The sequence below is a fragment of the Molossus molossus genome, unplaced genomic scaffold, assembly GCF_014108415.1.
Source record: "Molossus molossus isolate mMolMol1 unplaced genomic scaffold, mMolMol1.p scaffold_m16_p_12, whole genome shotgun sequence".
Lineage (NCBI taxonomy): Eukaryota > Metazoa > Chordata > Mammalia > Chiroptera > Molossidae > Molossus > Molossus molossus.
Window position 1 is genome coordinate 101,370,506 of NW_023425347.1, and position 112,085 is coordinate 101,482,590.

Here is a 112,085-nt window from a genome sequence, read left to right on the forward strand (position 1 = left end):
ATCCCACTTCTAGGAATACATCCTAAGAAGCCTAAACACCGATCAGGAAGAATGCATGCACCCCTATGCTCATGGGGGGCTGTTGAGATGGGCGTGGAGGGGAGGCCCTGGAAGGGGGAGCCGTCCTGGCGGGCGGAGACCAGAAGAGGAGAGGTTGGTAAAGCATCCGCCGATCAGCCTTCATCCGATCAGCCTTCATCCTTGGGCAATGAGAACTGAAGTGTTTTTAGCAGGGTCTGGCTTGCATTTTAGGAAAATCCTTTTGGATAGCAGTTTGAAGAGTGGATTTGGGAAGTTCGAGGAGGAGGGTCTGGCAAACAAGTCTGAAAAGTCAGGAGGCTGTTGCTGGAACGCAGGTGAAAGGTGGTCGTGGGAGCCCTATATCAGCACATAAACAAAGGAAATACATACACATGCGCACTCTCTGTTCTGCTTACCCGAGGAATGCATTTTTGTTATAAAATGTTCAAACGGTACCTAAATAATGAAGCTCTAAGTCCTCCGATTTTCTGTTAGTAACAGCTATACTTTGGAGTGTTCCCCATGAATATACCACACACATGCTACACATTGTGTGTATATTTAAATTTTCTGAAATAGAAACTATGCAGTTTTGCAATTGCTTTTTTCAGTTAATAACTGTGTATTTTTTGGACGTTAAAAACAATGCCAGTATAGCCCGGCCGGTGTGGTTGTACTGTCACCCCTGTGAGCGTCCCCCATGGACTGAGAGGTCCTGTTCCACTCCGTCAGGGCACATGCCTGGGCCTCGGGCTCCATCTCCAGTAGGGGGCGTGCAGGAAGCTGAGGGTGTTTCTTTCTCATATCCATGTTGCTCTCTCCCATCCTCTCTCTCTCAAACAAAAAAATCAGTAAAAATATATTTAAAAACTACTTTGTGTTTAAAAGAAAAAAAAAAGGCCAGTACATAAAAACCTACCTCATTTATTTTTATTAAAAATATTTTTTTTTTCTTTATAGATTTTAGAGAGAGAGAAAGGAAGAGGGAGAGAGAGATAGAAACATGGATGAGAGCCCTGGCCGGTTTGGCTCAGCGGTTAGAGCGTCCGCCTGCAGTCCGGGGAGACCCGGGTTCGGTTCCCGCTAAGGGCACGTACCTCGGTTGCAGTTTGTCCCCGGCCCTGGTTGGTCGTGCGGGTGGCAGCCACTCGATGTGTCCCTTTCACATCGATGTTTCCCTCTCTCTCTCTTCCTCTCTCTCCCTCCCACTCTATCTGTACAAAAAATAGAAAAATGTCCTCAGATGAGGATAAAAAAAAAAGAAACATGGATGAGAGGGGACATCGACTGGCCACCTCCTGCACGCCCCCCCACTGGGGATCAGGCCCACAATCTGGGCATGTGCCCTGACCAGGAATTGAACCAGTGACCTCTTGGTGCATGGGTCGACGCTCAACCACTGAGCCACACCGGCTGGGCCTACCTCATTTTTTGATGGCTTTCTGGTATGCATAGCTATACCTTAACGTTTCCACTGGCCCTCTAGGAGTAGACAGTTGGGGTCTCCAGTGTTTCACTCTTGTCAATGACGCCGCAGTGAGGATCCGTACACCTGTACCTCTGCGCCCTTGTGAAACAGGACCTAGAGAATACATTCCTGGACGTGGAGCTGCTCAGTGGAGAGGTGTGAGCAGCTCGCACTTTAATAGGTATTTCCAGAAAGCCTCTTATTTTCCCATCAGCCCAGTATTCTGACCCTTCATGTGCTCTGTCTGGTCATCATCTCCCATGAGCCTGTCCCTGACATAAGAGGGTGGGTGGCTGGACGGGAGGCTGGACAGGTGTCCCGTGGCATGGTCCCCAGGCATTTTTCTCCTTTGTCCACTCCCATTACTGCAATGCTATGGCTCTTGGCCAAGGTGCAAGGGCAGCTGCAGGCTCTGATATCCTGCCTCTCGGACTTCCGAGGGTGGAGGGCACCCAGGGCGTGTCCTGCATACATCACAGAGGCCACCAGCCTGTGCTGAATCACGGCCGCAGGACCTGGGGCAAGTCGCTAGCTTTCTGAGCTTCAATTTCATTATCTTTAAAGAGGAGATAATAGTAGTGTCTACCACTCGGGGTTATTGTGGAGATCAGATGAGGCGGTGTTTGCGTGTGTGTCCGATAATTCCAGTATCTCAAGTTTTTGTGGGTGTGTGTCTGTTGGCTTTCAATCTTACTTAGGGTCTTCTTTACTTGTGCGTCTAGTTATCTTTGACCGTGTGTTGGACATTGTATATTTAAAATTCTTTGCAAGAAAAGTTGGAGGCCCAGGATGACAGAGGGTTTTCATGTGCTGCTGACACATGCCTGGAGACATCACCAGTCTGGGGAGACCTTAATCCAAGTCCACGTCTGAGGTTCCCAGGACTTTCCGCTTGTTTCCCTAGGCCCATAAGGCCAGTAAAAATAAAGCTCAGTCTTCCAGTCTTTCTTCGGAACATATCCATACCTTGAGGGCAAAACCATCAGAGTGTACCTCCCAGGCCTTCCTCTTCTGCATCTTGGCTGGTTTGATGTTTCTAAGATTAAAAACTTTTTTTCCCCCATTCAGTTCTTTTGGCGGTCCCAAGTGGGAAGGTTGATCTTTTCCTCACCCACCACTGCAGGGAACAGCGTCCCCACTGAAGTTCCCAAGTGTTCAAAACACTGGCTCATTGTCTTTCTGTAGCTCTAGACTCACAATGAGACAGGACAGAGACTTTCTTTGGCCAGTGAAGCCACAACAGGCTCGGGAAAGTCCCCTGTACCCCCTTAGACACCCCCTGTGTTTCAGAATCACTTGGGTGATAGCAGCCTCTTACCAACGAGTCAGATCACATCTCTCCTCTGTTAAAAGCCTCTGATTGTTCCTGTCTCACCTTATGGGACCTGCTGCCCTGCCCCCTCCCTGATTTCATCTCCTCCCCCTTGTTTACCCTGCTCCAGCCACGCTGGCCTCCTGAGCCTCCCTCCATAGGGTGACTAATTCATCCTGGTTTTAAAACTGAAATTCCAGTGTCCTGGGAACCCTCTCAGTCTGGGGCAAACTGGAACAGCTGGTCACCTTAGCTCAAACACAAGCTAGGCCTCAGGGCCTCAGGGCCTTTGCACTTGCTGCTTTCTTAGCCGGAGATGCTGTTCTTCCCCAGATAACTGCACCTCACATCCTTCCAGTCTCTGGAATCACCTTCCTTAGAGAGGGCGTATCCAAAATAACACACATCCACAGAGTCACTCTCTGTCCATTACCCGTTCTGTTTTCCTTGTGATACTAGGGAAGAGGGCCCAGTCAGTACCTTTCCAGGACCTCGCGGACCAGCATTTGCTACAATGCCAAGACAGGCTGACCCAGCACCTGTCCTGCCCAGAAACTGCCTCCCTGGGCTGGGCCTCCATCCTGGGCTTGGGGGAAGAGGGTTCCTCCATGGGCCAAGAGGGAGGCAAGGCCTGTCCCAAGCAGCCTGGGTCTCCGCTGGGGATGTCCAAGGGGACAGTAACAATAGTTTCCAAACATCAGGGACGGTGTTCCAACAATGAGCTAGATAGTTTGAAATCCAGCTGTCCTGGAAGTCTGGCCGGTCTTTTCTGTGGTCAGGAGCCTGGCCCAGAAGCCTTTGTTCCTTGGACAGACTTGGCCCTCGAGAAGGCCCAGCCCCTCCGTCCGTCTGGCCAGGTTTAAAAGTCCGCAGCGGCCAGCGGCCAGCAGCGAGGTTGGAAGGTGGCCATGGTGCCACAGCCGCAGAGCACTGGGGAAGCATTTCCTCCTCTTCCCCCTCCCAGGCTGGGAAACCCTGCGCCAGCTGACAGGGTGCCTGGGCCTAGCTGCTCTCAGCTCCTCCCAGGGGTGGCCAGATCTGACCCCAAGCTAAGCGTGCAGGCCGTGGACTGCCCTCTGAGCGGGGTCCTTCTCGGGGGCCAGGGAGGCTGGCCACCTTCACCTTGGAGGCTGAGGTGGGCCCGGCTGGACCAAGCCTTCAGGTGTTTGGAAGTCAGTGCTGGCGAGAAGCAGTTGATGGGAACTGGCCCCCCTGCAGGTCTGCCAGCACTCCTCTGGCCCCTGCTCTGGCCCCCGCTCTGGGCCGGCGGGGCCGCCTGCCTTCGGGGGAGGACGAGGCCGGCAGCTGCCTTCAAGGGCTCCCGGTCCCAGCGACGCCATTGTTCCAGGGTGTCACCTGCAGCAGAATGAGGACCCAAGAATGGGGTTCTGCCCCCTTGGTCTGCCAGGAGCCGCGGCTGGGGCCGGGTCCCCAGGGTCTGAGCCATGCCAGGGAGGGTGGCGGACCTTCAGTCCAAGCCACGACACTCAGATCTGCGCTGCATTTTCGCTGTGACTGAGGGACGTCGGCCGTGGCGCCTGCGCCAGGAGCAGACCCGGAGTGCGAGCCGCTCCTCCGCCTCAGCTCATTGGCTCCCCACGCAACCCCGAGGGCGGCCGCTGCCTAGGCAGGGAAGTCGGGCCCAGAGAGACCCAGCAACCTGCCCGAGGTCACACAGCCAGTGCCAGGCTGCGTGGGAGGCAGACTGGGCAGGAGCGGGAGTGAGGCGCGGCAGGGGCCCAGGCAGGACGGCGGCGTCCTGAGCTGGGGCCAGGGCACTCGAGAGGCAGAGCCGAGCCTGGCGTGGGCAGCTGGTCTGTGGCCAGCCCAGCCCAGGCTGCACTTGTCCCCAGGCTGTGGTGGGTGAGCGTGGTCGGGCCCGATGCTGGACGGTGACTGGCTCTCCCACTCCCTCACCTCCGGAGAGCTGCCTGGGTTTGAGGGGCCTAGTATCTGGCTGTCCCCACATTCAGGGGAGCCCAGGGAGGGACCCACTTTCCTGAGGCCCATAGCCAGCGGGCTTAAAAGCCGGGGGTATTTGTCTAGGCCTGAAGGGCTCCCAGAGTCTTGGGAAGGAAGGGGCTCAGGACTCAAGTCACCTGGGATGAGCCTCCTGAGCCCGCATGCCCGGCTCAGGGCACTGAGCACTATGGGCAGGAGGGACCGTTGACCGAAGCCTGGTGGACGTGGAACTTCAATGTGTTAGCTGTGGAGGGAGCAGCTGGTGACACGGAGCCTGGTGGGGGGACTCGGGTCCAGCCCCGCCCCACCCCCTCCTCCTGCGCCCTGGGCAGGTCTCTCGGCCCCTCAGTCTGCTGCAAAATGGTCGTAACGTGGAGACCGGATCGTCAGGCTCGTGGTCCAGGGCCTGGCACCGTGGGGGACTTGACCATGTCAGTGCGTCTGCGTGCGCCCCCCAGGAGCGGGAGGAAGGGCGGAGAGTCTGCCTCTGAGGCCGTGAGAGCAGAGGCTTCCCCGGGCCAGGGTGCTGGGTGACGCTCAGCCACGGGGCCAGGGTGCTGGGTGACGCTCAGCCGCGGGGCCAGGGTGCTGGGTGACGCTCAGCCGCGGGGCCAGGGTGCTGGGTGACGCACAGCCGCGCCCTCCGGGCTGGGCAGCAGGTGTGGGGAGCACCTCAGCCAGGTGCCTGCAGTGCCCACTCGGGGGACAGAGCGGAAACCATGGTCCTGGGCCTCGTTGTGTCTGGACATCTCAGTCCCAGCTCTGGGGACCCCCAAGGACTGGAGAAAAGGGCCACGTGGGCAGCAAAGTAGCATGGGGGTGGCCTCTCCGGCCCCCAGCACGTGAGAGCAGCTGCTCGGGGGGGGGGGGGCGGTGGACCACAGGAGCGGGGCTCCGAGGAGGCGTTTGGGGAGAGGGCGCAGGCTGGCTGAGGCTCCAGGGTCAGGCTGGCTTGAGGCCAGGTGGCCGCAGCCCAGTTTCCACCCAAAGCTGAGGGACCCATGGATGGCTGGGACTGAGGCCGTGTTTCCAGGCTTCGGAATGGTTTGCTCTGTGGGGGAGGGTCTGTGCCGCCCACGCCAGGCCCCACTGCTCACCCCTGCTGCAGGTGCCAGCCCTGGGCACACCCATAGCCTGCTGGCCCGGGACTGGCCTCCACCCCGCCCCGGGCCCCCTATCTGGGGGCCACCACAGGGCTGAGGTCCTGGAGGGTCCTTGGCCAGGACCCCTGGCAGGCAGGGGCAGATTCTCCTCATTATCGGAGCTGGCGGTCTGGTCAGTGGGGTGGTCAGCGGGACGCGTCCTCTCGGGCTTGGCCCACGGGCGATGCTGGAGAGCCGCGCTGGGTTACATAACGCCTCTGGCTGGCTGGCTTCGCCTGCTGCAGCCGACCTGGGAACACTCTGCACAGCACAGCCCGTGAGCTGCTTCTCACGCGAGCTGGGCGGCTGGCACTGGGCACTGCCCGCCAGCGCCAGCTCTGCTCCCAGCCACCCCCCCAGCTGCCCTGGGGGTCCAGACAGGCCTCCCCGAACGCCTGGAGGAGGGGGAAGGATGTGGTCACCAGCTCCGGCGGGGCTCAGAGGACCACGGCAGGGGGAAGGGAAGGGGAGGGGCAGGCCCCTTGTCAGACTGCAAGGACCCCCAAAGGCTGTGTGCCCCGGGGACAGCACCTCTGCCAGGCTTCCTGCTGAGCCCCCTGTGAACAGGATCTCGTGGAGATGACACAGTGTGGGGGGCTCTCTCCTGGACCCAAGGCTGCCCAGCCGTGAGGCCGAGGGAGACCCCTGAGCTGGCCCTACTCCTTTGGCAGCAGCCCTGAGGAAGGGGGTCAGCCTGGGTGGGTGAGGGCGGAGGGCGCCTGGGGGTTCAGCCGAGGTGTCTGGTGGCCGTGGCCTGCTGGGAAACGGCCGGCCTGGGGCTGAGGGCGGTTCCGGCACCTGCTCCTGTTCCCCTTTCAGCCCCTTACTCAGCAGCCTCTTGGGGTTCCGACTGCAGCCCTCACGGGACACTTCCGTCGCCACGGAAATAGCTGACTCTTTTCCCCTCATCTCAGGCCCTTGCCAGGCCTCGGATTAAGCAGCTCCAACTCTCCAGCTCCCCGTCCCTCTGTCTGTCCCAGTCCCAGGCCAGCGAGCGAGGCCCCAGAGAAGCCGTCCCAGAGGGGCACAGCTGTGGCCCCTCAATCCTCTTAGCCCGTCGCATCAGGAGTCCAGGAGGACGCAGGCAAGAGAGAGGGCCCCGGGCTGCGGGAGGGTGGGCGTCCAGCTCGGACTCCCCCGGCTCACTGGTCTGCAGGGACTGGGTCAGCCAGGGCCAGGCCATGTGTCCTGGCTTCCACCCTGTTAGTTCCGTGTGGCCCTGGGCAAGTGACTCCCCCTCCCCTCCCCAGCGTCTTCACCCCTGCGGTGGGGATGACAGTACCCGCCTCATGGCTGACAAGAGGATTAAAGGAGATAACGAATGAGCCCACTCAGCATGGCCTCTGGCCTGCGTCAGTGTAGCTGTCATCACTCTGCCTGCCTGGGGCTGGGGACAGGGCAGCATGCTCGGCGGCGATGAGGAGCCCCCACGTCTGAGCCGCAGCAGCAGCGTCTGGTTTCCTGGCTTCCCCCCGACCAGGGAAGGGCCTGCTCTAGCCTGGGCTGGAGTGTGGGTGACTGTGGGAGCCAGAGGACATCCAGGCAGTAGCCAAGGCTGGGAGGTGGGAAGCAGGAGGCACATTTGGGGACAGAGACAACCTGGGGTTGAGGTGCATGCGCCCTGGAGAGCGGAGGAGGGAGGGGTGCAGCTGGATGTACACAGGGGAGGTGGGGGGGCTTCTTGTGTTCACCCCAAAGCTGAGGGGCTGGCTGTTCTGAAACCATAACTGAGAGTGGTCCCTGCAGGTCTGGTACAGAGGGGTCTGGGCTAGGTAACTGCTCGGGGCCACCCCAACTCTGCAGCCCTGGCCTCCCATGGGTGGGCACTGAGACCGGCCCTGGCTGCTGGGGAAAGATTAGTTCGCTCCCCACGCTCGACCTGATACCCCCAAGCCGGCCACTCACTCCTGAACACAAGCTGGGGCACCCCCGACCTGTGGGCTCAGGCCCAGGCCACGTGGGTGCCAGTGATCAAGGACCAAGGAGCCTGCCTTTGTCCATCCCTGGCTGGAAGCCCAGGAGCAGGGCAGGCAGACGTACGGTTTGAATTACTCCGCTGTCTCTTGGCGTCTTCGTGCTCAGCTAGGGGTGCAGGCTGCCTAGACAGCCACCCCGACCACCCTCCCACCCACCAGCCTGGGGTGACCCCCTCGGAAAACAGCCTTCTGCTGCCAGCTCCCCCTGTCTGGACCTCATGCCTCTCTGGCCAGGCATGTGGTAGATGGGGTGTTCACCTCTGCCCTGGCTTTGCCCCTAGCTCCAGGCTCGCTCCTCGGGGGTCCTGGCAGGCTAGGCGGGCACTGGAGGGTCAGACAGAGGCAGCTCCGCAAGGTGGCATTTCTGGGTTTTCATAAGGTCCACCCACTGCCCTCTGACCGTCCAGCCTTCTCTGCTAGGTGGCTGCCCGGGCCCCCAAGTTGGCTCTGAAGCCAGACACTCCTGGGTTCGTTCCCAAGTTCTGCTGCGTATTAGCCGAGTCCGTTTCCTCATCTGTGCCATGGGGACAATCCCACCTCCGTGGGGGGACCAGGACGAGAGGGCAGGCCCAACCTTCCTGAATACCAGGGCAGAGGCCTCCTGGAGAGCAGCCACTGGTTCCGTGTTTATTTCTAACTAGATAAAGTTTGCCGTTTTTACAAGGTTTTGGAATAAATTGACTAGTAACTTGCATTTTCTGAATAGCTAGGTTTTGATTCTTATGGTTCTCTTTGTGGGTGGCTCACCCCCCAAGCTCCTCCACCCACCAGCCCTTCCAACCTTCCTGCCTCCACACCACCCCTTCATTCCCACCCTTGTGCCCACAGTCCAGGGGGCACTGAAGTCTGTGTTGACGGTGCCAGGGACTCTCTGCACCAGGTTGGCCTGCCCAGGGCTCCATGCATGGCCCTGCCTTTGGGTGACATGGTCCAAGGACGGAGCCGAGGGTGGCTGGCCAGCCCAGGGAAGGGAGAGGCCCTCGGTGAGGGCCCGGAGGGCGGATTCGGGCCTCACTGGAACCTGAGGGTGAGGCCTGGAAGGCGGCCCTGCCCTGTGCCGCCTGGGGCCTCCCAGCCTTTGTTCAGTGGAGCCGGAGGCCTGCCCGGAGCGTCCTGGGAAGAGGGCCTGGTTGGGCAGCTGAACAGCCCCGGGGCCTTCCGCGCACCCTCCCGTGCTTCCAGCCCTCATTGAGAAATCCTGCAGGGCTCAGTGAGGGCTGGGGGCTGGGATCAGGGGTCAGGGCCAGGGGCCGGGCTTGCTCCTGGGCAGCACATTTTTCTCCTCTGAAAACTTAGCTTAGCACAGAGACCGCGGAACAATCGCAGTCTTTTCCGGGCCTCTGCTGTCCCCAGACGGCCGGCCCAGCCCCTCAGTGGGGGCTCCGAGGGGGCCGGGAAGTCGAAATTTGTAAAATGTCTGTAGGAGGGAAAGAAAGGCGCTTTGTGTGGGGCTGGGGCCCCGGCCATTGGTCAGCTCTGGGGCCCCCCGCTACTCCCAGAATGCTCCCCTCCCTGGGGAGGGCCGAGCTGGCCGGCCCAAGGCAGCCCAGGTCCCCGCAGCCCTTGTGCCCACCGTGTCCAGGCCTCGGGGACCCAGGTCCCCGGGGCCGCCCAGCCTCTGAGGGCACGGGCCTGGTGGGGAGGCCTGCCCGGCCTCGCCATGTTTCTGTACTGGAGGAAACGGGGCACCTACGAGCTGGAGGCCCTGCCCAGTGCCCTGGCCGCGCTGGAGCTGGGGGCGGTGGAGCGTTTCTCCTGGAGCTCCACCCTGGACATCATCGAGGACCTTGGGGGTAGGTGTGCCCGCTTCCCAGGAGGGCTTTCAGGCGGCCCCCACACCTGGTCTACCTGGCCAGCGCCCGTGGCCCGGGCACCACGTACTTGCCACAGTCCGTCCCTTGCTCGGCAGCGGTGTGGGGGCCGCAGCCGCCCGAGAGCCGTTGCTGGTGGAGGAGGGGGGCCCAAGCAGGAGGACCCCGAGGGCCCCTGGGCTCAGGCCTGGGCTCTGCCTCTGCCCTCCCATGCCCACCATCACAGCCTGGAATGTTTCCGTTCGAGGCCCCAGGACACGTGTCGTTTCTCCCGTGTTCACCCTTGCAGACAAGGAAGCAGGACGGAGACTAAGGCCTGGAAGGGCAGGACAGGCGGTGGGGACGCTGCGCCACACCGCCCATGTTTGGATGCCCACTTGGCCTTGTCCCGGTTGTGGATGTTGGGAAAGCCGGGTAGATGAGCCCAGTGATGCTGGCGGGGTGGCTGAGAGGGCTAGCTGGGGTGACACGGAGAGGGGCACAGTGCTGCGGGATGTTGTTGTTGCTGGTATTTCATAGCAGCCCAGCCAATCAGCAGCCCCGCAGGGCACTGGGCTTCGGGCGAGTGGAAGCCAGGTCTGGCCTGCAGAAGCTGGTTAGGGCGCGGGCTCCTGGGCCTCCGTTCCCTCCTCGGCTCACCTCATCTTGGGCCCCAGGCCCAGCGGGCAGGACCCTCTTCTGGTGCACCCTCCCCAGCTGGCACTGGCCTTCCCTGACCCTTCCTGCGGCCAGAGGGGACAGAAGTGACGGATAGGCCTGGGGTCCACACGGAAGGGGACCAAATGGGGCCTAGGTTCCACAAAGCGCAGTGTGAAAGGCTGCTCTCAGAGGGAGAATGATGGGCGTCCTTCGTGTAGGAGCCCCTCCTGCTCCCTGTCTCGTTGGCTGCAGTGGATGGGGGCGTGGCTGCTTGGAAGGGTGGGCCCCACAGCTAACATTCAGAAGGCACTTGTCCGGTGCCAACACTGGAAAGCCTTGGCTCCTGGCATCTTCATGCCCACCCTGTGAGGCAGGGACAATTCTTAGTGTCCCCTTTACTCTGGCAGAGAAGGCTCGGCAGGGTCCCAACTGGTGGCACCCAGACGCACAACTCCAGCCCTCAGCCTCTGAGCACGGGGCGAAGCCCTCACCTGTCGGTCCCGGCGGGGAGAGAGGCCCCAGCACCCAGTGGGCGGACCTGGGGGTGAGCTGAGGCAGGCTGGCTGGGTGAGCCAGGCACACAGCTGTCTGTGTGGGCTCTGTCCTCTGCAGCCAGCCGGTCCCTGGCCTGGGCCCATCAAGGGTGGGTGGTAGCCCTGGTGCCAGCCCAGTCCCGTGATGGGGATGGGCTCGTGCCCAGAGAGTTGCTGTCCTGACTCAGAATCCCAAACCCGTCCCTGCAGCTCTGCCCCTCTTCCTCCCTTGACCACTCTCGGTTCCTCTGTGGAGCCTGGGGAGGAAGCCCGTGGTGGACAAATGGGCAGGTGCCCGCAGCGGCCTGTCAGAGGAAGTGGCCGGCTGGCTCCAGGCCTGGAGGCAGGAACTGTGTGGACAGTCTCTCTGGCCCCAGGAAGGAATTCTGAACGTGTCCGTCCACCTCTTCTCGCTGAGCCTGAGGGCTGTGGGCGGGCGGGGCAATGGTTGGGGTTTCCAGGCCTCGGGACGATGTCAGAGCTGGTTGGTTCTGGTCACAGGCAGGGACAGTGTCAGAGGCCGTGGTCCATGCTCCTTTCTCCTCACCTAATAGTCCTACCCCGAGATGCCCCGTGGGGCTTTGGGAAGGGGACCACATTTCTTTCTCAGGCCAGTGTCCCTACAAGGCTCTGACCAGTGTCAGAGTAGGGAGGGGCAGGTAGTTCCTGGGGCTAGTGACATTTGCCCAAACATGCCCTTCTGGCTTATGGCCAGATGTAGACCGAAGCTGGCCCTTCTGCAGGCTACCCTGGTGAGAGGTCTGGTCCTAGCGTAGCCTGCGGCAGCTGCCCAAGCACACCGGCTCCCAGGGCGGCGGGGCCAGCGTGGGAGGGGGCATTCAAGGCCACAGCTGCTTCCTGAGAGCCACGGCCTTTTCATGGCCAGGCCTGGGGTTGGGACGGTGGGCAGGGAGGTTCTGCCTTATTTTTAAAAAATTTTTATTAAAGTATTTTTATTGCCCTGACTGGTTTGGCTCAGCAGTTATATTGTTGGCTCATGGACTGAAGGATCGTGGGTTCAATTCCAGGTCAAGGGCACTTACCTGGGTTGCAGGTTCGATCCCCGGCCCTGGTCAGAGTTGTGTGGGCGGCAACCAATCCATGTGTCTCTTTCGCATCGATGTTTCTCTCTCTTTCTCTTTCTCTCTCTCTCTCTCCCCTTCTCTCCCTTCCACTCTAACAAATCAATGGAAAAATATCCTCGGGTAAGGATTAACTATATATATATTGATTTTCCAGAGAGAAGAAGGGAGAGGGAGAGAGAGAGAAACATCGATCAGAGAACCATCAATCCATATACTGCCGTCTACAGACCCCCTACTGGGGATTGAACCCATCACCCGCGTATATGCCTTGACTGGGAATTGAACCTGCGACCTTTTGGTGTATGAGATGACACTCAACCAACTGAGCCACACTAGCCAGGGTGTTTCTGCCTTCTTGGGGCAAGAGGATTAATTGGAGGGGGGCTCACAGGTGATGGGGTCCCCTGAGGAAGGACAACAAGAGTGGTTTTTTGTACACGTGTGTCAGCCTGGCACCAGCTGGAAAGGGGTACTTATGTAACAGTGGGGGATAAATTCATGGGTGCCAAGAACCTAACTGTGCCAGGCACCACGGGGCAGTGTAACCTGATGCTTAGGAGAACAGACTGGAAGTCTTATGAACTTGGGCTCAAGTCCCATCCTCATCACTCACTAGCTGCATGACCTTAGGCAGGTTGCCCAGCCCTCTGGGACTCAGTTTCCTCATCTGTGAAATGGCGCAATGATCATACCGCCATCTCACCGTTGTGTAGAGCAGTGCTGTCCAATAGATAGATGCGTCTATTCATCAAAATTGATTGCATCATTTAAAATTTTCTAGTATGCCCTGGCCGGTTTGGCTCAGCAGTTAGAGCGTCGGCCTGCGGTCCAGAGAGACCTGGGTTTGGTTCCCGCTAAGGGCATGTACCTCGGTTGCAGTTTGTCCCCAGCCCTGGTTGGGTCATGAGGTGGGTGGCAGCCACTCGATGTGTCCCTTTCACGTCGATGTTTCTTTCTCTCTCTCCCTCCCACTCTATCTGAACCAAAAAAAAATGGAAAAATGTCCTTGGGCGAGGATTAAAAAAAGTAAATAAATAAAATAAAATAAGATAAAATTTTCTAGTAGCCACATGAGAAAAAAAAACACAAACTAAAAACAAGCAAGTAAACTTAACTAATTTTAATAATGTATTTTATTTAACTCAGTATATTCCAAACATTACCACTTTAACATGTAATCAGTATAAGAAGTCATCAATGAGCTGTTATAGTCTTTTCTTTCTTTCTTTTTTTTAATTGTTTTTAGAGAAAGAGAGGAAGGGGGAGAGAGAGATTGATTTGTTGTTCCACTTATTTATACATTCATTCGTTGATTCTTTTTAAAAATTAAAAAAAAAAAATTATTTTAGCCCTGGCCTGTTTGGCTCAGCGGTTAGAACGTCAGCCTATGGTCCAGAGAGACCCAGGTTTGGTTCCCGCTAAGGGCACGTACCTCGGTTGCAGTTTGTCCCCGGCCCTACTTGGGTCGTGTGGGTGGCAACCAGTCGATGTGTCCCTTTCACATCGATGTTTCACTCTCCCTCTCCCTCCCACTCTATCTGAACAAAAAATGGAAAAATGTCCTTGAGTGAAGATAAAAAAAATAATAATAAATTATTTTAGAGAGAGAGGAAGGGAGAAAGAGAAAAACATCAACGTGAGAGAGAAATATCAACCAGTTACCTCCCGTACTTGCCCTGACTGGGGATCGAACCCGAAACCTTTTGGTGTGCCGGATGATGCTCCTCACTGCCCTCAGTAGCTACAGTGGCCAGAGGCTGCCACTGGGGTCAGCCGATGCTGCAGAGGGTCAGAGGGTAAAATGAGACCACATATGGACATGAGACGGCCGGGCAGGTGCGCATCAAGGCAGAACTATGGTATCGGCAGTGTTTCTGGAACAACCTGGTGGAAAAGTTGGTCAAAAGAAATGGGTTGGCGATGGCTGATTTGGCTCAGCAGTTGGAGGGTCGGCCTGCGGTCCAGAGAGACCCAGGTTCGGTTCCCGCTAAGGGCACGTACCTCGGTTGCAGTTTGTCCCCGGCCCTGGTTGGTCGTGGGTGGCAGCCACTCGATGTGTCCCTTTCACGTCAATGTTTCTCTCTCTCTTCCTCTCTCTCTCACTCCCACTCTATCTGAACAAAAATGGAAAAATGTCCTCGGGTGAGGATAAAAAAAAAAAAAGAGGTTAATTCTAAGGTCCATTCCAGGACAGTGGGCTCGGGGCGGGAGAGTCATCTGGGATATGATTCTGTAGAGATAGACAGGACTTCCTGAGGTTCTCTGCGTTGGACCTGGGCCTCGAGAACGGGCAGGATGTAGCGGTGAGTGAGGTGGAGGATGTGGTAGGGGGCAGGGAACAGAACCAGGAAGGGCCGGGCCGACGTCAGAAGCTCAGTTCCTTCCCGGGAGAGGCAGCGCGTAACCTGCTAGGGGCTGGGTGAGGCGATAGGGAGCGGTGTGGACTGGGGAGGGTGGACGGGCGTGGCCCGTCGAAGGCAGACACGACGCGGAAACTGGAGCCGTCACAAATATGGGTCCGGCGCTGCCAGGCTCCTCTGGTTTGTCCGGAGAAGCCAGAAATCTGGATTTTTATGTGAAATCTGACTTTTCAGAGTTGGCAACCCATTCGAATTCTTCTGAAGCACTGCGCTCAGCCAAACAAAACATGTCTGCAGGCCGGCTTCTGCCCAGGCGCCCCGTCGGCCAGTTGTGGTAGAGATCGTGTTGAGGGAGAGGCAGAAGCGGCGTCCTCGGGCCAAGACAGAGGGTGGGGGCGGACTGGTGAGGGGCAAGTCTGCCTGGCTGGGGGCTGGCTTTCCCCAGGACGATGGGAGCTGGACAAGCTGGGAGGGCAGCTGGGCTGCTTCAGACCCAGGGAGACAGCCTCTGGCACCCTGGGGTGGGGGCAAGTTCAGGTCGCAGGTCTCCCTGGGGTCTGGCTAAGGACAAGAGGCCAGACACCTGCTCAGGTTTACTCCAGCCAGATGGACTACCACAAGAGGAAGGGACCCGGGGGGAAGGGAGGACAGAGCCACCTTCTCCCTCCCTCTTTGCTCTAGGGCCCTTGCCACTGACCAGCTGCTTCTGTGGGTCCCCTCAATCCTGCTTCCCCACAATCACAGGGCTCTGTATCCACTATCCACCTGACCAGCTGCTTCTGTGGGTCCCCTCAATCCTGCTTCCCAACAATCACAGGGCTCTGTATCCACTATCCACCTGACCAGCTGCTTCTGTGGGTCCCCTCAATCCTGCTTCCCCACAATCACAGGGCTCTGTATCCACCTGCCGTGATCTCAGGGCTCCAGGGCCCAGATGGAGTTGCCTGTCTCAACTCAAGTTCTCAAGAGAGTGAAGCGAACTGGCCGGGTAGACCAGGTGGCCGTCTCAGACCCCGTCAGCTATGTCTAGGGTGTGCCATCGCCTAGTCGAACATGTCCCCCTAACCAAGCCCCCCTTTCTGCAGGCCTGTAAGCGAGCAGCTTGCCTAGAGAGGAGCTCATGGCAGACCTGTGGTGGGGAAGACTTGTCCCCATGCCTGAGCCCTCTCCAGTCCCCAGAGGCCCCTCCCCAGGCCCTGAGAACTGCCAGGGTCCTCACTGATTTCCGTGTTCAGAGTCTCTGGGAAGCTCACTGCAGGCCCCAGGAGCATGATCCTTCGTTCAGCTCAGAGTACACGGAAAACTAGATCCCAGGGGAGCTGGGACCACGCAGCCTGGAGACGAGGGTCTGAAACACAGACTGAGCACCTTGAAGGAACTGAAACCGGAGCTGAGAGGCCTGAGAGATCCGCCAGTGGAACCCCAGGGCCAGAACCCACACATCAACACCCCCCTGGTGGCTGTGGGGGGCCGTTGGGGTAGTCTGGCCCGCATGGGCTGTGGCCTGGAGCAGTCATGTGGGACCTTCAGAGCTGGGAGGGCAGTCCCGGAACCCCATGGTGGAGGAAGCAGCCTGGAGCCCACAGAATTTAGAGGCGGAACCCCAAAATCTTAAGGCACAGGTGTAAGAACTTGACCCCAGGCCCGGAGTGTGAGAATCCAGGGACCTGGAGTCCACAGCACCACCCCTCGTCTGGTGGAGTTTGAGAAGCCCACGCAAGGTGTGGGAAACTCCCCTAAAGCTGAGCGAGGCCGCAGATCCCCGTGGAAACCCAGATGGCAGAGGAGGCTGCTGGAGTTGTGGTTGAGAAGACCCCCTCCACCCCCTTAATCAGCTGCCTCCTGGCAGGGCTGGGGTCGGGCCAGCAGGACCACCGCCTCAGGAGCCCCTCTGGGTCCTCACAGGGATGGCTCCCACCTCTGCTGCCCTGTCTCCGGGCTAGAGGCCGGTCAGGCGCTGCTGGGCCTACAGACAGCGCGGCAGCAGGCCCCGGGGGGAAATCAGGCTGGGAGTCTGTGAGCTGAGCGCGGCAGGTCCAGCCTGGGAATCCTCGGGATGACCCCGGAGCCCAGGTTCACACTGCTCAAGGAGCCTGGGGGACACTGTGCCCTTGTGCCCTTGCCCCTTCTCAGCCCCAAAGTCTCGGGACACCTCGGAGCACTCTGTGCAGATGTTCCTCAAGTCAGCCTTGTCCCCAAGAGTCCCCTCCCCCTGCACTGCAGACCCACTGCTCCCCAAAGGGCTGCCCTGTCTTCCAGGCCACACAGTGAGCTCCCCAAGGTTTGTCAGGGTCATGGATGCGTTCCCAGTGCCCAGCCCCGGGATTGGTACATGGGGGGCCCTCAGTGGACCCTGGATGTGTTTGTTGAGTGAATCCTGAGAGCCCAGAAGACGTAGGGCCTGCCACGGTTCCTTCTGCTGAAAGTCCTTGACGACTGGGAGTCCCCAGGGCTGACCCATGTAAGGGACACATGCAGTAAGGCAGGTACCCTACTCTGGCTAAGAGGCCCATGGGGAAGGGGCCAGGGAGCCTTTGGGAGAGGGACCCAGGTGCCACAGGAAACTGGATCTTACTTGTTTTTTTTGTTTTTATCCTCACCCGAGAACATTTTTTTTCCATTTTCTGTTCAGATAGAGTGGGAGGGGGAGAGAGGAAGAGAGAGAGAGAGAAACATCGACATGAAAGGGACCCATCAAGTGGCCACCACCCGCACGACCGTCCAGGGCCGGGGACAAACTGCAACCGAGATACGCGCCCTTAGCGGGAAGCGAACCTGGGTCACTCTGGACCGCAGGCCGATGCTCTAACCACTGAGCCAAACCGGCCAGGGCCTTACTTGTTTTTTAACTTATTTTTCTTTATTGATATTAGAGAGAGAGAGGAAGGGAGAGGGAGAGATAGAAACATCGATGAGAGAGAACATTGATTGGCTGCCTTCTGCATGCCCCCCACTGGGGATCGGGCCTACAACCTGGGCATGTGCCCTGACCAGGAATTGAACCTGCAACCTCTTGGTGCATGGGTCGACGCTCAACCACTGAGCCACACTGGCCAGGCAGGAAAGTGGATCCTTCATATCTGGGTCTCATTGAGCCAGAGCCTCTGGCAGCAACTTGGGACTGGAATGGGGTCTCGGCGGGCCTGTCCCTTGGGGGAGTCTAGGCCATCTCCCTCGGGCTCCGTTTCTGTCGTTCAAAGTGTTTTGTAAGCATTAAAATGCTGTCCAAGTATCGCGTGATGCCATTTATTTAAAGTACAAGACCAGGCAAAACTGAGTGATGCAGTTAGAAGCCCGGACAGTGTCCCTGTCTTGGGTGGCTGGCAGCCCCCAGGAAGGGGACTTGTGCAGAAGGGCTGGTGATGCCCAGCTTCTTGATCTGGGTGTTGGCTGCGTTGAGAAAATACATTTTATGAGCTGTGCGCTCCTGACAGCTGCGCTTCTCTGTATATATTTCATACGTCCATGAAGTTTTTGAAATGCTAACCAACACAGAGGTGACAGTAAAAAAAGTCAGCAGCCCCCAGGCCCACTCCCATTTATGGAGCCCCCACCCCATCCCTGACAGCACTTCTAAATGGGGGCTCTCCTGGGGGTGGAGACAAGGGCGCTGGAGCTGCCCTGACCCGCGTTTCCGCTTGGATGGTACCTTTGGACCGAGAAATGGCCAAGTTGTCCAAAATGCCTTGATTCCGCTGCCCAGAGTTGGAGAAAATGTCTCCTACCACATCAAAAGAGAGGTGTTCGCCTCCGTTGAGGTGGCTGGGGGACCGAGGGAGTGGGGGGGGGCGGAGGGACCGCCCTGGGTCAGGCTCGCGACATTTCAGAAGGGGGGTCGGGGAGGGGAGCGCCCCGCGCTCACGGCAGGCGCCCCACGGGGGGTGGGGGCGGGGCCGGGCGCGTTGCGGAGTCCAGCCCCCTGCAGGCGGGGCCGCGGGGAGCTCCTCCCGCCGCCCACCTACCCCGCCCCGCCTCCCGCCACTGAGGGTCCACGGCCCGGCGCTCGGGCCTCTCCCCGCGCCCCCGGCCACCCCTCCACCGCTGCGCTCCCCCGGCCGGCCCGCCACGGCCCGGCCCTGCCCGCGTCCCGCCGCCTGGCGCCTCCTCCATGGGTGAGTGCGGGCGCCCGGCCATGCCCCGAGGTGCAGGCCCGCAGGGCCCCGCCGCCTCCGCGCCAGCTCTGGGAAGGGGGGCAGGGGCGCCGGGTGGGGGCTGGGAGCGAAGATTACCGGCTGTCCCTTCCCTCCGCGGTGGGGCTCGGTGGGGCTCGGCGCACCCCCTCCTCTGGGGGAGGCCTGCCCGAGGTGGGAGGTGGATACAGGGCGGCGGGGGTCCAAACTCTGCCCCCATGTTGGCGCTCACGTCAGCAGCACCTCTCTCTCCCCGCTCTGCCTGCTGACTGGGGTGGGCAGCTCTCTGCCCCTTCCCAGCCCCCTCCGCTGTTGCACCCCAGCCTTCCGAAGAAAGGCAGCTTGGAGGGGGCCAAATTCTGGGTCAAAGATGGACAGTGGGCAAGGGGGACCATCTGGGCCTTTGAGGGACACCCATCCATAGGGGGATTTGGAGGGCAGGGTTAGGAAGAGATCTGGGACCCTTGGGGGCCCCCTGCCCCCAGCAGCCCTGCAGGGATCCCCCAGGAAGACGGGCCCCACAAGGTCACTGAGCCACCCCCTCCCCCTCCCGGACTTGTGGGACAGAGGGAGGGAGCAAGGGAGCAGCTTATTTCCAAAGCTGTTTCTCCCGGTGGAATCTGGACAATTTCCCTGGGGAACAGCAACAAGAAAAGGGCTCCGCAAACAGATTCCCGTGCAGATAAGTTGGCATTTAAAAGAGAAAGGGACACTGACCTCCTTTGAAGGGAGGTTTGAGGAGACAGCCCCACCCATCCTCTGGTGGGGAGGCTACTGGGGCCCTGGGGGAGCCTGGGTGCCCCTGCCTGGGGCGCACCCTTCCCTGGGCCCCACCCGACTGATAACCTTCTGCTCTTCTCCCCTGCAGACTCAGGGAGCCTGGCGGAGGAGAAAGGACTGCGCTGTCAGAACCCCGACTGCATGGATAAGGGGCGGGCGGCCAAGGTAGGGAGCCGAGAGGACCGGCTCTAACCATCCTCTCTGTCCAGGCACGGACTTCTACGGAACCCTGGCAAGGGTGCAGCTGGCTCAGCCACAGTGCCCTCTGGGTTCAGGCGTGGGTAGGGACGCTGGGTGGCTGGTTTCAGAGGCAGAGGGGCTGGGATGTCTGCAGAAGCAGGGGCAGCAGGGGTACCCCAGAGCCCTTTTCTGTACTGCAGTCCTTGCAGCCCCCGTGACAGGAGCTGTGCCCCCATGTCACGGATGAAGAAGCTGAGACTCTGCAGGGGGAAGGGCCTTGCCAAGGTTCTGTGCCAGTGCAAGCTGGCGCCCTTCCTACGATACCAGGCCACACTTCAGGCCTGCGCCTGACTCGGGGACACTTTGGGACTTTGGGGCAATGACTGTGGCCCTGGGGCTGATGAAGAGAAGGGACAGAATTGTCCCAGAGAGCCAGGGCTTGGGAGCTGGGAATGAGGCAGAACAAGGGATAATGATCACTCAGCTTTCGTCTGCCTGTGATGTGCCGGGCGTTGTGCCATGCGCGCTGTGCCACGCGCTCTCTGTGCCGCGCTCTGCCACGCGCGCTCTGTGCCACGCGCGCTCTGTGCCACGCGCGCTCTGTGCCACGCGCTCTCTGTGCCGCGCGCTCTGCCACGCGCGCTCTGCCACGCGCTCTGTGCCACGCGCTCTCTGTGCCGCGCTCTGCCACGCGCGCTCTGTGCCACGCGCTCTCTGTGCCGCGCTCTGCCACGCGCGCTCTGTGCCACGCGCGCTCTGTGCCACGTGCTCTCTGTGCCTTATGTGCCACTTGTGGGAGCTCTGCTGGGAAGACATCATGGCCACGTTTTCCTAGTGAAGATACCAAGGTTCAGAGAGGTCCTGTGCCTTGGCTGTGGCCCTGCAGCTCCAGAGAGACCAAGTCAGGGTTTGAACCCATGTTCAGCTCCTCCGGGCACACATTTGAGTGACAGTAGTTACAGCTGCCACTACTTAGTGTGAGGCTCGGGCTCTGAGGACTCAGTGCCACTTCCTTCTGAGATCTATCCTATCATTATTCCCATTTACAAATGGGAATACTGAGGCTCCAGAGAGGTAGTGGCTGACCCAGGGACACACTGCTAGGATGTGGTAGAGCTGGGATTTGAACTCAGAGCCCAGATCTGTGTAATGCCAGAACCTGTGTTCCTAACCACTGCGTAGCTCAGCCCCGCCAGCTGCAGGAAATTAAAAATGCCACCCCCCCAGACACAAGTACACATTCTGCACAGAAGGCCACAGTTAGAAGGAACAGTTAGAAGGAACATGGAGGACTGTTCTGGGGGCGGGGAGAGGAGGGGAGCCTTCCAGTTACCCTAGTCACCAGGCAAGGGGGTGTCTGTGATTCAGACACAATCTGCTGGCGCGGATAGTGCCTGGCACTGGGGCTTTGGTGTTGGCTGGTTGCCTCTCCCCCAGATGGGGGCTCCTGGCAAAACTGGCCTCATTACCCCCACTGTTCCAACCTGCCGGGGGCCTGCACAGCCTTGGGGCCTCTGCCTGACCCTGAGGGGTGGCAAATGGGGCCAGACCACACTGTCCCAGGCCCTCGCGTGGGCAGCTGTCCTGGGGCAGGTCTCCAAGCCGCTGTAGGCCGGAGCAGGGGTCGGAGGGCCTGGACTGCAGAGGTGAGGCCTGTGGATGAGAGCTGGTCTCCCAGCCAGTGTGGGACCTCTGCAGCCGGCCAGTCTTAACTGCAGCCCAGCCCTGGCCCGCCTGGAAGTCCGCAGGGCTGACATTGGCATCCGCAGCCAGAGGGGTGCCCAGCTTGCAGGGGGAGAGCCCAAGCCCTGTCACTGCTGGGCCCCACTTTGGGACAAACGGCACAGACTCACTTCAGGGACCTGAGTGATCCGAGGGAGGAGGGCTAGTCAGGGAGAACATCCTGGAGGAGGTGTCCTCTGGTGGAAGGGGAACTGCCATGGGAATGATTACACAGGCAGGTCTTGCCAGGGGGGTGAGGTGGCTGGAGGAGAGGGTGAGAGGAGGCAAATGACACCCAGACTTAGTGAGCAGGAGGAACAAAGAATATCCTCATCGTTGTTGATAGTAATAACCACCAGTGACCAAGCATGTTTAGGTGCCTGGTGGGTGCGAGGCCCTCACGGAACTCTTGTGAGAACCTCAGGAGCAAAGCGGGTTATCATTCCCACATGACCTGGGAGGGGACTGAGGCTCAGAGGGGTGAAAGGAGTTGCCCCCTCACGCAGCTTGACTGGCAGAGCGTAGCCTGGAGTGAGGTCAAGAGCCTGCTCCTGATCTCTCCAGCCCATCTAGGAACAGCTAGCAGGGCAGACTAGCTTTGGGGAGGAGATGACATCATCATTCCCTCACTCACCAATCAGCGTGAAGCATCCGCCATGGCCGCAGTTCTAGACCCTGGAGGTGTCCAGGAAACAAAAGTCCTGCCCTCCTGGAGCTGACCTCCTGGCCTGCTGGGGGAGGAGGGAAGTGAGGACTCACTTTGCCAAACTGGCCTCCAGGCTGCCCTGGGGCAGGGCCCTCTTTCCACAGGGCTGGACCCTTCTGCTTCGGGGCCCACCCTGAGGTTTTGTTTGAACCGCTCCTGGGTGCTGAGGCTTCAGCTGATGAATCAGCTGCCCCACCCCTACCTCCTTCCTCTGGAGTTCACTCTGGGGACAGGGTAACCAGGGCGGGCTTCCTGAAGGAGGCTGCTGGCATCCTGAAGAACGAGGAGGTATTGAGATGGAGGAGAGCCGAGCGGGCAGGGAGGTGTGCTGGGGCTGCTCGGGAGGGAGCAGGGCCTGGAGGGTGGGGGAGGGAGGCAGAGCTGGACGGGGAGCTCCCTGATGTCAGGTGGGGAATCTGGACTGGCTGCCTTGGAGCCCCAGATCAAGATTTGTAGCTCACACGGGGTGGCTCAGTTGGTTGAATTTCGTCCGTGCACCGAAAGGTGGCCGGTTCGATTCCTGGTCAGGACACATACCCAGGCTGTGGTTCTTTCCCCAGTTGGGGCAGGCACCGAAGACAACTGATAGATGTTTCTCTCTCTCTCCCCCTCACTCCTACTCTATCTAACGATAAATAGGAAAAAAAAAAAAAAGCTCCGTAGAATAGCTCACATCTGTGAGCTGCAGAGTCAAAGCCCACCCCTTCCCAGCTGCATGACCCTGGGCAAGTCACTGCACCTTTCAGTGTCCAGATGAGTTGTGAGGAGGATTAAAAGAGGGCTTGCACCCTGGCTGGTTTGGCTCAGCGTAGAGCGTCGGCCCGTGGACCAGAGAGTCCTGGGTTCGGTTTTTACTAAGGGCACGTACCTTGGTTGCAGTTTGTCCCTGGCCCTAGTTGCGGTCGTGTGGATGGCAACCACTCAATGTGTCTCTCTCACATCGATGTTTCTCTCTTTCTCTCTCTCCCTCTCTCCCTTCCTTTCTCCTTCCTACTCTATCTGAAGATAAATGCAAAAATGTCCTCGGGTGAGGATAAAAAAAAGGGCTTGCACGTGTAGTGCTTGGCACTGTGGCACACTGTAAGTGTTCAAGAATGCCAGCCGTGACCAAGTGTTCACCACAGAGGGAGAGAGAAACCCCCGGGCTTCAGGGGCACCTTCCTTTCCCTTCCTAAGATCGGAGTTCCATCCCAGACCCCAGCTAACCCTGCCCATGCGCATGGTACATGTGTCCTTTCCAAGGGCAGGAGGAGCTCTGGGAGTCTGTAGGGAGATGGGGAAGTGTCACGTCCTCCCTCACGGAGGGCCAGTGAGGATGTGGGGGTGTCCCCGCTCTCCTGCAAGGGAACCACCGGCTGGACAGTGTCTGGCCCCTTGAGCTGGGCTCTTTGGTCAGAGTCTGTTGGGACATAAGGAGACATGGAGGAGGGCTGACACTGGCCCTGGGGACACTGGGCTACCACATTTGAAGGGACAGAAAGCTTGGAGTGTTTATCTTGGAGATGGGCCCCTCAGGGCATCACCCCGGGACAAAGGTAAAGGTCCAGCAGCCTACTGTATGCCAGGCCCTGCTTTCGGGCTTCACCACAGGGCCCTCAGCTAGTCCTTGCACCCTGCTTTGCAGTAGGTACCACCCCATCTCCATTAGAGACAGGACACTAAGGAGCAGGGAGGTGAAATGACTAAGCAGGACAAGTCACACCAGGTCTGTTTGTCCTCAGAGCCTCCCATTTCTAAGAAGGAAAGGGAGGTGAGTTTCCTACATGGCTCCAAGGGCCTGGCAGGTAGGCCAGTTTGGGTTCAGCACAGGCAGGGGCTGCACCTGAAGCTGCTCTCTGGGGTCTAGGTAGTGAGCACCCCATGCCTGGAAGTGCTCAAGCAGAGAGCGTGGAAGTTGGATTTGCTGACTTGAGTTCCCTCCCAGCTTGACAGTGGGCTGAGAGGTGGCAGGGATGAGGGTGTTTGTGTGTGTCAAGGGGAGGGGGGACCAGATGAGGACCCTGGCTGGGCAGAGGAAAGGGTGGATCCGAGCTCCCTGTGGAGGGGGAATGGGCAGGATGTAGCGAAGACTGGGACAGGGAGTAACCTACTCTGCACAGTGGTCTCGAGGATAAGAGGTGGGATCAGGGTACCCTTGAGAATGGCCAGATTCTGGGGTCCTCTGGAGGTAACTGGTCCTTTTAGGTGCTGATCAGTTGTAGGCAGAGGGCAGTCCAGTCTGCACCTGGAGAAAGGGGCTGGGCCAGAGAAGCAAGCAAGTGGAATCCCTGGGCTTTGGCTGAGTAATTGGGGGGGCAGGTGAAAGCCTGTGGGGCCTGGCCCAAGAGGCAGAGACAGAACCCAATACATGTCTGGTTAAGATAAGTGGCCCTGGTGTGGACCCAGCCCCCAGCCCCCAGCCCCCAGCCCCCAGCCCCCAGCCCCCGGGAGAACAGCACCTGCTAGGAGGGGCTGGGGGCTTGGTGAGGGGCCGGAGGGATGGGGTCTGTGACTGGGAAAATGCAGGCGGGCCTGGACGGAGGCTCTCTGAGTCTCTGGCCCAAGATCTGTCCTCGTGTGGCCAAGGTCACCCACCAGGGAGAGGGGAAGGTGTGCTTGGGGCAAGGTGGCCTGCCTCCTCAGCGGCGCCCCTGAATCACCCACTCCCAGTTCCTAGCCTGGAGGGAAGCTGGGAACCACCTAAGGGCGGAATGGTCCCCTTGCAGCCAGGCCGTGCATGAGCCAGGAAAAAAGAGGGGACACAGAGACAGCCAGACGAGTTTCTCAGGCGCCACAGAGGCGCAGTTCCGAATCCAGCCGTTTATAATGGAAACGAAGCCAGCCTGGTTTGGGGCGATTCCCGGGGTGGGCTCAGCCTACTGGGTCCCTTTGCCTGGACCCCTGGGTCCCTCTGCCTGGCCAAGGCGGCTTCCTGCCGCGGGGCTCTCAGAGGACGGGCAAGTTCTCATCTTCAAGCCCAAGTAAAAGACTGGGGACTCTGAACTTTCCCGAGATCTGTAAAGTACCAGTCCCCTCCGGGACAGTGACAACCGCTTCCCCACCCCCCTCCCCGCAGGCAGGACTCTAGATTACTCCCCAAGCGCCGGCTGTGTTTCCTGCCACCCCCTGGGCTGCTGGGTGGCCTCCGGGCGTTCAAGGGCTCACAGCACTCCCCCATCCCAGCTGGGTGAGCCGATGGTACATCCCGACTGGCCCAGGTGGTAGCGCCCACGCCAGTCTACCGTAATTCTCCTACGCCCGGCGCCCCAAGTAGGCAAATCCTCTGAGCTCGCCCTCCCCGAGGCTCCGGTACCCCTCGCCCTGTGGGCCCCCCACCTCCACCCCTCGGGAATTTTACAGTCTTGGCCTGAATTCCAGCTACAACGGGGAGGAGACCCATGTTCCTAGGTGAGTCACACCGGGAAGCTGGGGTCCAGACGGGAGTGGGTCCCCGTGCCAAAACTTCCCCTAAATTAGTGGATAGACCCGGAGTGGAAAGTCCCCACAGTCCCAGGCCCGCAGGTGGGTATCAATGGACACCACCGGCCCTCCTCTGAGGGTGGAATAAGCCCAAGTGCCTGCCCCCGCCCCAGTGACTCTAGCGGTAATCTGCTCCGATATAGCTTGGGGATGGGGCCATGAGGAATCTATGTCCCAGCCAGGGCAGTTAGGAGGCTCTATGGGCCCTGCCCCATCTGGGCCCCGGAGTTGGTCCTGGGGCCGTCATCTGGAGGCCAGCAGGGGGCAAGAGAGTGCGCCTCAGTCAGGGGTGGTGGGGGGAAGATGAGAGGGGAGAGGGAGAGAGGACAGATGAATCCCAGAGAGGCCCTGACAGCCTTGATCAAAGGCTGGGGAATGGAGGCCAGGGGTCCCTGGGCCCTGCAGATTCCTCAGTAACCTTCCCGGCTCTAGGTGGATTTTATTCCTCTGCCCCTTGGCCAGGGTCCGGCACACATTAGGACCCAGCAGCCATTCCTACACAGAAAATTCTAGAGAACTGGCCAGTGCCCGCTTGGCACAGATGGGTAAGGGCAGGGTTAGGTGGGCCCAAGGCTCAGGTCTCCTGCAGCCCAGGCATGCATCCCCCCCCTCCACTCCCTCCCAAGGAGACCTCTCTGTGCTGGAGAAAGGGGCCAGGAGATGCTAGGGTCCTGGGCTCTAGGGTCGGGCACATTTGTGCAGGGACGGGGCAGGAGGTGAAGTTCAGGGACCGCAGCTGCCTCTCCCTAGCACTGGCTCCCAGCCAGGCTGCTCTGTGGGGAGGAAGGGGCCTCACTGGTTTGGGGCTGTGAGGTGGGCCTGGCCTGTGCACAGGTTCTCTGCACCTCTGCCATCTGCCCAGGGCCTTAGGGCATGCTCTGCCTCCACACGGGCCCCAGAACCCAAAGGACAGGGTGAGGTCCAGGCCTAGGGGAAGGGAGGGGCTGGATGGGCCGTTGGGAGTGAGGAGAGCCGCCTGGCAGAACTGGCCCAGCCCTGGCTGACCTGCCCACACATGCAGCCTCCACCCCTGGATTTCCAAGGTGCCAGATGGGGCCCTGGGGCCTGTAGGCTCCCAGGGAAGCTTAACCTAGGTGGGAAACCCTTGGGCAGGGGTGTCCCTCCAGCCAGGGAGCTCCAACTTCTGATTCCAGGCTCATCTGCTGTGGGCAGAGCACAGAGCTGGCCCCAGACCTTGCTCCAGACCTGTGGTCTCTCCCACATAGAGAGCTCCCTCTCCCAGTGCAGACCAGGAGGGGCCCCAACCATTGTGGGGTGGGGATGCCCACAGGCCTCTCTTTTTCTGGGGTTGGGGAGGTGGTGCTAGGGGGGAATGCGAGGGGGGCTCTTGCCTTGGAGACTCCATTATTCATCGGCTCCAGCATCTGGTTTCTGGGTCTCAGTTTCAACAAGCCGGTCCTGACTCATGAGCCTGGAGCTGGGGCTGGGCTGGGGCGGGTCCCCCTCCCCAGCGAGTCAGAGGCTGGAACCTCTTGGGCCTGCTACAGGGCATGGACTATTTCAGCTCTGTTTTGTAGAGAGGAGGTGGAGCCAGCAATCTGCAGAGGCTCCTCCCCCTTCTAGTACAGGGTTGGGGCCTCCTTTCCTCCCCAGCCCTGTAGGCTCCTTAACCCTGCACTCTTGGTCCTGGGGCAGCAGGACCTTGGCCCTCTGGGAGTAGCCCCTTCCCTGGCTGGAGGACCCAAGCAGGAGCATGACTCAGGGATGGCCAGGGACTGGTCACTCGGGTGACTTCCAGTGACCTGCCCTGGCCCAGCCCTGGTGGTTTCCATTTGATCCGATCTGATTACCCCTGGCCAGTGGGTTCCCCTAAGCTAGCTTTGGAATCTGCTCTGTCCCCAAGGGGGTGGGCCCCAAACCACCACTTAGCTGGTCTTTAAGCACCCCATGGCGCCTCGTGCCTGAGACACGTGAAGTGGTCAAAAGCATGGGAATCCATTTTCCCACTTACCAGCTGGTGACTTTGGGGCAAGTCACTTAACCTTCCCAAGCCTCAGTTTCTTTGTCTGTTAAATGGGGATAGTAACAGTATCTCCTCCTTAGGATTTTGGAGAAGAGTGGACCGGATTTGCTGCCCCAAACTCCTGCCACAGGCCTTGTGCTTCGGAGGGCTCAGCTGTCAGCCTGTGGGGTAGTAGCAGGGGGCCTGGGCAAGACCGCGAGGATTTGAGGTGAAAACTGACCTGCCCAAGTCAGCAGGCCCAAGGTCATGGATGCCAGGAGGAAGGAGAGAATGTGCGGTCAGGCAGTGGGGAGGGCTTTGTTGACCACTGGCAGCCAGAAGGGACATCCCAGCCGGGGCCTTCCCTGCTGTGGTGGAGACCCTTCCTCTGCCTTCATCTGTCCAGTCGTCATCCAGTCTGCACGGAGCACCGGCTGTGCACCAGGGCTGGACGTGTTGAGGACCACGGCCGGCCAGCCAGCCAGGCCCTGGCTCTGGAGAGGGTCTTCTGGCAGGGAAAGTGATAAGTGATCAAAGAATTGAAAAAACTTCAGGTGGTAGTAAATGCTTAGGAGGAAAGAATTCAGTTTAGCTTTTTGTTTTTTTTGGTATGTGCCATTAGCGGTAACCAAACCGGCCAGGGCAGAAAGAATTCAATTTAAGAGATTTGAGAGTGGGAGGGTAAGGGGCTGTTTATTTATCTATCTATCTGTCTGTCTATCTATCTATCTATCTATTTATCTATTTATTTTAATCCTCACCCGAGGATATTTTTCTGTGTATCTTCAGATAGAGTGGGAGGGGGAGAGAGAGAAACATCGATGTGAGAGGGACACATCAACTGGTTGCCTCCCGCACAACCCCGACCAGGGCCAGGGACAAACTGCAACCGAGGTATGTGCCCTTGGCCAGAATGGAACCCGCGACTCATTAGTCCCCGGGCCAATGCTCTACTGCTGAGCCCAGCCGGCCAGGGCAGGGGGCTATTTATTTTGAGAAGAGGGTGAAGGCCCCCTTGGGGAGGTACGTTTAGGTTGGGGCACAGTGCCAGCCGTTGGAAGATCACGGGCACACGGTGTTCCAGACAGAGAACGCAGATGTGCTGGGCCGGGTGCGTTGTAGGGAGGAAGGAGGCCAGCGTGATGGACCCCAGGTGGGACTCTCCGGGCCATGTTGGGATTTTATTTAGTATATGTTTTTATTGATTTTTTTAGAGAGAGGAAGGGAGAGATAGAAACACCGATTAACTGCCTCCCGCACGCCCCCTACTGGGCTTCCAGGCTGCAACCCGGAGCCTTGACCAGGAATGGAACCGGGGCCTCCGAGTCCGTGGGGTGATGCTCAGTCGACTGAGTCACACCGGCCGGGCTGGGGTTTTATTTTTTTATTCTAAGCCATTGGAGAATTGTAAGGGTGTGTGTGTGCCACGGTCGGGCTTTCGAAAGGTTTGCCTGTGGCGTGGACAGTGAATGACTTAGGCTTTGGGAGTGGAGCCAGCCCTCGGAACCTCCCAGCCCTCGGAACCTCCCAGCCCTCGGAACCTCCCAGCCCCTGAGAAACTGCCGCCTTCCTCAGAGCCACCTTCAGAGACAACCCCCTCCTCACCCTCTTTCCAGGGGAACCAGATTGAGGAGGAGCTAAGGGGTGGGTGGGCTGGTGACAGCATGTTCCCCGCACCCCCAGGGTACCGAGGAATGTCCCCAGGAGGCCATTCCAGAACCCCAGAGTCAGAAGCCTCTATTCCAGTCTGTGGACTTTTGTGTCACTTTATCCCCCGCACAGTGGAGGTAGTAGCGCCTGCTCCCACCTCCTGGGCACTAGAGCAAAAGCAAGGTGACGCGGCGGTGGGGACCCCAGCACCACACCCCATCCTGGTGGGCCTCGTCCCGGCCCGGAGGAGCTCCCCCTTGGCTGTGGGGCACGTGGGCGCGCCCAGCTGGGGCTGCGGGGTTTTCCTGAGCTGCCTCACCGCTGGGGCTCCCGAAGGACTACCCTCTCCGCCCTTTCCGCCCAGGCCTCGCCTTCCCGCGTCTCCACCTGTGGTCACGGCCGCCCGCGCCTCTGCCATGGGCGCGGGCTGTGGGTGCCACTAGGTGACCCCCAGGAGGACCTCTGGGCGCCGGATGTGTGGCGGGGAAGTTGGAGGTCAGAGCAGAGGGGTGTCCCCGGGCTGGACGGGGAGGAGGAGAAAGTGTCCCTGTCCCGGTCCCCCCAATTCTGCCGCCAGCGTGTAGGGAGCTCCCCAGGGAGCAGCAGATCCTAGAGGGACACTGAGCTGGGGACCTGGCCTGGGGTGGGGGCTGGGGTCGGCGGAGGCCGGCTCCGAGGCGGCGGGACGCGGTGGGTGGGGCGGGAGTTCCGCCCCCGCCCCCACCCGCTGCCCCCGGGTCCCAGCGCTCCGCCGAGGCGGCCGCACAATGGCAGGAAGCGGGGCTCCGCGCTTTGTCCGGCGGGCGACGCAAACCGCCGCTTCCTCCGGCCGCCATGGGGACGGGCCCCGGCGTCTCCGGGCGCCGCGCGGCCTCCAGGCCCAGCCCCGGGGTGCCATCCCGGGACCCTGCGCCCTACGGGGCCCGGGGTCACGCCTGCGACCGAGAAGGCCAGGTATGCGCGCGGGGGAGCCGGGGCGCCAGTGGGGCGGGTCTCCTGGGCAGGACGGCCCCCTATCCGGGCACACAAGGGGGGACTGGGGCCCTAAGAAGTGTCTCCACCCCCAACCCAGGAGGCCAGGAAGTGGAGGTCGATCGCCCACCCTGGTCTTTTTTGTGTCTGGGCCGCCTCGGGACACACCTGTGGGTCCCAGGCCCAGCCCCGGGCCACCCCTCCCCCCTTCCTTCCTCTGCCCAGGCCCTGCCACACCCCTCTTACTCCTGCCTCTGGCCCTCGCCTCGGGTGAGGGGGGAAGCCACTTCTGGTGCGCCATCCTTACAGGATGTGGCTTTGCTTCCCAAGGGCCCTCTGAGTCTGTAAAGTTCTGGTCCATCGCTGCCTTTGGAGTTGCAGAGTGACCTGGCCGGCCATCCGGTGGGCCTGCCCCTCTGTGGATTGAGTCCTGGGAACTCTGGTCCTTGGACCCCTGCTGCCCTCCCCCATGCCCTCAGCCGGTGGGAATGGTGGGCAGCAGGGAGGAGGGCAGTAGGCACCTGGGTCTGAGAAGAGGAAGGGGCTGGTCCGCCTTAGCAGCTGGGTCTGGGCTGGAGGTGGGAGAAGGGGGAGCAGTCAGTGCGTGGTACAGCCTTCCAGGGGGGCTTGTGGTTCTCCCCGGAAATTCCAGGAACTTCAGCCTCAACCAGGTCTGCTGGATTGAGGGGGGGTCCTGGGCTTCTGCCTCACGTGCCCCTGGTGTCCCTGAGTTTGGGGGCTGCAGGGAGGATGGAGGCAGAGGAGGGGGCAGGGGGGGCCCTGGCCCCATCACATGGTAGTGTTGGTATTAGTCATAGCAGTAGAGGGGGTTGTGTCTCCCGAGTCTTCGCAGGCAGCTGTGCCTGCACGGGGTGGGTACGTAGTAGGTGCTCGATACGTGTTTGGTGAATTATGAACCTGCCATAAAGAGTGTTTGTGTAAAATCTGCCATTTATATGTTGAATTGGTATAAAAATGAAATTGTGGCACAGAACTAGGGACTTGGACTGGAAGGGTCCCAGAGACCCTCCGCAGGACCCCTACAACCGGACATGGTCCCTGCTGGGTCACCTCCGCCCACTCTGAGGCCAGGGCCTGGGTAACTGGTAGGTCTGCAGCCCCACCGCCCAGTGCCAAGCCTGGCACCAGCAAATGAAGCAGTCAGGCAAATCTCAAGATGCCTGGAAAGGGTCGGAGGGGGCATCCGTGCCAGGCGGGCTGCCAGGCTGGCTGCCAGGCTGGCTGGACTCTGAGTGGAGGGTTGCAGAGCTGCTGACTGGGGCTCCTGGGAAGAAGGCTAAAGTAGGGCGGGTGCCTTGCAGCTGGGGGTCCAGGAATCTGCAAAGCCAGACCCTCTGTCAGCACGCCCTGGGGACCTTGAGGTGGGGGCAGGCAGAGGTGAGGCTGACGATGGTGGGTTTTAGTTTCTTCAGATTAAATAGAAATAGCTGCTTTGGTTGAAGGGAGCACCTCAGCCCCCCACCCCCCGAGCCTGAGGACACCCCTGCAGGCCACTTGAAAAGAGCATGGGAGTGGAGCAAGTGTCCTCATCTGCCACTCTGTGTCCAGTGGGGGAGTGGAGAGGCACCAGAACCAAAACAGCGAACATCAGACTCCTACTGATTTCTTCTTGTCTCCCTGGCCCCGGGCTGACCCCAGGCCAGCCTCCCTCGCTCCACTGTGTATTCTCAGGCACCCAGGAGATGGCGTGAATGGGGAAACTCTGGGCTCTAGAGCTATACATGCTGGGTTCAAACCTGGATCCACAGGCTGTGTGACCTTAGACAAGTTACTTAACCTCTCTGAGCTTCACTGTCCTCTTCTGCAAAACAGGGACAACCAGAGCCCCTACTTCCTGGGGTGAGGGGCCCTTGCTGCAGCCCCAGGCACACAGGCCACCACATTGTAAGTGCAGATCAAACCTCTTCAGCCACCTCCTCCCCGCTCCCTTTGGCATGGGTCCTGTTGTCCAGGCCGTCCTCACCCTGTCTGCCCTCTGGAACATTTCCGATCGGTTTCTCCCCAGCCAGAAGCTCTTCAGCAACCCTCCATTGCCCTAACGAATACATAAGTATGTAATGAGTGGCTAGGGCTGGGCAGAAGGCAGTGAGTTGCGGTCCTTGCAGGGTGGACAAGGCTTGGGGCATCAGGGTGAGACGCGATGTTCGATGGTGGGCAGTGCCAAGGAGCAGGGGGCAGAGTGGAGAGGGAGTATGGAGGTGCTGACACCTTCGAGAGGTGACTTTGGACTAATGACCTGCAGGAAGGGAGGGAGCCGGGCATTTCAGGCCCAGGGACTAGCAGATCCAAGGCTCAGGGGTGGGCGTGTGCCTAAAGGTCAAGGGTCAGAGTGAGCCAGGACAGAAGGGGAGGACAGGGGCCCATGAAATCCCACACTCGGGCGACATGTGACCTGGAAAGCCACTGCAGGGTTTTGAGTAGTTATGTGGGCCCCCTCTTTGAATAGGGCCCACTGTGGTCTCACAGAGACAGACTGGAGGGTGGGGATGGATACAGGGCGACAGGTTTTTTTTTGTTTTTTTTTAAATCCTCATCCGAGGACATTTTTCCATTTTTTGTACAGACAGAGTGGGAGGGAGAGAGAGGAAGAGAGAGAGAGGGAAACATCGATGTGAAAGGGACACATCGAGTGGCTGCCACCCGCACGACCAACCAGGGCCAGGGACAAACTGCAACCGAGGTACATGCCCTCAGCAGGAACCGAACCCGGGCCTCTCCGGACTGCAGGCGGACGCTCTAACCGCTGAGCCAAACTGGCCAGGGCCAGGGCGACAGTTTTGAAGCCATGGTTGAAATCCCGCTGAGAGGTGGGGGTGTGCTGGGGCCGGGGGCAGGGCCGGGCTGGAGAACGTGGGTGGGTTGAAGCTACCAGTGTCAAAGGTGGAGAATTTTTGTTCTATTTTGTATTTGTTAATCCTCACCCGAGGATATTTTCTCCATTTATTTATTTATTTAATAGAACGAAAAGGAGGGAGCTAGAGAGAGAAACATCAGTGTGAGAGAGACATATCGATTGGTTGCCTCCCACATGACCCCCCCAGAGGGGCTAGGGATTGAACCTGCAACCAGGTACATGCACTTGACCGGAAATCGAACACTTGACCCGGAATCAAATACTTGACCCGTCGGTAAGGACCGATGCTCTAACCGCTGAGCCAAACCAGCCAGGGCAAAGGTGGAAAGTGTTCCGACTGACTTGGTGGGGGTGTAGCCGAAAGATCAAAGGTGACCCTGAGGTTTTTGTCCTAACGGATGAGTCTCCCAGGGCTGCCGTAACAAGTGGACACCAACTGGGTGGCTATAGAGCAACAGAATTTTGCTCTGCCAAGGTCTGGAGGCCAGACGTCGCAAGTGCAGGTGTGTGCCAGCCCTGCCCCTCTGGAGGCTCCAGGGAGGGCCCTTCCCGCCCGCGGCAGCTCCTGCAGGTCCGGGCGCTCACGGGCCTGCAGGTGCGTCGCCAGTCTCTGCCTCTCTTGTCACGTGCTCTTTCCCCTTGTCTCCACATCTCTGTCCCTTCTTATTAGGATGCCAGTCATCTGATGACTACATAGTCTATACTCTGTGATCACAGACGCTGCTGTAACCTCATCTTAACTGACGTCTGCCACAGCCCTGTTTCCAAATAAGAGCACATTCTGAGGTCCTGGGAGTTAGGGCCGAACCTGTGTTTCTGAGGGACACAGTCAACCCTTAACACACAGCTAGAAGGCACAGGGTGGGTGGAGGGGACAGAGCTACCTGGAGAAGCCGGAGTCCGCGTGCGGACGTGCTAAGTCGGAGATGCTCGTTGGAGTTCCGGGGAGAGTGGAGAAGTTCGGTCAGGCGTCCTGTGCAAGGTGCTGCTGGAGGTTAGACTCTGGGGCCTCAGTGCGTGGAGGGTGTTTCTAGCCCTGGGACGAGCTGAGCACTGGCAAGGGGATGCAGGCCAGGTGAGCGGGGTCCGTGGGTGGGGTGAGAGGTGAGCGCACCAGCAGGGCATGGGTTCTGGGGACCAGGAAGAAACGGTGTCCAAGAGACCACCGATGTCAGACGCTGGGTCCTGTGGGAACAGACGAGTGGGTAAGGTCACTGGGGACACGAGAAGAGTGAGTTTGGTGTGACGGGAAAAGGAGCGAAAATGTGATGGGAGAGGGTCTTGGGTGGCGGGGGGTCAGAAACTCTCCAGTTCAGTCATCAGAGTAACAGTTGGTTTAGGCAGAGGTTTTATGTATTTATATATTTTATTTTTATTATTTTTTAACCTCCCCCACGGACATTTTTCCATTTTTGTTCGGACAGAGTGGGAGGAAGGAGGATGAGAGATGAGAGAGAGAGAGAGAAACGTCGATGTGAAAGGGACACATCGACTGGCTGCCTCCCGCACGACCCCGACCAGGGCTGGAGACGAACCACAGCACGAAGTATGTGCCCTTGACCGGAATCGAATCCGTGACCCGTTGGTCCGCGGGCCGCCGGGGCCGACGCTCTAACCGCTGAGCCAAACCGGCCAGGGAGGCGGAAGTTGTTTTTAATCCTCGCCTGAGGATATGTTTTTATTGAATTTTAGAGAGAATCATCAGTGTGAGAGAAATAGCAGTTTTTGATGAAGTCTAAAGCCCCGCGTGTGATTGCTGGGAAATGGGGTGTCTCAGTGTCACCCCGTGGACGAGGTATTCATTACACAGAGAAAAGGGACTTTACAAAGGTCTCTGAACGATCTGGCGTTGTGGGTGCACTGAGGTCACACAGCTCTCTCGTGTCCCTGGCCGAGTACTCAGCCTGCCACTCCTGCGGTCCCCCCGACAAATCCACCTGGAGGGGTTTCCTGCCAGACCGCTGGCTTGGATGCTTCAAAAATCTCGGGGTCGCCCTGGCGGGTTTGGCTCAGCGGTCAGAGCTTCGGCCTGCGGACCGGTGAGTCTCGGGTTCAGTTCTGGTCAAGGGCATGTACCTCAGTTGCGGTTCATCGCCAGCTCTGGTTGGGGTCGTGAGGGAGGCAACCAGTCGATGTGTCCCTCTCATGTTGGTGTTTCTCTCTCTCTCCCTCCCTCCCTCCTGTTCTATCTGAAGATAAATAGAAAAATATCCTTGGATGAGGATTAAAAAAAAATCTCAGGGTCATGAAAGACCAAAAAAAGTATTGGGGCATTTAATTTTTATTTTTTTAATCCTCCCCCAGCGATATATTTTTTTATTGATTTTTAGATAGATGGGAAGAGGAAGAGAGAGAGAGACCTCTATGTGAGAGATAAACATCATTTGATTGCCTCCCATATGTATCCCAACTGGGGATCGAACCCAAAACCTTTTGGTGACAACGCTCCAAAGAGCTGAGCACCCAGCCAGGCAGGGACATTTATTCTTTTTTTTTTTTTTTAAGATATTCTTAATATTTTTTTTCTTTATTGATTATAGAGAGGAAGGGAGAGGGACAGAGAGATAGAAACATCGATGAGAGAGAACATCGATTGGCCACCTGTGTGCCCCACACTGGGGATCAGGCCCACAACCTGGGCGTGTGCCCTGACCAGGAATCGAACTGGCGACCTCTTGGTACATGGGTCAAGAGGTCGACGCTCATCCACTGAGCCACACCAGCCGGGCAGGACATTTATTCTTAAAGGAACACCCAGACACATCCCAATGCAGGTGTGAACCCTGGTTGGCTCCTATATGGGAAGGCATCCCCTTAGACGCTGGGAAAATTGTAGGCCATTGTACTTGTCTTAACACCTTTCTGTAGGTTTGAAATGTAAAACAGAATTGGGAGGAGGGCAGTGGTGAGTGTGGAGACCCTCGGTGGGGAGTTTAGCTGCAGAGGGAGGGGGAGATGGAGGGGGACAGTGGGTATGCGGATGGAAGGGAGCCTGTGGGAAGGGGCAGCCTGAGAATGTAGGAGAGGGTGAGCCCTGTCCCCGCGCCCCTCCCCGCACCTTGGCCAGAGGGTGTGGATCTTGGTGGAAGGCCATCCTGGGGCTGGGGCAGGGCCAAGCCCCCTGCAGCGGGGGCAGGTGGGTGGATGTGGTGGGAGCTCATGGACCATCACCTTCTGCTGGCTTCTACTTCCTTAACAAAGTAGGAAGCAGCTTAGCCGGGAGAGTGTTAAGGATGAGCTGTGGGAGGTTGGAGCGTGGAGGAGAAAGGAAAGTCATCCATGGTGGCTGGGGAGAGCGCAGGCAAGGGTGATACGGTAAACCTGGGCCGTGTCAGTGAGCAACTGCATGGACACTGCACAGGCACTCGGACACCTGCACACCAGCACCTGTTTCTGCGCCTCCATAGCCCCCTTCCCACCTGACTTAGGGATCGGTGGCCAGATAGGTCGCAGGGCAGAGGCTCCAAGTGGGGAGGCTGGCCCAACCGAACAGCAGCCCGGAGCTTCAGTTTTGGGTGTTCTTCCTGGCTGTGCCCCAGAAAGAGGCCCCGGCAGCACTCACCCTGTGGTTGCTTACTCGAAGTCTGTGTTACCGGGCGGGGCTTTGCTTTTCTCTGCCTCCCTCAGAATGATCACATAGTAAGTGCTTGCAGGTTTGTTGAGTGAATTACTGAGCGTGAGGCACCCGGGGAAAGGGTGGTTGGATGAAGAGTGGACCCTGAGAGGCCAGGAGCCCCACTCGGGGCCTGCAGTGGTCTGGGCCACAGCCCGTCCTTCTCCGCAGGTATGCCACCACGCCGATTGCCAGCAGCTGCACCGCCGGGGACCCCTCAACCTCTGTGAAGCCTGTGACAGCAGGTTCCACAGCGCCATGCACTATGATGGGCACGTTCGCTTCGACCTGCCCCCCCAAGGTGAGCACAGGTCGGGGGAGTACCCAGCCTGGCTTTAGAGTTCCCAGGATTGCTCCAAATTCCCTGTCTGGGGGCACAGTGTCTTGGTAACTGTTGGAACCGTGCTGGGGCCATTGGAAGGTCAAGAGTCAACTGGAAACGAAACACAAATACGTTTCAGGCCCTTTTGTTCTACACGCTTTTTAACTAGAGCAAAGGCTGGGGATGGTGCCCCATCTGCGCAGAGACCTGTGTCTGCACCTCTGGCCGGGGGCCAGCGTGGAGAAGGTCTTTCTTCTTGTCCTCGGGCAGGGGACTTCTGGACAGATCCTCCAGCCAGGAGCAGAGGCGGAGGCGGTGGGGGTGTGGTGGGGGTGGGCAGGTCAGAGGAACTTGTAGCAGGAAATAAGAAACCCCTGCTGCTGGCCAGGGACCTGGCCCGGGCCCGCCGCCAACCGGCTGTGCTGGGGTGCCTGCTGGCCCTTTGTCTCCTCTCTTAGCTGGTCAGAGGCACAGAAGTGCCCAGCCCCTCTGCAGGGCCTCCTGGAACTGTGGGTATGGTCACGGGGTGGGGAGGGGAGGCCCATGGACCTTGGTCCCTTCCTGCAATAATCCCAGAAGGTGGCTTCCTTATCCCTATTTCATAGAAGGGTAAACTGAGGCCACAGGTGGGCTTGTATTGAGAGTGGGGCATCGCCTGCAGTGTCACCTCAAGGCCTTTATGTCTGTTTTGAGTCTGGGGGTGAACAGATGATAAGCGGTGACTGAGCCCCTTTCTTCACAGAAGCAGAGGGCCCTAGCTAGTTTGGGGGTAAGCCATGGGTCAGATGGCCATGTTGGAAGGCTAAGGGGGGAGCCAGGGAGGGAGCTGGTACAACCCCACTTCCGTTTTACTCCAAAGGCTCTGTCCTGGCCCGGAATGTATCTACCCGGTCGTGCCCACCACGCACCAGCCCTGCAGTGGACTTGGAGGAGGAGGAGGAAGGCTCTGTGGATGGCAAAGGGTAGGTGGGGGATCGGTGGGCAGAGAGGATACCTGAAGGGTCTCAAGGCTGGATCTCAGACCAGAGATCCAGGGACCAGAGGCTTCAGAAGGGCTGTCTGGAGACCCCTCCCTGTCCCTGAGGTCACCTAGCCTGCGCTAATCTCCAGGGCAAAGCCTGACTAGGTGCCACTGGGTGTGGTTCCTGTGTTGGCCACCAGAGGGCGCACAGCCCCCTCCTGGGCCTTGCCTGCTTGCACGCACCTGAGTTTCTTGGTCACCTGGGGTGGTTGAGGTGTGTGGGTAGCCAGCCAGGGCCCACTCACATCACACCCTGGTGAGGACACACTGTGTTCCCAGCCTCGGTCCTCACTGGCTTCCCTGCAGGGACCGGAAGAGCGCAGGCCTGAAACTCTCCAAGAAGAAGGCCCGGAGGAGACACACGGATGTAAGAGCCCAGGGCTGGCGGAAGGGCCCTGGCAGCCTCTGCCTCCCCCGGGCCTTTCCTTTTTGTCCTGAGGCCGGGCCTCTCTGCGCTGAACTCCAGGGCAGGGATGGGGCCCGGTGTGGCCCTCCCTCGCCACCCTGCCCTGCGGCCCGGCCCTGCCCACTTCAGCCAGGTGGGGGGTGCTCCAGGAGCACCTCCAACAGGCCGCAGGGACACTGGTGGCCTCCCTGGGACAGAGGTGGGCTGGGGGGTTCACTCGCCTGCTGGGGTTCCCCTTCTGGACCCTGGGTGGGGAGGGCGGGGAAAGGGGCACAGAAGCTGAGACCCCTGTTCTCTCAGGACCCAAGCAAGGAGTGCTTCACCCTGAAATTTGACCTGAATGTGGACATCGAGACGGAGATTGTGCCAGCCATGAAGAAGAAGTCACTGGGGTAGGGCGTGCTGGGCCTGGGTGAGGAAGCGGGCTGTGGGCAGGTTCGTTCTGCAGATATGCCTGTGTGTGCCTGTGTGTGCCTGTGAGCGTGTCCCCACCAGTGGGCAGACCCGCCGTGTGTGTGAACACCAGTGTGAGGAAGCATGTGATGGCCTGTGCACCTGTGTATGTCTTCCTACCCTGCATACATGGCCCCTGCGTGGCGTGCCCGGGCCTAGTGTGCAGGACACACCTCTGTGGACAGGTGTGTGTGGACCTGTGTGTGACCCTGTGGGTGCTCCCTGTTCCATTGGGAAGGGGCGGTGGAGCTGGGGCTGTGGATAGGGTTGGGGCTTGTGTGACTGCCCCCTAGCAGACACGGCTCCTGTCCTGGGGTAGGGAGGTGCTGCTGCCCATATTTGAAAGGAAGGGCATTGCTCTGGGCAAAGTGGACATCTACCTGGACCAGTCCAACACACCCCTGTCCCTCACCTTCGAGGCCTACAGGTTCGGGGGACACTACCTGCGGGTCAAAGGTGAGCAGCTGGCTGGGTGGGAGGGCGGCTGGGCCTCCTGCAGAGGAGCACCTCTCCCAGGCTCAGTTCCCAGCAGTAATGGCCCCAGCAGGCTCATTACCATACAGGTGCATCCCTGGGCGGTTGTGGCCAGTGCCGGGTGCTGGCAGGGCGGGGCTTCAGCGGAGGGCAGGACAGCGAGGCCTCGGTTTGGATCATTGGGGGAGAGAGGACCTGGGTGTTGAGGACCTCTCCTTGTTCCCCGATCCCGCCCCAGCCAAGCCGGGGGATGAGGGGAAGGTGGAGCAGGGAGTGAAGGACTCCAAGTCCCTGAGTCTGCCAATCCTGCGGCCAGCTGGAGCCGGGCCCCCGCCCCCGGAGCGTGCGGACCCCCCGAGCCGCCGGGAGAGCCTGGACATCCTGGTGAGGAGGCGGGTGGGGAGGCGCCTCGGGGGTCAGCTGGGCCCCTCTGCTCCTTCTTGGGGCTTTCATCTCCTCTTCTGGAAAAGGGGGGGCTGGCTGTGAGAATGAGGGGCCCTCTCTGTCTCGAGAGTCTGCTAGTACCCAGGGGAGAGTGTGTGTGTGTGTACAAGCAGAGCAGAGGTCGCACGAGGAGTGGGGATTTGTGCCACTAGCTATGGGGGGGGTGTTTCTCCCCACCTACTCCGCGCTGTGGCCCGGGACTGGTCCAGGTGCTTCTGCGTCTGGATCTTCCAGACCCAGCAGGTGCAGGTTTCGGGAGCAGTGGCCTCCCAGGGTGGGCTGCAGAGACCTTCCCACCTCCCAGGCTGGCCTGAGGTCTAAGAAACGCATCGTGGGGTGGGGCCGTGGGGGCCAGGTTGCAGCTGGCCTTGACCACCCCTCCCTGGCCAGGCCCCCGGCCGCCGCCGCAAGAACATGTCGGAGTTCCTGGGGGAGGCGAGCATCCCTGGGCAGGAGCCCCCCGTGCCTTCCAGCTGCTCTCTGCCCAGCGGCAGCAGCGGCGGCAACGACAGCTGGAAGAACCGGGCCGCCAGTCGCTTCAGCGGCTTCTTCAGCTCGGGCCCCAGCGCCAGCACCTTTGGCCGGGTATGTGGTTCCGCGGGCCCGGGGCAGGGCAGCAGGCTGGTCTTTCCCCTGCCCCTGAGCCTGGTCTCCTTCCAGGAGGTGGACAAGATGGAGCAGCTGGAGGGCAAGCTGCACGCCTATGGCCTCTTCGGGCTGCCCAGACTGCCCCGGAGGCTTCGCTTTGACCACGACTCGTGGGAGGAGGAGGGGGACGAGGAAGAGGATGAGGATGATGCCTGCCTGTGGCTGGAGGACAGCTGGCGGGAGCTCATTGACGGGCACGAGGTGGGCACCACTCAGAGCCTTCCTCCTCCCTCTTCTGGGGAAAAGAGGACATTATCCCCCCATGTCATGGGGCCCTTGTGAGGACCCAGTGACAGGCTGTCAGGCTGTTGTCATCATTAACTCACTTTGGGGAAACTGAGGCAAAGTGAAATTGCCGTTTAGATGTCTGTGTCAGAGGCGGGCCCAGAACTTGGGGAACCTCCGTGTCTCCACCGGGAGAAGGAGGTAACACGCAGGGTTCCTCACCGTGCCCCACCCTCGCTGTCCCCGCCTTTCCCACAGAAGCTGAGCCGGAGGCAGTGCCACCAGCAGGAGGCGCTGTGGGAGCTCCTGCATACAGAGGCCTCCTACATAAAGAAACTGCGGGTGATCACTAACGTGAGTGGCCCCCCCCCCCAGCGAGTTAGGGCCTTTGCAGAAGGAGCAGGTGCCAGGCAACGACGTGGGGAAGGAAAGCGGGGGGAAAAGGGCGGCGCCCTGGGGGGGAGGTAATTCCCACCTCTTGGGCACGTGGGAGGAGGCTTCAGGGAGGTTTGGTGGGTTGAGCTGAGTTAACACAGGCCTCATTCTTGGACTCATTCATTCAATGGCTATTCCTGAACACCTGCCCTGTGCCAGGTGCCCAGCCGCCTACACCCTAGACGTGGAGACACAGTGGGCAGGCCCTGGGGAATGTGTCTGTAGGGACTTTGACCTGGGAAGCACCTGTCCTGGCTTGGGGATTCACGGAAGGCACCCTCTGAGCTGAAACACAGAGGCAGAGCCAGGGCAGAGGTGAAGAGTGTTGTTACAGGCGAGGCTGAAGGCTTCCCTCCAGGCGTGGCCTGGGCAGGGTGGCCCTCCAGGGGGTTGGGCGTTTTCTCTGAGGTTGAACCCTCTCTGTCCCTGGGTGCCTTGGAGCCTTTTGGGAGGAGTAGAAGGTAGAGGGGAGCCTAAGAATCTGGGTAGGGCGTTGGGACTGGACCCCCCCCCCCGCAAGCTGCAGCGCCCCGTACCCCCACAGCTGTTCCTGTGCTGCCTCCTGAACCTGCAAGAGTCCGGGCTGCTGTGTGAGGTACCGCGGGGCCTGAGAGCAGAGACCGCACAGGAGCGGGCGGGCCTGGCGCGGGGAAGGGTAGTGGTGGGGTGGCAGGGGAGGGGCTTAGGCCAGGGTGGAGACGGATGGGGCGGGGCTGGGAGGGGGCGGGGCCAACAGGTGGAGTAGGTGGAGGGTGGGGCCGACTTCAGAGGACAGGGACAGGAGGGGTTGAAGAAAGGAAGAGATGCACAAGGGCGGGGCGGGGCGGGGCGGGGCCGAGCATCCCTCCCGCCCTCCCAGGTGGAGGCGGAGCGTCTGTTCAGCAACGTCCCCGAGATCGCGCGTCTGCACCGCGGCCTGTGGGCCAGTGTGATGGCACCGATGCTGGAGAAGGCGCGGCGCACGCGGGCGCTGCTGCAGCCCGGGGACTTCCTCAAAGGCTTCAAGATGGTACGGCCACGCCCGACACAGGCCTGGGGCACCGATCCCATCTGCCCACCACCCCGGCCTCCCTTGGACTAGTGGTCCCGCGCGACCCCTAGTGGTCAGAGGCAAGGCGTTCCGAGTCGGTCGCGCGGGTGTGAACCCCACCCGGCTGCCACCCTTGCTACCTGGCTGAGGGTGGGCACGTTCGCCGAGGGGCTGTTTCCTCCCATGGAAAAGGCTAATAAGCTTGCCCCCCACTGGGGTGGCCGCGAAAGAGCAGGAAGGAGGAGCCTGTGCAGGGCCCGGCCCGCAGGGGGCAGCGGTGACCGGTGTGTGTCCCCCTCTGCCCCAGTTCGGCTCCCTCTTCAAGCCCTACATCCGATACTGCGTGGAGGAGGAGGGCTGCATGGAGTACATGCGCGGCCTGCTGCGCGACAACGACCTCTTCCGGGCCTATGTCACGGTGAGGGCGCAGGGGCGCTGGTGGGCGGCGCGGGGCAGTGGGCCCACCTCGGCGGCCGGTGCGCAGGAGCGGGCAGGGGGCGGGGCCTGCGGCCGGGGCGGGGCCTGCCCTGAGCCCCGCCCCCGCCTCGCGTGGTAGTGGGCCGAGAAGCACCAGCAGTGCCAGCGGCTGAAGCTGAGCGACATGCTAGCCAAGCCCCACCAGCGGCTCACCAAGTACCCGCTGCTGCTCAAGTCGGTGCTGAGGAAGACGGACGAGCCGCGCACCAAGGAGGCCGTCATCACCATGGTAACCAGGGCGGTGTGGTTCCCTCTGCGGCGAGCGGGCCCTTCCTGGCCCCGCGTCCGAACCAGCCTTCGTCCGCCCCCAGATCAGCTCGGTGGAGCGCTTCATCCACCACGTGAACGCGTGCATGCGGCAGCGCCAGGAGCGGCAGCGGCTGGCGGCCGTGGTGAGCCGCATCGACGCCTACGAGGTGGTGGAGGGGAGCAACGATGAGGTGGACAAGGTGGGTGGCCCGGCCTTGCTGGGAGGGAGGAAGGGGCCCTGCTGGAAGCCCACGGGAGGACTCCAGCTGAGATGGAAGTCCGACCCTGACCTCTCCCCGCCTGCGCCCTCACCGCAGCTCCTGAAGGAATTCCTGCACCTGGACCTGACCGCGCCCATCCCTGGTGCCTCCCCCGAGGAGACGCGTCAGCTGCTGTTGGAGGGGAGCCTGAGGATGAAGGAGGGGAAGGACAGCAAGGTGACTCTTGGGGCCACCCCATACCCAGGGCCCTGCCCCACCCCCTCTTGCCCTGCTGGTTTGGACCACCCCTTCTCAGGCACCTGCTGGAGGTAGCCAGTGGTTCTCAGCTGCCCAGTCAGCTGGGTGATTCAAGAACTAGCCATCTGGGTTCTGTGCTTTACAAATTCAGCAGCATGGTCACCGGGTACCTACCTGTCTTGCCCATTTGATGCTATGTGGGCTCCTGGTGGGAGAGAGGCGGTGCATTCTGTGAGCAGGGCAGGAACAGCCCAGCCCCTTGCTGTTAACCCTTCCGGTGCGGTGTAACCCAGAGCCTGCAAATCGTGATGTTAAAATGACCTCCCTTTTCCTCTGTAGTTTCAAGTTTTAATTGATAAAAGTCACAAGTACATAGCTTGATAGAAGAAAATGACCTGTCTCTGTTTGAATTTTCCTTTCAGGTTCATGACGGTGGGGGCAGGGGAGGTGTTTGACAAAGTCTGAGTGCCCCCAGAGGGCGTGGCAGCAGACAGGCTGAGGGTCCCTGTCTGAGGTCCCTGGCTGACCTCTGGCCTCTCCTGCCCCCCCCCCCCCCAGATGGATGTGTACTGCTTTCTCTTCACGGACCTGCTCTTGGTGACCAAGGCAGTGAAGAAGGCTGAGAGGACCAAGGTCATCAGGCCACCACTGCTGGTGGACAAGATCGTGTGCCGGGAGCTGCGGGACCCCGGTGAGCAGCCCACCCCTGCTCCTGGGCATGGGCCGTGATGGGCAGTGGTCGGAGCCGACGCTGACTCGCGTCCTTCCTAAGCAGGCTCCTTCCTGCTCGTCTACCTGAATGAGTTCCACAGCGCCGTGGGGGCCTACACGTTCCAGGCCAGCGGCCAGGCCTTGTGCCGGGGCTGGATGGACTCCATTTACAATGCCCAGGTGAGAGCAGAATGATGCGCGGGTGGGCAGGGAGGCCGGTGGGGTGCCGCTCACAGCCCGCTCTGCCCGGTGCCTCCACCCCACCCGCAGAACCAGTTGCAGCAGTTGCGGGCACAGGACCACACAGGCAGCCAGCAGCATGTGCGGAGCCTGGAAGAGGAGGGGGATGAGCAGGAGGAGGACGAGGATGAAGACGAGGAGGAAGAGGAGGGTGGGGAGAGCAGCACTTCGGCTGCCAGCTCCCCCACCATCCTGCGCAAAAGCAGCGGCAGCCTGGACTCCCAGCACCGGTATGCTTGCCCAGGAGCACCCAGCAGGCTAAGGCAGGGCAGGCGCCGCAGCCCAGGACTCCCGAGCCAAGGCCTCAGGGTGGGGCCCGGCTCCGACCCCGACCCCTTCCTCTGAATGGCTTCAGGTGAACTCAGCAGGGAATGGGTGTGGGTTCTGCCTCCCACCACAGTCCAGGTGGGGATGGCAAAAGATTTTCAGCTGGACTGCCAACTCTGACTCATTAGTAGCTGCCTGGAGCTGAGCTGAGGACTCAGTGTCCTACGGGAAAGAGCTCCGTGATGGTGACAGATGCCGATACTGATGTCTGTGTCGGGCCCAGGAGTTGGGGGATGGGGGCATGTGCCACGTTTGCCATCTCTGAGCCTCAAGTGCGGGGAGGGCGGAGGCTGTAGACCTCTGCTTTGCCCAGCCCAGGGCTGTCCTGGGCCGGCGCCGTTTTCTGCGTCTTGGCTGACTCTCTCCTCCTGGCCCACAGTGTCTCGGATGGCTCCACAGAGACCCTGGCCATGGTCGTGGTGGAGCCTGGGGAGACGCTGTCCTCTCCTGAGTTCGAGGGTGGCCCCTTCAGCTCCCAGTCGGACGAGACGTCTCTCAGTACCACTGTCTCATCCGTCACGCCGACGAGCGAGCTGCTGCCCCTGGGCCCCGGGGATGGCCGCTCCTGCTCCATGGACTCTGCCTATGGCACCCTCTCCCCCACCTCCTTGCAAGACTTTGTGACCCCAGCCCCTGTGTCGGAGCCAGTGCTCCGGCCTCTAGATTCACAAGCCCCTTCACCCCCATCCTCGCCCCGCCTTCGCCGCCGCACCCCTGTCCAGTTGCTGCCCCGCCTGCCCCACCTGCTCAAGTCCAAATCTGAGGCCAGTCTCCTCCAGCTGCTGTCAGGGGCCACCACCCGTGGAGTGCCCGCCGCCCCCAGCCGCAGCCTGTCGGAGCTCTGCTTGGCTGCCGCAGCTCCCCGCACTAGGACTCCGGGCTCCCCTCAGGGGGCTGGGCCCAGCTGGAACTATGGGGGGGCACCGAGCCCTGGCGGGGGCTTCCAGCCATCACAGACGGGGAGCAGAACCCCCTGCCTGGCCGGGGAGCCTGAAGGACCTGCCAGGAGGAGCAGACAGCTGCCCTCGGGGGCCTCACCCAGGGTCCAGCCTGAGCCTCCCCCGGGAATCTCTGCTCAGCACAGGAAGCTGACGCTGGCCCAGCTCTACCGAATCAGGACCACCTTGCTGCTGAACTCCACGCTCACTGCCTCGTGAGTGGCCTGGCCTCGGGTAGAGAGGGCCGGTGGCTCAGCGTGCTGGCACTGGGGCGCTGAGCCCTGGGAGTAGGCAGGGGCATTGTTCCGGCTGGGATGTGGATAGGAGCGGGAGCCTGAGGCCTGCCCCAGAGCCTGGGTGAGGGTGTCTTCGGTGAGCAGTGGTAAAGGGGTCTAAGAATCCTAGTGGGGAACAAAGGGTGGCCAGACTCCCCCTGAGTAGCATCAGCCAAGGAAGGATTGTCTCTCCCCTCCCCTGCAGGGAGGTCTGAGCAGAGGGAGGCCCCCAAGGGTGCCACTGACCACGGGACAGCAGACAGCATGCCTCCTGGGGCGTGGCGGCCCCTGTCCAGCTGCTGCCTTGTGCGTGCACCAGCCGTAGTGCTGGGCGGGAACCCTGCCATCGCCTCAGGCCGGTTTGCACTTTGCCAGACTGGATGGAAGTGGAGAAGGCTGCAGTACCTCTCAGGACCACCCCCCACGGCCCCCATCTTCACTAACCTGCCTCCCCAACCCCACCTGCCCAGCAGGGTTCTTTGTCCCCTACTTCCTGAAGTCACCAGCTCCAGTCCACTGCGCTGTTCTCCAGGGCCACCCACCTCTGCTCTCATCTGGCCCCAGACAGGACCGTCACCTGCCCTGGCCTCCCTCTCTCCCCCCCAGCCCTGCTGGCCACCCCAGGCTGGGGTCGGGCTCCGTGTAAAGTTGCATATTTATTGAGCTTTTGATTCTTTTATAAAGACGTGTATATACTCCACTGGAAGGCGTCCTTTGCTTTTGGAACCCACTCCTTTCAGGGCGGGGGGAACTGAGCTCCTGCCCCCTCATCTGTGGTGGGGCACCGCTGGAAAAGAGTGGGAAACCAGAGCGAACTAGGAGGCTGAGGTCACCAAACCCAACACCCCCAGATCAACCCGTCCCCTGCCTCAACCCCGAGGTCTAGCATTAGAGCCCCATGTGGCACCTCAGAGCACCCTGCCCTGGGCTGCCCCTGGGAGCTTGTGCCAGGGTGGGGACCTGCCTCAGGCTCACTGGGAATCTCCCCAGGACTCCCCTCTAGGACAGGGGGCCCCTGTACCCAGACCCACGCAGTGTGTGGGAGGGTGAGCCCCCATTTGGCTCTGAGGCTCAGAGGGGAGGAAATTACTTCACCTCAGAGCCATGGACTCAGGGTTGGGGACCCAGAGGCAGCCCTGTTGTCTGTGCACCTCGCTGCCCCGGCCACCTCAGGTGAGCCCAGGTACACTAGGGACAGCTCCCCCACCTCCCCATCCCCCACCCCCAGGCTCAGGACTCCGCTTCCAGGGCCCCCTGGACCCTGCTCTGACCCCCACCTCGGAGGCAGGCTCACGGGTGGCAGGGGGCGGGCCCTGCGGCTCGGGCTGCGTGCTGGGCGGGTAGCGCCGGGTAGAGCGGGGGAGTGGGGAAGCCCCCGCAGGCACATGCCCGTCCCAGCGGAGGGCCCAGAGCGGCGCGGGGCCATGGAGCGGCGGCCCCGGGGCTCTGCGGTGGCGGCGGCTGCAGTGAGTGGGGGCCCTGGGGGTGGAGGGCGGCCTCACATCTCTGGGCCTGGATCTGCAGCCAAGGAAGGGGCGCGCGAATATCGGAATCTCCACTCCCAGACTCTCTGGGGGCTGGGCAGGGCCCCCTCCCTGACCTAGTTAGAGGCTCTTCCAGGGCGGGCCTTGCGGATGGGAGGAAACACCCTTCCAGGGGCCCGCGGGGTCTGGGGGCCCGGGCAGAGAAAGGTCTGGGTCCCCTACCACCGCAGGAAAAGCAGGGGTGGGGTGGGGCTGCCCGAGAGCTGGGCTCTGGTGGAGGGAACCTGTGAGGGGCTGGAGACCACTCCCCTGCTTGTCAGAAGCGGCCTGTGCACGGGGAAGGAAGTTAGTCTCACCTCCAACCCATGGGCATCCCTTCTGCTCAAGAGCCTGAGAAGTGGGCTGCTCTGAGGGCAGGGAGAGACCCCGCGTGGGGGGCCACACTGGACCCAGCAGCACCTGTCTCCCAGGCCCTCCTCCTCCTCCTGCTGCTGGGCACCCAGGGCCAGGGCAGCACTCCCAGCCCCAGGTGTGACTGCGCCCACAACTTTCAGAAGAGGAACAGTCAATTCTGTTGCGGGGTCTGTCCAGCAGGTGAGTGGTGGGAGGGCTGGGAGGGGTGTGGAGGGGGGAAGTGAGGGCAGACCAGGGATGGGGGTGTCAACTGCAGGGGGAGGGTAGCAGGCAGGCCAGGGATGGGGTGAGGGGAGGCTGGGAGCCACAGATAGGAAGGGAGGGAGGGGAAGGTGGGAGCCCCGTTTGACTCTGACCCCAGCCTGGGTTCCACAGGGCAGTACCTAGCGGCCCGCTGCACTAAGCCTTGTGGCAATGTCACCTGCCTTCCGTGCCCCCAGGGCACCTTCCTGGCCAGGGAGAACCACCGCGAGACTAGCTGTACCCGCTGCCTGGCCTGTGATGAGCAGGGTGAGGAGCTGCCTGGGCTTCAGGGAGGGGCCTGAGGGCAGGCTGTGGCCAACGTCTTTCTGAAGGAAGTGGCTGGCTTGGGCCAGCTTTGGGTGTGAGGGCCCCTCTACCCGGGTCCTGCCTCAGGATGCCTTTGTGCCTTTCTTCCTGGTGACGGTGCCCTTCCTGTCTGTGTACCCACCCCAGCATCTGGTCTGTGGTGATTCTGCGCTTCTCTTTCGAGTGTGTGTGTGTGTGTGTGTGTGTGTGTGTGTGTGCTGTCTCTGGTCTTTTCCCGCTTCTCTGCGGGGGGTCTCTGCCCCTAACTGCCTCTGCCCTCCCATCTCCCTGCACCCCCACCAGCCTCCCAGGTGGCCCTGGAGAACTGCTCAGCAGTCAGCAATACCAGGTGCGGTTGTAAGCCAGGCTGGTTTGTGGAGTGCCTGGTGGCACACTGCATCGGAGGCTCACCCTTCCACTGTCAGCCGTGCCGAGACTGCGAGGCCCTGCACCGCCACACGCGGGTGCCCTGTGAGTACCCCCAGTGCGGTCTACTGACCCCCCACACCCTTTCTCCCTACTTTCCTCTCTCCCATCTTGATCCACAACATCTCGGACTGCAGGTTCCAGCAGAGACACTGAATGTGGGACCTGTCTGCTTGGCTTCTACGAATATGACAACAGCTGTGTGTCCTGCCCCACGTAACTTCCTGGCTGCCCTGGGAAGGGGGAGGGAAGCTGGGAGCAGAGTGGGGGTGCAGGGGCAGGGAGGTGGCCCACTTCAGGCAGATACGTAAGGGAAATCTGGGTGCACCCTGCCAGGTCAACAGGGTCCCTGTAGCAGCCCTTCCAGCGTCACGGGTAGGACCTGCTGCCCACAGAGACGGTCACAGTGGGACAGTTCCAAAACTTGGGCTGAGGTTCAGGACCTGCCACTTGTCCTCTGGAGGATCATGGGCACGTTCCTTCACCATTCTGATGTGTGGTCCCCCATCTGAACATGGGGTGTTAGTAGGTCCAGCCCAGGGCATCTACCATCTCCAGACACTGTTCCAGATGCTGGGATACAACAGGGAACAAAACAGGCAAATCGTGGTTCTTAAGGGGTTGGCATTCTAGTGCCCTTCAATCTGGTCTGGAAGAAGTTCAATAAATCATGGTTGATAGTGTTACTGGGGGCATTTCAGCAGGAATATTCTGGGTAGACTGAGGTTCCCGGGGAAGAGGCCTGGCGCAGGGAAGGGCCTTCGGGATGGAGAAGATGCCAGGCAGTCCCGGATGGCCCCCCTGTGTGCAGGCCCTCACTGTCACCCACCCTCCCCTGGCAGGAGCACGCTCTGGAGCTGTCCTCAGCCCTGCGCCGCCGTCTGTGGATGGAGGCAGAGTAGGTGGTGTGCGGGGAACGCCGAGGGAGAGCTGGGGTGGGCCGAGGGGAGGTTGGGGGTGGCTACCACCCACCACCCACCAGCTCCTCTTTCAGTGTTCTGGGTCCAGGTGCTCCTGGCAGGCCTGGTGGTTCCGCTTCTGCTCGGTGCCACCCTGACCTACACATATCGCCGCTGCCAGCCCTGCAAGGCCGTGGTTTCTGGTAAGTGCGAGTGTGTACGTACACATGCACACGCACACGTATGCATGCACACACAAGCATGCACACCCTCACATGCACACGCGCCTAGGAGCCTGGGGTCAGGATGGGGAGCCCAGAGCCCACGCAGCCCTGATGCAGAGGGGGACACTGGGAGGGAGTGCTGGGGTGTGTGTGCCTAGAGGAACCCGAGAGAAGGTGGACCAGCACCAGGTCCAGGAGCCCTGCCTGGTTGCTGCTTAGACTTATTTCTCTCAGCAGGCGGAGCTGGGATGGAGACCCTGCCCACCCTGCCGGTAAGAATCTCCGTATGTTCTGGAAAAGGGGGAGCAAGCACCCGGGCCTCAGCCTTCTGCAGCCGAGAGGTTGGGCCTCGTGATAAGTCATGGTGCTCAGTGCTGTCTGGCATGGAGTAGACCAGATAAACACATGTGCCAAGTTGGCAGTGAAGGAGGGTAGCTCAGTGCCTACCCTCAGGCGGCTGGGCTCACAGGTGAACGGAGCTAACAGTTCAGAGGGACGAGTGCCCCCATGGCAAGGTGGGGGCGGGGCACTCCAGGCAGAGGACAGAGCTGTCCACTGGGCCAGGGGAGAAAACATGGCCGGCCGAGGGGAGGCGGCCCTGGGGGTGTTTGCTGGCCTTACTAGGTCAATAGGTCTGACTTGGGGCCTCTCTTGTCTTCCAGGCCACCCACCTCTTATCCCCGGACAGTGCCCAGACCCTTCTGGTGCCACCCAGCGGCAGTGAGAAAGTCTGCATCAGCCAGTTGGTAGGCAACAGCTGGACCTCCGGCTGCCCCCAGACCCAGGAAGCTCCCTGCCCGGAGGTGCCATGGTCCTGGGACCAGCGGCCCAGCAGGGCTCTAGGTAAGGGATCTCAGTGGCCTGAGGCCTTGACACCATTCTCCTAAGTCCGAGGAGAAAAGCTTTGGTTTCCTGAGGTGCCACTGGCCCGCTTCCCGTTCCCTAACTGGTGGACCTCCCTGCCCCATTGGCTCTCTGGTCTGTCCCCAGGCCCACCGCCGCTTTCGCCAGCGCCCCCTGCCGGTTCGGCGGCTGCCATGCTCCAGCTGGGCCCACAGCTTTACGACGTGATGGACGCGGTGCCCGCGCGGCGCTGGAAGGAGTTCGTGCGCACTCTGGGGCTGCGCGAGGCCGAGATCGAGGCCGTGGAAGTGGAGGTTGGACGTTTCCGAGACCAGCAGTACGAGATGCTCAAGCGCTGGCGCCAGCAGCAGCCCGCGGGCTTGGGCGCCATCTACGCGGCCCTGGAGCGCATGGGGCTGGACGGTTGCGCTGAGGACCTACGCAGCCGCCTGCAGTGCGGCCCGTGATGCGCGATCCACTTCAGCTGGGGGCTCGGGGCCCTTGCAGAAGCCCTAAGTACCGTTACTTATGCGTGTAGACATTTTATGTCACTTATTATGTATGCCTCTGGCAGGGCCCTGCGTAGCAGCGCCAGCCGACCTCACCCCTGCGCGCCCCCAGAGTTCAGGTTAACGCAAAGAAGCATTGACGAACACCGGGAGGGTGACAATAAATTCCTTGGCTGTTTCACAGCCTGAGTTTGGCCGAGGCCATGGTATTAAATCTAAGGAAAAAGCTGCTGCTTGGTGTTTCCACGGGGCTGGGGGGTTAAGTGGCCCAGGCTTGGTTTTCTGGGGGTATCGAAAGGGCCGATGTCCTGCCACCCAGAGCCTGGGACCCACGGTGGGAGCCAGAGTGGCCCTTAGCGCCCAAGCCCGCCCCTCCCACCCCCTGTGCTTGTTACCCCGAGAGGAAGAGGAAGTCGGCGACTGGAGCGCGAGGGAAGTGAACGAGCCCCGGCGTCTGAGAGAGCTTTAATACGGGCAGGAGGTGGCGGGGGCGCGGGGACCCAGGGGCAGCAGTCAGGGACAGGTGCAGGGCCCCTCATCCTCCATCCACTCCACCATTGCAGTGAAAGGGTCCGAGGAGCCCGGGGCCTGGCTGGGGAGGCGCGCAGACTTAACTGGAGGAGGAAGGTGGGGCCCCGGGAGCGGCAACTCCGTCCCGACGGGCAGTTTTCTTCATTTCTGGTAAACAAATGACTGAGAGGAAACCCTTGGTGGGGATGGGAAATGCGGGCTGGGCTGGGCTGGGCGCATATCTAGGTCAGGGTGGAAGGAAAACCCCTTCCCCCAGGGCTGGGACCTGCCTCCGCCCAGGATGCGCCAGCGACGCGGGTTCCGGGGTGCGGGGGAGGGGATGCAGCCAGTACCCCTCCAGCAGGAAAACAAAGTCACCACCCACGGGGCTGGGAAGAGCTCTGCACACGCTGACATTCAACGAACATGCAAATGTATGTAAATAGGCATGCAAATCAGCAGCGTTTGCGTCAATGACTTGGGCACTTTTTCTGGGCGACTGCAGCGGTGGGGCACTCCAGCATTGTCCCGGGCTGGGGATGCGGGTGCGAGGGCCCGGGTGGGGGGTCAGGGAGGGGGTTGCATCGCTGAGGGGGTGGCATGGCTCCCCAGCCCTTCCATCCAGGCCTGGCAGGCTGGGGCAGGGGCTGCCTCCTCCCCCAGCCCCCCCAGCCCCAGCTGGCTAGGATGCCGGCAGGAAGCAGCATCTAGTACTTAGCGATGTCCCCCTTCTTCAGGATGATCTGTCGCTGCCAGGGCGCCAGTTTGGTCTCATCGTAGCCCAGTGTCCGAAGCTTCTCTGACTGTTCTTTTTCCCGCTGCATCTCCTCCTGCTTCTGTCGCTCCTCCTCTTTTCTAGACATGGGGTCAGGGCAGAACGGGCGGGCAAGGGTGAGAGGGTAGGCCAGGCACCGGGAGGGCACCCTGGCAAGGACTGGGCTACTGAGGGCAGAGGAACTAATGAATGGTAGGCAGGCAGTGGGTTCTAGGGGCAGAAGTGCTAGGTGACTGGAGACGGGGTGGGTTAGGCACACAGGGGGATTGCTGGGAATAGATTAGGGTCCTTGGGGCACACAGGAGCTGGTATTGATGGCCGGGGGTGTTACTGGAAACAGGTGCTGGGTCACAGTGTGGCAGAGGGGGAGGAGGGGTTGGCATGACAGCAGGGATGGGATGAGGTTACTGGGGCTTGAGGTTGGGCTGGTGGGGAGCAGAGGGACATTACTGGGAGATGGGCTGGGTAATTAGGGATAAACTGTTAAAACATGGGAGGCTAGATCTGCACTGTTGACAAGGTAGCCACTGAGCATATGTGGCTGCCGAGTGTTTCAATGTTAGACTGAGGTGTGTTGCAGGCATAAGATGCACATGGCCCGGCCAGTGTGGCTCAGCGGTTGAGTCAACCCATGCACTGAGAGGTTGCTGGTTTGATTTCCGGTCAGGGCACATGCCCAGATTGTGGGCCGAATCCCCAGTGGGGGGCATGCAGGAGGCGGCCAATCAATGTTCTCTCTCACTGATGTTTCTATCTCTTTCTCCCTTTCCCTTCCTCTCTCTCAAAAATCAATAAAGAAAAAAAAATAATAATAAAAAAAAAGAGTGTAGGGCATCCTGGGTTGTTTGGCTCAGCAGCTGGAACATCAGCCTGAGGACCAAAGGGTCTCAGATTCAATTCCTGGTCAAGGGCCATAACTGGGTTGCCAGGTCGTGTGGGAGGCCACCAATTGATGTGTCTCTCGCATCAATATCCCTTTCTCTCTCTCCCTCCCTCTCTCTCTCTCTCTCTCTCCCACCCTCCTTTCCATTGTCTCTAAAAATCAATGGAAATAATATCCTTGGGTGAGGATTAACAACAACAACAAAAAGAAAGAATGTAGGACATCTCATTAATTTATATTGATTATATATTGAAATACATAACTTCAATTAAGTTATAATCATTGAAATATATAACTGAATTTTGATATATTGGGTTATATAAAGAGTACTATGAAAACTAAGTTAACCTATATCTTTTTTCTTTTTTTTTTTTAACCCTCACCCGAGGACATTTTTCAACATTTTGTTGAGATAGAGTGGGAGGAAGAGAGAGAGAGAGAAACATCGATGTGAAAGGGACACATCGAGTGGCTGCCACTCACACAACCCAACCAGGGTCGGGGACAAACTGCAACCGAGGTACATGCCCTTAGCAGGAACCGAACCCAGGTCTCTCCGGACCACAGGCCGATGATCTAACCGCTGAGCCAAACCGGCCAGGGCCCTATATCTTTTTTCAACGGGGCTACTATGACAGTTAACATTATGTTTCTATCGGACAGCATGGGCTAGATTACTGTGGGCAGCAACTAAGTCTGCGGGAAAGATGATCAAGGTCACTGGCACTGCGGCTGGGTTCACTGCAGAGCACAAAGGCTCAGTGAGAGATGGGTGCTGGGTAATAGGGGACATGGTCATTACAGCATAAGAGCTAGACTCTGGGGGACAGAGGCTAAGTTAGCGGGGTGTGGAGGGGCCTGGTGGCATTACTGGGAGCAGAAAGGCTGTGCTACAGGTCTGAGTGACAAGGGGATGCGCTCAAGCTGGGACTAGATGAAGGGGCAAAAGGACAAGCCTCTGTGATTGGGTGTGGGGAAGGGAGGCAGGTTGGGCCCAGCCCCGCACTCACCGCTTCTGCTCCCTAGAAGGAAAAAGAGACAGCATTAGTTGGTGCCACTGCTTCAGGGACACAATCAAGACATCATGTCAGACCCCGAATCTTTGGGACCCCCAGCTCACCTCTCCTCTTCTAGCTTCTTCCGAAAGATGTCCCGCCTCCAGGCGGGCATGCTGGCCAGCCGGGCCTCCTCCTCCTCCTCCTGAAACGCAAGCACAAAGCTTCAGGGCAGCATGGGCCAGGAGGTAGGGGGCCAGAGGGGATGCACCCCAACCCAGGGGACCTGCAGGAGTCGGGGACAATAAGACACAAATAGAGTTGCAGGGAGAGACCCTTCTGATGTCCTTTTATAGGGCAAATGGATGAAGGTACCTAGCCACAACCCCCTTGGAAGAGACTGTCTCCCCTATAACTCAGGCTTGTGTCCTAGAGGTGGTGTCAGAATGGTCAGAGCTGAGTGTAGGAGGTGAGCAGGGAATGAGATTCCCCAAAGAGGTGGGTGAACAGATGGCCGCAGGCCTGTGACCCACAAATTTTGAACAGACCCATCCTTGGGCCCCCACAGACCCGGCCAGCTCTGAGAGGCTCAGGATGGCCATGGGTTCCACCGTGAAGAACCTTCTGGCTCATTCTCAGATGGAGTAGACACCAACTCTACAACTGTGGTGGTGGGGCATCCAACACAGGCAGCTTAGAGCAAAGAGTTTTATTCCTTGCATGTTACAGAGAACACGTCACACGGAACACTGCACACGCGGCTCCCTTGACCTCGAGCGAACTCCAGTAAAAATCCAGAGACAGAAAGAGCCACACAGCCCCAAGGGGGACCCACAGTCCCTCACTCAGAGGGGCCGCTTCTTCCACCTGGCTCCACAAAGAGCCAGGCAAGGCTGCAGGGCCAGAGAGGACACCTGGTTTGCCCTGTGCGGTGCCCAGCCTATCCCGGTCAACTCCCCACATCTGGCCATGATGGGACCTCAAAAGGCCAAGGCAGCCTGGTCCTGGGCATTCTGGGTTTTCTAAGGTCACCATCCAGGGCTCCTCCTGACCGCTTCTGGCCTCCGCAGTGCATCAGACAGGCATCCAGGCAGATATCCAGGCGCAGGTGAAGGTGCTTGAGGGTAAATTCTGAATTCTGCTGCTCAGATGTCAAAAAGCTCCGCCTCCTTCTCCTTCCAAAAGGAGAAGCTGCGGTCGATGTAGCGGCAGATGTCCTCGTTGCTGAACTCGCCCATCTCAGACAACAGCTCCAGGGGGTCTTCAGCCGGGGCTTCGGAACTAGAAGGGTCCAATGTTGGTAGAGGCGCAGCTGGCGGGGGTGGGGATGGGGGCTGCGGTGCAGCTGTCCAGGCCTCGGGCTGCCCGTCTGGCCAGTCCTCCGACTGAACTGGAGCCGCCTCGTGGGCCTGCTCCCTCTCCGCCTCCTCCTCCTCCTCTTCTTCTTTCTCCTCTTCCCGCTCCTTCTCGGCTTCTTCCTCCCAAGTCCGCTTAGCCTCCGGGCTGTCTTCGAAGAACTGGTGCCTGAGATCCTCAAAGCCGTCGCTCCAGCCACGCCGGCCGGCCTCCACCTCCTCCAGCACCACGCGGTGGAAGAGGCGGATGCGCTCCCACGGGTGGCTGCCCAGCCGGTCGAACATCTCGTAGCACAGCAGGTGGCGGAACTTGCGCTCCTCGCGGCTCAGGCCCATCTCAAGCAGCTGGAAGTAGCCGAGCATGAAGAGGTCCAGCGTGAGGCTGTCGTAGCTCGGGGGCGCGCCGCCGTCCAGGGGCGGCAGGAACTGCTCAGGCCAGTACAGGCCGTGCGCCAGGCTCGGACCGCAGGGGGGGCGCGCGGGCACCTGCCGCAGCAGGCTCCGCCAGTGGCCCAGCAGCCTACCCACCACCTGCCGCTGCTTCAGCAGGCGCAGCAGCCGCTGGTCGGGGACGTCGCCCGCCGGCGGCTGGGGGGCGTCGGCGGCGTTGGCGACCTCGGAGGCCTCGGGAGCCGGGCCCGCGCCGGCGGCCACCACGCGGGGGAGCAGTCTGCGCAGGCGCGCCTGGGCTTGGCGCCCGTGGCCGCCGAAGGTCCACTTGCGCCAGTGCTCCAGGAAGAGGTAGACGATGCGCTCCTTGCGCATATCGATGTAGTCCTGGACGCCGCTCAGCTCGGTGGGAAGCGGCGGCCTGCGCGCCAGCTGCTCGGGCTCCGGCAGCGCCGCCTGGCGGCCAGGCGCCTCGGGTAGGTCCAGGTAGCCCAGGGGCTCCGGGGCAGGTGGCAGGCTGTTGGAGGTGGCGGCGCTCAGCCCTCCGGGGCCGGCCGCCACGTAGTCCTCCTCGAGAATGGGTTCTCGGCCGGGCGCTCCAGGGGTCATCGAGGACTTGCGGCGCGGGCTGCGCGGGGGCACGGAGCCCTGGGCGAGCAGTTCGTAGGAGGCGCGGAGGTGCTGCACTGAGACGCCGCACTCGAGGATCTCGCGCGCCACGGCCTCGCGGCACCAGCTGAGCGAGTGCGAGCGGCCCAGGCAGAGCGGGCCTGGCCGCCAGGGCGCGTCGGCCAGCGGCGCCAGAGGCTGGCCCGTGTCCGCGGCCAGCAGCTCGGCCAGGTGCGTGGGCCGGCCGCCCAGTGCGGCCAGCAGCGTGGCCATGCTCTTGAGCAGCGTGGAGATCTTGCTGCACCAGGCGGGCAGGCTAGCGGCGCGGCCGTGCATGCGACGCGGATCGACGGTGAAGCGCGGCGCCGACAGAGCGGCCGAGATGGGAAGCAGCTGCTCCAGCTCCAGCTCCAGCTGCTTCAGGCGCGCCTCCAGCTTCTGCGCCTTGTGCAGCACTTGCAGGTTCTCGATTTGCTGTTCGATGCGGAGGATGTCAGCCTCGGTCATGAGCTCGCCGAAGGGCCCGAGGATGCCGTTGTACTCGCGGGAGTACCTCCAGCCCTCGCGGGGGTAGCAGCACGAGCTGGCGGATGTCAGCTAAGGCGGGGAAGACAAGAGAGGGGAGGGAGGCGGGTCTCCCTCTGGCCCGGCTCCCGCGGCGGCCGCCGAGGGGGGGCGCCCTTTGCATGTCCCGGGTGGTGTAATGGCTCCGCGGGGCTGAGTTTGCAGGGACGAGCCGCGCCTGGCCGGCGGGCGATTACGCTGGAGCGAAGCTTGGCCCAGGCCGCCGCTCCGGGCGCTGGGGAAGTGTCCACTTTGGTCGCTGGCAGGGATACAGCCGGTCGTTGGGCGCTGATGCAGAGGCAGGGCGGGCAGACGGGGCTCCATGCCTGGCTTGGTTGCTCATTACACCACCGAAGAACATGCAAAAAGCATTGAAGCTGCGGCGCAGGCGGCCCTCCCACCTCATCCAAGCTCTGCGGATTTGAGGCCAGATCCCAGAGAGGCCTCTCCTGGCCCCAGACTGATGACCCCTTCCCGAGCTCTGCTGTGGCCCAAGTCCTCTCTGCCCACGATGTCAGTGTTTTAGTCCTGAATGACAGGCTCTTAAAAGAGGCTGAAGCTTCCACTCTTAATCCTAGCCCCTCCATCCCTTTAATAATAATAGAATTGATAGAGCTGGGCATGCCATTACTCTTCACCTTTCTTCTCCTCTAGGCTGCAACTTTAGTGCCGGGCTTTTCCAGCCTGGGGACTGGAGGGGGTAGGGCTGCCCTCACCTCCTCACAGCCCTCCCAAGTCATCCTGACCACCACAGTCCCCACATACAAATCGGATGGTGCCACTTCCCAGCTTAACCGCCCTCCCAGGCTACTCACTGCTCCAGGAGAAAGTCCATTTTCTTTAAGACCAGGCTTTGGTGATCTGACCCCTCCCCAGCTCTACCCCTTTCCTTCCATGGTAGTCCCTGAGCCATGCCCACTGGCTCCCAGACCTCTCCTCTCCTGCTGCTTGCTCTTTGCCCCACCCTTCCCATCCACCTCTTTCACGTCTCCAAGTCTACCTTAGAGCTCACTTTCTCTCTCCCTAACACCACGCCCAGCCCAAACAGGTAGTGGGTTTAGGGCTGCCCCGGTCCTATGCATGCACCATCTCTGCACTGCCCGTACTGTAACAGTCCAGTTGTTTGGGGGCACTTATCACTCTACCAAGGTGAGGTGTTTGCTTGTTGGCTGACCCCCTGCCCCACCCCTGCAACACCCTCAAGAGCAGACTCTAATATAGTCCACGTATCCCAAGAGGCTACGACAGTGTGTAGCACATAGACGGCGCCCAAGGAACATGTGTTGAATGGATCAATGGCAAACCTTCCGGCCAGCCCATCTGACAGATGAGGAAGCTGAAGATGGATGAGGCTCCATATCAACAGCTGGAAAGTGGCAATGCAGGGAAAGAGCTCAGGCCAGTCTGACTGTGACCAAAAACCTATTGGCTACTCGGAGTGTGGTCACTGGACGAGCATCGTCAGCCTCAACCTGAGGCTTGTTGCCAAATCTCAGCCCCACCAGAGCTCCTGAATCAGAAGAGGCATTTTTACAAAATCCCAGGCTGCTGGGGTGTGGTGGTGGAGACTGAGAGGAGTCCCTGGAAAGGGAGGTCGTCCAACCTTACTTTTCCCCAAAGGGAATGGGAGTTGCCAGAAGTTGAAGGGCCCTGGTAGGTTGGGGTGATGGGGGTGGGGAGCGGGGCTGTCCGCCCAGGAACAGACCCCAGGGCCCTCTAGGAAGCCCCACCCAGCCCACCTTCCGCCTCTGCTCCTCCTCCTCCTGCATCTTCAGCTGCATCTTGCGGACCATCACCTGGCGCTTCCACTCCGGGATGGGCCGGCCCTGCTCGTCGTGCGTGGGGATGAGCGCTTCCACGTCCAGCTGCACGCCCGGCGCGGGGGTGGCGGGCGGCGCCGGCGCCAAGCTGCCATTGAGCAGTGGCTGGGGTCCTGCCGCCGGCGGGGTGGGGCTCCGGGCCCGGGAAGGTGCCGGCGACGCTGGCGGCAGCGGCGAGTCCGGCTACGGGGAGAAGCAGCAGGCTGAGCGCCGGCAGGGGAGCGGGGAGCCGGGGCGGGGGCGCCTTTCGCACCGCCTACCTGGGAGGCCGGCTGCCCGCTGCCGGAGAACACCGTGGTCAGACCCTTGCTCTGAGGCGTGGGCTTCAGACTCTTGCCAGCCTTGATCTCAGCCAGCAGCTCCGAGTTGTCACCGGTGGGGGCCATCATGTTGAAAGACTTGGTGCCTGGGTGGAGGCAGAAGAGCAGGCGCTAGCAAGGGGGAGGAGGCGACCCGCCGGCCCCCACCTGCCCTCTGCTGCCCTTCGGGTCAGAACCTGCTCGGAGGCTTCCCTTGGGCCCAGAGGGCAGCAATCCAGATCCCAAGTCTGGCGGGCGCCTCGGCTCTTGGGGACCCGAGTCGGGTCCTTTGCTGGAAGTCTGGCAACCCCACCATTCTCCCAGCCCTACTCACGGGGAGTGGGGCCCCCACCTGGAGGCCCCTGGGAATTCATGATGGCGCTTAGGCCGGCTCTGGGGACTCCAGTGAATGTCTACGCCCAGCACATTGACTGCCCAGCTCCAAAACACCACCTGGGACCAGCCCCCCGACCTTTGTCCTGGGTCCCCAGGTTCGGTTGGTCAGGGTGGAGTCTGTCTCTGGCTCTGTCTGCATCAGCAAAGCCCAGTGACCCTTGGACTATGAGAGGCCTGAGCCTCTGGCTATACGGACTAGGAACCCTGGATACCTCAGCCCGGCCAGTCTCCCCTAACCCCCCCAAACCCACAGACAGACACGCGTGCAGACATACTGGTTGCAAGCCCGAGCACACTTATGGCAAAGCGCTTCTCAGCTCTGGGGGACCCAGGAAAGTGGAGCCCTTACTAAGGATGCGGAGTGGGGGCACCCCGGAAGGAGGGGGACCAGGTGGGTAACATGCAAATCTCCAGAGGGGAGTTTGCATTTTTCAACCAGGCTTGCAGAAGTGACTGGAGTTTAGGGAGGGTTGTCTTTAGAGCCTAAGGATGGGGTCAGGGCTGAGTGAGGGGGACAGGCCATCAGCTCCTGGGTTCCCTAGGCTGCGGACCCCAGAGCACGGTATCGGGAAGAGGAAGAGGGCAGCACATCAGCCAGGCCGAGGTCATGCATGTGGGCGTGGTGGGCACGAGTGCAGGTGTGGGGCAGAGGTCCGGACTGTGGCATCCAGGACCCCTCAGCAGCCACGGGCCCGGCCCTGCCCTTTCCTCAATCCCTTGACCCTTTGGCCTTGCTTCTCCTGCGCGTGCCTTGGCCCCACCCTGCGCCTCAGCCAGGAGCAGCGCACGCAGCTACTCACTCTTCCTGTGCCTCAGGACTCTCACTTCTAGGGACCAAAAGGAGAGAAGTGACCGTGAAGTTAGAAGAGGGCGGGGGCTGGGGTGAGGCTAGGAGAGCAGGGACAGTGAGACAGGGCCTGGCAGGACAGGACAGGACGGGGAGGGAGGTGTGCAGAGGAGCGGGAAGGGGAGGGGAACTTTCCAGCCCGTCTGACCCTGGATCAGGCTGCTCTGGGGTTCCGTAGGGTGGCCTGCTCCGCTCCCAGCTTTGCAGGCGCCCTGGTCCCCCTAGCACGGGCCTCAGTCTTGGCATTGGGCTGGGATGGGGCATCCAGCCCAGGCTCTGCTGAGAAGGGGTGTCTGGAGACGCCCAGAGTCTATTTGTTCTTCTATTCCTAGCTCCATGCTGCAGAGGGAAGAAGTTGACTCTGGAGCTGTGGGCTTTTCTGAAGGCTCAGTTGGTGACAGACACAGACCTGCTGCTATGGGCTCTAGTCTGCAGGGGCTGGGGCTCCCTAGGAACCCCAGGGAGTACAAGCTAACCCTACCCTGTACCCTACTGTGCCCTTGCACTCCTGTCAGAGGGGTGAAGCTTTGGGTGGCCCCTGAGCTGAGTGGCTGGGTGAGGAAGGCGCCTCTGCCAGGCTGGGATGAGACTACCTCCCTGGCCTTCCAGAAGCCCTGGCATGCAAGAGGCTGCCCCACGTTGCAGAAGAGACACCCAGGCATCCTGGTCGCCAGTCCAGCTCTTTAAAAAGGATGCCCAGGAAAGTCACCAGGAGGGACAGGCCTGAGGATTACTGGTGTCCCCAGAGCGAGGCCTCAGCTGGCCTGGGGGCCTGGAGGAGTCCCTGACACATCATCTGAGAAGGGCTCGGGGCTTGTAGCTAGCTTGGAAGGACCAGAGGAGTCCAGGGAGACTCAGGATGGATGTGGGGCAGGGAGGAGGCTGGCCAGCAGCCTGCCTCCTCCAAGCTAGTTCTGCTTCTCCGCTTCCCTCTAGCACCTGTTCATCAGGGACAGCCACCACCAGCCCTGGGAGGCCTTTCCCACCGGAGGGGAGGCAGGCCCGGGAGAGAAGGGGACTTGCCGCAGGTCACAGAGCCCAGTCCTGCGGCGGCAGAGCCTTCCCCTGGCGTCCAGTCCTCACGGAGAGGGGCGGTCGGAGAAACAGTGGGGAAGGGAGCACTGGGTCAGTGAAGCTGGGGAGGGACACTGTCTAGGTTTCCTGCCCACTTCGGGCTAGCGCCGCCCCCCACCACTCAATCCCCCTACTCACTGCCGGTGGAAGAGGAGGACCGACGCTGCCCGCAGCCAGGGCCGGCGCCCTCCAAGGGCAGAGGCGGAGCGGGCGGCGGCGAACTCAGGCCCTCGGGCAGGGGCGGCGGAGGCGGTGGCGGTGGCGGCAGCTCCCTGGACGCCTTGGGGTCCGCTGCGCAGCCGTTTTGCACGTGATTCCCGGGGAGCAGCGCCGCCTGCGGGGGAGCGGAGGGGCCAGCGAGTGAGAAGCGGGCCGCCCGGCCGGGTCCAAGGCGGCCGGCGGGTCCGGGCTGGCGGGCACGCACCTCCTCGCTGTGCGCCATGCCCGGGGGTGCGGCCAGCGGCTCCCGGGGACAGCGGCCCAGCTGGCGGTAGTAGTCCCCCGTGCTGGGCTGCTTGCTGAAGGCGCGGGGCTTGCGGCCGGAGTCCTGCCTCCGCAGCCCGCTGAGGCCGTCGCGGGAGCTCAGCTGCGGGAAGAGAGCGGGTGTGGGCTTCAGGCCCTTGTCCCGTGTACCTCCCACGCCGCCCCTCCCACAGCTCTTCACCTTCCCGGGGCTCACGGCCAGCGGCTGTCGAAGGGTGCAGCCAGCCGTGTTCCTAGACCTTCCTGTTCTCAGAGCGGGGACGGGGCGAGGGTCATGGGGGCCTTGGTGGACGGGCAGGCTTGGTTGGCCCTACAGGGAGGGGTTCTGGGCACCGGCCAAGGGGCGCAGAGGCCCCACCGAGGCTAGAAGGGGCGGGCCTAGGGGCGGGGTGGCCCAGCCCAGACGCCAGGGGGGGGCCGGAGAAGGAGCAGCTCCCCGCTTAGCGAGCGCTAAATCCTCAGCCGCACCGCCGTCCCGGCTGCCACACCGTCCCACCCGGCCCAAGTCTCTGCCGAACCCTCTCGCGGGGATCCCGGCCCCGAGGGAGCCCTTTCTCGAGCCCGTGTCCAGTGAGGCTCCTGCTTGCTTAGGGCCCTCAGCTGCCCAGCCCGGGGCTGCGACTGCTCCTACCTGCGTCTGTGCCGCTGGCCCCCGCTGTGCACCTGGCGGCGGGGGCGGCAGGACCCGACACCTGCGCTACCTGATCCTTCCTCTCAGGTTACAGCCCAGCCCGTGTCCGCCTGCGCCTCGGAGCGCCTAGGAGCTCGGTCGGCCTGACATCACCCAGGCCCTCCAATCCTGGGCGGTGGGGCATGCTACGGGGGCGCCCCGGCTCCTCCACACCTGGCTGCTGCACCACGCCTGCCCCGCCGGCCAGATGTGGCCCCGCCCCTGCGCCTCTCTCCCTCCGCTAGGTGCTGCTGAGCAGCGGGGCCTTCCTCCCTCCGCTCCATTCCTCCATCCTCCCAGACAGAACACGCCGGCCCCACCGCGGGCCGTGAACCCCCTTCCCCATGTGGCCCCCCTGGGTTCCGGGTCACGCCCCCGCCCTTCCCTTGCCGCATCTGGAAACCATCGCCATCCGCGTAAGCGACACCGACACTCTCGCCCAAGCCTCGGGTTTCAGGGGCGGTAAGGCAGCTCGGGTGACAGCTAAATGCCCGCCCCATTGCAGCTGCCCCCCGCTAAGCCCGGCTCAGAGAGGACCGGAGGCAGTGGGGCCAAAGGCCGAGTCAACGGGCGGGGGCTGTCCCCTGCCCCACCTCCCAGCCTGGTCGTCCCTGCCGTGGCCCCGACCCTCCACGCCCCACCTGACCCGGCTCACGTTGCAGGAAACGGGATACCGCAGGATTTGTTTTCTGGGCCAGCCCGCCCCCTCGCGCCCCCTGCAGCCCCGAGGCGCAGGCACCGACCGCGACCCTGCTCTCGCGGCGGCCAGGCAACCAGGCCAGGGGCCGGGGGCGCTGCCGGCACACAAAGGGCCCTTTGTGGAGCTGCCTGGAGCCTGAGGCCTGGCACGCACACACCACGGACGGGAACAGGGACCCGAAGTCCTGGCGCTCTGACTCAGGGGACGGGAGGGAGCATAGGCCAGCCACCTGGCTTGTGGCTTTGGGCAGGGCCCACAGCCTGGTCGGGAAAGTCCTCAGCCCCACCTTCTGGAGATGAAAGGGGAACCAGGCTGAGCGCTTGGTCTGAGGTGGCATGAAAGCAGGCGGGTGGAGTCACTGGGCAGGCTGTGTCCCTCCACTCATCCACCCAGGGGCTTTGTGACCTGGGTCACCTGTGTGAAGTGGTTTCTTAGCTTGGCCCTGGGGTGGCTTGCCTTGGGCTTGAGAGAGAACTACAAGGTCAGGGCTCGCACAGGACCCCCAGGGGCCTCCACCCCACACTCAACCACCTGAGGGCTCAGACTGCACCCTCCACCTCTCAGAACAACTTTGCTCTGTCCCCTTGGTCACTACCCCAGGGCCCCCTCTGGGCCTCCCTGCCCAGGACTCTAAGAGCTGTGCAGACCAGCCCTCTGTCCCCCAGCCCCACTCCAGGGCCTCAGTGGGGATCCCAGAGGCCCTGCCGCTCAATGCGCCCACACTGGACTCCTCCCCTTCTCCCCCAGGAGTCTCATGTCAGGCCTGGACCTCAAGCCCCAAACTGGAGTCAGCCTCCGCTTGACCCCCGCCTCAGCCCTGACCGAGAGCCAAGTCCTGCTACTGCTCTGTCCTTGCCTCCCCTCCTCCTGCCTTCCCCTGCACAGCCCCACCTCTCGCTCGTCCTGAAGGGCACCCACCTGGGGAGCCATTCTCTGCCTGAGCCGCAGGCATGTGTAGGTCTGTGGAGAGGCAGTTTGCACATATTCTCTCCAACCTCATGACTATCCTGCCAGTCTGTGCAAGGCGCGGCAAGGAGCCAGCCCCTCGAGAGGTTCAACTATCTAGGTATATGTTCCTAACCCCTTCTCTGCCCCCCGGACCCCCAGAAGGCAGTGGCTTTGTTTTACCCATCTCCCTGTCTCCAGTGCCCAGCCCTGAGCCCTCACGGGTCTGGCCAGGAATGTGGGCTCTTGAAGAGGCCATCGGCCCAGGGACCCCCGCCCTGTGCCCATGAGCCGGGCAGTCCTTGGCCTCCACTGCCCCCCATCAGCCCAGGTCTGGTGCTGGGAGGCAGGCAGGTGGGTGAAAGCTCACTACCTCCTTCCTGCGGGCCAGGGTCTCCACATGGCGGAGTTTGCTCTTGGTCTGCATGTAGATGTCAGCTGCTTGCAGCCCTGCGGGGGGCTTGGGAGCTGGGTAGCCCGGTGGGGGAGGGGGCAGCTGGGTGTCTGGAGGTGGGGGTGGTGGAGGGAAGCTGGGTGGTGGCGGTGGTGGTGTGTTTTTCTCCATCTTGTCCCGGGCCCGGTTCACCTCCGGGCTCAGCATGTCCATGTAGCTCTGTATGTCTGCAGCTCTGGTTCTGGGAGGCCCTGGGGAGGAAGGGGTGGCTGGGTTTGCCAGGTTGCAGGGAGGCTGTCCCCCACAGCTGAGACCCTCCACTGCTCATGAACAACTTGCCAAGGGGTGAGGCAGACTCAGGGGTGCGGCCCAGAATGGCCCCACCCTCAGCCTGGCCCTGCAGCTCTTGGGGAGAGACCATAGGCTCCAGTTTGGAGCGGAGGCACCAGGCGGCTTGGGGCTCCAGGGTGTGCCTGCAGAGCAGAGCCACCCCGGAGGGCGGAGGGGCCGCTTTACATGGCAGATCTGGCAGGGCAGGTGGCAGGAATTTGGATGGCTACACCCTGTCTTTGCAGGGTGCCCTGCCATCTCCGCAGGCCACCACCTGGTGGCATGAAGCAGGTACCACAAGTGGACAGATACCCATGCTAAGGGCATGCTCAGTGTGTGTGCACCCATGTCTGGCTTCTGCTTGAGCATTAGTGCATTTTGTATGTTTGTGAGTACACAGGCTTCTCTGTATTTATGAATGTGAGTGTATTAGTCTGTGGATATGGGTGTGTGTGTGTGAGCACAGCCAGGACATACAGTGGAGAGTTGTGTGCCTGGGTGTAGTGTAGACATGTGCATATATCTGCACAGCTCTGTATGTGTGATTGTGCATTTGTATCTGCATATTGTGTGTACACATGTATGAGTGTGCACTCTTGAGTATGTAAGATCTGGGGAACACTTTGCACATGTGTAAGTAAGGATGCTGTATCATGTGTGGGTGCATGTGGTTTTGTCAGGGGGAGAGTATGTGTGGATATACATGTATGTTGTGACGGGGACACACAAGCATGAGTGTTACCTATTCCCACCAGAACAGCACCCTCTCCTGGTGACCTGCAGAGCCTCCAGCATTAGCAGTGGTCTGGCTCCGGTCTGCTGTCCCTCCTCCCTCTTCCCATCTGGCCCACTCACCGCGTGGGGGACGCTGGCCCTTGACACTGGACTGGTTGGAGGAGCAGGAGTCGTAGTTGGAGAGGGTGCTGGTGGGCGAGCTGAGGTCGAAGTTCAGTGGCTGGACTGACATGGTGGTGTTGGGCGAGGACATGCCCGAGTCAGGCTGCTTGGTCTCCAGCTCGGCAGATGGATCCCGGGACAGCACGCGGTGCTCCAAGCTCTGAGCAGGAGGGGGGCCGTGAGGACAACTAGCCCCAAAGATCAGCACACTCTGGGCCAGAGTCCTGCTCAGGCATGCCCTTGCTGTGTGACCTCTGCTAAGCCACTGCCCTTTCTGGGCTCTCGTCCCCTCACAGGTGGGTCTTACAGGCTAAGATTCCAGCCCAGCCCCCTAGGCAGCAGGACCGTGGGTTTCTGAGAAACTCCTGCTCCTGGTCCCTCCCTGCTCAGAAGGGTTGAGAGACCAATGGAAGAGGGGGCTCCGGGCTAGACCCCAAGGGGAGAACCACCTGGCAGCAGCCTTCTTCATCAATGGGCAGAGGCCCTGGGCCCCAGTGTCTTTGAGGAGGGGCTTGGGCTCTGCAGCTGGTGAGAACGCTGCAGCAGCTGGGGCAGGGGAGGGGTGCAGGCCCCCCAGCCTGCAGGAAGGACCGGTCCCCCATTACCTAGCCAGCGAACTCTGTCCCTCCTGATCTGCTGAGGCGAATCCCAGCACCAGCCCAGTCCCTGCATCCTGACAGGGCCCTTGGGGAGAGTGGGGCCTGGGGTGGCCCAGCTGAACTGAGGCTTCCAAGCCAGCCATCCCCACCACTGTCGGTGCCCCAGCCCAGGGCCCGACCCTCCTGGCATGGGGTGGGCTGGGGTGGGGGCCCTGCTTACGTTGCCCATACTGGCTCTGCTGCCGGCAGCCTGCGCGCTGCCCAAGCCTGCCCCTCCCCGCCTGAGAAGTGTCACAGGCCCCCCGGGAGTGGGCGGCAGGCCCGGCACCAGGTAACAGCTCATTGGCCTGTAATTAGGGGCTCTGCGGGACTCTTTGCCTTTTCTGGGCCAGCATCCTCTGTGGCTGCGATCTGTCACTGTCGCCACCAGGCTTACCCGAGTGAGGGGGCCAGGGCCCCCGCACCCCACACACTTCACGGGGACAGCCTTGCTGCCTGCCCCAGGACCAAGGGGAACCACAGGAGCTGGGATCCAGGGACGGGCAGCTGAAGACGCTCTTTCTTGGCCTATAGCAGTGGGCACCGGGGTGCCAGGCCTGCCCCCTCGGATACCAGAGGTTAGGGACACGGGCTCTGCCTGGGATGCTGACTTCAAATTTTACCTCCTCTTCTCACTAGCTACCTGACCTTGCGCAAGTACCTTCTCTTGTCTGCAGCTGAGTTCCTTCCTTTGTAAATGGGATTCCAGTACCGCCTGCCCCGTTAGGTGGTAACAGTGGTTTTGAAAGTTAGTGAAGTACCGGGGCCTGATGGCCAGCAAAGGCTGCACTTATCAACTCTTAGTATTCATTCGCTGTGAAGACTGGCTGAGACCACATCATACAGCAGGAGGCAGGGCACCTGCCGGGGCAGATTTCAAGGGTAGGTGCTTGTTGCTTATGGTCCCAGCTGCTGTCAGGAGGGGGTGTGGGGCTCTGCCCCCCTGCCCCCTGAGACAGAATCGCATACTCTCAGCTGGCAGGGGTTCACCTCTGGTGCAGAAAGGCCCTTCGCAGTGTTTATCGCTGCTTGTATGCCCTGGTGACGGGGAGCTCACTGTATGCTGACCCAGCTCTCCCTCCGGGTGGCCCTTTCTGGAGAGAATTCCTCCTCAGGTGCAGTTCACTCTCTGCCCCTGGAGCCCTGCTGTGCTCTGGAGTCCCCAGAACCAGGGTGCCCCCATGTGCTCACAGGACAGACAGCGCCCCAGGCAAGGGACCACCCCCCTTCTCTCCTCCAGGCCTCATTTTGCAGCTCCTTTCGTGGCCCGGCTGCCCCTCGGAGTTGGTCAGTGTCCTTCTGATGGCAGCTGTGAGGCCTACCCCTTTCCTCCCTCTTGTCCCTCTCGTCTCAGCTGACGCAGAGCCCTGGACCTGAAGCCATCCACACTCAAGTCCCAGTGGGTGACTTCACGACTGTGTAACCATAAGAAAGTCATTTAAAAAGAGTAACACAGGTTTCTAGCTCCAAAAAGTGAACATGTAGTTTAGTGGTCAAGAGAGGTGGCCCTAGGCCAGGCCACTGGGCTCCAGCATTTACCAGCTGTGTGGCCTTGGATCTCCCTGAGACTCGGTTTACCCAGAAATGGGGACACTAACACTACCTTCCTCAGAGGGTGGTGAGGGCTATACCTGTGGGCTGTGGCCAGCTGGATCAACGGAACTGTCCCCACTGGTACGTCTTGTGCTTGTCCCCCCTTCTTCTCAGGATGACCCTGGTCCTCCTTCTCCTGACCTTTTTGTCCCCACCCTGAGTCCTCAATGGTCAGTGGTCTGGGTTGAAAAGGCATGTGGGGTAATGGCCTAGGGCCCTTCTTCTTCACACCCCTGCACCTCAGCTTCTTCGGTGGCAACAGCGGTAACAAAACCTACCTCTAGAGGACCTGAGGGTGGGGCTAGGGATGAGGTAACGGGGAGCAGTGCCCAGGCCGTACCAGGTTCTCCACTGTGCGCAGGTAGCGGGTGCAGTGGCTGTGGCCATTGTAGTCTGAGAGGTCCGCGGGCGTGTATCCATCGCGGTCGCGGACGTCCAGCTCCGCGCCGTTCACTACCAGGATCTGGCAGCACTGCAGGGGCACGCAGGGGGGTCCCCGCTGCTAGCCCGGACCCCAGTGCCGGGCGGGCTGTGCTGAGAGCGCGCGGCCCGCAGAGGGCTCCGGTCCTCCCGTCCTCCCGCCTAAGGCCCCGCCCCCGGCCCCTCCCCGCCCCCGGCCCCGCCCACCTCCAGCTCGCCGTTCTCCGCGGCGTCGTGCAGCGGGGTCCCGCCCCACAGGTCGGCCGAGATCTCGCCGCCGTGCAGCAGGAGCCAGCTGAGCACTTTGGCGTGGCCGCGGCTCGCGGCAAAGTGCATGGCCGTGGCGCCGTCCTTGTCCTTCTCCGACAGGCTCACGTCGGTGAAGCTCACCTGGGCGGGAGGGGGCGGGGAAAGAGGGGCGGGCTGGGCGCCAGGCCCCTCCTGGCCCCGCCCCCGCCCTGTGCAGGCCCCGCCCCTCCCGGCCTCCGCCCCGCCCCCGAGCTCACCAGCCACACGATGATCGGGCTGTGGCCCATCTGTGCCGCAGCGTGCAGCGGGGTCATGCCGTCGTGGGCGCTCGTGTGCGGGTCCGCGCCGCACTCCTGCACCAGGTACTGCATCACCTCCAGGTGGCCCTCCTGGCACGCCAGGTACAGGGGCGTGGCACCGTTGTTGGTTTGGGCCTTCACTCCCCTGCAAACAGGAAGCACCCACAGAGACTCTCATCACCTGCCCCGCCAAAGCCTTCTTTGGACCCTCGTTACCTTGCGGGGAGCCCTGGAGGACTGGCAGGGTGGGTGGCAGAGGGCCTAGTCACTAGGCCCCACTGTTCCTGACTCCCGCTGGACTCAGGCCTGTGCCAGCCTCCCTCAGGGAGCCCCTCTGGCTTGTCCCCCCACCCCCAGCAGCTTCCTTCCTATAATGCTCCTCTGACTGAGCTCCTCCCTGCCCTCAGTAAACAGCTCACCTTTTCACCAGGGTCTACAGGACATGGCGACTTGGCCGCTCCCTACCTTTTCAGCCACACTGACCCACCGTCACTGTACGTCCCCATACCTGCTGTCTGCTCTCTCTACCTTTGACCATGTCCCCATCCTGTCCAGAATGCCCTTCCCTCCTCCTCGCTCTTTAAGACTCGGTACAAAACCCTCCTCTGAGAGGCCTGCCCTGATTTTCCCAGGCAGGGCAGACCTTTCTTACCTCTGTGCCCCATACTGCCCTGGGCCCACTCCATGGACCACCTGTCATGCCTGGTTGAACGTAACTGATTTTGGCCCCTGCCTCCCCCAGAAGGTTGAGTTCTCAGAGGACAGAGTGGTAGGGTTCCCAGATAAACACAGAATGCCCAGTTAAATCTGAATATCAGATAAGCAACAGATCATTTCTAAAATAGAAGTATATTCCAAATAGTGTATAAGGTATGCTTAGACTAAAACCTGATTTGTTGTTCGTCTGAAGTGTAAATTCACCTGGATGGCCTGGTTGTTAATCTGGCAACCCTATCGGTGGCCACCATCCACTGAGCGCTTCCTGCGCTCTGCTATAGCAGGGGCAGGTTCTCCTTGAACGCCCTAACTCGGGTCCTACTGTCGTTCCCATCTGCAGAGGGGCAGTTGGGACTCAGAGGCTGTGACATGCCCAAGATCACACAGCTGGCTAGTGGCATGTGAGTGCACATACTGCAGCACCAGGTGCACGGCAGGCACACAGAGAACGGAGAGATGGAATGCACTTGGGGCTTGCCTGGGGCCTGGCTGGCACCTGTCACTGCCCCTCATCCCTGTCCCCCAGCTCCCACAGAAGAGTCCTAACTGGGGAACGGAACTAGCCCCATGAAGTGGAGTGTTGCTGGGGAACAGGGAAGCTGGAGGGGGGGGGGGTACTGTGTTTTTCTGAGTGGGTACTGGCCACCCAAGGTGCAGTTACCAGAGTTGGGCACTAGGTGGAGCCACAATCTAGGCCCAGAACCTGGAGCTGCTCACCAATCGCCCCGCTGGTTCTAACCTGGGCTGCATGAGCTTCTGCTCCCCAGGAAGTGCGATTCTTCCTTCAACTTCACTCATCTCTCCGCTGCGTCAATCACATGCTCCACCCCCTCCATCCACGCCCTTCCTCCCTCCCTCCTCCAGTGCCAGACGCCGTGCATCAACACAGGCACCAAGCTGCCCTCCTCTTCCATCTGCTACTCACCCTCTTGTCAGCCCCAACATGACTTGGCCCCTTCCTCTCACTCCCCCACCAACCTCCCAGCTGACTTCTCCCTGTCCCTAAGACCTTGGCCTCTGTCCACTTCCCTGACCCCTGACCCCAGGCCTCTTACGGTGCACCCAGTTCCTGCTCTCTCCTTCCTCCTGGTGTGCGCTGCCCCTCCCTAGACACAGGCTGCCATTGGCTGGGGCTGGTGCTGAGCCCGGTGCTTCACACACGGGGAGGAGTAGGGACCCGGGCTGGCTGCCCTCCGTTACCCCACCAGTGTCAGGGTAGAGTGGTGCCCACCAGGTGCTGCTGACAACGGCACGCACAGCAGACAGGGACCCATGCCTCTCCTCGGGAACACGTTGGCTCCAGGCCACTGGCCTCCACGCCCCAGTGCCAGCGTTGCCCCCACACACCCATTCACATGCTGGTGCGTCAGTAACAGCCGTTTAATATTTCATGACCGACACTCAGTGGCCTGAATTATTCACCCCGTAACCAAGGCACAGAGAGTGCTGGGGTCCTGGGATCGAAGGCTGGAGGGGGCCACCACCCAGGGCCCACTGGACTCTTTCTGGGGCCACATGCACAGCTGGGGGCACCAGAGCTGCCAGGGCCCTGCCCTCCTAGCAACCCCTGCGTGGCAGGTACCCGTGACCCAGGGGTGCCAGGCAGCCTGAGAAGGTCTGAGAAGCTGGCACAGAGCAGGACCCAGGCAGGAGGGGTGGTCGTGCCCATAGCATCCTGCCTGGCCACTGGCTGGCACTCTCGGCTGGTACAGAGTAAGTGCCCAGTAAATGCTTGAGCTCATCACCATCACTATTGGTATTTCAGCCTCTGTACTCATGATCCCCTTTCTGGGGTCACAGCTCCAGCCTGGGAGACCCTGGGACACAGGGTAGACACGCTGCTGGGCCCGGGTGGAAAAGGGGGGTCCTCGCCTTGTTACCATCTTCTGCCTCAACACGGAGGCCAGAAGGACGGGTGCCCCCGTGTTAGAAAACTGGATGAGCGTACAAAAGCACGCGAATGGGTTCAGATGGCAGAGGACTTGGTAGCAGCGGCAGTGACAACTCCGTTCCCAGCTCTGTGATGAGCACTGTTATAACCCAGTAATTCTCCATCCGCTAGAAGAAGGAACCTTTCCTGGGTTCCTTGAACCCGAGTTGTTTTTGCAAAAATTCTTGAAGAGGAAGGTATGCATCAGCCATGACCATGAGCTTAACTAATCAGGAGATGCCAGACGGGACAATGAGGCATTCAAGACTGGGGTCTAATAAATGTTAAGAAATATAAAATAAACAACGAGTACAGCTACTAACTGCTGATATCTGCTTCTGTACACGTAGCTTGCTTGCTCTGCTAAACTCTTGAGTAACCCCTGCCCTATGTAAGCAACCCTCCCCCTGAGCTCGGGGCTGCAGTTCTCCTCTGTGTAGGTTGGCTGCAGTCCCTGCGCAGGTAATAAAGCTCCTAATATTCAAAATTACTTGGTGTCTGAGTGAGGATGACTCTCCTGGGTTACAACAACACGATGCACATTCGCTCATCTTGTCCTTGTAAAATGACCTCATGAAGTAGGCGTTAGCATTGTCCCCCTCTTCCAGATGGGGAAACTGAGGATAAGGTCTCTCAGTGAGAGGGAGGCAGAGAAGGACCGGGGTGTAAGAAGGACCTGGCAGGCCCCTCCACGCTGCGCCAAGATCTGGCCTCTTGTGCACTTGGCTTTTCAAAGCCACCGTGAAGTGGAGGCGGTGTTCAACCATGAGATGTACTCAGAGAGCCCTCAGCACGTGCTGGTACCATGGGTATTTTAGGGTCCCTTCTCCCCGTGCCTCTGTGGGGGGCACTGTTAGCCTGGGGTGTCCGGGCTTCACCAAGCAGGAGTCACTGCCTAGAGGAAGGGGCGGGGTCCCAGGGGACCTCTGGACCCCACCCTGATCCAGCCACAGTGACACCTAGAGGGAAGCACTCTGCTCCCAGCCCCTGCCCTTTGCCCTGGCCTCCGCTCACCCGACTGCAGCTCACTGCACAGGGCCCCGTGAGTTCTTTACCCTCCCGAGCTCAGTGCCCGCACAGGGCAAATGGGCGCGATGATCATTTGGCCTCTGTGCCTCTTGTGAGAAAGCTTTGCAAAGGTGTGTCCCACGGGAAGGCAGCAGGTCACAGGCTGACCTGCCATCTGTCCCCTCACCCATCCCCTGGGCCGAGCTACAGGCCCTGGAGGTGCTCCCGTCCTCCGCTGACTGGCCACGCCCTGACCGGTGCCCCTCCCCCTCCCCCGCACCTGCTCCTCCTGGCTTCCTGAACCAGGTGCACCGGCCTTTGCCGGGCCTCCACCTTCGCCTGGCTGACCTCCAAATGGGGTGCCCAGGGCCTCCTTTTTTAAAAAAAATTTGTTTTCTTTACTGATTTTAGAGAGAGAGGGAAGGCAAGGGAGAGAGAGATAGAAACATCGATGAGAGAGAACATCGATTGTTGGCCTCCACTGGGGATTGGACTCACAACCTGGGTATGTGCCCTGACCAGGGATCGAACCCGTGACCTCTTGGTGCAGGGGTCGATGCTCAATCATTGAGCCACACTGGCCGGGCACCCAGGGCCTCCTTTCTTTCGTTTTTTTTTTTTTATCCTCACCCGAGGACATTTTTCTATTTTTTGTTCAGATAGAGTGGGAGGGAGAGAGAGAGAGGAAGAGAGAGAGAGAAACATTGATGTGAAAGGGACACATCGAGTGGCTGCCACCGGCACAACCAACCAGGGCCAGGGACAAACTACAACCGAGGTACGTGCCCTTAGCGGGAACCGAACCGGTGTCTCTCTGGACCGCAGGCCGACGCTCTAACCGCTGAGCCAAACTGGCTAGGGCTAGGGCCTCCTTTCTAGGTGCACTCTCCCCCTGGTGAGATCATCTACTTCCTGGGCTCAAGGGCCACCTGGACCCGATGCCTGTATCTGTCCAGCTTGGACCTGGAGTCTGCACCCTCCACCCTCCCCCTACCTGTGCCCACTCATCGGCCTGTGCATTGATCGGGCCTCTTGAACTTTACATGCCTCGAGCCGGACAAAACTGGGATTCCGGACCCCAGCCAGGGGGACAGACCGTGGAGGCACACAGTGTAATGCCCGGTAATGAGGTCCGGGGAAAACGAGGCAGGAAGACGGGAGCGAGTGTGCATTGGGGGCGTGTCAGAGGTTGAAGGAGCTCAGGGCAGGCCGCACTGAGGAGCTGGGGCTGACTTGCAGGAGGGAGGGGCTCTGGGGGAGGGGTTCCCGTGGAGGAACAGCCTATGCGAAGGCCGGAGAGCAGCTGGAGGTGGGGGCGAGGGCCAGAGAGAGGAGGGCCTCAGGGCCACGGGAAGGAAGTGGCTTCCCTGCCAGGGACCGGAGACTGTGGCCAGTCCGAAAGGTGCTGAGCGGGACGGGAAAAGGCCAAAGGCCCGGCAGGGAGGGCCATCAGGGCTCCTGTGACCTGACGGGCTCGGACCAGGACTTGCTGGTGGAGGCCCAGGCTGTCCCCACTGAGGGGGGCTTTCTCTACTCCACCAGGTCCCTCCTTTCCCAGAGCCTCCCACAGGTCAGGGTCCCCAATGTAGTTGTGCCAACTCAGGCTCCATGCCAGGCCCTGCTGCCCAGGTGACCTCAGCAAACACCCAGGGCAGACCTGGAGGTGTAACAGAATGAATGAACCCTCACTGCCTATGGCGGAAACAGACGCCCCGGGAGGAGGGGCAGACCCAGGCCCAGGCAGAGCCTCCCGCTTTCTAAGGGGGGCTGAGCCGTGGTCCCTGGGGCTCCCTAAGGGGTGAGCAGCTTGGCTCCCTGCTCGGGTTGGAGGGCTGCCTGAACCCCCCCCAGCTGGGCTGTGGACGCAGCCAGGCTTCATGAAGCTCTGCACCCAGGGAAACGGGGATCCCCGGCAAACATGAGAGGCCCGGAGGGATCGGACCTGAACGGGGGTGGGAGACAGACCCAGAGAGGGGGTGGGTGTGGCCAAGGCCACACGTGAACCAGTGGGACCTCAGCAGGTCAGCTGACCTCTCTGAGACACCCTTTCCTTTTGTTTTTTATCCTCACCCGAGGACATTTCTGCATTTATCTTCAGATAGAGCAGGAGGGAGAGAGGGGGGAACAGAGAGAGAGAAACATCAATGTGAGAGAGACACATCAAGTGGCTGCCACCCACATGACCCCAACCGGGGCTGGGGACAAACTGCAACCAAGGCACGTGCCCTTAGCGGGAACCGAACCCGGGACTTTCGGTCTGCGGGCCGACGCTCACCGCTGAGCCAAACCGGCCAGGGCTGAGACACCCTTTCTCCATCTGTCAGCTCCATGAGGCAGGGCCAGCTGTTTGGTTCACGGGTGTGTGTCCCTGGCGTTTCGGACATGGCCCAGCGCGTTAGTTCAATGGGTCAATCTGTAAGATGGGCTGGTTGTAGCGCCGCTGCCTAGGGAGGCTGCAAGGCTCAGACGGCTGCTTGGTGCCAGGCTGCTGGTAGACACTCAGCAGTAGGAGCCGTTCTGTGTTTACCCTGACTCCTGGCCAGGCACTTCCAATCTCTGTCCTGGGGCGGGGGTGCCCTGGGCAAAGAAGGCACTAGCAGGGAGCTGGAGCTGATAGCATCTTTGGGTAGACTGGTTTTCCCCTTGGCAGGGCCTGAGGCCTCAGGGGAAGGAAGTGCCCAGAGCTTACCCCATCCTCCTCCGCCTTGAAGTGCAGCCAGGGGTCCTGGCGAGCCCAGGGCCTTCCTCCAGCCTCGGAGGGAGCGAGCACGAGGTGGTCCTGGGCCCCGGGACCCTCCGGCAGGGTGGTCAGGAGTTCTGAGCGTGACCTGCTCCTCATGCTTCCCAGGGCCTGGCCGGGAGGGACGACCGTCCCAACCCAGGGCCTGGAACGGCCCCAGCCAGCTCCCGTCAGCCTCTGTGCCTCCAGCTTCGGGGCCCTCTTTCTGCAGAGGGCTCAGAGGGAGGGTCCCCAGGACAGCAGACCCCGAGGTCACCGTGGCAAGGCCTTGGTATCTGGGAGAATTCGACCAATGGACTGGGACAGATTGGAGGAGGAGTGGGGAGTTGGGGGGCGCAGGGAGTTCCTGGGGTCTCAAGTCCCTTCGCACACCTCGAACCACAGCCTGGAATGAGCTGGCCTCCCCTGAGGCTGTGAGCCCTCCTGCTCCGGCAGCTTGTCACTGCCAGGGCCCAAGGCCACCGCAGCCTCCCTGGGTGGGATCAGGTTTCCCACTGACGGGGCTGGGAACCAACCCTTCCTCCCTCACCCGCCCGCCAGGGAGAGCTGAGCCCTCCTGAATAATTCACAGGCTTCACAGCAGGCCGGAGGCTCACGGGAGTGGGGCGCTGCCTCTCCCAGCAGGGCTGCCTGGGTCCCAGATTGTGCCCTGTGGCCGAGGCCAGTTCGAGCCTCTCCCCTCCCCAGTTCCCGGCCTGGGGTCCCCAGGCTTAGGGAGCAGGAGTCACCAACCCCAAATGGGCAGCTAGGCTGGCACTGGTCCACACCTCCTCCACTGGCCGCCTCCCCCCACGTCCCAGCCCCTCCTGCCAGCCTACTCTGGCAGCCACACAAAAGTGCCTCCTTATAGCCAGGACACACACCACTGCTTTGCAGGGGCAGGGATAGGGCACGAGCCCTCTGTCCACCTCCCTGAGATTCATGGTGGCCTCGGGGGCCTCCGCTCACCAGGCCGGGCCATCTGGCCAGAGCAGGCACCAGCCCAATCACGGCCGCACCCAGCGGGGCCTGGCAGGGCAGGGCCCCAGGCCCCGAGGCTGAGAGGCTGTCCAGAGCCTTCCCCAGGCCTAGGTGAGGGGCTCCGGGCCCAGTCTGGGGCCTCCCACCCCTCCTGCCTCAGCTCCTCGTCAGCGTTTCCAGGGCGGCTAGGGGCCCTCCCGGGTCACAGTTTGGGCTAAGTTGGCATCGCCACTAGCCTGGCTTTTTGGTGTGGGAGGGTGGCCAGAGCCCGCCCCTCCCCTCCCCGGACCTCTGTGTCCTCTGCATTAGGTGGGGTGATGGGACAGAAGCATCAGAACCACCTCTGTGGGGGTGGGGCGTGTCACAGGTGCTGCTCCCCAGCCTGAGTCTGAGGCCGGGACTCAGCCCCCGGGGGTGCTGACGGGGCCAGGTCGGGAGCCTGTGATCCAGCGTCTCTGGCTCCTACTCTAAATCCCACTGCCCTTGACTTGGCCCAAACCTCAGCGTGTCCGGAGCAGAGAGTTCACAGGTACCAAGTGGCCCCGGCAGGGACGGCTATGAAAAGAACCCCTGGTCCGAGGAGGGCGGCCTGTCTGCTGGTCTCCCACTAACCAAGCCAGGAACCTCTCGCTGAGCGAGACCACTGCAGGCCGCTGGGGTCTTAGAGATGCCCTACATCCGCGCCAAAGTGCCAGCCACCCTGCCCTGAGCCCATGGGGCCAGCAGCCTCCTGCCTGCTCCCTGGTGGCCAGTGGCCTGGCAGGTGCCCTCGGGGAGAAGCCAGTACATGGAACCTCTCACCTGGTGGCTGCCATCCTTAGGCTGGGCCCTCTGACGCTGCTTATATCCTAGGCACCCACTTGGACTGACAAAGGCCACTGGTCGGAGACCCCATCTGTCAGGTCCCAGGCGCACACCGGTGCCCCAGTCCCCTGGCAGTGTCTGTGCGGCTTCTGCCCCGGACTCCTGTCCCCCCAGCTGCACCTAAGACCTGGCTCCCTGCCTCCCCCAGGACCTGCCCCCGACTCACCTGGGGGGCCCCCAGCCCACTGCTCAGACTGAGGGCCCCTGGGGGTTTGGGAGCCCCAGCGCCTTGGGAGTGGGAATGGGCCGAGGGGCCCCAGGAAACAGGCTGCTCTGTGGACAGCCTGGTGGGTGGGCTGTTGGGGCTAGAGGTGGGGTGGGGATCTGGGCGGGCAGCCCTCTCCCTCCACATTGGATAATTGCCATGGCTTCTCCTCCATCGCCTTCCTGACTCGGGGTCCAGGAGAGGCTCTTGTCACCCCCCCATTTAGATCAGCCTTGCAAATGAGCAGAGCCGGAAATTCTGCTGGAGCTGAGGGGAGCCCACTGCTGCAGGATGAGGAGCACCCCGGGGGGAGCCCGCTGCTGCAGGCCGGCGAGCACCCCGGGGGGAGCCCACTGCTGCAGGATGAGGAGCACCCCAGGGGGAGCCCACTGCTGCGGGCCAGTGAGCACCCCAAAGGGAGCCCGCTGCTGCGGGCCGGCGAGCACCCCAAAGGGAGCCCACTGCTGCAGGCCGGCGAGCACCCCAAAGGGAACCCACTGCTGCGGGCCGGCGAGCACCCCAAAGGGAACCCACTGCTGCGGGCCGGCGAGCACCCCAAAGGGAGCCCGCTGCTGCGGGCCGGCGAGCACCCCAAAGGGAGCCCGCTGCTGCGGGCCGGCGAGCACCCCAAAGGGAACCCGCTGCTGCGGGCCGGCGAGCACCCCAAAGGGAACCCACTGCTGCAGGATGAGGAGCACCCCAAAGGGAGCCCACTGCTGCAGGCCGGCGAGCACCCCAAAGGGAGCCCGCTGCTGCGGGCCGGCGAGCACCCCAAAGGGAGCCCGCTGCTGCGGGCCGGCGAGCACCCCGGGGGGAGCCCGCTGCTGCGGGCCGGCGAGCACCCCGGGGGGAGCAGGTGATTTGGGGCTGGATGCCCAGTGCTTGCGGGGCTCTGGGACAAACAGCAGCGAGCCTGCCAGGAGGGAGAACCCTCAGCTTGGTAGGAGCTGTCTCTGGCCCCAGGAGCGGCCACTCCCCAAGAACGCTGGAGAGGCGGGGTAGACTTCAAGCATCCCCCAGCCCTGGCCGGCCCCCCCAGAGAGCCCGCAGAGGGGTGTCCTTACTCAGGGTGGTGCCCGATGAGAAGCCTCAGGGAGGGGAAGTCTCCTTTGGCGGCAGCATAGTGGACGGGCAGGGCGCCCGTGTCTGTGGCTATGGTGGGATCCCCACCACCGTGACGCAGCAGCCAGTCCACCACCTCAGGGTGGCCGAAGCGGGCGGCCAGGTGCAGGACTGTGGCACCAGAATTGTCTTTGTCCTGTGGAAGGAGAGCCTGTTAGTCTTAAAGTCTTGTCCTGCTCCCATCTCGGGCTCAGTCCACTTCCTGCCTCCCGCTGGCCATGGGCCCCTAACTGGTCCTCTTCGAGCGTCACTCCGTAAGTGGCACCACCAAGCCATCCCCGGTGGGCTTTCTGAGAACTGCAGTGGTGACTGAAATGCCCACACATAGTAGGCTTTCGGGACGTGGCACCCTTGTCCCAGCAGGAGTTCCAGCGTCTGGCCAAGACCCGCGCCCGACACCGGGTGCTCAGGGAAACCTGAATCAGTGAGCGAGAGCTGCTGGGCCAGGAAGGGTGGGCTGCTGGGGCTGCACCAGGTTGGCATCAGGACTGTGGGGGCACCTTCTGCATCCGATCCTTGCCTCCTGCCCCTCCCCAGGTGTCTCGTGGGAAGGGCCTCCGGACTCCTGCTCTTCCCCCAGCCCAAGCTCGGTGAAGAGGACTCCTCTGCCCCAGCCCACGGGCTGCCGTCAGCCAGGAAAACAGGCTGCCTGAGCGGCGGTGGACAGGGCCTGGGCACTCAGCCGATGGTGGCAGACCCTCGCCGGCACCCAGAGGCGGCGGGACAATGGTCCTGAGTGCCGAATACGTCCTCATGAACAGCCAGGTGTGCGTGTCTGCTGCGGAGGGCGAAGTGGGGTGCTGCCCACGTGCCCTGGGTGAGGAGGACAATGATACCCAGCAGTCGGGACTCAGAGGCTGGCCGGCCGGTTTGGGAGAGTGGGCAGGGGTTCTAGACCAGAACGGGCGCCCAGCACACGGGGCGGCAGAGATGAGCAGGGGGCTGGGCCCGGGCAGTGGTGAGAGGCGGGCACCGGTTACGAGAATCAGGGGCGTGAAGCCCCTCTTCCCAAAGAGGGCACCCTGGGGACAGGTGTGGCTGAGGCCGGAGGAGAGAGCCTCTGGTTCCTGTGAGAACCGTCAAAGGAAACGAGGGATGGAGGGCACGGGGTCCAGGGCATGGCCGGTCAGGCACAGAGGCCGTGGGGCAGGGGGCAAGGTCGCCAGCCCGGAAGGAGGCAGGGAGCACAGAATAAGGCAGAGAGTGAGGCAGGGAAGAGGGGAGGACACTGAGACCCCTCTGTGCTGGAATGCCCAGGCAGGACAGAAGTCTCATTCGGGGGACAGCACTGGTTAGAGGTGACCCAGGCAGGACTACGGGGAAGTGAGTCCAGCTCTTGAGAAAGGCCCTCGAATCCTCCTGGCCTTGGGGACTGGGGGTCTGACACTCCAGGGGGATCCTGTTGGCTCTGGCCTCTGGATGGGGGTGTCAGGAAGCAGAGGACCCCAGGCTCATGGGCTCTGGCCGGTCCCGGAGGCTTCAGGAGCCGCACGTGCTGTGACCTGCACCCTAAATCTGCTTATCTCTCTGGGCCGAGCGGGCCCAGGATCGAGGTCACCCTCCCCCCGCACACACTTCCGCCCCCGGTGCCCAAGCCTGCTGGGCTCGAGGGCGGGAGGTTTGATAAGCTGGGCACAAGGCCACCGGCTCTCCTACCTCCTCTGCAGCGGCTAGGGAGGCTTCCGGCCAAGACTGGACACTGGGATCGGGGAGGCATGCCACCTCCCGAAACAGTGGGCATATATCACGTGCCAGGAACTCTGATAACAGAGCCAGGAGATAAGGGGCCAGGGCACCTCCCAGGAAGGGTAGAAGTGGTGGGGCTTTGCCATCCTGAGGGCAAAAAGGGGGGCAGGGGTCTGGCCATCCTTAGGGCACAGACAGCCAGCTCAGTGGCTTCTGCCTCTTCTTTCACATCCAGTGAACCCCCCAATGGTCTTGCTCAAAGGTCTGGTTCCTCCCTCCCCAATGACCAGAGTATCTTGCAAGTGCCTGACTCCAGCCTGAGACCCTCTGGGCCCTGGCTCTGGTGGCTTCTCCCATCCTCACGCTACTCCAACACTCGCCTTCCTGCTGCTCCCTCAACAGGACAAGAATGTGTACACCTCGGAGCTCCGCACGGCTTGTTCCTCGAGCTTGGAACTGCCTGCTCATCACCTGGCCACTTCCTTCTCCCCAGCCAGGGCTCCTCTTGGAGGCCACTCCAAAGAGGGGCCTTCTATGGCCACCTCGCCCAAGCAGCCCCCTGATGCTCCCCACCGCATAGGGCAGCAGTACTCGGTGGTGCTGGTCGACTTCTTAGCCTGTGGGTTTGTTGTCTGTGCTTCGATGGACTGGCAGCTCCAGGGAGGGGGGAGCGCTCCGGGGCCCCCAGGCCTAGTGCCTGTTGGGAGTAGGAGAGCTACTCATCGGAGCCTGAGCTGCCTCCTCCTCCAGCTCAGGAGGAGCCAGGGTTCCACCAGCGTGGGGCCACTGGGACCAGGCGGGGTCTCGGGGCAGGGGGACTTGGGCTGGGCCGGAGAGGCAATTTGGAGCTGGGAGGCCAGAAGGGGCTGGGGAGTTACCCATTTACCGGGCCCACCACCCGTTCCCCATGCCCTAACCTTGGGGACACCTGCCTCTCAACCTGGGGTGGGCTGTAAGACTTTGCCCGCCTCCCTCTAGACCTGATCCGGGAGGACATGGGCTTCTGATTCGGTGTGGAGGCCTTTGGTGCCCTCCCCACCCTCCAGGACTCCCTGGACCAGTGCTTTGTCCCCACCCCCAGTTTAAATATTAGTCTACTTGGGCTCCATCCGCTCTGTCTCTCCATCATCACCGGCCAAGACTAGACGGGTATCTGTCCTGGTACTCACTCCAAACCCCGGACCACCTCACCCCCATCCCTCTGGTAGGAGCTCTGGAACAGGTTCAGTTGGGTCCAGGCCAGAACTCTGTCCGGGAGGAAGCCCCTGGGCAGCCAGGGAGTGGGGGGACTCACCTGCACTCTGCAGCCGCCCTGCGAGAACAGCCACTGCAGGCAGGCGAGGTGGCCGGTGGCAGCGGCATCGTGGGCTGGGGTGGCGCCGTTCCGTGCACGCGCCGTGCCCCGCAGGCCGGCCTCCTCCACCAGGAAACGCAGACAGTGCAGCTTGCCGGAGCGGGCCGCGTGGTGCACCGGCAGCGCGTCCAGGGGGTCCCGCATCCAGGGCCCCAGCTGGCCGGCAGCGTGCAGCGACTTCAGCACGTCCAGGTCGCCCTGCCGCGCCGCCTGCAGCGCCTGCTCCAGGGCCATCGTGCCGGCCGCAGCTCTGCCCAGCACTCAGCGCGCTCCCCAGGGCGCCATGCGCCTGTCCTCGGGCACCCGGAGAGTCCGCGGCGCGGCCGTCGGGGCCCAGAGGGTTGGGAGGCGGAGCGCGGCCAGCCCGGCTTCTGCTCCGCACTGCCTCTCGCTCCGCTCCGCCTCCGCTGCGCTCTGGGCCCGGGCCCCGCGGCACCCGGCTTAAGCCTCGGGCCCGCCCCCCGCACCGCCTCCGTCCCGCCCAGCCTGGCCGCGCACCGCCCCGCGCCAGGTGACGGGAGGCCAGGGACTTGACTCCTAAAGGCCCATCAGAGGAAGTGCCCTGGGCCGGGCTTTGAGTGGCAAAAGGGGCGTTCCAGGCAGGGGGACTGCAAGGGCAGAGGCCCGAGGCAGGAGCAGGCCCAAGTCCCCTGTGCTCTGGGTCTAGGCCCCAGTGGGTGCAACTGGTGCTGGGCCCTCAGCCCTTCTGAGCCCCACCGGACCCCAAGAACTGCTCTCAGAGCTCCAGCAGGGCGGGAGGGCGAAGGAGGGAAGGACGGGAAGGCCTGGGGGCTCAGGTGTCTGGATCTAGAGAGGTGGGTTCAGGGAGCCCCCGAAGCTGCTGTCTGGGTGGGAGGAGTTAACTGTGATCTTGAGGGCGCCGAATGGGGAGCGGGAAAGCAGGAATGTACGGGTGAGGACAGTGGGGAGGTGCGCAGAGCAGTCACCAGGAGCGTGGGGCCAGGGCCCGACACAGAGGGCTCAGCGGGGCTCCAGGAGGGCAGCTGGCCAGCAGACCACACGTGGACAAAGCACCCGGCCTGCACGGCCAGAAGCTTCCTGGGAGCCGGAGGGAGGCACAGCCCCAGGGACACCAGGGAGAGCTGCCAGAGGGCGGGGGCTGCGGGAGTGCAGTGAGCACATCCTGTGACTTGGAGACAGTCTGTGCTCTGCCTTGCCCCCACCCCACCCCTCCCTGGAGCCCCAGGGGGGCCTGGCGGGGGGGGGGGGCTGTTTCCCAGCACCGGGCCAGCGGCACAGGGCCGTGCTCAATGTCCCAGAGTGAAGTTGCCTCCAGGAACAGTGGGAGTCCAAGCGTGGGATTCTGGGGCTGCCACGGACACCATTCCCTGGGCCGCCACCCGGTGGCACTGTGATGACCTTCCGAGCTCCAAGAAGCCCTGTACACCAGAGCCGCTGAGCCAGTGTGGTGGGGTGGGCCTCCAGTGACTTCCACCTGGCCACACCAGCCTTATTCCCTCCCTGGGACCCGTGGCCACTCGGGTTTGTGGACAAGGGGAGGGAGGAGTCCTAACCTCCATACCTTGGCTGGTTCGTGATGCCCATGGAGCTGCCCTTCTCCAGCCCATCCGGTGGCAGGCACACCCCGAGGCCCGAGAGCGGCAGGGGTGCTGCAAGGGGGAAAGAGCTGAAATGGTTTGTCTTGGGCGACCCTCCCCCTGCCTCCTCCATGACTAAAATCACGTCCTGCAATTCATGCCCTTCACTCCCCAGGTGGCTCCCCTGGTCCTGGACACCACAGGGTTTTGTCATGTTGGGAGCCAGGTCTGGGTGATGGGCTGCTACTGTGGTGTTTGGCAATGCAAGAGGCCCCGGAGCCCCTCCCCCACCAAGAGGGACTTCTCTGTAAAAGTCACCTGTGTGCGCCCATCCTTGCTGATCATCTTAGACTCCTCCGAGGACACCACTCGGACTCGGCTGCGATCCAGACCTCCCCTGTCCTCTCTGGGCTCCTGCAGGTTCATGGGGTCCTGGCCAGAGCCCCCACTTGCAAGAACATGTTTACAGAAGTCCTGCCATTTATCGGGTACTGTGCCAATCTTCACTCTCATTTTTACTCCCAACAGGGATGCTACGAGACAGGCACAACCATTATTCCAATTTTACAGCTGGAGAAACTGAGGCACAGGGAGGTTTGTTTGGTTTTACTTTCTTTTTTTTTTATCCTCACCTGAGGACATTTTTCCATATTTTAATATTCAGACAGAGCGGGAAGGAGAGAGAGGAAGAGAGAGAGAGAGAAATATTGACATGAAAGGGACACATCGAGTGGCTGCCACCCACACAACCCAACCAGGGCCGGGGACAAACTGCAACTGAAGTACACGCCCTTAGCGGGAACCGAACCAGGGACTCTGTGGACTGCAGGCTGACGCTCTAACCGCTGAGCCAAACTGGCCAGGGCTGTTTTGTTTTTCAACGTAAGGGGAAAGGTGAAAGGTCACCTTCTTCCCTCCACACCTGCCTTTCCCTCTGCACCTGATGTTCCCAGGGCCTGTTTTAGCCCCACTGCCTCCCACCCTCCAGATATCTCCTTAGGGACTCCCCCTGGGAGACCTCCTCTCATCCTTCTGCTGGGCTCAGGCCATCCGACAGTCTGGTGGAAAATGCCCATTCAGACCTCTCCCCAAACCCACGGGCAGGGACCAGGGGTGGATTGTGTCCCCAGGTGGCCCCACCTTCCCTAAAGCCTGGCCTCACATGCCCTGCACACTCAGTTGACTTACCTACACCAAGTTCCCCAGATTATAAACTAGTCCTTCCTCCAGTTAACCAGCAAAGCCCCAGCATCCTTCAGGGGAAAGCAATGGTGTGTGTGCTCCCTGGTCACAGTCCTTCACAGCAAGGGGAGAATGGAGGACAAACTAAAAAACCTGGGGTAACTGGCACTGAAAAGGGAGTTTGCTCCCCACACAGGTCTTCAAATGGTGCTCCACAACGTCCTTTTCTGAGCTCTTATAGGTACCTGGGCCCGAAGATGCAAGGGGGACAGGGACTCAGGTACCTCCAGGCCCTGTCCGGTTAAATGTGTTGATTTATTCTCATCATTGGGACTGTTATGAGGGTTAATGGAGGTGAGGGACAAAAAGCGATTAGCCCTGCACTTGGCTCACTCCATAAAAGGTGGCCAGGTGGCCCTTTGCGTGCCAGACAGGTTCAGGTGGCCAGAGCTGCCTCTTGCCCAAGCTGCTTGGGGGCCCTTTCTCACGGGCACACTGGTCATCTCGGGCCCTGCTGGGGGAGCACCAGGCAGCAGGACTGGACGGAATGGGACCAGAGATGGGGTTTGGTGACGGGGTGTGGGCACGTCCAACACGCCCCCGAACAGCGCCTGTTTTGGCTCCGCCCAGCGTGCCTCCTCCAGGCCTGGCTGGGTAGGCCCACCCTCTTGCGCCCCCGGGTGGGCCGGGCAATCCGCAGTGCTGTTTCCCGGGGTGGCCGTTGCCCCGAGCAGATGGGCGGGGGACGCCCAGCCAGTTTGCTGCACCAACCGCCACGCGGTGAGGAGGCGGGCCCGTCGGCCGCTGGGGCCAAAGCAGGCGCCCCGAGCCCGCACCCAGAACCTCCCCTCCTGGCCGTCACGTGAGCTGCGCCTGTCCCGCGGGTGGGAACGGACCTAATGCCAGTTGAAATTAAAATGAGCTCTGAGGGCTCCTGGGTGGCCTGGTCTTCTCTGGGCCTCAGTTTTCCCCTTGAAAACCGAGGCCGGGGAACCAGATGACCCCTGCCTCAGAGAGCCGCCCTAGGATTCTGTGGAGTCCTTAGAGCCCTGTCCAAGGCCTGAGCAAGCTGAGAGCTCTCTGTGGGTCTCTTTCCTTGCTGCTCAGACCCTCTGTCCGCAGAGCAACTGGTGGGGCAAGTCCCTCCTGGTAGTAGAAACCTGCATGGGAGCTCCCTAAGTCCTGGGCCTTGGGGTCCTGCCCCCACCTGGTCCCCTGCCCAAGCTAAGGCCCGGGCTCAGAGGAGGCTCTGAGCCCGAATGAATGAAGAGGGCGGCGCTGGATGAGGAGGGACCCCAGCCCCAGCCAGGCGAAGTCTAGCCCCATGCGCGCGCCCCTCCTGCCCGATGGGTCAGGGCAGTGATGGCTGCCCTGGCGCCCATACACCCCCTAAAGGGGCTCGGGGGGCGCCCTGGGCCCGCGACCCCGCCGCAGACAGGACGCGAAGGGCTGGAGCGAGATCCCTGGGGCTCTGCCCTCCGCCTCCCCCTGCCCCCACCTCCTGCCCGGGGCAGGAACAAAGGCGCGGGGTGGGACCCGCAGGCGGCCTGACTCCGCGGGGCGGGCCGGGGCGGGGCGGGCGACGCCGCCTCCTTAAAGCCGCGGGGCGGGCGCGGGCCGCTCTCCGCCAGCGCTTCCCCCCGGGTCTGGCTCTCCTCTCGGGGTCGGCAGCGCAGTTTCCCACGCGCCTGGCGCAGCAGCGCCGCTTCCCCGGCCAGCATGGGGCTGCCTCGCAGGGCCGGGGACCCGAGGGAGCTGCGCAAGGTAGGAGCCGGGGGCTGGGGGCTGGAGCCGGGGGGCGAGGCCTGCGGCCCGCGTAACCCCGGTCCCCGCGCCCGCGCGCAGAGCCTGAAGCCGCTGCTGGAGAAGCGGCGCCGCGCGCGCATCAACGAGAGCCTGAGGCAGCTCAAGGGGCTCATCCTGCCGCTGCTGGGCCGGGAGGTGAGTGCCGGGGCGCCGGGCGGGGGCCTGGGGCGCGCAGCGAGGACGGTGGGGGGCCGATCGCCTTTGACCCAGGGTTTGGCCGGGAGGCTGCGCGCGGCGCGGAGGCCGAGCCCGGGAGGCTAGTCCGGCAGCCGCCCTCCGCCGGCCGGGCATGCGGCCCCCTGCTCCCGCAGCCTGCCGGAGATCTGTCCCGATTGTCCGTTTCTCTGTCACTCTCCCTGGTGGCCTGTCTCAGAGCTCCGGTTGTTCGAAGCTGGAGAAGGCGGACATCCTGGAAATGACCGTGCGCTTCCTACAGGAGCTGCCTGCGTCCTCCGGCCTGGCGACAACCCCCAGTAAGTGACCCAGCCCCGGAACCGCCCGCATCCCGCGCCTCGCCCGGCGCCTGGCCCCCGCCTCACGCGCCTCTCCGCCCCCAGCGCCCTCCGACAGCTACCGCGAGGGCTACGGCGCCTGCCTGGCGCGCCTGAGCCGCCTGCTGCCCGCCTGCCGCGTCCTGGAGCCCGCCCTGAGCGCTCGCCTGCTGGAGCACCTGCGGCGCAGGGCGGCCGGCGCCACCCCCGACGGCGGGCGCACCGAGGACTCCTGCCACCCACCCTCGCCCGCCCCGCCGGCCGCCCCCGTGCCCTCGCCGCCCGCGCCTCCCCGCGGCCCTGGCCTCTGGCGGCCCTGGTAGTCCCCGGCCGGTCCCGGACCCTGCTGACTGCCCCTGGGGACCGAGGAAGCTCTTGCTAACACCTGCTGTTCCCGCCACAAGGGGTCAGCCCAGCACCCCGAGCCAGGCCCGCAGCCCGGATGTTTGTGATCTGTGTGGCACCCTGAAGGCCAGGGGAACTCAGCTGGAAGACACGTCTGTCCCAGCGCTGGTGCCAACCCGTGGGCCAGGCCAGAGCTCGCCTGAGCCAGGTGCGGCATCTGTTCTGACTGCCCTCCCAGCCCTTCTTGGGCCGGCCTCCTCACCAGCTCTGCTCGGGAACCTCTGGGCGGACAGAAGCCGTGACTCCAGGGGCTCTGCAGGCGGGGGCCATCCCCTCCCCTCCTGGGCTTTCCTGTCCAAAGCCTCTAATTATAGAGACTGGTGGCAGCCAGTGTCTGTGCTGTTGGGGGGGAGGGGCTTCGCTAGGTGGGCTTGGGGAGGATTCATTTCCCCAACATTACTTTAATCTGGTTTATGTGCCAGGTGTGAGGAAGTGGTGGGACACAAGTGAGGGTGCCCCGTGGCCTCAAGGGGGCCCGGCACAGAGACAGATGGGCGGTGCGCATGGGCCATGTCACGGAGCAGCGGCAGTCCAAGGGATGACGGCAGGTGAAGGACCAGAGAACGCCTCTCCTCGTTCTCTTGCCCGCTGCTCCTGGCTGCTCTTCAGGACGGGTAACTGAAACCAGCTTGTTCTTAGGACGTTTCTCTCTTCCCTGTGGAGGTCAGGAGAGCCTTCGAAGACTCAGGGAGGGGCCTGAGGGTCCCAGGGGTCGGGGCCCTGGACGAGGTGGGAGCCCCACTGTTGGTCACGTTCCCACCACTTCCTGAGGATTCGCTGAGCATCCTTGAGAAGGTGGGAGCCCGTCCTTCAGTGCCTAGTCCAACAGCCTGTGCTAGGGACCAGGGCACTAGGGGCAAGAAGATTTGCTGGGGACAGGGGGACACTAGACCCATGATGACCTCGGCAATGATTTGGCTGGCACGACGTGGGAAGCTGTAGGTGTTATGGAAGAAGTCACTGCTAAGACAGCAGGGTGAGCCCTCGGCGAGCTGTCCTGTCCTACCCGACCTGTGGGCCCAGCTGGCTGGACTGTGAGCTCCTGGAGGGCGGGGCCGGGGCTGAGGGCACCTCTCGGCCGTGAGGCACTGGGCACATGGTGGGGTGCTCAGTAAACACTAAGGAACGGGTGATGTGACCAGACCGTGATGTACTGAGCCCTGGGCAGCCTGGCCTTTGTCTCACCTCCTACCCAGGGGCCCCTAACATCACTGCACATCTGCCCCCCCAGGGCTGTCCTCTGGGGGGGGGGACACAAATGGGGGAGGGCGTGCAGAGCAGGGAAGGCAGTTTCTGCTTCCTTTCTCCTGCCCCCGAGAGTGCGCGAAGTCTGGGGACTGCTCTGCTGAGCGGCCAGGAGAGGAGGAGGGGCAGGTAACCTCCAAGCGCACCGTTTCCTCCTGGAAACGTCCAGCACCCAGCGGGCTGGCTCCTCGTTCCTCTGAGCAAGAACCTTCAGTGCAGGTTTAAACTCTGTAAGCGCTGACTGTCCGGAGGCCCCGTCCTCCCACCGGCCGGCCCTTGCTTCTGAGCTCCGTCTGGGCCCCCGGCGCTGCGACTCTCACTGACCTGACCTCAACTGAGCTATAAAGCAAACAGTCAGGGAGGAGGTGTGTAGATAGGCCAGTGACTCAGGGTCAGGCATTCCGGGGCACCTGAGCTGGGCAGCCAGCCAGCCCTGGCAGGAAGCTGAGCTAGGCCCAGACAGGTGAGGCTCTGGGCCCGAGACAAGAAGCTGGCTTCCCAGCAGGGACGTGCAGAAGCTGCCCAGGGGCCTCGGCCAGCCCTCCGACGGGGCTTGTGAAATAGGGAAGCCAACACCCTCCTGCACAGGGCACCTGCAGACACCCACCTTCTCCTGGCAGCTCCCCTGGTATTCCTAGAGCCCTGTCTGATGCCAAAGGTGAGCCCAGGATCGGTCGGGCTTTTTCTGTGTGGGAGGGAGGCTACCTCACTCAGGAGCATTTCATGAGACTTAACGAGGCCCACATGATGCTCAATGGCCGGTTCTTGTGATGCCCCTTCTGCGATGGCCCCATGATTGACTGTCTGGATATCACGCTTGGTTGAGAAAAGGGCCCCATGTTCCCTATAAACCAGTGGGTGAAATGATCCAGTGACCCAAGGACAAGCAGAGCACTGAGCTGTGTGTGGCTCAGGCTGGAGCCAGGCCTCACCCACGCCCCTGGCATCAGTTAATTCGAGAGGTCAAACCTCCTTTCCATGATCAAGGATAAAGAGCGGTTGCCAAGGAGACCTCCTCTAGTAAACATTTACTAACTGCTCTGCTCTGCATGTGAAGTGCAGACGCTGAGGCTGAGTCTCCACTGGCTTCTCTGGAACGGGAGCAGAGTGAACCAGGTCTGGGAAGACCCTGGGCTCCGCAGAACCCTCCCCACCGAGCTTTGAGGGGCCACTCTGAAGCTGGTGGCGAGGTAGAGGGGCCTTCCCCATCCGGTGCAGCCACCTCCCACTCCAAACTCCAAACATCAAGGCCAGATTAACTTTGAAAAGGTACATGTTTTTATTGATTTGTTTAGAGAGAGAGACATTGATCTGTTGCCTCCTGCACACCCCCCACTGGGGATCAAGCCCAAAACCCCAGCATGTGCCCCACAGGGAATCGAACCGGAACCTCTTAGTCCATGGGATGACGCTCAGTCCACTGAGCCACACCAGGCAGGTGAGATTTATTTTTAAAAAGCACACCAGGTTGCTCTAGCCGGTCCAGTGTTGCTATTTCCTTGGCTTTCTTTTTTTTTTCATCCTCACTTGAGGACATTTTTGCATTGATCTTCAGATAGAGCGGGAGGGAGAGAGGGAGGAAGAGAGAGAGAAACATCGATGTGAGAGAGAGAGACATCGACTGGCTGCCACCCACACAACCCCAACCGGGGCCAGGGACAAACTGCAACCGAGGTACGTGCCCTTAGTGGGAACTGAACCCGGACGCTCTAACCACTGAGCAACCGGCCAGGGCTGGCTTTCTTTTTTTAAAAAAATACTTAATTTATTGATTTTTAAAATTACAGATGTCCCTCCATTTTCCCTATTTGACACCCTCCTCCCCACTCCCATGTCCCCCTTCACCACAGTGTTGTCTGTGTCCATCGGTTCTACATATATGCATAGAAGTTCTTTGGTTTCTCTCTTCTTGTCTGGCCCCTCACCAGTGTGGGCCTATCTCTGGGGTGCGAGTGTGTGAGCGCCTGTGCCCGCATCTCGGTGCAGCTGGGGAGCTGCCCCACGGAGAGCTGCCCGGGCTTGTCAAGTCTGGGCGAAGGTAACCACCTGCTGCGGGTTTCCGGTGAGCAACTAGTTTCACTGTGAGGTTTGCGCGGCCCTGGCGAAGCCTCAGGCGCTTAGAGCAGCTACAACAAAGCTTTGAGAGGTTTCAGGAGCGTGAGAAAGGTACCTGGGGGCACGCCCTGCCTGCGTGTGCGGTGTCTTGTCGTTGGAGATCCACTGGAGGGCAGCAGGGAGCAGGGCCGCGTCGGGGCTTGCAGGACCCCACTGGTCAATGAGGGGTTCCCTGGGCTGGCGGCCAAGGAGGGAGACTCCACGCTGAGTACGTGGCCCCTGCTGGTTTTGTCTTGGTGTTCAGGAGCCCAGGACAAAGTCCTTCGAGAACAAGCAACCATTCTCGACCTCGGCAAGCAGAGGCAGGTCCAGGTGTTGTAGGGGCTACAGACTGAGGCCCTCTGTAAGAAAACTAATATAAAATTATGACTACAGACTTCGTAGGAAAGTGAATACTCAGAACAAAAATGTAAGTCGCATCAAACCAGGGTGTTTGCAGACTGGGGTCCCATCCTAGGCTCTCGAGGCAGGTTACCGGGTACAGGTGCACCGAAATGCTTCCTGGTGACAACCCAGCCTCCCGTCTGCTCCCAGAACATTCTGTCGCTCTATGTCCTGCTCCCCCAGCAGCCCCAGACTTCATTCTCATCCGCCTCACGGAAAATCCACATGTCCAGGGTGGACTCTGTTCGGATGACAGCAGATAAATGCCTTCGTCTTCATCCCTGCATTGTGAGCTGTGGGAAAGACGACATGTATTTAGACAAACGGTGTCATCACTGACAGCAAGTTTTCCCCCTTCACACCTATCTGGGAAGCTCGCGAAATGCAGATTTCCAGGTCCCACCTGCGGGGGTTCTGACTCCCACTCTCCCGGGGCCAGGTTAATCTGCTCTGGCAAAGCCCCACATCTGAGAATGGGGGTGCCGGGGGCAGGGGGTGGGTGGGAGCGGGGTGGGGAGCTAGTGTTCCGCAGGGACAGAGTTCTGGTTCTGCAAGGTAAGCAGGGTTCTGGAGGTGACGGTGGCGATGGTGGCACAACAGTGTGAATGTACTTACGACCCCTGAACTGTATGCCTATGAATGCTCAGGACGGTCAGCGTCTGTGTGTTTACCGCCGACCCTAAGGAAACAAAAGACGCCACATCTGCAACTGAAGGTACAACGTGAGGAGTGAGCTGCTGGCTGTCCTCTGGGACCCATCCGGTGGTCACAGGAACCAGACTGTCAATTAAATGAGGCTGCAGTGTGCCCCTCTGGTCTTTATTTACTTATTTATTTATTTATATATTTATTTTTATCCTCACCCGAGTACATTTTTGCATTTATCTTCAGACAGAGCGGGAGGGAGAGTGGGAGGGAGAGAGAGAGAGAAACATCGATGTGAGAGAGACACATCAACTGGCTGCCACCCACATGACCCCAACCTGGGGCCAGGGATGAACCAAAACCAAGGTACGTGCCCCTAGCAGAAACCAAACCCGGGACTCTCTGGTCTGCAGGCTGACGTTCTAACCGCTGAGCAAAACTGGTCAAGGCTGGTCTTTTTTCTTAATCCTCACCCGAGGATATTTTTTCATTGAGTGGGAGGGAGGGAGGGAAAGAGAGAGAGAGACAGGGAGAGAGAGAAACATTGATGTGAGAAAGACACATCAACCGAGGACAGGAAGGTATGTGCCCATGACCAGGAATTGAACCCGTGACTCTTTGGTTCATGAACTGACACTCTAACTGCTGAGCCAAACCTCCCAGGGCTCCTTTGGGTCTTTTTAAAAATGTATTGATTTTTAGAGAGAGAGGAAAAGAAGAAGGAGAAAGAGATAGAAACATCAATGGACCACCTCCTGCACGCCCCCTACTGGGGATCGAGCCTACAACCCAGGCATGTGTCCTGACTGGGAATTGAACCGGGACCTCTCCGTCCATGGGACACCACTCCATCCACTGAGCCAATCCAATGGCCAGGCCATTGTGAGCCAGACAAGACCAAGACTCCACTTGTTACTTGGCCTCCATCAGGTCCCCATTTTAAGAGGGACACGTGATGACACTCTGGCTCTCCAAAGATCATGTGAACTCAAACCCTATGTCCAACGCTCCTGGAAATGTTTGCACATTCCACCGGTCCTGGGCAGTCATCCAAATAAGTGCTGCAGGTTTCTCTGGGGGAAGGCTGGGGGAATCATTACTATATACATTTGCTTCAGGTGGCACGGTTCTGGGGACCCCGCCTTCCTCAGTCAGTGGGTTCTGGGTCTGACCCCTGTCTCGGGTACGGGAGGCAGGCAAGGGATTGTTGCCTTTCACTGGAGCATTGCCGCAGGTCTCCGACCGTCCATCCCTCATCTCCTTTAACTGTGTAGACTGGGCAGCGCCCTTGCTGGCTGCCCGTCTACTTTGCCCCTCGGATGCCAGGTTCTCTCCGTGATCTCCATAGCTCTCTGAGTCAGGCCTCCCTGGCTGCCACCCTGTCTCTGTTTGCTGCTCTCTTTGACTCAGCACCCTCCGGCTGCAGTCCTGTGTTCTCTCGAGACCTTGCAGCCCCTTTGGGGTTGGTTCCTCCCATCATCAGGCCCAGCATGCCCTCGCTGGGCTCTGTAATAACTCCAGTTACTACCCAGTGGCCTGGAGGGGAGGTGGTGCAGACCCTGAGGGGTCATGCTGATCTGTGGGGGTGAGGCTAGTTCCCCTTTCCATCCGCTATTTCCTCGTATTTCCTTCCTTCCTGGTATATCACCCTGTTTAGGGCATTTCACTCTATCAATATGATAGATCTAGTGGGTTGAATAGTGTCCCCCTAAACATTCATGTCCACCTGGAAATGCAGAATGTGACCTTATTTGGAAATAGGGTCATTGCCAATGTAATTTAGAGAAAATGAGGTCGCACTGGATTAGGGAGGGCCCTAATTCAATGACTGGTGTCCTTACAAAACAAGGAGAGGACACAGGGACACAGAGAGAAGATGACCATGTGAAGGCAGAGGCAGAGATTGGGTGATGCAGCTATAAACCAAGGAAGACATTGAGCCACCGGAAGCTGGAAGAGGCAGGAAGGGTCCTCCGTAGAGCCTTGGAGGGAGGCCTGCCCTGCAGACACCTTGATTTAGGACCGAGGGAAGACATTTCCATTGTTTCAAGCCCTCTAGTCGGTGGTACTTTGTTACGGCAGCCCCAGGACACAGATGCACTTTGTATACCTTCCAGTTAACCATTGCTGAAGGACGTTTTAAAGTCAACTCCAGCCCGGCCCATGTGGCTCAGTGGTTGAGCAACGACCCTGCACCAAGAGGTCGCTAGTTCGATTCCCAGTCAGGGCACATGCCCAGGTTGTGGGCCTGATCCCCAGTGGGGGGCATGCAGGAGGCAGCCAATCGATGTTCTCTCTCATATCACCATGTTTCTATCTCTCTCTAAAATCAACAGAGGGGAAAAAAAGTCAACTCTATGTGGATTATATCTGTTGATATTTACTACAATAAAATTAGAACAGAAATTGAAAAACTGTTTATTAATTCCTTAAAAATAACAATAACACATGCATGATAGGTTAGCATATGTAGCCAATTTCCAGTAAGGACCATGTTTTCCACAAGGAAAGTACCGGGAGGAAGAGGGCGTTGTTCCGTAGTTTGCACAGGTCTGCGGTCTGCATCCAGAAAGGGCGCTGCGCTCCTAGCTCTGCCTCTGCACCCAGTGTGTTGTGATGCGGTGTTTGGGTTGGAGTATGTAAAGAAAATCTGAATATATATATATATATATATATATATATATATATATATATGTACACATTTTAATCCTCACCCGATTATATTTCCCCATTTATCTTTAGATACAGTGGGGGAGAGAGAAAGAGAGAGACCTCGATGTGAAAGGGACACATTGATTGGCTGCCCCCCACCTCCACAGGACCCCTACTGGGGCCAGGGATTAAACCTGCAACCGAGGTACATGTCTTTGACCAGGAATTGAACCCGAGACTCTATGATCTTCAGGCTGATGCTCTAACTGCTGAGCCAAACCGGCCAGGGCAAGGAAGGAATATTTTAATATTCTTTTCAGAAAACTGTGGATGCTTTTCTTTGATACTACATCAAAACTCAATAAGCGCCCTGGCTGGTTTGGCTCAGCGGTTAGAGCGTTGGCGTGTGGTCCAGAGAGACCCGGGTTCGGATAATGCTAAGGGCATGTACCTCAGTTGCAGTTTGTCCCCGGCCCTGGTTGGTCGTGTGGGTGGCAGCCACTTCATGTGTCCCTTTCACGTCCATGTTTCTCTCTCTCTCTCTGTTCCTCTCTCTCTTCCACTCTACCTGAACCAAAAATGGAAAAATGTCCTCGGGTGAGGATTAAAAAAAAAACGAAACAAAACTCAATAAGCATAAGTGTCTTTTTTTTTCTTTATTGATTTTTTAAAATTAATTTATTTTTTATTAATTAATTTTTGTTACAGATATTTCTCCCCCCCCCCACTGATTGCCCCCTCCCTCTCCCTCCCTGCCCTGTCCCCAGTTTGTTGTCCATGTCTACTGTTCATGCATACATGCATATAAGTTCTGTGGTTTATCTCTCCCCCACCACCCTCTCTTCTGGGGATTGTCAGTCTGTACCCCACTTCCACGTCTCTGGGACTACCCCATTCCTCAGACTGTTTTGTTCATTATATTCCACAAATAAGTGAGATCATATGATACTTGTCTTTCTTTGTTTGGCTTGTTTCACTAAGGATGATACTTTCCAGATCCCTGCATGTCGTCTCGAAGGATAAGAGATCTTTCTTTCTTACAGCTGCGTAGTACTCCATTGTGTATATGTACCACTGCTTTTTTATCCATTTATCTACTGATGGACACTTGGGCTGTTTCCAGATCTTAGCTATTGTAAATAGTGCTGCTACAAATATGGGGGTACATATATTCTTTCTGATTGGTGTTTCAGGCTTCTTAGGGTATATTCCTAGAAGTGGAATCACTGGGTCAAATGGAAGCTCAATTTTTAATTTTTTGAGGTGACACTATATTTTTTCCATAGTGGCTGCACCAGTCTGCATTCCCACCAGCAGTGTACTAGAGTCCCCTTTTCTCCACACCCTCACCACTTGTTGTTTGATGATTTGTTGATGGTGGCCATTCTGACAGGTGTGAGGTGATACCTCCTTGTTGTTTTAATTTGCATCTCTCTGATGATTAGTGATGATGAGCATTTCTTCATATGTCTCTTACCCATTTGTATGTCCTGTTTGGAGAGGTGTCTATTTAGTTCCTCTGCCCATTTTTTAATTGGATTCTTTGTCTTCCTTTTGTGGAGTTGTATGAGCACTCTATATATTGGAAATTAACCCCTTATCTGATATACCATTGGCAATTATGCTCTCCCATACAGTGGGTAGCCTTTTCGTTTTGATGATTGTATCTTTTGCTCTGCAGAAGCTTTTGAGTTTGATGTAGTCCCATGTGTTCATTTTTTCCTTTGTTTCTATTGCCTTAGGTGATGTATCAGTGAAAATTCTGCTGCTATGATGTCTGAAATTTTGTTGCCTACAGTTTCTTCTAGCATTTTTATGGATTCATGAGTCACATTTAAGTCTTTTATCCATTTTGAGTTTATTCTTGTGTAGGGTGTAAGTTGATGGTCTAGTTTCATTTTTCTGCATGTAGCTGTCCAATTTTCCCAGCACCATTTATTAAAGAGGCTGTCCTTACTCCACTGTATGCTCTTGCCACCTTTGTCAAATATTAATTGATCATATTGCCTTGGGTCCATTTCTGGGTTCTGTGTTCTGTTCCACTGGTCTATATGCCTGTTCTTGTGCCAGTACCAGGCTGTTTTGATTACGGTGGCTTTGTAGTATAACCTGAAATCTGGTAATGTGATCCCTCCAACTTTGTTCTTCCTTTTCAAGATTGCTGTGGCTATTCGAGTTCTTTTTTGGTTCCATATGAACTTTTGAAGTACTTGTTCTAGTTCTGTGAAGTATGCTGTTGGTATTTTGATGGGGATTGCATTGAATCTATAGATTGCTTTGGGTAATATGGACATTTTAATGATGTTAATTCTCCCAATCCATGAACAGGGTATGTACTTCCACTTTTTTATATCTTCCTCTGTTTCTTTTTTCAATGACCTGTAGTTTTCTGTGAATAGGTCCTTTATTTCTTTGGTTAAGTTTATTCCTAGGTATCTTAATTTTTTTGCTGCAATGGTAAATGGGATTGTTTTCTTAATTTCTCTTTCTGTGAGTTCATCCTTGGTGTATAAGAATGCCATCGATTTCTTGACATTAATTTTGTATCCTGCTACTTTGCCAAATTCATTTATTAAGTCTAGTAAATTTTTGATGGAGTCTTTGGGGTTTTCTACGTATACTATTATGTCATCTGCAAATAATGACAGTTTCACTTCCTCCTTTCCAATTTGGATCCCTTTTATTTTTTCTTCCTGTCTTATTACTGTGGCTAAGACTTCCAGTACTATGTTAAATAAGAGTGGCGAAAGTGGGCATCCTTCCTTGTTCCTGTTCTTAAGGGAAATGTTTTTAGTTTTTGCCCTTTGAGTATGATGTTGGCTGTAGGTCTTTCATATATGGCCTTTATTATGTCTAGATATGATCCCTCGATTCCCACATTGCTGAGCATTTTTATCAGAAGTGGATGCTGGATTTTGTCGAAGGCTTTTTCAGCATCTATTGATATGATCATGTGGTTTTTATTCTTCATTTTATTTTTGTAGTGTATCATGTTTATTGATTTGCAAATATTGTACCAGCCTTGCATCCCTGGGATGAATCCCACTTGGTCATGGAGGATAATTTTTTTTATGTATTGCTGGAGCCGATTTGCTAGTATTTTGTTCAGGATTTTGTTTCATCAGGGATATTGGCCTGTAGTTTCTTTGTAGTGTCTTTTTCTGGTTTTGGAATTAGAATTATGCTGGCTTCATAAAACGAGTTTGGAAGTCTTCCTTCTTCTTGAATTTTTTGAAATAGTTTGAGAATGGGTGTTAGTTCTTTGAATGTTCGGTAAAACTCCCCCCGTGAAGCCATCTGGGCCTGGGCTTTTGTTTACTGGGAGAGTCTTGATTACATCTTCAATTTCTTCTGTTCAAGTTTTCTATCTCTTCCTGGTCCAGTTTTGGGAGACTCTGTGTTTCTAGAAATTTGTCTATTTTGCTTAGATTGTCGAATTTGTTGCCATATAATTGTTCATAGTAGTTGTTAACAATCTTTTGTATTTCTGTGGTGTCAGTTGTTACTTCTCCTCTTTCATTTCTGATTTTGTGTATTTGGGTTCTCTTTGTTTCTTGGTGAGTCTAGCTAAGGGTCCATCAATCTTGTTTATCTTTTCGAAAAACCAGCTCTTTGTTTCATTGATCCTTTGAATTGTTTTTTGTTTTTTTTTTTGGTCTCTATGTCATTTATTTCTGCTCTGATCTTTACTATTTCCTTCCTTCTACTTGCTCTGGGGTTTTCTTTTTGTTTGCTCTCTAGTTCTTTAAGTTGTGAGGTTAGATAGTCTGTTAGAGATTTTTCTTGTTTTTTAGTGCTATGAACTTCCCTCTCAGAACTGCTTTCACTGCATCCCATAGATTTTGTGTTGTTGTGTCTTCATTTTCATTGGTTTCCATGAAGTTTTTGATTTCTTCCTTGATCTCCTCGGTGACCCATTCATTGTTTAATAACAAGCTATTAAAGACTAGCTTCCATGTCTCCGAATGTCTTTGTATGTTCTTCTTGCAATTGGTGCCTTAATATGTGGTCTATCTTTGAGAATGTCCCATGTGCACTTGAGAAAAATGTGAATTCTGTAGTTTTGGGGTGTAATTCTCTGTAGATATCTATTAAATCCATTTGGTCTAGTGCTTCATTTAGTGTCTCTGTTTCCTTGCTAATTTTTTGTCTAGAGAATCTATCCAGTGATGTCAGCGGGGTGTTGAAGTCCCCTGCTATGATTGTATTGCTATCGATTTCTCCTTTGAAGTCCTGCAGAAGATTTTTAATATATTTTGGTGCTCCTATATTGGGTGCATATATGTTTGTCAAGGCTATATCTTCCTGTTGGATAGATGCTTTCAATATCATGTAGTGGCCTTCTTTGTCTCTAGTTATGGCCTTCATTTTGAAATCTATTTTATCAGATATGAGTATTGCTACCCCAGCTTTTTTTTCCTTTCTGTTTGCTTGGAAGATTTTTTTCCATCCCTTCACTTTCAATCTATGTGAGTCTTTGTGAAGTGGGTCTCTTGTAAATAACATATAGATGAGTCATGCTTTCTTATCCAATCAGCTACTCTGTGTCTTTTTATGGGAGCATTCAATCCATTTACATTTAAGGTGATTATTGATATGTACTTATTTAATGCCATTTTTGTTTAGTGTGGTTCTATTTTTCTTCCTATTTCTCCTGCTAATTACAGCAGTCCTTTTAACATTTCTTGCAGTGCTGGTTTGGTGCTTATGTATTCGCTTAGCCTTTTTTTTTTTTGTCTGGGAAGCTCTTTATTTGACTTTCCAAATAATTTTGAATGAAGTGTTTCTTGTGAGAAGTCAGCTGAGAGCCTTATGGGGTTTCCTTTGTAGGTAACCTGTTGCTTATCTCTTGCTGCTTTTAGGATTCTTTGCCTTTAATTTTTGGCTGTTTGATCACTATGTGTCTTGGTGTGGACCTGTTTGGGTTCTTCTTACTTGGGGCTCCCTGTGCTTCTTGAACTTGAATGCCTTCTTCCTTCACCAAATTAGGAAAGTTTTTTGTCACGATTTCTTTGAATATATTCTCTAACCCTTGCTCATTTTCTTCTTCTTCGGGGACTCCTATGATGCGAATATTATTACGTTTCCGGTTGTGCCACAGTTCTCTTAAGCTGTCTTCCTGTTTTTTAATGTTTTTTTCCTTTCGGTTTTCTGATTGGTTGATTTTTTCTACCCTGTCTTCTAATTCACTGATCCGGTCCTCAGCTTCCTCTACTCTGCTTTTTAGACCTTCCAATGTGTTTTTCATTTCTGATATGTCATTTTAAATTTCCAACTGGTTGATTTTCAACATTTCTATGTCTTTACTCATGGTGCTCATGTCCTTACACATGCTGTTGAGCTTCCTCAAGATCGTGGCTCTGGCCCTGGCCAGTTTGGCTCAGCGGTTAGGGTCCAGAGAGACCCGGGTTCGGTTCCCGCTAAGGGCACGTACTTCGGTTGCAGTTTGTCCCCGGCCCTGGTTGGTCGTGCGGGTGGCAGCCACTCGATGTGTCCCTTCACATCGATGTTTCTCTCTCTCTCTCCTTCCTCTCTCTCCCTCCCACTCTATCTGTACAAAAAAATGGAAAAATGTCCTCGGGTGAGGATAAAAAAAAAAAAAAAAAAGATTGTGGCTCTGAATTTTAGTTCTGTTAACTTGCTTAACTGCACCTCATTTATCTCATCTTCGGTAGAGGTCTCTTGTTCTTTCATTTGGCTTTTGTTTCTGTTTTTCACCATTTTGGCTATCACAGTGGGCTTTGGAGTCTGCCAAATTTTCCCTGGGGGTGTTGGTGTTCTGCTGTTTGTGGCTCCCTCTCCTGGGTTTGGATGAGGCAGGGAGGACCCACTTTAACCACCACTGTCAATTCTTAACTTTCTTCTAGCTTTTTTTTTTGCCTGGAGGCTATTAGTGGAGGTCACCTGAAGAACCTTGATTTCTCAGTTGCCTAAAAAACTCCCTCAGGTGCTCAGTGTAAGATTTCCCGAGGGTGGGGCAGATGCTGGTTGTTAATTGGCCTCAATTAGCATTTCAATGGCCACCAGGTGGGGTTGAATCTCCGAGGGAGGGGCCGCTGCCTCTCCCCAGGGCCCTGGGAAGGAGTAATTGACCACATTCCTGCCTGGCTGCACTCAGCAAAAGCTCTGAGCACCCTCCAAATCCCGAGTGTCCCCACACAGTTCCAGTCCAGTCTGCCTTCCCTCTGCCGGAGCCCAAGGTGAGTGGCTCCTGCCAATTTAGCCTCGTCCGGACTCTGCATGGAGCCGCCTGGGAGTTTTAACCCGAGGTCGCTGTTCCCAGCCAAGGGTGGCTGAGTCTGTGGCACCTGCCGAGGGCCAGCAGCTTCCTGCCGAGTCCGCTGGTCCCCGCCCAGGCTGCTGCAGACCGTGGGCTCCCGGCCCCTCTCGCGTCCTCGCAAGCCTACCAGGCGATTTGTCTTTATTTTCATTGTGAATCCAGTTTGGTCCTGGGGGATGGTCTGTGTAGCTCCATTCACTCCACTGCCATTTTCCCCTCTCTATTGATTTCACAGAGAGAGGAAGGGAGAGGGAAAGAGAAACATTGATGAGAAAGTAACATCCTGCAGGCCCCCACTGGGGACAGGGCCCACAGCCTGGGCATGTGCCCTGACCGGGGATCGAACCGGCGACCTCTTGGTGCAGGGCCGACTCTCAAGCACTGAGCCACACTGCCGGGCAAGCGTAAGTGTCTTAAAGGTGGGCTGCAATGCAGAATCGAAAACTACTTTTTCATGCTGTTGCATTAAACCGCATTGATCCACCCTCATGTGATTATGGAACGTCCTGCATTAGTCGTCTGGAAAATATCGGTTCACCGAGTTACGCAGATCTTCCAAGTAGTGACCCATCACGAAGTGTCAATCGCATGTCCCGTAGCTCTGGGAAAACACTGTGCTTGTGAAAGGATGAGAATGAAAAAGGCAAATAACATTTTGGTATAATTGAGGAATCTTTTTTTCTCATGCCCCCCCCAAAGGGTTTTAGAGACCTCCCTCCAGGGGTCCACGGACCACGTTGGGAACTTGGGAACTGCTGGCAGAGCACAGGTATAGTGAAGGAGCAAATGTGGGGATGATGAGGCATCAGTGAAAAAATCCACAAGAGGGCAGAAGAGTAGAGGGTAGATGGAACTAATAGAAAAACAATTAGCAACCCAGCTAGTGTGGCGCAGTGGTTGAGCATCCACCGCTCCCGGTCAGGGCACATGCCCAGGTTGTGGGCCCAATCCTCAGTGGGGGGCGTGCAGGAGGAGGCCAATCGATGTTCTCTCTCATTGATATTTCTACCTCTCTCTCCTTCTCCTTTCCTCTCTCTCTAAAATCAATAAAGAAAAGAACATTAAAAAAAACAAAAAAAAACAAAAAAACAAATAGCAAATGAGAGATTTAAATCCAAGCATATTGATCGTTTTATTAGGTCTAAATGGTCTCTATGCTCCAAGTAAGAGGCAAAGATGGTCAAACTGCATGAAAATGCAAGAACTCCTCTGTGGTTCTCTAAGAAACACACTTTATCTACTTCCTGCCATGGGGCCCACTTCCTCGCTCCACCCCAGACCACTTCTTCGTTGTTGTTGTTGTAACATTGGGATTTGGTTAGGCAGCTCCGAAGAGTCTGGAATGAGACCATGAGAGCTGACTGGAGTGATAACTGTGATAATGGAGAAGAAAATATAACATTAAAAGTCGATTAGAAGGAATATGGTCAAGCCTTGGCAACCAAACAATAAGATATGGAAGAAGAAAGAGAAGAAACCAAATATGCCTAGAGATGATCCCATGATCCAAACAATAAGATATGGAAGAAGAAAGAGAAGAAACCAAATATGCCTAGAGATGATCCCATGATCCAAACAATAAGATATGGAAGAAGAAAGAGAAGAAACCAAATATGCCTAGAGATGATCCCATGATTTGGAAAATGAACCACTGTAATTGGTTTCTTGAAACTCTCCTCTATCCCGATTTGCAATGGTAAGTAACCCTGGTGTGAGTTGGCGAAGAAGCACGCTTTATTTAATTTAATTTAATCTTTTACTGTTGATACTATAGCAGATGTCTCCCATTTCTCCTCCTTTGCCCACCTCCACCAGCCCTGCCCCACCCCGTCCCCCCGGCCTGCACCCCACTGCTGTGTCCATGGGCATACATATATGAACTTTGGCTAATCTCTTCACCTTCTTTCATCCAGCCCCCCACCCCCTCCTCTCTGACAGCTGTCAGTCTGTTCCATGTACCCATGCCTCTGGTTCTATTTTGTTCATCAGTTTATTTTGTTCATTAGTTTCCACTTGTGAGATCATATGGTATTTGTCTTTCTCTGACTGGATTATTTTGCTTAGCATAATAATCTTCAGATCCCTCTATACTGTTGGAAAGGGTAAGAGTTCCTTCTTTTTTACAGCCATGTAGTATTCCACTGTGTGTAGGGATGGGGGTTTGGTGGATGAACAAAATGTAACCTGGTGATATGCATTCTTGTCACCTGGCCAGCCTAGGATCAAAGTGTGTGTGGACAGACAGGTTTGCCTGGAGGGTAGGAAGACTGACCTGTTTGGAACTGAATGTTTTGTTTGCATGTGAATAGATAAGGTTTGCATGTCACAGGGCTGGAAGACCACCCCGAGAGGATAATGGGCAAGGAAGCCCAGGCGAGGATGGATTTGTTATTTTTTTATCTTTGATGTCTCTTCGCTGTAAAAAGTTTGGTTGTATGGTCAGCAGAGGCGCCATCTCAAGGAAATAATTACCTAAGTCAACATGTAACCTGGGGAAACACTCTGCAAATCAATTGGGCTGCAACCAGAGATCTGGAGCATTTTGCTCCCTTACAATGCTCCCCCTCACTCCTACCAGCATGTGCCTGTAGTTCATTGCATTGCGCTAACCCTGGCAGGTCGAGAGAGAAGGCCATTGTGTAGATGTACCACAGCTTTTTTATCCACTCCTCTACTGATGGGCACTTGAGCTGCTTCCAGATCTTAGCTATTGTAAACAATGCTGCTATGAACAGAAGGGTGTGTGTATCGGTGTTTCGGGAGTCTTAGGACATATTCCCAGAAGTGGGATTGCTGGGTCAAAAGGCAGTTCCATTTTGAATTTTTTTGAGGAAACTCTATTGTTTTTCACAGTGGCTGCACCAGTCTGCATTCCCAAGAGCAGTGCACTAGGGTTCCCAAGAAATACACTTTAAATATAGAGACAGAAAGGTTACCGTAAAATGACAGGAGAAGACTGTGGTGGTTAATTTCATATTGTCAACTTTACTGGTCACAGGGTGTTCAGATTAAACATTATTCCTGGGCATGTCTGTGAGGGCATTTCCCAGTGAGGTCAGCGTCTGAGCCGGTGCACTCAGTAAAGTAGATGGCCCTCCCCAGTGTGGGTGAAGATTTACACTATGGACTCCCCTAGTTCTCAGGCTTTGGGACTTAGATGGAGTCGCACCACCAGCCTTCCGGGGTCTTCCAGCCTAGAGACCGCAGATCACGGAACATCAGCCTCCATAATCATTATGTCAGCAAATTCCTTATAATCTTGTAATCTCTCTCTCTCTTTACACACACACACACACACACACACACACACAATTTTTTTTTAGAGAGAGAGGAGAGGGAGAGGGAGAGAGAAAGAGAAACATCAGTCGTCTGCCTCCTGCAAGCCCCTCACTGGGGATCGAGCCTGAAACCTGGGCATGTGCCCTGACCAGGAATTGAACCAGCAACCTTTTGGTGTGTGGGGTGATGCCCAACCAATTGAGCCACACTGGCCAGTGCATATATATATATATCTCCTACTGGTTCTGTTTCCCCAGAGAACCCTGATTAATAAACAAGAAATACAATATTAACACTAATAAAAAAAAGCTAAAGTAGCCATATTAATATCAGACAGATTTCAAACATGAAACATTATCAATGATAAAGTTGGGACATTTCCTAACAATAAAGGAGTCACTTCATCAAGAAGACATAAAAATCCTAATTGCATATGTGCTTAGTAATCGGGCTTCAAATTAGACAAAACTGACAACTGAAATAGTCAGATTCACTATTATAGACAGGGATTTCAACACTCCCATCAGGGTAACTGATAAAAAAAAAAAGTAGAAAGAACATCGATAAGGCTACAGAAGACTTGACCAATACTATCAGAGTGTAGGAGAAAATGGATAGCACGGAGGGGTCGAGGAAGTGCCTGGAAGTGGGGTTCACGGTTTATTGCTCCAGATCCCTCCCCATGACCAGGTATAAACCCTCTTGGGGCCGTTCGTCGCTGATATCCGATCAACCTGTGTTATTGCCCTGGTGCGGGAGGAAAGCATTTCCAATTCCTGAGAGATCTGAGCATTTAGGATGAATATTGGAGGTTTCACCCAAACCTCTGGCCAGGTAGGAGCTGGTTAGAAAGCAATCTTTCTCTGGGGAGCCTGCCCACGGGCAGAAATTGCAAAGATTAGGTTTCCGCCAGGTGCTCTGTACAGCTCACACAGGCGTGTGGAGATCCTCTTAAGCTTCTCTAGCAAATAAGGGCCTGAGGGCTCTTCAACAGCAATTACTTGATGCACGAAACCAACACCAGGGCCCTGGAGAAACGTCATTATACCCCAGTATTTTATTATCTTATGTGTGAGAAAAGTAGAAATGACCTGACTCTCTGTGCCTTTTGTTGTGACCACGGGGCTCCCGGTACACATTTGAGCAAGGGAAAGTTCATTCTGATTTTTAGCAGCATGTCGGGGCAGGTGGAACCCCGGCGGGGGCCTGGAGAAGGGGACAGCCCCTCCAGGGAGTCACTCGGCCGCTAGGTGGAGCCACACAGCTTCGGCTCAGAGTCAGGAACCGCACCCACAAGGGGAGCGGCACCTCCCAGGCCAGGGCGCCTTGAAGACCTCACAGCCCCCGAACGTTCAGGCGTCTGAACATGGCTGTAATTCTATTTTTTTTTTTTTTTTTTTTTTTTTATCCTCACCCGAGGATATTTTTCCATTTTTTGTACAGATAGAATGGGAGGGAGAGAGAGGAAGGGAGAGAGAGAGAGAAACATCGATGTGAAGGGACACATCGAGTGGCTGCCACCCGCACGACCAACCAGGGCCGGGGACAAACTGCAACCGAAGTACGTGCCCTTAGCGGGAACCGAACCCGGGTCTCTCCAGACCGCAGACCGACGCTCTAACCGCTGAGCCAAACTGGCCAGGGCTTGGCTGTAATTCTAGACGTCAGCTTTGACCCACTGAAGTTTGTTTGTTTGTTTTTTTAATTCTCAACTGAGGATATGTTCTTTTTTTATTTTATTTTATTATTTTTTTAAAGAGAGGAAGGGGCAGAGAGAGAGAGAGAAAAAAAGAGAGAAACATTGATCTGTTGCCTTCTGTACACTCCTCGACTGGGATCAAACCTGCCACCCAGGTATGCGCCCAGACTGGGAATCAAACACACAACCTTTTGGTGCACTGGACAATGTCCCAACCAACCTAGCCTCCGGGCCAGGGCACTAGGACTTGATTTTAAAGGTGTTTGAGCCCTGGCCGGTTTGCTCAGTGGTTAGAGCGTCGGCCCTCGGACCAATGAGTGGTGGGTTTGATTTCGGTCAAGGGCAGTCCCAGCCCTGGTGGGGGTCGCGCCCTGCTGGGGGTCGTGCGGGAGGCAACCAGTCGATTGATTTGTCCCTCTCACATCGCTGTTTCTTTCTCTTTCTCTGTCTTCCTCCCTCCCTCGCACTCTATCTGAAGATAAATAGAAAAAAATACTATCCTCAGTGAGGATTAAAAAAATAAAATAAAAAAAGGTGTTTGAGGTCACGAGGGTCCGTCTCCGAAGTGTTTGTGGTCACTTTGGGGGCTGAGGGCTGCTCTTCTGGGTTTACATACGCTTCCTGCTGGCAACACACCGGGTCTTGCCCCTCGGTTCATGAAGTGTCCAGCATCTCTTACGAGGAAAACACAAATCTCTAGGAAAACAGCTCCATCTTATTAACATGAAAAAAAATAGGCTGTGTGAGCAGAGGGGCCCGGTTCCTCCCCGGCGAGTCCCATCCCAGGTGCGCAGGGGACACGGTGAGCCCCGGAGCACTGGTGGTGTCCCCTAGAATGAGTCCCAGCGTGACCTAGTCGGAGTCTTCTTCCTGGGCCCTGGCCCGAGGTGACCCAGATCCCCCTGGTCAAACCAGTCCTGCGGCCCCCGGTCCCCAGGCAGCGAACCTTCACCCACAGCCCGTCCACGGAGACTTACCTGGCACTGTTCCAGGTGTTTGATAGCATCGACTTATTTACTCCTCCTAAAACCCAACGGGCAAATGCTGTTGTCTCCCCATTTCTCCGGAGGCACCGAGTAATGGGCTAAATCCAGCCACACAGCCCCGGAGTGGGGCCGAGTCGGGGAGTAGGTGCCCCGCTCAGGATCCTGCGCATGCTGCCCCCTCCGCTGGCACCCTCCTGTCTCAGCCCCTCCCCTGTCAGTCTCTCCTTTTCATGGATGAGAGAGAGAGACAGAGAGCCAGCAATCTGTTTATTACACCACAACCTCGGTGTATCCGGACAGTGCTGCAACCAGCTGAGTTACCCGGCCAGGGCTCAGGTCTCTGGACTCTGGCAGCCCGTCGAGCCTCCCCAGGGGTGCGTTCAGTGCGACTTTGGGGCACAGGCTTGCTGGGAGGTCCCTTCGTGTACTCAGAGGCCCTGCTCTCCCATGTGAAGGACCCGACAGGCAGGGACCCTTGGTGCTCTGCGTGACCTTCCTGCCAGCCCTCCCCTGGGGTGGACAGCGGGCCTGCTGCTGGCCTCTGCCTCGCCCCTGGCCCAGGTGTGGGTCAGATGAACTGGGCAGTTTGGGGGCACACATGCCCCGTGTGTGACTGGGTTGCAGCCAAGGTCCCCAACTCCCTCCTCCCTTGATATATGAAAGGAATCCTGCCCTGGCCGGTTTGGCTCAGCGGTTAGAGCGTCGGCCTGCGGTCCGGAGAGACCCGGGTTCGGTTCCTGCTAAGGGCATGTACCTTGGCTGCAGTTTGCCCCCGGCCCTGGTTGGGTCGTGTGGGTGGCGGCCACTCGATGTGTCCCTTTCACATCAGTGTTTCTCTCTCTTCCTCTCTCTCCTTCCTGCTCTGAGTAAAAAATGGAAAAATGTCCTCGGATGAGGATAAAAAAAAAAAAAAGAAAGGAATCCTGAGAAACAGGATGTTCCAGAACACTACCCCAGGTGTCCAGGTTGAATCACCCTGGAGTGGAGCCCCCCTTGGTCTCCTTGCAGTTATACCCAGGCAAGTAGCCAAATCCCATTGTCCTCTCCCTCTAAGGGCTGCCAGTCCCCACCCATAAGTCCCCTCCTTTTTTTTTTTTTTTTTTTATCCTCACCTGAGGATATTTTTCCATTTTTTGTACAGATAGAGTGGGAGGGAGAGAGAGGAAGGAGAGAGAGAGAGAAACATCGATGTGAAGGGACACATCGAGTGGCTGCCACCCGCACGACCAACCAGGGCCGGGGACAAACTGCAACCGAGGTACGTGCCCTTAGCGGGAACCGAACCCGGGTCTCTCCGGACCGCAGGCCGACGCTCTAACCGCTGAGCCAAACTGGCCAGGGCCCCACCCATAAGTCCCTATACAGCCCTGCCCATTAGAGACAGGGGCGCGGACCCCGCCTTAGGGGTCAGCCCGGCAGGTAACTCCCCAGTAAAGTTCTCTTGCCTGAACCCGGGTGTGTTCCCCTTCGGCCGACCTTTCACAGTGTTCATCAGGCCTCTTCTCTCTCATAGCTCTGAGCGACACATGCAAAGTTAACCAAGAACCTAATCTTCCGTTTAAAAAAAGCGATGCTTGTTACGAGTATACTGATAGCGCGTGTTTCAGGAGGCTCGCTGGGCTCACCTCTTACCTGCCCTACTTCCCCACCCTCAGATCACATTACCGGCGAAGCACCTGGGTGCCCAGCGCGCAGGTGACTTGCCCGAGGCTCTAACATGGCAGGAAAGATACGAGGGCAAGGATTTAACCAGGTCATCCATGCCCATAACCACTAGCTCACACTTCCCTAAACATATGAAGGGAATAAAAAAGGTCCATAATCCTACTTCCCAGATACATTAGCTTTTAAGTTGAGACTTTTAACAGATATGAAATGTGTAATACACGTGTCTCCAGGCTAAAAAAGTCATTATAGACCTGTACAGCATCGCCCAGGTCTGAAGAGGAAACAGTACTTCCCCCTTCTCCCCACCCCATGGGACTCCTGTGATGACAATCCTCTTCCTTTTTTTGAGAGGGACCCACTATTGACTGATTGATTGATTGATTGATTTCAGAGAGAGAGAGAGCAAGGAAGGAAGGGGGAGAGAGAGAGAGAGAGAGAGAGGAGAGAAGAAAAACATTGTGTGTTTTTTGGGCCTCGATCAGAAGGACTTGGGCCCCAGGTTATTTATTTATTTATTTATTTATTTATTTATTTCCTCACCCGAGGACATTTTTCCATTTTTTATTCAGATAGAGCGGGAGGGAGAGAGAGGGGGAGAGAGACAGAAAAATATCGACGTGAAAAGGACACATCGAGTGGTTGCCACCCGCACGACTCAACCAGGGCCGGGAACAAACTGCAACCGAGGTACGTACCCTTAGCGGGAACCGAACCCTGGTCTCCCTGGACCGCAGGCCGACGCTCTAACTGCTGAGCCAAACCGGCCAGGGCCAAACATCGTTTTTATTTATTTATTTATTTTTTATCCTCACCCGAGGATATTTTCCCATTTTTTTGTTCGGGTAGAGTGGGAGGGAGAGAGAGGAACAGAGAGAGAGAGAGAAACATCAACGTGAAAGGGACACATCGAGTGGCTGCCATCGCACGACCGACCAGGGCCGGGGACAAACTGCAACCGAAGTACGCGCCTCTAGTGGGAACCGAACCCTGGTCTCTCTGGACCGCAGGCTGACGCTCTAACCGCTGAGCCAAACCGGCCAGGGCCAAGCATCATTTTAAAAAAAATGTTTTTCTTTATTGATTTTTGAGAGAGAGGAAATGAGAGGAAGAGCAATAGAAACACCGATGAGAAAGAACATCAATTGGCCGCCTCCTGCATGCCCCCCACTGGGGATCAGGCCCACAGCCTGGGCATGTGCCCTGACCGGGAATCAAACCGGTGACCTCTTGGTGCATGGGTCAACGCTCAACCACTGAGCCACACCGGCCAGGAAGAAACATCATTTTTGTTGTCCTACTTGTTGATGGATTCATCAGTTGGTCTCTAACCAGCTGAGCTACCCCACCAGGGCAGGGACCCACTACTTTTTGTTACAATCATTTCCTTGTTTCCCTCCCTCCCTTTCTTTTTTTAAAATCCTCATCCAAGGATACTTTTTAGATAGAGTGTGTGAGAGAGAGAGAAACATGGACGTGAGAGACACATCGATTGGTTTCCCCCAGCACGACCCTGACCAGAGCAGGGACAGAACCGCAACTGAGGTACATGCCCTTGACCAGATCGAACCTGGGACTCTGGTCCGTGGGTTGACGCTCTAACTGCTGAGTCAAACTGGCCAGGGCTCCTTGTTTTTCTCTATAGCTTTACCATCAACTTATGTTTTCCTAACAAATAGAATTATTTGTTCTTAGTGAAAAAATTTTTTTCAAATCCTGAGAAAGTTTCTTTAGAAGGTCACAGAGGCAGTAGAAGTGAGCCGGCCAGTCTGTGTTCCCAGGAAGGACGTCACGGAGGCAGAAGGGCCCCTGGAGCACAGGAGAGAGAAAGGCGGCAGCAGTCCTGGGAGGCGGAGGGGGAAGGGAAAGTTCTGGGTGTGCTCCTTGAGGGGGAGAAGGGCTGTTCTTAGCAAATCTCTGTTACACAACACAGTGTTATCAAGTGTAGTCACCGTGTTCTACATTAGATCCTCAGATCTTATTCCTCCTACAGCTGGAAGTTTGCACCTTTTACCAACGGCCCCTATTGTCCCCGAACCCTAGACCTGGCCACCACTTGCCTATTCTCTATGAGTCTGACTTTTTTTGGATTCCACCTACCGAGTTATAAGTTACCACTTATACCTTATAACACAAACCCAGTGAGGCAAATACTACTGTTCCTCCATTTTCCCCGATAAGAGAGCCAAAGCCTGGCCGGTGAGGCTCCGTGGCTGAGTGCCAACCCTGCACCACCGAGAGGTCGCCACTTCGATTCCCAGTCAGGGCACATGCCCAGGTGGTGGGCCTGATCCCCAGTGGGGGGCGTGCAGGAGGCGGCCGATCCATGTTCTCTCTCATCGATGTTTCCATCTCTCTCTCTCCCTTCCTCTCTCTCTAAAATCAATAAAGAAAACAATTAAAAACAACAACAACGCCCTGGCCACTTTGGCTCAGCGGTTAGAGCGTCGGCCTGCGGTCCGGAGAGACCCGGGTTCGGTTCCCGCTAAGGGCACGTACCTCGGTTGCAGTTTGTCCCCGGCCCTGGTTGGTCGTGCGGGTGGCAGCCACTCGATGTGTCCCTTCACGTCGATGTTTCTCTCTCTCTCTCTCCCTCCCACTCTATCTGTACAAAAAATGGAAAAATATCCTCGGGTGAGGATAAAAAACAAAACAAAACAAAAACAAAAACAAAAAACAACAACAACAACAACAAAGCACAGGCGAATGAAGGGGGAAGCTCTGTCACTCAAGCCTGTGCTCATGTGTATTTGTCTGTGTCTGGCTTACTTCGCTTAGCATGATGCCTTCCAGGTTCATCCATGTTGTCACCAGGTTGAATAATGTTCCAACGCTGAATGATGTTCCATGGTAAGTACGCATGTATGTGATCATCCCTCTGTATCCGCGGGGGATTGATTTCAGGAACTCCCCGTGGATACCAAGGTCCGTGGATGCTCGAGTGCCTTAGTCAGTCTTCCGTCTCCACGATGTGGACCCCACGGATGCAGGGGCTGGCTGTGTGCTCGCGTGGAGCCGTTCATGTGCTGACGCACTGAGGCTGTTTCTATACCGTGGCTCTGCGAGTAGTGTGGCGACGAGCGGGACAGTCCCGGTAGCTCCGCAGATCACGGCTGTTTCTTCCAGGTCTGTACCCAGACATGGGGCTGATCACTCACACGCTAGTTCTATTTGTAATTTCTTTTTCTTTTTTGAGGAAACTGAAGCTCAGGTTTAATTAGTTGAGTGTTTTCTCTCAAATTCTATGTACAATTCTAAATAGCATGAGTTTTATTAGCTTAGTCTTGACTTGATTATCCCTATCACAAAACCACACAATATAATGGCGCTATATTTGGCATACAACATTGTATTCATTTTAGGTGTACATGTACGGCATAATGATTCAATACCTCTATACATTGCAAAATGGTCACAATAAGTCTACTTACCATTTAGATACAAAACATTTTTTTCTTGTAGAAAACAAAAAAATATATGTTATTTAGCCCTGGCTGGTTTGGCTCAGTGGTTAGAGTGTTGACCGTGGACTAATGAGTCTCGGGTTCAGTTCCAGTCAAGGGCATGTACCTTGGTTGTGGTTTGTCCCCGGCCCTGGTTGGGGTCATACAGGAGGCAACCAGTCGATGTGTCCCTCTCACCTCAATGTTTCTCTCTTTCTCTCTCTCCCTCCCTCCCTCCCTCCCACTCTATCTGAAGATAAACAGAAAAATATCCTTGGGTGAAAATTTTAAAAATGTTATTTATTTAATTGATTTAAAAATGTTTTTATTGATTTTTTAGAGAGAAACAGCAGCATGAGAGAGAACACGGATCAGCTGCCTTCTACACGCCCCCTACTGGGGATCGAGACCACAACCGGGGCATGTGCCCTGATGGGGAATTGAACTGGGACCTCTCAGTCCATGGGTCTATGCTCAACTACTGAGCCCCAATGGCAGGGCTCGTGTAGAAAACTTTTAAGATCTACTCTCTTAGCAGCTTTCAAATGTGCAACAGTTTTGTTCAATATAGTCACCATGCTGTACGTCGTTACCTGTGATTTCCTGAGGACCCTCCACGCTGTTTTCTATAGCAGCTGCACCAATTTACATTCCTATAAACGGTGTACCCGAGTTCCCTTTGTCCACA

The 112,085-nt window shown here is 58.6% G+C and overlaps 4 protein-coding genes and 1 long non-coding RNA gene across 12 annotated transcripts; 3 read left to right on the forward strand and 2 right to left on the reverse strand.

Annotated features, from left to right (window-relative positions):
* Positions 1 to 17,551: 17,551 nt before the first annotated feature.
* LOC118626958 lies at positions 17,552 to 19,197 on the reverse strand. The gene is made up of 4 exons (XR_004958984.1): positions 19,157 to 19,197; positions 18,539 to 18,798; positions 17,959 to 18,071; positions 17,552 to 17,699 (listed from the first exon to the last, which is right to left on the reverse strand). It is a non-coding gene; the product is annotated as an uncharacterized LOC118626958 (long non-coding RNA).
* Positions 18,375 to 46,173, forward strand: PLEKHG5 (pleckstrin homology and RhoGEF domain containing G5). 5 transcript variants are annotated; one of them, XM_036257014.1, is made up of 22 exons: positions 18,375 to 18,421; positions 19,308 to 19,384; positions 36,531 to 36,660; positions 37,541 to 37,643; positions 38,009 to 38,069; positions 38,409 to 38,500; positions 38,881 to 39,017; positions 39,274 to 39,419; positions 39,870 to 40,064; positions 40,140 to 40,328; positions 40,611 to 40,706; positions 41,332 to 41,382; positions 41,647 to 41,796; positions 42,125 to 42,235; positions 42,374 to 42,523; positions 42,606 to 42,743; positions 42,861 to 42,980; positions 43,560 to 43,692; positions 43,777 to 43,892; positions 43,983 to 44,182; positions 44,659 to 45,432; positions 45,698 to 46,173. In XM_036257014.1, exons 1-22 carry the CDS (start codon positions 18,418 to 18,420, stop codon positions 45,705 to 45,707), a joined length of 3,183 nt encoding a protein of 1,060 aa, XP_036112907.1. In that variant the 5' UTR covers positions 18,375 to 18,417; the 3' UTR covers positions 45,708 to 46,173. The 5 variants fall into 5 exon arrangements, with proteins under 5 accessions (XP_036112907.1, XP_036112909.1, XP_036112905.1 ...); XM_036257016.1 differs by lacking the exon at positions 45,698 to 46,173 and having other exon boundaries at positions 44,659 to 45,436; XM_036257012.1 differs by lacking the exons at positions 18,375 to 18,421; positions 19,308 to 19,384 and adding an exon at positions 29,734 to 29,853.
* Positions 46,174 to 46,970: 797 nt separating this feature from the next.
* Positions 46,971 to 51,065, forward strand: TNFRSF25 (TNF receptor superfamily member 25). 2 transcript variants are annotated; one of them, XM_036256596.1, is made up of 9 exons: positions 46,971 to 47,570; positions 47,766 to 47,900; positions 48,243 to 48,410; positions 48,503 to 48,581; positions 49,208 to 49,263; positions 49,360 to 49,479; positions 49,732 to 49,760; positions 50,151 to 50,331; positions 50,479 to 51,065. In XM_036256596.1, the coding sequence occupies exons 1-9, from the start codon at positions 47,342 to 47,344 to the stop codon at positions 50,796 to 50,798; spliced, it is 1,317 nt and encodes a 438-aa protein (XP_036112489.1). In that variant the 5' UTR covers positions 46,971 to 47,341; the 3' UTR covers positions 50,799 to 51,065. The 2 variants fall into 2 exon arrangements, with proteins under 2 accessions (XP_036112489.1, XP_036112488.1); XM_036256595.1 differs by having other exon boundaries at positions 49,208 to 49,467; positions 49,723 to 49,760.
* A 612-nt stretch (positions 51,066 to 51,677) lies between these two features.
* ESPN (espin) lies at positions 51,678 to 81,795 on the reverse strand. Of its 3 annotated transcripts, XM_036257511.1 has the most exons (15): positions 81,502 to 81,795; positions 78,464 to 78,657; positions 68,934 to 69,120; positions 68,635 to 68,817; positions 68,348 to 68,479; positions 65,735 to 65,936; positions 64,529 to 64,800; positions 61,782 to 61,943; positions 61,496 to 61,691; positions 60,237 to 60,263; positions 59,002 to 59,147; positions 58,661 to 58,924; positions 54,129 to 54,208; positions 54,019 to 54,030; positions 52,058 to 52,205 (listed from the first exon to the last, which is right to left on the reverse strand). In XM_036257511.1, the coding sequence occupies exons 1-15, from the start codon at positions 81,793 to 81,795 to the stop codon at positions 52,058 to 52,060; spliced, it is 2,499 nt and encodes an 832-aa protein (XP_036113404.1). The 3 variants fall into 3 exon arrangements, with proteins under 3 accessions (XP_036113403.1, XP_036113404.1, XP_036113405.1); XM_036257512.1 differs by lacking the exon at positions 60,237 to 60,263; XM_036257510.1 differs by lacking the exon at positions 60,237 to 60,263 and having other exon boundaries at positions 51,678 to 52,205; positions 61,496 to 61,943.
* A 4,144-nt stretch (positions 81,796 to 85,939) lies between these two features.
* Positions 85,940 to 87,873, forward strand: HES2 (hes family bHLH transcription factor 2). The gene is made up of 4 exons (XM_036256939.1): positions 85,940 to 86,066; positions 86,148 to 86,243; positions 86,482 to 86,581; positions 86,666 to 87,873. The coding sequence occupies exons 1-4, from the start codon at positions 86,022 to 86,024 to the stop codon at positions 86,920 to 86,922; spliced, it is 498 nt and encodes a 165-aa protein (XP_036112832.1). The 5' UTR covers positions 85,940 to 86,021; the 3' UTR covers positions 86,923 to 87,873.
* Positions 87,874 to 112,085: the final 24,212 nt, after the last annotated feature.

Coding starts and splice junctions, on each gene's coding strand:
- PLEKHG5 (XM_036257012.1), top strand. CDS start 29,734: ATGGGGACGGGCCCCGGCGTCTCCGGGCGCCGCGCGGCCTCCAGGCCC. Junction 36,661..37,540: donor CTTCGACCTGCCCCCCCAAG/GTGAGCACAGGT, acceptor TTTACTCCAAAG/GCTCTGTCCTGGCCCGGAAT. Junction 40,329..40,610: donor AGCTCATTGACGGGCACGAG/GTGGGCACCACT, acceptor CCTTTCCCACAG/AAGCTGAGCCGGAGGCAGTG.
- TNFRSF25 (XM_036256595.1), top strand. CDS start 47,342: ATGGGCATCCCTTCTGCTCAAGAGCCTGAGAAGTGGGCTGCTCTGAGG. Junction 48,411..48,502: donor CCGCCACACGCGGGTGCCCT/GTGAGTACCCCC, acceptor CTCGGACTGCAG/GTTCCAGCAGAGACACTGAA. Junction 49,761..50,150: donor AGACCCTGCCCACCCTGCCG/GTAAGAATCTCC, acceptor CTTGTCTTCCAG/GCCACCCACCTCTTATCCCC.
- ESPN (XM_036257510.1), bottom strand. CDS start 81,795: ATGGCCCTGGAGCAGGCGCTGCAGGCGGCGCGGCAGGGCGACCTGGAC. Junction 69,121..78,463: donor CTCATCGGGCACCACCCTGA/GTAAGGACACCC, acceptor TCCTGTTTGCAG/GGGAGTGAAGGCCCAAACCA. Junction 68,480..68,634: donor CGGAGAACGGCGAGCTGGAG/GTGGGCGGGGCC, acceptor GTGCCCCTGCAG/TGCTGCCAGATCCTGGTAGT.
- HES2 (XM_036256939.1), top strand. CDS start 86,022: ATGGGGCTGCCTCGCAGGGCCGGGGACCCGAGGGAGCTGCGCAAG. Junction 86,067..86,147: donor ACCCGAGGGAGCTGCGCAAG/GTAGGAGCCGGG, acceptor GCCCGCGCGCAG/AGCCTGAAGCCGCTGCTGGA. Junction 86,582..86,665: donor CGGCCTGGCGACAACCCCCA/GTAAGTGACCCA, acceptor CTCCGCCCCCAG/CGCCCTCCGACAGCTACCGC.